We start from the raw sequence: 142,678 nt of genomic DNA on the forward strand, positions 1-142,678 counted from the left end.
TCTTCGTCTATAAATGTTCTCATTTCTGCTTCGATTTCCATGTCTGTTGTCTCCCTCAAGCCCTCGTCCACTCACTCCTAGATTGTAGTAAGATCCTTGAACTAGGCTTCCTGTTTCCAGTCCTTCCCCTTATAAGTCATCTTCCACGGTACTGCCTGAGTAATGTTAAAATGCCATTTTGTACATGGCACCCCAAAGTTCACAGGCTTGAAGTTGACATGCTTTAGCTTCATGTTCAAGGCTCTACAATTTTTGCCGTATCTCCACATTAATCTTCTCTTAATCCTCCACATTAACTTTTTCTTCTCACCAGCTTGGCCAACACAGTGTTCTTTGAATATGCCAGATGGCATCTCCTATGAAGTTTGGGCTAAGTGCCACTTTCTTTCTTCCCGAAGCGTTTCTCTACCACTAGCTCTCCTGACCTCGTGTGCCACTGAGTTCTCTGTAGTACTCAGTGGGTCTGTGGATGAGTCAGAAAATGACTAGAGACGGCAGAAGATAACCAGATAGTACAGGTTTATTGACAGTGGATACTAAATGTTTGAGACACCCCCGCTGGGCCTGCTGTTCTTGGCTCAGAGGTTCTTAAGTGGAGGGGTGCCTGTGTGGCTCAGTGGGTTGAGCGTCCAACTTTAGCTCAGGTCATGATCTCACAGTTTGTGGGTTCGAGCCCCGCATCGGGCTGTCTGCGGTCAGCGCAGGGCCCACTTCAGAGCCTTTGTCCACCTATCTCTCTCTCAAAAAAAAAAAAAAAAAAAAGTTCTTAAGTCTAGGAGGCCCCTGAAGTTGGTCGTAAAATTCTGCGGTACGTGCAGATCACCACTATCACGCCGTCTGTGTGTGTGTGTCCGTAACCATAACCAGCTTCTTACAGAGGTCTGCTTACAGGCTGTGAAACCCTGACCTACACAGAAGATGGTATATGTTAGTGACAGACAAAGCAAGAACAAACGCCATTAGATTTTGGAGTCCCAAGACTGGACTGGTGTCCCAGCTCTGTGAGACCCTGGCATGTCACTAACCTTTCTGAATCACAGTGTACTCATTTGGAAAACAAATTATATCTGCTCTGCCTACTCAATTGGGTTTCTGTGAAAAATAAATAAAATACGTGAAATTGCTTCATAAGCGACTGAATGCTCTATAAATGTAAGTTATTGTGCCACTTAATTCCAAACCATATGGTTCTGTTTATATGTTCCGGTTTACATCATGTCTTAACCTATCTTGAAAGGATAGGTTCTTCAGTAGTCGTCTTTTTCATTTTCTTGAAGATTTTACAGCTTTTAAAATTTTACAGTTAGTTAGGTTCTAACAGGATGCCTGGAGGTCAGCAATGAGGAAGTCACGGCCAGCTGTCGGGAAGGTTGGAGCCCTGTCCTGGCAGACTCCACGAGAAGCCGGGTCAAAACCACCCTTTTTTGTTTGTTCGTTTGAAGTATTGTTGACAAGTTCTTATTCGTCGTGTTTCCTTGGTTCAGAGTCCACTGCCCTTGCCTAAGTCATGATCTTAAGCTCTCGCATGACACTATAAAGTACGGCTCCTATCACCAAATTAAAGCAAGCCTCCTGCAACATTTCAGTCAGAGCTCGTTGATAAGGAGACTCACCAAACCTGGGAGCCCCTCTGCTGAAGGAAGCAAGCATTTATTTAAAGCAGGGCTTCTCAAAACTGGTGGACAAGGTGGGTTTTTAATTTTAATTTTTTAAAAATTTCCAACACATCATATAGTGGTATTTTTATAAAATAGAGGAAAATGGCATGAAAAACACATAGAAAATACAAACCACATTTTATTATCACTAGATTCAATAATAGTCAACTGTCAAAATAAGCTATAAAGATGAAAAAAACCCCACCTTTTTTTAATGTTTATTTTTGTGGGAGAAAGAGACAGTGTCAGTGGGGGAGGGAGACACAGAATCCGAAGCAGGCTCCAGGCTCTGAGCTGTCCGCGCAGAGCCCGACTTGGGGCTCAAACTCACGAACTGGGAGATCATGATCTGAGCCGAAGTCGGACACTTAACCCACTGAGCCACCCGGGCCCCCAAGCTATAAAAATTTCTGAACTCTTAATTTCTGCTGCACTTATTTCCTGATAGATTAGAAGCAAACTAAGTGGGCCATACTTTTGGTACAGATTTCAAGTACTTAAGTACTTTCATGAAGTCCATGGAAACAAAGCCCCTCGGAGAACCTGATTGGCTACTGGTCTATTGACGGGCTCCCCGGGTCCAATCAGCCACAGGGGAGGAATGATCACATGGCCCTTTGGCAGAGTCTCTGGCAGGGGGCACTTCCCTGGGAATGGGGCGGGAGCTGCTCAAAGGGATGCTGTTTGCCTGGGCTGCTGTACGGTGTACGGTTGTGCCTGTGTAGCAACTTGTTCAGAGACCTTGGAGTGCTCCCCCCGCCCCCCCCCTCCCCCCCCCCCCGCTGCCATGAGCTGGAAATTGGGAGGCTGAGAGTAATGTCCTGCAGAGGTGTTCTATATAACACATAGAATCTTAACAAACGATGTGCAAATGCTCGTTAATTTGAATGCAGAGACGAGCCAAAGAAACTCCCAGCCTTCAAGAGCTCACAGCTTTCTCACAGACTAATTAATGCTGTTTCTATTTCCTAGTTTCAAAACCCTACCCCAAAATTTAAACTCTTACGATGGCCAATGTGTAACGGTTTCAGCTTGTCAAAATCTCCGACCTCCTTCCAGAAGTAATTCATCTTTGTTTCCCTGTGTGGGGAGTCCCTCTGAGGGCTTATCATAAACCCCAGCATTCCCAGTGCCCAGAACAATAACGTGTCTGTCTACACCTCGCATTACTTTCTATACGATACGCTGTTGGTGGTGGGTGTGTTGATGATGCAAACACATCAGGAGTGACCTGGCATCAACCTTTAGCCCCGAGTTCACAATCTGTAAAATGGACTCAATAACATCTACTTGCAGCACTGTAGATTATAATGAGGTAAAAGTAAAAATATCGAGCATACGACCCAAGTGACCAATAAATGTGTTAAAACCCTAAGAAGTCAAAACACGGACCTGTCTGGGGTTAAGTTAATACAGAGAGCCTTGTGAACTTCAGTGGGTGTCCCGGCCAAGCAGGGTAATTCATCTTTAAACCTCATGATCAAGAAAAGGTACATCATGTTTGGCATTGTCTGCTTAAGATAAAAAGTACGCAAGTGACAGTGACATTTTATTTTAAAAAATTTATAAAAATGGACTCTTGGATAAAAATGACAAGAACGGATATGCATTCGTTTGTACACTCTGTGCCCCAGGCTGCAGAAGCCACGCAGTGGGGCTCTTTTTCTATTCTCCTTTCTGTCACAAGTACCAGACCCCGGGCTTGCCACACTCTCCGTCCTGCTGTAGATCAAGGACCACTCTGTGAAACGAACTCAAAGCTGCTCATTTCATCTCGTTGTGTCAAAGAACAACACGGGATCATACTCTCTGGAGTGCTGCACTTTAACTTTTATTAAAAAACAAGCAAAGGTTTTCCACGTATCAGTGCTTTAATTCACATTTCTCAGTAGGCATCGACCACAACACGGAGCAAACCCAACAAAAGCAATTCAGTGACACAGGGTGCTTAAGTGGTGTTCGTGGCGTGTGGCCCGGTGGGGGATGGGGGTGGGGGGGGAGAAGTGCGAGGCCAGCTGGCTGAGGAGGCGGAGCCACCCCAAGTGTCCACACCATGGGCCAGGGAGCCAGTTCAGTCAGCTCACCTGCGAGCGATCAGGGCGAGGATCCAGGCTGCTCGAAACTCGTATAGAATAGAATTACAAATCAGAGCGCCCATTCATCCGTCGGGCTCCTTCAAGCAGCTCAAATTCGAGAGGAAAACTACCGGCAGGGCCCAGAACGAGAGTGGAGAGTGAGGGCAGCAAACGCTCCGATGAGCCACCGTCCTCCGACTATACCCCGCCTGCCCTTCCTGCAGGTATGTTCTCACACACGGTGAGGTCCGCACATAGGACAGATGCCCTGTCGCCTGGTCAGTGTGAGAGGAACAAGGATAGCGGCCTAACTTCCCAGCTCTCCTTTTCAACGTTCCACACTGGTCACCAGAAAGCACCACAAGGTGGACATTTCGTATGGTTTATCTTGCTCAGTGCGTTCTGCTTGGACACTTTCCTTTACTGGAGGGAGTCCGAGCCCCTGCAGACACCGAGGAAATACACCTGCATTTACAGCTTCTAGGTCGCTGACTTTCTTCAGACCTCTCTGCAGATGGCTAAGTGCAATCATTTATGTTTCGTGAGCTTCTGTTTGAGAGGGGGACCCTTTTGGATTCTTTCTCCAGATCCTTGGAACACACCTCCTTCATTCCTGCAAGCCTCAGGCACAGACTAGTTGCGGCCGTGGGGGGGAAATGTGTATGTGTATTTACTAACTAAAATGAACTAAATACTCAGACCATTTCTATACTAACATTAGAAATGTGAGGCACAGAGGTTAAGCCAGTGCTTTACTACTAAAAACAAAAACAAAAACAAAAACAAAAACAAAAACAGAAAATGCCTTTAAAACTTGTGAAATAGCCAGATGGTCATATTCCAAGCAGCAAGACCTTCAAAATATTTTTTGTCAAAAAACACGAGGTTTCTGAATATGTAAAAATCAGCAGAAAATTAACCAGGTGACAGAGTCATTCACTGAGTAGTGGCTTCCAAACCCTTTTAAAAAGTATGGAATCCTTTTTTTTTTCAAAAAGAGGCAGAATTTTATTTACTGAAATCTTACCTTAAGCAGCATCCAGTGGGGGGGCTGCACCGAATGAAGGGAGAAAGCGGGAGCCCCTTGGGGGTCCATCCCACTGGCCCCTGAGCACCACCTGTTCTCTAAGACTCCCTAGATCATAGTTTCAAAACCTGTTTCCACGTAAGAATCGGAGGCTACCAATTTTTATGTAATAGCGTCCAGATAAATATATTAATTTGGATAGGATAGGACATGAACAAATCGTTCACAGCATTCCTTTAGGAGAGTGATTTGTGGGGGAAGAACGCAGTTAGTGGAGTGAAGGAAAAACAATTTTAAGAACATCCGATTCAATTTTCCTGCATGATACCCATCCAGCAAAAGCCCTGGGTGAACACATGAGGTACAGACCAGTAGCTTTAAAAATGTCAGCGTGCATCAGAAGCACTCGAGGTGCTTGTGAATAAAAGCACCAAGGGTCAGCAGGGAAGAGCCTCGTGGGATTACGAAATGTCTATGTCCCATCAGAGACACCGATTCATGACGTCAGGGGCCGGCCTTCGGCATCAGAGCTCCCCAGGTGATTCGGACGGACGCTGCAGACAACTGGTAGATCACACTTTGATAAAAAGGAGAGAGGCCTTACAGGGAAGATGTGGGAAAGCCAGGGCATACTTTAAAAGCAAACGCAAAACCACTTCTTCTGTCTTACTGCTGGGAACATGCCTTCATTCGGCGTGGGACAGAGTAACAACACTCTTTTCTTTTTAAGTTCCTATATTTTTTTTTATAAATCGACCTACATTCCATTGTCCCAAATTAGGTAGAATTAAAAACAGTTCTGAGTATAAAGTGCTGGTTCTTGCTTCAATGTTATCACCTCAAGGAAAAACCACACAAAACTATCACCTATTCTACTGACCTATTTGGCCAAATAAGTACAAATGATGTATTCAGATCCACATGAATCTGTAAATTAACATAACCTTTACAGTTTCCTAGTTAGTGCAAATTTAAAATTCCATAATATACAGTAAATACAATTTTACATTACAAATGCAAACTATTTTTCTTTTGACATGCTGGTAGTGTTCATTTTTACAACGCAAAAAGGACTTGACCATTTCTGAGCCACAGAATATTTTACAACTCGAAGTAGGCAAACATATTTCAAAAAGCAAATACGACACATTCTGACACACCCTAAAAAAATAAAAATAAATTAATTTTGACTATAAAATTTTTATAAACAGTAGCTACATTAGGGGTTCCCAGCTAATTGCTGCAGAAAACCTAAAACCCATTTAAGGTCGTGTAACCTCACTATCAGACAACTTGTGTTTTAAAACACAAGTCGGTTTGATTTCTACGCAACATAAAAAGCACTGAGAAATTATCATCATCTACTTATGGGGTCCATAAGAGCTGCCAGGTGTTCAGTGTTTAAGCCACGAAGTTGAAGGGGTTAGGAATGTAGGAGGACAGTAAAGGGGGAGAGGAATCTGAAAACAGACTTGGAGCTAGGCTTCACTTTATGTATTTCTTCCTGAGAACACAGAATTTGTTTTCGTGTTTAGTCAAGACAATTTAAAATGGAACAGGAAAATATTATGGCAAATGATTTTTTGTAAAGTACAGAATCACTGGTCATGTCAACAACCGCTACTCTTAAATATACTTAGAATATACTTGCAACATGAGTCTTGTAAACTATCCTTTTGAAAACAAGACCCATGCCTGTACATTTATTTGAAATGCTGGACAAATGTGCCTAAAAAGTAAACGGACTTTGCTAAAATAAGATGTGTGATGACATGGTATTCAAAAATAAGTTTCCTAAATGAATCTGAATGACTGAGACTAAGGTAACGGAAAAGCTTCATGAAGGGTCAGCAGGGAAAAGCCTCACGGGATTATGAAAATTGAAAAAAACAATTTGTTTAAATAAACAAGGGTGTTGTATATAAACCTGTTCTAGATCCGATGTAACATTATGGTTATTACAAAAGCTTTCTAGCTATTTTGAAGATTTGAATTCTGACATCCCAAACGATTTACTTTGATTCTACAATTAGCACTGTGGAATTATAGTAAGATAAATTGTAGCCTAGATTTATAAAATGTGATACCTGTAACAGTGTCGACCATGAGTTAAGGAATAAAATTCGTTATACTCAAAACATGATCGGTCCATGAAAGAAAACCTACAAAACTCTGCCACCAATAGCGACAGGTTCCCTACCATGAAAGGTGGATGAAAAGGTGAAAACAGATCCGCTCGCAAAATCTGTCAATACTAGAATTTACCATCTCCTGTTGAGATGTGGAAGAGGTTAACTGAAGCAGAATCAGAGTATTTTATATAATGCACTGACTACTGTATCACTACTAAGTTTTTCCTTTAAAACATGGCTTTGGCCTGAAGGTGAATGAAATTTAAGTTTCATGGCAATTCACGGATGGCAGATTCATAATAGATCCTTATAGGAAGCTAATGGTGTTTTGGGGGATACGGTCTCGTCTTTCAGAGATTAACGTCATAAAAGACCACCAAGCCCGCAAATGGGCCATTTGTTAGGAAAACACCAGGCTGGTGGCCCAAGGGTGTGCCTCACTGGCCTGAGGGATCAGGCGGGTTCACACCAGGAGAGTGCCATCTACTGGGGAACCAGGAGACCAGCCCTTCAATCAGCTTCTGGCAATTGAGAGTCAAATAAAACAATGAAACAAAACTTTCAGTTACGTAAAGGTAGTTTGCCAGTGCTTTCATTCTCCCTCTTTTTAAAAAATATTGAGTAATGTTTCCAAAGAATGAGACTATCTGGATGATATTCCAGGAAAATTAAGTTATGGGTTTTACTTCTTTAGTCAATAGGCTACATTTCTGATTGTGACTAGCTGAATTTATGTGACGAATTTAACTTATTAAATAAAGCCATCTATTGTAAACACTAAACACAAGTATACCACAATGAAGAAAATAAATAAATAAAAAAAATCTCTCTCTCATTTCAAAATAAATACGATATAAACATTTTAGCACAGGATTCTGTCTGTTTCCCCAAGGGGAATTTCTGTACTTTGGATATAAAAGACTACTGTACTTCAAATACTACAAGACCACTGAACTTTTAGAAGTTACTAATCATTATCGAACTTCTTTTGAGCAACTAATAGGACGAATACATTTTCTGTAGTACTTTTTTTCAATTGTTGATACTGTCTCTTACTCAGGAGAAACTGGGTAACAGTCTAGCTTGGAAACTTTCAATCCGCAGTGCTCTGAATGTTAACTGTTACCTATTCAACTGTGTGGCTGTCTTCTGGCTCCACAGGGTCATAAATGAGATGCTGAATTTCAGCTCAACGTGGTCATTAACAGGGTTAACCAAGCAACATCTGGGGGTCTCATTCTGCTCCTAAAAGTTATATAAAAAATTTAAGTAATGTCCTCCTTTAACACTTCTCCTTTTTAGGTTTCCTGGAAACAGATCCGTATGCATCCACACAGTGCTAGGCTGAGAAGTCTTCGGGGGCCAGCCGCGGCGGAAGGCCCTCACTAACCCTGGGGGTAGGACGCCAGTCATCTCCGTTCAAAAAAGCAAGTTAACTTTCCAAATGTTAGGATGGTGTCACAACATTAAGAATTAAGATGGCAATGATTCTGCCACCTACATCTTGTCCATCAGATATGTGTTCAAGAATAAGGAAGGAGAGTGTGGACCTCAGAGCGAGTCCTGCTCTCACACATCAAGCCATGACAAACATCTCACCTGCAAGTCATTAGCCCTCTGGGACTTTGTAAAGTTAGTACTACACGACGGGACCATTTTGCTGAAAAAAGAACAGGCATCTGTAAACAACTGGCAATTTGGCTGTTTTTGGAATTGCTATTTACACGGATGTATACCCATTCTACTACTGGTGAAATTAAGACCAAACAGCTGATAGAGAATTTTACTCCTGGACAAATACGTATCTGCTTGTTTGGGAGAATTCTAAACTTTCATTCCTCATCCATCTACTCGGTTTCCTTTATGTCCTCTTGATCTGAAGTACTGGAGATATCATCGTCCGTCTGTTCTCCAGAGAAATACAACATCAGTGCGTGTGTCTTGTGAGTTATGGTGACAGTGCAGGGGCCCTGGGCCCACGGCTCCCCATCTACCTGCATTGGCATCATCGAGCACTTCAAAATCAACTGGTATTAGGGAACAGATAATTAGAAACAAGTAAGTCCCCAGAAGCTCAGAAAGGTCTTCCTTAGTAATATCATCCACAGTCCCTTAACTTTTCTAGGGACAATTATGAGCATTTCCTTCTTAGAAAATTAATCTGAATATATCTTTATCATCAGTCGTTTAAGGGATTCTTTTCCACTGAACACTTTGTTTCTTCCCCATCATATCGAAGCCTTTGGTGGAGGCTGAGTGACAGTGTGGGTGTAAACCACTGTTTATTTATTTACTTCTTAGAAAAAAAAATCTTAATTTATTTAGAGAGAGAGAGAGTGCATAGTGCACGAGCAGGGAAGGAACAAAGAGAGAGAGAGAGAGAGAGAGAGAGAATATCTGAATGAAGCAGGCTCCCTGCATTGCCAGTGCAGAGCTTGAGGTGGGGCTCAATCCCATGAACCCTGAGCTCATGGCCTGAGCCAAAATCAACAGTCGGATGCTTAACTGACTGAGCCCCCCGGGTGCCACTGTGCACCACTGTTTCTGGAAAGCTAGAGTGTGTATTTCTTTCGCTATGGATCAGTGGCTTAGAAATGGGACTCAATGAAATACAGAGCAATATATCACTTACCCGCACCGTATGTGCTTGTCCTATTCGAAAAGGGTTTGCCAGTTTCACCTGAATCTGAGCACAGTGGAAAGACCCATACACTCCAACGACCTCTAGCAAACCGTCATCATGCCTACAGTTGGAAAAAGGACACATGGATTGTGTGATGCAATGAAGTAAGATCAGTCACGTTAAGACAAATACTTTTTCACAGCGGTGGACAATCAACTTATTATTTAATAAGGTATTCATATTAATGACATATACAAAAATAGAAATTTGAAAAAATATTAGTCTATAAACAACAGAGTGCCTAAAAAAAATTTTTTTTTAAGTTTATTTCAAGAGAGAGAGAAAGCACAAGTCAGGGAGGGGCAGAGAGAGAGAGGGAGAGAGAAAGAACCCCAAGCAGGCTCCGCACTGTCAGTGCGGGGCCCAACGCAGGTCTTGAACCCACGAACCACAAGATCATGACCTGAGCTGAAGTCGGACGCTTAATCAACTGAGCCACTCAGGCACCCCAGATTGCTTTTTTTTTTTTTAAAGCTTATTTTGAGAAAGAGAGAGAGAGAGAGAGAGCACGCGCATGTGCATGCATGTGAGCAGGGGAGGGGCAGAGAGCAAGGGAGAGAGAATCCCAAGCTGACAGTGCAGAGCTGGGCGTGGGGCTCGATCTCATGAACCATGACACCATAACCTGAGTTGAGATCAAGAGCTGGACGTCTAAGTGACTGAGCCACCCAGGTGCCCCAAAAACAGACTGCTTTAAAGAAAACAGTGTCATAAAAAACCCAATCATAAATGTACATACCTGGCTAGAGGGTAAGTCTCATCTCCCATCCCTTCCCACAGTCTGCAGCCACCGCCCCAGTAGCCGATGTTCAGAACTATAATACCTTCCAAATTGGGCAGTTCTACTCGCTCACCATCCAGTTCTAGCTTTAAAGAAACACAAGTAGTGAATTACTACAGGGCATACTATTTCTGCACACTTCCACCAAGGGTTCACCTCCATCTGCATACATACAGGATGTGAGAGACACACGTGTAGAGAAGACTATTTCCTACCCGCGCCCCTCCCCCCCCCACCCCGCCCCAGGAATCAGCCTTTCCCATCCGTTCAGTGGTTATTACATTAATTATAACAACTTCATTTTTTTAAACTAAGGTAAAATGACACAGTTTTTGTTAATCTCATCTTTTTCAGGCCTTACCCAATTTGCTATTTCAGTGGCACCCGACACCCTTTCCTGAACTACTCCCTCCCTTCACTTCTGGGAGTCAGACCCTCCTCCTCTGGGTGTTCCTCCTCGGTCACTGCTGAGTTCCACCTCCCGCCTCTAGCTCTGTTCTAGGCTCCTCTCTCTTCTCGGGCCGCAGACTCCGGAGGAAAAAGCCAGCGCGATGTCGTTAACTGCCATCTCAGCGCTGACAGCTCTACCTTGCTGGTCCAGGACAGCAAACCGGGCCAGATCTGTGGATCCTACTGCCCATAAAACGGTTCCAACCAGTGGTGGCACCTGCAACTGCTGGGCGCAAGACTGGGTTAACGCAAAGCATCTTCCCTGCGGCCCCTATCTACCTCCCAGGAAAGAGCACCCCCGTGGGCCTCGGGTGCCTGGGCCAGAAACCTGGGGTCATCTTTGATTTCCTCGCCTTTACCCTCCACTTCCAAGCACCTCCCCTCTCCGTCACTCCGTCACTCTGGACAGTCCCAAGTCCAGCACACCCTCACCTCTGCCCTGCGGGTGCCTACCTGGCCCGTCTCTCCTCATCTTCATTGCTCTCAGAGCAGGAAATTGAGCACTTAGGGAATGCAAATGTGTCATCCTGACTGCAGCCCTTCTGCGCCTGACTGGAGCTCAGGATGAAATCCAAGTTCTTTCACGGGCCAGTACGGCCCCTCTGAGATTTGGCCTCTGCTCCTGCTCTGTCCCTCCTGTGAGCTATCCTCCAGCTGGAGCTCCCTCAAATACACCATGTCCTCTCTCACCTCTGGGCCTCTGCACATATGCTTCTTAGTGGAGAACAATTTCCACCTCCTTTTTCACTCAGCTATCTCTTATTTAATGTTCAGATTCCAGCTCATCACTTCGTTCAGAAAGACATGTTACAGTCACTTTCCCTAGACAGTCTCTCCAGCCCCTGGGTTATGTACTACCCTTATTTATTCTTGTAAGATTTCCTGATCATGTCACCTGTCACACTATCCTGCAGTGTGCTTTAAATGTTTTCTTTCCCTCTACACTGTAAACTCAGTGAGAGCAAGGGATTTATCACTGGATCCCCAGTACCGAGGACAGTGCCTGGCATCGTGTAGGTGGCTTCACAAATAATTTTTGTATAAATAAAATATCAGACAAAACAATAAAGCGTTAGCATGTTTGCCCATTCCGCCAAGGTTATCAAAGCCCAGGATGAAGCAAATGTAATAAAGGGCAAGGAACTTTTTTTACGGCAAATCTTCCCATTCCTCCTGCACTGTGGCCTCAAAGCGTGTGAGCTCAGCGTTAGCCTAATTGCCCGGCATACGTATCATCAGGCCCCTCACCCTCCCTGCTCACTTTTCTCTCTTCCTAAGCTCTTGCCCTTTTATTCTTTTTACTAGTTTTTACGTTTCTCTGTATTAATGTGTTTGTTGGTGCTGTTAACCATTACAGATTCTTTCTGGAAGCAAGCAAGGAATATACACAAGATTTTGCCGTATCATGACATCAGGGATACTGTAGCCACAAGCACTCATTAATATTCTGTTTTTCCTGCTCCTACATCTCGACTTTGCTTTGCATAGAAGAGAGACACATCACAATTGTCATATAAACTTTGCATTTAAACTTCCTCTGAGAGTCCATGATGAGTCGGGTACTACGTGAAGATTGCTTCACATTTGTCATCAAGTGTGAATGGAAAGCTGCTCAGTATCAGTTCAACAGACCGGAGGGAGATAAACCTGGGTTCAAATCCTGGTTATGTGTGCCTTTGGGCAAATTACTTAATTTCAAACAGTTTTCTCTTCTGCATAATGGCAACAGAGTAGTGCCTGACTTGTAGGATTGTGGTGACAACGCAGTGGGATAATGTGTATGAAGCACTTAGTAAAGCGCCTGGCCCACAATAAATATTCCATGTATGTTAGCAAAATATGTTAACAGAAAATTCAGCATTTTTCTTAGAAAAAAATTTATAATCCAGAGACCACCTAAAACTTTAAAAGCTTACCTCAACTTTTTTATTCAAATCTTTACATTCTTGTACCAAACAGTCTTTGGTTCCATAGAACAAGTAAACAGCCTAGAAGAAATGGACAGAAAATGGGATATTAAAGCAACCTAATGAGCTCGTAAGCAAGATAAGACACTGAACCAACGATCCCTGACGTGATCATCGAGCCTTGCTTGCTTACAGTGGACTAGGTTCTCCTGGGGAAAAAGGACGTGTTACTTCTGAGCTGAAGTAGCCCATTTTTCAGTAGCATGTGCCTAAATGGTGCTTTCTCCCAGTTTATCCAAAAAGCTACATTTTACAAAGAAATACTGTATCAAAATTAGAAAACTCCACCTTTTCCTAGTACTTGAGATCACTTAATGAAAGGAATAGAGACACATCTAAAGGACACTTATAATCACTTCCGAAAATAGAAAGGTTGATGGAAGCTCTGAGACGTTAATTACTAATCGTACAAACGGCAACACTTGCGGCCTTAGTAATTATATTAGTAAGAGGTAACTATTTGTAAACGTGAACTACTTGTAAAACTGAAACCAGGAGCAAAACCGCTTCGCATTAAATTTTTACATCCTGTTGCTCAATCACCAAAAGCCATTAAAAAAAAAAAAACAATGCCAAAGTGAAACTTGCACCAAAGGAATCACTTGTACTAGGAGTCAGAGTGGTGAGCGTAGGTAAAAGCCGTGGCAAACGAACTGCTCCCTCTCTTCCTTCGTCTGCATTTCGGAGCTTTCTGAAGCCAAAGGAATCTGTGTTTTTCCCGTTCATGACTTCACCAAAAGTTTATCCTGCCTGCCTAAAATTCTTTCCAATGTTTGTTGCCATTTAAGTAAGATAGGCTATCGTGAATTTCACTTAGTTGCTGCTGGAGCAGAATGTGCTGTGGAACATTCTCCAAATTGTAAGAAGTTTGTCACAGCCACAAAACACTTCAATAACAAAACAGAGCAGGTGAACGTTTCCGTAAGTAAGTTCTATCTGAATCTACTTGGAAGAGGGCTAGATATAATTGAACTATTTTTACTGTACCTTCAGTGATAAGCAGGAAATGTTATTTTATCCAACACACCTTATTAAGAATTCTGCTAGAAAACAGAGATGGTGCCTTCTCGCGATGAGCGTGAAAATTGAGAGCCATGAGAGCATCAGGTCCAACAGAAAAATAGTTGTTCATTGTGAATTCCTGCGAAAAGGGGGAAGAATAAACAACTGCAATATGCTTCAATCTAAGCCTGTTACATATGTGTAATCTGTTAAATCTCAGTCTGTATGTTCTTTATCAAAATTTAATGCTTTCTGCATTTACATTTCACTTAGAGCTGATGCTACCTATCCAGTGAAGTTTCCAGAAATAAAGCTTCGGTTCAAAGGCCGATGACAATCCACATAAATTTCACTTTGCTTTTCTGAGTAATGTGCTGCACCTCAGACCTTATCATCTAGAATGGCTCTACTTTGCACCCAGGTTTCTCCTGTATGCCCATTACACCTGCTTTTCACTTTCACTGCAACCCCCAGGGTCTCAGTTTCTATCCGTGTCAAGCCAGGATGTTGGTCCTTGCTTAATTTATTTCCCAGCCCAGCATGAGTGCCTCAGTCTCCATCCCCAGCTCTGTCTTGTTCCTGAGCACTAACTAAGCCTGCATTTCCAACCCCCTTCCAATGTGCCACAGCCTTAAGGCTGGTATGCCCCCAATCTAACTTCCTTTTCCTCTTACTCAAACCTGAAACTCTTTCTCTTTGTATCCTGGTTACGGTCATTCCCACACATCCAGCCTCAACAACTAGAAATCTGGCATAACGTGTATTTTCTCTCTTGCTCTACTACCGAGCTGCCAAGGGTCGATCACTTCCACCTCTACAATGTTTTTGCTGTCTTCCTGCTGAAAGTCCCCATATTTTGCCCTCGTGCAACTTTCAAGGCTATTTTCACTCCACCCCCAGAGTTATCTTTTAGAAAACACAGAGCTGATCTCCGCAGTATTTGCTAACCATGATTTGCGTCCCCAGGATCGATTTCCTCTGCCTGGAAAGTCTTTTGTTCCTTTCTCTGTCCATCTAAATTGCGTTTACCTTTTAAGGACCACCTCACCCATCTCTTCCCCCAAAACCTCTCCAGCCCGATCTGCCAGGGAGGCGCTACCCGCACTCACAATGTGTTTCCCCCACAGCCCTCTTTACAGGCCAACTGGGGGCTGAGCACGTGGGTTTCTCTTCTGCTCCATAACTGGCCCCCAGAGGGAATAAGCACCGCGTCCCTGTATCCCACCACTGCGCCACACGTGTACAAAGCAAAACTGCTTTCCAGAAATGGGCACTAACTTGCACTCGTGATGAATTTGAAAAATCCACTATAAAATATGACGGACTAGTTAAGAGTGCTGAAATCACGTGCAACTGAGGCCCAGAAAACATACCTTGGGTTTTCTTAAGTTGTAGTATCCTTTATTTGTTACTTGAACTTTCCATCTAAAATACAGAGGTTAAAAAAAAAGGCAATTATTATCAAATTAACTGCCACTTAACTTTGCAGTCCTGTAGATGAAGTACTTTTATTAAAATAGCATTTGAAAAAATAAGCACACCTAAGTGACTACACAAATTTTGAGATGAGTGCTCTACCTAATGTGACTTCAGTCCTCATATAACAGAATAAAACCCCAGCATGGTGGATGAGTACAATTAACACAGTCTTTTACATTTAAGTTACATTTTGTAACTACTTCAAGTCTTCATTTTTAGACCAAACAATATTACCGAAGCTCCAGAAATCTACCTTTTGGAGGAAGTAAAACTCACCTATCTAGTTTAATCCCATCTGCTTCCATCACATTTCTTAAGACCTGAGCGACGGGGATCTCTCCCGCGTACCCTGTGCCCCAGCCCAAGGTATTGGACAGATCGTTGCCTGTTCCCAGAGGCAGGACTGCGACTTGCGGAATGTACTTTTCTTGTCCCTAGAAAACGGAAGACGTGTGTTGGGAGTTTTCTCTTCAGATGATTTGTAGGGTAATGTTATTTGGTAAAATTTATAGACCAAAGCAAGAGAGACACAAATATAACAGCTGTATGTTGTTTTGCTGAAGGTTATAGGAACTGCTTAATCATAATGTTCAAAATTGGCAATGTCTTCTAATATTTATCTGCGTAATAAAAAATGTAACCATAATACTGTATCTGTATCTCGGAACTGGTTCTGCGAAGGGCACGCAGGTCTTAAAGGTTGATACCTTAATCTTCATTTCGTCAACTGCGTCCAGGACCCAGCCCACCGTGCCGTCCCCTCCACAAACAAGCACGCGGGCCGAGTGACAGGGAAGGAGAGTGCAAAGCTGCAGGGCTTTGACAGGGGGGGTTTTAGTTACATCAAAAACCTAGAAATGAAAGAAAAAGAACACTTATTTGTATCCAACACTATCCTCCATCTGTGAGGATGACGTCCCCCCAGATAAGTATGGATGCGGTTAGAGAACAACGCGGGCTACGAAGTGCCTAGCGATGCGCCAGACTGCTGATACTGCGGCTCGTCCGGACGCTGGCCCTACTCACAAGTAAGCCTCGTTCTACTGACCAGGAAGTTGAGGCGCAGGGAGGTTAAATAACTTGCCTGTGAGTCCCCCAATACTTAAGTGTTGACATACACCTTCAGTCCTATAGTCTATCCATTACACGACACTGCCTCCTTCCTGTTCACGTGAAACCAGAATGTGCTAAGTTCACCCTTAGCACATTACTTCATATTTTATAGTGGATTTTTCTTTTTTTAAAAATGTTTATTTTACTTTTTGAGACAGAGAGAGACACAGCATGAGCAGGGAAGGGGCAGAGAGAGAGGGAGACACAGAATGTGAAGCAGGCTCCAGGCTCTGAGCGGTCAGCACAGAGCCCGACGTGGGGCTCGAACTCACGAACTATGAGATCGTGACCTGAGTCAAAGTCGGATGCTTAACCGACTGAGCCACCCAGGCGCCCCTATAGTGGATTTTTCAAATCCATCACTAGTGCAAGTTTGTGCACATTTCTGGAAAGTAATTTTGCAACATACATACAATGATGTAAAGATGCAAGGACCCTTGATACCTCTAATTCTGTAAATGATCTAGGAAAACATTTCAAAAAATGAAAACACCTGTTTATAAAGGTATTCAGTGTGGCATTATTTATGGTTGTATAATTATGAGACAAACTCAATCTCCAACAGCAGGAGCCTGGATAAACAGGATATATCCATTCAATTAATTATCTTCATCATTTCAGGTGTAATTATGAAGACTACATCACACCAGGGACAAATACTCTTTAAGTACTGAAAACAACACAAATTTTAAATCTAGAGTATCGTTACTGTGATGTTAATATGCAGACGCACAGACAATGCATGCAAAGAACATGGACAAATGAAAACAACCGGTGTATTCGTGTGGGGAAACTGCAGGTGATTTTCTTTCCATTTTTATTACTTTTATAATTTCCTTAAGTATCTATTGTTGAAAGGGAAAAATACAAACGGCAAGGAAAAAAATTATTGCGTTTCTGATTGTCGCAGGAGTTGTTTATAAATGTTTTTCAAAGTAGAAGCAGCCAGCACGTAAACTCAATGCTGCCATCCTTTTATTCTTCTTGTTTAAACTGAGGCACAATTTATATATATGGAAATGCGCTTTTATTTTTTTTTTTTTTTTTTTTTTTTTTTTTTTTTTTTAAATTTTTTTTTCAACGTTTTTTATTTATTTTTGGGACAGAGAGAGACAGAGCATGAACGGGGGAGGGGCAGAGAGAGAGGGAGACACAGAATCGGAAACAGGCTCCAGGCTCCGAGCCATCAGCCCAGAGCCTGACGCGGGGCTCGAACTCACGGACCGCGAGATCGTGACCTGGTTGAAGTCGGACGCTTAACCGACTGCGCCACCCAGGCGCCCCGGAAATGCGCTTTTAAAGTGCCAATTAAATGGCTTTTAGTCAGTTTACGGAGCTGTGCAACCATCACAATCCAGTCTAGAGCGTTTTCACTGCTCCGAGAGGGTCCCTCAGTGTCTGGGTGCACTCACTCCCATTCTGCAGCCCTGGCCTCAGGCAACCACTCACTCCTCTGTTTCTGTACATCTGCCTGTTGTGGACAGGTCACATAAAAGGGACATACCCCGAGGGTCCTTGCACCTGGCTTCTTTCACTTAGCATGGTTCTGAGGTTCGTTCCTGGTTGCACGTATGCGTCGTGCCTCGTCCCTTCCTATCACTGCGTGATACTCCCTTGTGTGGGTACACATTTGGTTCTATCAACTTACTGGCGAATGGACAGTTAGGTTGTTTCCACCTTTTGGCTATTATGAATATCGCTGCTATGAACATTTGCATAGAAGTCTCTGCGGGACATATGCTTTCACTTCCCTTGGGCAGACTGCTAGAAATGGGATTGGTAGGTGGTAGGGTAAATTTATATTTAACTTTTTAAGAAATTGCTTCACTTTTCTAAAGTGGCTGCACCATTTTATGTCCCCACCATGAGAGTACCTCTTTCTCTATATATTTGGATGGCTTGATACTTTTATAATTCTTTCCTAAAATCAAGTGATGACTGGTTTGAAGCATTAACCACCATTACAACTTAGGGAAAACGAAAAGCTAAGCATGAGAAGATTAATACAGAAGGAAAGTTTTCTCTTTAGTTACCTGGACTGGGTTTAGGAGGATCCTAAATTCTCCCAGCAGCCCTTCTCCCATGTTAGTTCCACTACGAGAGTTGGCCAGGATTATTAATGGGGTCCACTGCTTTCCAAGCTTAGAGGCTAGCTAAAAAAATTAATGCGAGTGAAAAGGGTTTAATATCTCAAAGATGGTGAGCAATAAATTTTTCTTTTTTAAAAAAATGTTTATTAATGTCGAGAGAGACAGACGAGCGCGAGCAGGGAAGGGGCAGAGAGAGAGGGAGATACAGAATCTGAAGCTGACACAGCACAGAGCCGGACGCAGGGCCCAAACTCAGGAACTGTGTGTGAGATCATGATTTGAGCCGAAGTCAGATGCTCAACCAACTGAGCCACCCAGGCGCTCCAGCAATAAATTTTTCATTTCTTGGTAGCAATAGTGCTGTAAATACGCTGGGAAAAAAACAACTATCACACTACAATGAATACAAAAATCAAAGAATTCTAAGAATGGAAAGGGAACTTATAGATGAATAATTTAACTCACGCTTCATGTGTTGTTAGAAAGTTTTGACTTAAATTGAGTTAAAAATCTGTGTTTCAATAACTTTCATTCATCATTCTAATTTTGCTTCCTAAGGCAACCAGAAATAATGTTATTTGTTCTTCCATATAACTGTTGTGCTCAAACACCTGAAGCATTGTATCTTTCATCAGTTTTGTCTCCTGGGCAATCCATTTTGCATCCTTTCAACTGTTCACAGCATGGACACAGGTTTTCTCTGCTCTCTTACCTTGACTGTCCTTCTCTGGATATATTCTAATGTATTTTAGTTTGTAAGGCTTTTTTTTTTTTTAATTAAAAAAACATTTTAAATGGTATACTCAATTAGATTCAAGAATCCAGATTTATACAAAGCCCAAAGTCAAATGAAATTTGTATTTCTCTAACCTAACCCTTTCTCTCCTCTCCCTTCTCCTTGTGGATGTGAACAACGATGATGTTCTACAGTTTTACTTAGTGATTCTCACCCCTTATGATCTTAGATTGAAATCAGACACATTAAGGCACTGTATGTACGTTTAAAAAATATGTACCATAACATTAAACATAATATTTAAAAATTTTTAAATGCCTTTTTCTTTGGCAGGACTACTGTCAAAGATGACATTTAAGATATAAAACCCTAAAATAAAATAAAATAAAATAAAATAAAATAAAATAAAATAAAATCCTAATTTGGAAAAGACACAAAACTGAATTTCGAGATAAAATAGTTCAACTATTTTGGCATATTCAAGTAGGAAATAAATGCAAATTTTTACAGTTATCCCTTAAGAACCACATAAAGACTGAAAGATACATTTAGATCAGTTTCTACACTCATACATGCTGCGAAGTGTTGACAGCTTTAAGGTTCAAATTATTTGTTGGAGCATCTAATGCTCCAAATAACATAAAGTTCCGAATAGAAAAATTCTGTTAGAACAATGTGTGAGCAAAATCCCTGTTTTCTTTTCACTGATAATGATAAAGAATTTCCAATCTGGCTGTTTATCAGAATTGTCTGAGGACCTTAAAGAAAAATACAGATTCCTGGGACCTACCCTCGGCCTCCTAATCAAACCTGGTGATGGAGGTGGAGTCAGGAATCTGCATTTTTAAAAAGCTCCCCAAGTGATGCAGGTGCAGGCAGGGATTTAGAAACCAGTAATATAACATTTCCAATTTCCCTTTAGATGTGAAAGGACTCAAGGGCCGAACTTGGTGGCACAGCTCTAAACACTGGGCAGGGCTCTGCAGCCCACGGTAACGATTCTTCCCTCAAGGCCACCATTAAGTGTCACACAGGGACTCGGGCAGCTTTGTGAAAATCAATTACATAAGGAAAAATGAACTCGGCTTACCACCGCATAATCTGTTTTTTTGTCTTTACGCATCTGATTAATAGAGGTCAAGTAACTTGGTGGAATGATGAGATTTTTGAATTCTCCAAAATCACACTTTTCGTTCTTTAAACTATTTTTCATGCACTCATCATGTACCGTTTTCTGACACCAAATGCACCTGAGGGAAGGAAGAAACAAAGACAATAATTAATCTTAAACCATAATTTCACTGATGTGCAAACTGATCCTTTAGTAATCTCATCACTATTGGGCATAAAATCTAGCAAAGAAAAGATTTATAACTATCTGCACAGTGAAAATGAGCAATAAAGTTTGAAAATACTTGGCAGTTTAATAGTGTTTTTTAGAACTTAAAAAAAAAAATATTACTTTGAAAGAGAGCTCACGTGCGCACATGGGAGCAGGGGAGGGGCAGAGAAACAGGGAGGGAGAGAATCCCAAGCAGGCTCCATGCTCAGCGCAGGGCTGGACGCAGGGTTCGATCTCCTGACCCTGGGATCATGACCTGAGTTGCAATCAAGAGTTGGATCCTCAACTGACTCAGCCACTCAGGAGCCTCTATAACTTTATTTTTATTTTTTAGAAAGTGAGAGAGAGTGGGGATGGGGAGAGGGAGGGAGAGAGAGAGAGAGAACGAGCAGGGGAGGGGTGAGGAAGAGGGAGAGAGAGGATCTTAAGCAGGCTCCACGCTCAGTGAAGCACCTGATGCAGAGCTCGATCTCATGACCCCGGGATCATGACCTGAGCTGAAATCAAGGGTCAGACACTCAGGTGCCCCTAACTGTGATTTTTAAAGTGTGGTCTAGGGACACCCGGGTGGCTCAGTCAGCTGAGCATCTGACTTCGGCTCAGGTCATGATCTCGCCGTTTGTGAGTTCCAGCCCCACATGGGGCTCTCTGCTACGAGTGCAGAGCCAGCTTCAGATCCTCTGTCCCTCTCTCTCTGTGATCGCGCTTTCAAAAATAAATAAAAAACGTTAAAAGAAAAATAAAGTGTGGTCTGGAGCCCCTCAAGATCCTTGCAGGGCGACTCTGAGATTAAAATCATTTTAATATTAATACCAAGATGTTATTTCATCTTCCTCCTCTCAAGTGTGTACAGACCCAGTGCAGCAGCCGACAGTAGGATCTAGGTGGCCTCTAAACCAAAGAAATGTACCAAAAAGGTAGAATAATGTCACTCTTCTCACTAAATTTTCATAAAAATATTTTGTCACTTTAAAAATGAGTATTTAAGCAATTTCCCAGTTTTAATTTATAACATGGTAAATGCCAGTAGACATATCCACATAAACAAGAGTGGGTCTAGAACAATGGTTCTGTATTTTAATTATTTGTGCTTTGGTTGAAATAACGTTTGTGAGGCCTAAAGTCCTTGCTGCTTAATTAAATGCCCCACTGGCCTGGGTCTTTGTGTTCCTCGGGGTCCAGTCTGTCCAGTTTGAAAACCTCGTAATTTATGACCATCTGAAAATATTTCAGTAGATATAGCCAAACAGTGCATTTCTTGTTGGCAGTTAATACAAAACCAATCTCTGTGTTTGTACTTGAAATATAGACAGAAGATATGTACATTCAGATTCGCCTCTCTGGATATGAGCGTGAAACAAGCAGAGAATAGTGCTGGTGAAGGTCCCAGGTTTCTATTATTAATCTGCTAAGACTTTAATCCAGTCACAGATAAGGCAGGCAGAGCTGAGTGTACAGACAAAAGCAGGCCGGCAGAAAATAAATGAATTAAAAAAAAGAGAGAGAGAATAAAAGTCTTTTGCCCAAGGTCAACCCTTTTGGATTTCTATTTTAAGGTTGTTTTTTCCGGTGGATGTTCAGATTTCTCAACTGATTACTGCTATTTACTCAGGAGTCTTATTTACCCCTGAAAGAAGTGTTACCTGCATGATCCGTTAGACAGAAAACTGTAAAGTAACTTGCATATGTTTAGTGAATAGTTCCTTTCAGACTAAGCTTGAGACCACACCATTAACTTTACAACAGGGGACTGTAATTGAGAATAATCTGAAAGGGTGCCCCTGAATTATTTCACACTGGTTTCCTCTGGGAAGAAAAGTGGGATGAGAGGGCTGAGAAGAATATCTGCTTTTTATCCTGTGTCCTTCTGTATTGCTGTACTGCTTGAGTCTCTAAAAACCAGAATACATTCGTCAACTACCTACATACATTTTTAAAAATACATTTTCAATAAGATAATATCAGCATATGCTTGAGAATTTAGAAAATACAAAGAGATATTAAATAAAAATCATCCAAAGACAATAAATCTTAACTTCTTGCTGTACTTTTCAGGTTTTTTTTTTTTTTTTTTTTTTTACATTTATTTATTTTTGAGAGACAGAGATAGAGCATAAGCAGGGGAGGAGCAGAGAGAGAGGGAGACAGAGAATTGGAAGCAGACTCCAGGCTCTGAGCTGTCAGCACAGAGCCCGACACGGGGCTTGAACTCACGGACCATGAGATCATGATCTGAGCCGAAGTCGGATGCTCAACCAACTGAGCAACCCAGGCACCCCTGTATTTCTCAGTTTTACTGTGCATAGATGTGTTTCTCGTTATGATATATGTACATCTGGACGGTACTTTTCTTTCCATGTTATCATGAATGTTGTCCTATGCCATTAAACATTTAAAAAAATATGGTTTGTAAAGAATGTATAGTACCATACATACGGATATATAATTTAACATTAAAAAAATAAGACATTTATTATTTTTTAATTTTTAAAGTTTTACTTTTTTATTTTGAGAGAGAGAGACAGGGAGAGAGAGAGAAAGGGTGGGAGCAGGGGAGGGGCAGAGAGACAGGGGGAGAGAGAGAGAATTCCAAGGAGGCTCTGCACTGTCAGTGTGGAGCCCGATGGGGTTCGATCCCATGAACTGGGAGATCATGACCTGAGATGAAATCAAGAGTCAGACGCTTAACTGACTGAGCCAGCCAAGTGCCCCTAAAAATAAGACATTTAGATAGCTTATTTTTCTAAGTATAAACAACATGAAGAACAACCATAAGCATAAATGAGATTATTTCCCTTGAATTCTAAAAGCCAAGTTACTGACTCAAAGGGCATGCATTTTCCTAAGACTGTTTTCTTTTTAATATTTTTTTTGAGTACAGTTGACACATAACACGGACATCAGTTTCACAGTAACCAGTATGTGGTCCATCTGTCCAGTGTGCTTGTTACCAGTTCATCGAGATGTCTATCATGTCTAACACTTGCTAATCCTGCACGTTAGTATTTTAAATTTTTTCCTTGATAGAAAACACATTTTTTTGTTTTAATTTGAAGGCTTTTGATCACTAGGTGACGCTGAATATTTTTTGTCTTCTTCTGTGAATGGATGGATTCATGTCCTATAGTCACCTTTTACTAGGTTTTAATAATTGCATGCACTTTGGATTTATGTAGGGTATTAACCTCTTTCCTGTCATATTTATTGCAAGCTTCTTTCGGTTTCTTTTCAATTTACTTTTTAATGTACTTAAGTTTATTTTTTGATAGCTCCCTATTTCCCTTTGGGGTTTACTTAAATGCTTTTAAGCTCTGAAGTCCTTCACTATTTGCAAATTCCCACCCATTCAGTTTTCACACCCATGTCTTTAATTTAGTGCTTCTTCCGGGGCTACAGGCTCCACTGAAAATCTCCTGAAAGGGTCAGGGTTTCTTGGAATCTTATCCATCTGTGAACTAAGAGCCCTTGCTTTAACCCATTTGGAGTTTATTGTGGCAGATAGTGTGGTTTGAAGACCTCACTTTCCCCCCCCAGAGAATACCTGTCCTAGCACCATTCGTAAAACAATCTTTTCTATCCCCACAGACTTGGGACACCTTTATCATTTACTGCATTCTCATACATTTCAGAAAAGATTCTTTTAGCTAAAATGATGGCTATTATCAGCCTTTGTTCTTTGAAGGTAGAGCCAAAATGCATACTAGTTATTCAACATTATACTTTTCCTTACAAATACTATATTCAAAATTGAGAATTGTCTCTATGTGTTTTGTAATTAGTGTTTAACCTGATCTAGATTTCAAACCTGATGGGAAAACAAGACATTACTAATATAATGTCTTGATATTTTAGTTCCAGCGATCATGTCACTGACTCATTGCTTATGTTTTTGACATTTTAGATCTACACAGAAGTCAAAAGAATAGCAAAGTGAATACCCTTAAATCAACCCTTCACTCTGATTCTTAATATTTTTCCCACATTTGCTTTATCTCTTTGTGTAAACTCACATATAGCTAAATCGTTTGAAAGTATTACAGACATTATGAGATTTTATCTTTCAATATTTCAACAAGGATTTCCAAAAAACAAGGATAGTCTCCTTGCTTTTTAAAATGTTTTGTGAGGGGCGCCTGGGTGGTGCAGTCGGTTGGGCATCCGACTTCAGCCAGGTCACGATCTCGCGGTCCGTGAGTTCGAGCCCCGCGTCAGGCTCTGGGCTGATGGCTCAGAGCCTGGAGCCTGTTTCCGATTCTGTGTCTCCCTCTCTCTCTGCCCCTCCCCCGTTCATGCTCTGTCTCTCTCTGTCCCAAAAATAAATAAATGTTGAAAAAAAAAAATTTAAAATGTTTTGTGTTAGAATTTTTTTTTTACAGTAAACAGATAAACAGTAAACCACCTACATTCCAGCATTAATATCTTCCTATAGTTGCTTTGTTACATTTCTATCCATCCATCAATCCACCTAATTTTTGGTGTATTTCAAGTAGAATGCAGATATCAGGATACTTCCTAAATAGTTCAGCAAGCAAGCCTATCTTTACCTAGAGTTCATCATTTATTTATGGGATTTTTCTTTTGATGTAAAATTTACAATTAAATATACAAATCTGTACATTTGCTGAGTTTTGACAAATGAACATTTTCCTATAACTGAAACCTTTATCAAGACAGAACATCACCCTATGTGCCACTTTTATGCAGGTGTATGATAGCTTTATTTAAAAAAAATTTTTAATGTATATTTATTTTGAGGGAGAGGGAGAGAGAGAGAGAATGAGTGGGAAAGGGGCAGAGGGAGGAAGAGAGAATCCCTAGCTGGCTCTGCATTGACAGCAGAACCTGATGTGGGGGTCGAACCCTCAAACTGTGAGATGATGACCTGAGCTGAAATCAAGAATCGGACGCTTAACTGACTGAGCCACCCAGGTGCCCCTGACTGCTTTATTTTTTAAAGAAGCAGCTTCACAGGGGAAAAAAGAAACTACAGGCAACACTTCTTAGAATTTTTTGTTAAGTTACCTGTTCACGATAGCTCTCTTCTTTAGTATGCTAGAGGAGGTGGCAGAACTATACATGAGGTTGAGATGTTCATTTATTTATTTATTTTTTAAGTTTTTAAATGTTTGTTTTTGAGAGAGAGAGCACGCGAGTGAGCTGGGGAGGGGCAGACAAAGAGAGGGAGACCCAGAATCCGACGCAAGCTCCAGGCTCCGAGCTGTCAGCACAGAGCCTGATGCGGGGCTCAAACCCACGGATCGTGAGATCATGACCTGAGCTGAAGTTGGACGTTCAACCAACGGAGCCGGCCAGGTGCCTCGGGGTGTTCATTTATGATATTCACACCATAACGGGGGTTGGCCAACTACAAATACGTCTGCCACCTGATGTTGTGAATAAAGTTTTATTGTAGTACAGCTACACCCAGTCATTTATGTGTTGTCTAGTGAGTCAAGTAGTTATGACAGACCATATGGTCTGCAAAGCCTAAAATACTTAGTTTTGGCTTTTCATAGAAAGGTTGTCCACCTCTACTCTAGAAAATGATCTGGGAGGGGCGCCTGGGTGGCTCAGTCGGTTGAGCGTCTGACTTCGGCTCAGGTCATGATCTCGAAGTCTGTGAGTTCGAGCCCTGCGTCGGGCTCTGGGCTGATGGCTCAGAGCCTGGAGCCTGCCTCCGATTCTGTGTCTCCCTCTCTCTCTGCCCCTCCCCCGTTCATGCTCTGTCTCTCTCTGTCTCAAAAATAAATAAAAACGTTAAAAAAAAATTAAAAAAAAATGATCTGGGATCTTTCATCATTTCAGATAATTAAAGAAATGAATAAATACATACCGACAGAACACAGAAACATACAGTTTAAGATCAAAGTCAAGACTAAAGTGGCCAATGTAATCACCTGCTAAAAGTCAGAAGCTTTGTTTCATTAATCAGTGTGTGTAAGGGGCATAGGATGTAAGGAAGAAAAGCTTTGGAAGCTTTTCTTACATAGGATGTAATGAAGAAAGCTTTGTTTCATTAATCAGTGTGTGTAAGGGGATAGGATGTAAGGAAGAAAAGGCCTTATAAATAAAAAAGCACCTTAAGGGGGCGCCTGGGTGGCTCAGTCGGTTGGGCGTCCGACTTCAGCTCAGGTCATGATCTCGCGGTCTGTGAGTTCGAGCCCCGTGTCGGGCTCTGCGCTGACAGCTCGGAGCCTGGAGCCTGCTTCCGATTCTGTGTCTCCCTCTCTCTCTGCCCCTCCCCCGCTCATGCTCTCTCTCTCTCTCTCTCTCTCTCTCTCTCTCTCTCTGTCAAAAATAAATAAACATAAAAAATAAAAAAAAAACACCTTCAGTTTTCTTAACAAGAGATGGATTACTATAAGGAACAAAGGTTCATTTAACAAATATAATGAATACTTATAACACAATTCCCTATTTTAGTCAGGTGACAGTTAAGAAAAAAAGGAAGGATAGGGAAGGAGTGATATGATACTAGGTGCAGAGACACATTATAGTGGTTGGGGAAATATACACGAAGAGAAAAAAACCTACAGGGAAAGTAGAATCTGGCACAGCGCCTGAAACAAAATACATAGATGCTCACCGTGTGAAAACTGAATCAAGACTGAATGAGTATAAATTAAAGGGCCTCTGTCACTTATTCGGCAGAGCTGAACTGGCCCGCAAGCTTCAAAATCAGTTACTACCTGGGTCTTTCTAGTTCCCTTAAGACTCATACTTCTGTAGTGATACAGACATGGTAGAAGCCCTCGCCAGGGCTGGGTAAAATCCAGAGGGACGGTCTGGCTTGTGTTTAAAGTTCGAATAGATAGTTTATTTTCCTGAAATATCTCATTCCTACGGAAGGTCAGAGCATTCAGTAACCCTGCATAATGCTATTGGCTAAAACACAGGAGAACACTGCAGAACATGCACAACTTCAGGGCGCCATGCTCTTTTCTCCTGGGAGTAACAAGCATTTCCTAAATTACACAGAAATAATCCCCACCTGTGGTGAGGGGCTCTAGCAAGCTGAGGACAGACTGTTGAGTATCTGGTAAGAACAAACTCGTGAGAAAAAGATGTATCATCACATTCACTGTGTACAAAGGGGAGGACACAACATTAAGGACAGAGGCTGACGTTGTAAAAGGTACATACAACTTTAGAATTACCTGCAGGGCCTGCCAGAGCAAAGACTGCTCGTCTCCAGCCCAAGTTTCTGATTCAGGGGGTCGGAGGTGGGAGTAGGGTCACGAAGAAAATAGAAGATGCTTAACTGAATTTCAGCTTCAGATAAACAACGAATGATTTGGGGGGATATAAGCTGGCCGCAATATTGCAAATGTTTTTATCTTGTTTGCTAAGTCTGGCAACACTAGAATTTGCATTTATAACAAGTTTCCAAATGATGCTAATACCGCTGGTTTGGGGAACCTACTTTGAGAACCACTGAGATATCGGATATTACGTCATCATCAAAAAGGAAAACTCTGGGCCTGGGGGTGAGTAGATCAGGCAAGGGTTCCTGGAGGAAAGGACACAAGACAAGTCTCTAAGGATGCCTAAAAGCTAGCCAGGGGAGGAAAGCCTTGAGAAAGAGAAGGGAAATATGAAAAAGCCAGTGTTGCTGGTGCTTAAAGTTTAACGCAGGTGGTGGCAGGTAAAAACTGGAAGGGCAGGCAGGGTCCAGAGAGCACATCAGCCCCTGGGCACCATGTTAAGCACCTGAAGGTTATACTGAAAGACCATCAGGGTAAGTGACCAGGAGCAACTGAAGGGGTAGGGGTTTAATTAAGCAGAGGAGGGACAGGGTCAGATATGCTTTTTTTTTTTTTGTGCAAATGCAATTTTTAAAAAAGTGCTTATTTATTTTTGAGAGAGAGAGAGAGAGAGAGCGAGAGAGAGTGGCAGAGAGGTAAGTAGAGGCTCCAGAGCAGGCTCTGCACTGACAGCTCTCAATGAGGGGCTCAAACTCACCAACTGTGAGATTGTGACTTGAGTTGAAGTCTGACACTTAACCAACTGAGCCACCCAGGCGCCCCACTTTTTTTTTAATGTTTATTTTGAGAGAGAGAGAGAGAGAGAGAGAGAGAGAAAATGAGTGGGGGAGGGGCAGAGAGTGAGGGAGACAGAGGGAAAGAGAGAATGCCAAGCAGGCTTCCACCCTTAGCGCAGAGCCAGATGTGGGGCCTGATCCCATGACCGTGAGATCATGACCTGAGCTAGACGCTAGACCTGAGCTAGATCAAGAGCTAGACGCTTAACTGAGTCACCTAATCGCCCCCAGATACTCTTTTCTAAGAAAAATCATTTGGGTGGAAGATCAGAGCACTATTATTCATTAAGGAGTATCTGAAGTGCAGTTCAGATATTTATGGAGGCCATTTTTATCTAATTCTACACAGACACCAAGAAGGGAAGGAAATAATATGCCAGTCATGTCTTCTTTCCAACTAATCCCAGCTTTTGAAGACTAAAGCTTAACTATAGAGAGAGCTATTAAATTTATTTAAAGACGCTGGTAACCTAGCTCTCATTGATGCCAAAAGTACATCTAAATTTGGAAGACAAATTAAAAAAAAGATTTTGAAGTAAAAGAAAAAAATAAAGACGGAAATAAATAAAAAAGTAACTTTCTATCTAGTGTCAGCTTTCTCTTTTAGGTCTTAAACATGTTTAGGGCCCTTTCTACTTGTCAGAAATAAAACTCAGGACAGTGGAGATGTCCAGACTTAAGGATGAGACAAGGCTAAGTGTTAGTACTCTTAACACTATGCTGGGGGTTAGAAATCCCAGACACCAGTTCCATTTTACCACTGACTAAAATTCGCTCAACTGCAAAATGAGTTAAAGCAGATGATCTGCGGGAGCAGCATCTCCTTTTATTATGAATCTCTAATACCAGCAAAGAGCATCTTCACCTATTTTCAGAGAATATTTAAGAATGTTCATGTGTTGTCTAATGTGTGTTTATTTAGAAGCCATCAAAATATTCTTGGCTTAATCCAAGACTGTCTAAGATGCTACCGGTCCTAAGAAGGCCATGTGGCGAAAGGAGAATCCTTTAAGTTTTGTCTTTCATCACAGCACCAATATCTATATTTGAAAAAGATAATTAAAGCGCTGCCATGGAATGATGCTTGTTTTCACTGTCCATTCATAAAAAGATGCTGAGGAGAATCAGTTTTGTGAGTCTAAGGAAAAGTCAATTTGTCCACACTTCGTTTTTTCTCACTTAAAATGGAAATAATCCATAGTAACAAAAGCGAAAACGTAACATGGTGGCTATGAAGTATGCAGTACTTAGAGGCCTCTGGATCAAAGTTCAGTGCCAAGTTTTATTGCCCAAAAGGGCAGGCTGGCTGAGGAGCGGAGGCTAGATGTATCATCTAGGCAAATGATACTGCAAAGCTGCCCTGCTTGTCCAATACCCGGGATGTTTATTAGCTTGGTTCCTTGAAGTGGGCAGTTGAGGCCATTTGCAGAGATCAAGGTAAGTCTCTAGCGCACTCTGCGAGATCCCGACTCCTACCCCGCATCCTGGGACAACGTGTACCCACAAAGGCCGTACCTGTAATCGCAGAGCTTGGGTTGGCTGCCGCACTGCTGCTTGCAAACCACGCAGCAACTGCACAGGGGCACGTTGCCCCGGATCCAGTGGTGGGGCATGGCGTCCAGGGCCCTGCCGTCACTCTTAAGCATGATCTCCTTGCACTGGAAGCGCTTGTCGGCCTTCTTGAGGCAGCCCTCGTCCACGCGCAGCCCGCAGCAGTCGCAGAAGGCGCCCAGCAGAATGTGCTGCGTGCACACGCAGCAGTAGGTGGGCTGGCTGAACAGGTCCGTGTCGCGCCACCCGTGCTTGCTCTTGCGGAAGATGTCCCGGCGGTGCAGCTGGCGGCGGGACCGCTGGAGGCTGCACCAGAAGGTGATGAACACGGGCAGCAGCACCGAGCACAGCGTCCACAGGATCAGGTGCCCGTCGGCAAACAGGCCCTCGTAGGGCGCCGGCCGCTTCTCCCCTTCCATCTTGTCTAAGACCGATTTCTAACTGGGAGACAAACAGGCGGGGTCCGCCCGGGGCTCGCGGTCCCCGCTAGCCCGCCCTCCGCCTTTCAGGGGACACCGAGGGCGCCTTCTGCCCGGGTGGTCCCACGGTCTCCAAGGGGGAGCACGCGCCGCTTCTTCCCCGCCGCTACCCGGGAGCCTCCCGCCGAGCCGCGCCGAGGGGGCGGCGCCCAGCGCTGTCACGCTCCTCCCCGCGCCGGGCACGGGGTCGCCCACAGGAAAAACGGATAGGCTGCCCTCCGCGGGGACGCGGCCGCGGAGCTGGGTGCCCGGGTCTCTGGGCGCGGTGGCGCACGTGGGTCGCGCGGCGCCGCCAGCGTTCGTGACCGTTAGTTCGCGGCCCGCACTCCCCTCCCGGGCGCAGCCGCTCCGCCCGAGAGCGGCCTCCCGCCGGCCCCTCCCGAGGCCTCGCGACCGGCCCCGCCCCTCAGGCCCTACCTCGCGTGGGCGGAGGCGCGGCTCCGGGACCAGGCCTGGGGCCGCCCGCGCGCGGCCGCGCGCGCGCGCGCGCGAGCAAACCTCCGGGGCCTACCTGCCCGCCGACGCCGACGCCAGCGAAGGGCAGAGTGAGCCCTGCGCACGCCGAGCCGGGCGGCGCGGCCGCGGGCGGGGGCGGGGCCTGCGGCGCGAGCCCCGGGGCGCAGTGGAGGTGAGGGGTGGAACGCGAAGGCAGACTGGCCTGGGGGAGAGGGTGGAGCCGGGTGGGAGGGGCGGACTCCGAGGGCGTGGCTAAAGGAGAGCGGTGGGCGGAGTAACCATTAGGTGAGGTACGTAGAGAGGATGCAGGTTTGAGCCGTGCCGGTCCATAACCCACAGTATAGGAAGTTCTAGTATGAACGGTTTACGGTAAGCTTATCTATGACCTTCAACTTCTCCCACCTCCTTCAGTGGCGGAGGTGGGAGCTGGCACAGTTTTGAGTGTTGGGAGAAAACTGGAAATTTTGAGTATTATATACTGAAAGAATGGGACAATCCAAGTAAAAAATTGGTAGATGTCACCTGAGCTAGTTGTTCATTAAACCCACACTGGCTTAGGGTGAGCCAAACACTGTGCCAGGAGCCCCAGCTGCCACAGAGTGCCAGTCCTGTTGAAACAAACCCGACAAGAAGCATTACTTTAGACCTATTAAAAAAATGGCTTACTGCACCCCTGCTTCCATCTCTGCACTTGCTAGGCACCAGGCTGAGTTTATCATTCCCATTTTTCCAGATGAGGAAAACTGAGGCGCAGAGCGGTAGACAAACATGCTTGATGGCCCATAGGCAATGTTGGGACTGAGATCCCTTCATTTTAACTTGGCCATCCAAGTTAGCTTCAATCCAAATTAAACCATCAAAGAGAGAGTGTCTCTTATTTTGTTACATCTCTAAAAACCTTGCCTCTGGGGATCTTGTTAAAATGCAGGTTCTAATTCCCTTTCTTGGGGAAGTGGGGTGAGAGCCTGCATTTCTGGCACATGGTCAAATGATGCTGATGTTGATGGTTCCTGGGCTGCATTTTGAGTAGGGATCTAAAGTGTTTAACCATCTGGATTATAAAGATTGGTGGCAGACTGTGGTGAAGTGAGAAGACTGTGTGGCTTGGATCAGATGGATCCTGGCCATACACATCTGTGAATCCTATTGGAAGCAGAGCCCTTAAGTTAGTTTCGATTTGAAAACGTAACAAAGGATATACTTTAAAAAATTGAGGGGTTTAAAAAAATTCCCACTATAGAACATTTGGAAAATGTAGAAAAGTAAAAAGAGGAAGAAAATTATCCGTCTCTCACCCCGAAGACGACCTGTATTTGAACACCGAGGCATATTTTTTCATTATTTTCTATGGAAACTGTGGTTTATTTTTTTCTGCACATAATTTTGATTATATTCTCCGTCTGGCTATTTTTTTTCATTTACAAAATAACTTTTCCATGTTTTTATGAATTTGTATATAACGGTTGCATAGTATTCCATTCTATGGAGATAGTTCACAGTTGTGAGCTTACCTCTGTTTTTGGCCATTTGTCTCTAATATTTATATTATATTTATATTTGTCTCTAATAATATATAATGTTTGTATATGATTTATCATTCTCATTTTCCAGACGAAGAAAACTTGCTTGATGTCATACAACCAGTAGTCAACCGAGTTGGGGCCTTGACTTCAGTTAGTCGGATGCCAAAGCCTACCATGCTCTGAAGCCAGGCAGGTGGCTCAAGATGTGGTCTTTTGACCGCCTACATCAGCATCATGGAAGAACGTGGATTCCCAGGTCTTGACTAAGTCTCTCCAATCAGAATTACAATGGAGCTGAGATTCTGCCTGCTTAACAAGTTCCCCAGGTGATCCTTTTATTTTCTTATTCAAACTTTTTTGGGGGGGTTTAATTGTGAAATATATCACATGTTCAAAATATCTAATGAAACATATAAGCACATATACGCAGTTAAACATACGTGCAGTTAAAAACAATAATAGAATAAATACCTGTGTAACCCACCACACAGGTTGACGTATTGAACATTCGGAGCCTCTCCTGTGCCCACCTGATTGCTAGCCTCATCAGGAAACAACTACTCTCCTAATCTGTATATCCTTCATTCCCTTGCTTTTCTTTATAATTCTACCATCCCTAAAGTAGGCCCCCCCCCCCCCCCCCCAATATAGTTCTGTTTTGAAAAACAAGCCCAAACCTGGTCCTGAGGAGATGAGCTGAGTAGAGTCTGGGGCAGAGTCTGAATCCAGCTTCCCCGAGGAGATCCCCACCACCCCCGGGGACATCAGAGAGCATGGTCTTGGGAAGATTGCTAATCACAGTGAGGACAACTGAACAGGGCTGTAGTTTGAACATCAGGCAAAAATCTGGCTGGGAGAGGGGCTGTTTTCCATGTTTCCTTCTTAGCTGCTTAGGACTTCCTTCAGATTCTTAGCACCTTGCTCAGGGAGAAAGGAGTATTCAGCTGATCCAGGAAAAACGCATAGGGCTGGGGGAGCAGGAACCTTGTCAGCTCATGGTCATCAAAGTATAAATAAATAAGAACCTGGCTCACCCAGACAGTCTGTCCTCAGTGTGTCTTCGGTTGTGATGTAGATCACACCTTGTGCCAAAATGGACTGCCTGCCCTCTGCATCGGAGCACAGGGGTCATCTTGGGATTTCCCTTCACCACTCTTCTGTTTGTACCTTCTGTTCTCTGGGTCCTGGCACTTGGCCTTTCTTGGTGAATTCTCTTGTCTTTCTGGAGCTCACCCATCAGTACCTTTAGGAACAAAGGTACATGGGAGGTATTGTTTTGAGTCCTTGGATGTCTACAGATACCCTTATTCCACCTTCCATACCTGATTATTTTTCTGGGTATAGAATTCAGAGTTGGAAATGATTTCCCTTCGCAACATTGAAGACATGGGTCCATTTCTGCTTGCTTTTAATGTTGCTGTAGAGATGTCTGACGCTATGCTTATTCCTGATCCCTTGAATGGGACTTGTTTGTGCTTCCTGGAAACTTGGGAGAATCTTCTCTTTTTCTCTAGTGTTCTGAAATTTCACAGACAAGTGCCCGGTGTGAGTCTGTTTTCATCTATTTTGCCAGGTTTGCTGGGTGCTTTCAGTCTAGCAGCTCATGTCCTTTGGTTCCAGAATTACTTTGTTCATTTCCTCCTCTCTATTTTCTGTGATCTCCTTTTTTTAAAAAAAAGTTCATTTATTTATTTTGAGAGAGAGAGAGAGAAAGAGAGCGCATGCACAGGAGAGGGACAGAGAGAGGGAGAGGGACAGAATCCCAAGCAGAATCCAGCATCACAGATCCCGATGTGGGGCTCGAACTCAGAACCATGAGATCATGCCCTGAGCTGAAATCAAGAGTTGCATGCCCAACCAACTGAGACACCCAAGTGCCCCTATGATCTCTTTTTAAAAACTTCTCTTATTTAGATGTTGAAACTACTAGAATGTCCTCTTTCTCTCTATTTTTTAAAATAGACTTTATTTTTTAGAGCAGATTTAGGTTCACAGCAAAATGGAGTAGAAAGTACAGAGATTTCAGGTATTCCCATGTCCCCACACAGGCAGAGCTTCCCCCCACTGTCAGCATCTCCCACCAGAGTGGTGCATTTGTTACCAACGATGAACCTCCATTAACACACCATCATCCCCTCAAAGTCCCTAGTTTGCATTAGGCCTCACTCTTGGTGGGGCAAATTCTGTGGGTTTGGACAAATGTATAATGACATGTACCCACAATTATAGCATCATACAGAATAGTTTCACTGCCCTAAAAATTCTCCGTGTTCTGCCTGTTGATTCCCACCCCTCCCCCAATCCCCAGCCCCTTGTAACCACCGATCTTTTTACCATTTCCATAGCTTTGCTCTTTCTAGAATATCATATTGTTGGAATCATATCATATGTAGCCCTTTTGGATTGACTTTTCTTAATTTAGTAATAGGCATTTAAGATTCCTTTGTTTTCATGGCTTGATAGCTCATTTCTTTTTAGTGCTGAATAGTATTACATTGTCTGGAATATTACTTATCAGTTCATTTATCCATTCACATACTGGAGGACATCTGGTTGATTCCAAGATTCGGCGATTATGAATAAGGGACTATAGACCTCTGTGTGCAGGTTTTTGTGTGGACATAAGTTTTCAACTCATCTGGATAAATGTCCTCTCTTTAAAAATATTTTTTCTCCCTTGCTTTGTTGTTGTTATTTTTTTAAACCTCCCTCCTCCTCTCTCAGTATCTCTCTCTCTCTCTCTCTCTGTCTCTCTCTGTCTCTCTCTCTCTCTCTGTTTGGCTCTATTTTTCTAAAATAGATATTTTCTAAAATAGCTATTTCTATTTTCTAAAATAGCTATTTCCATAGCTTTATCTTTGGATCTTTTTTAATTTCTAAGAACTTCTTTTTTGTTGTTGATTCGATTTTGGAATATTCCTTTTTTCCCCCCAACTTCTTGTTCTTGTTTCATGAGAGCAAAAATATCCTCTGAGAAATCAGAGGATAGTGTTGGATAGTTTTCTTCCCCTTCTCTCCGTGCATAGTCTCTGATGGCCCCAAGTTGCTTTTCCCTTTGGTTTCCTTTGTCTTCATCTTCTATGTGAGAGGCTTTCACAGATGTTGGATGATTCTTAGCCGCTTAGGGTTAGGGAATCTGGGCTAGAGTGTCTCTTAGTCTCTCTGAAGCTTATCATCCCAACTGAGATCCCACAGAGAAAAACAACACAGATTTCAGGATCTCTTCCCCAGAAGAATCAAACTTTTCTCTCCCAGTTGAAGGCCTAGCACTTTTCCTGAATGAAGTGTAATATGACAGCAGCCTTAGAAGTGGTTTCACAAATTATTTGGTCCATGTTCCACTCCCCTAGTGTGTTTATTTGTACCACCGTACGTTCCCACACTTTGCCAGTACCCCTGTCATTCCTGTTTAGGTTGGAGAGAAGCCTGGCCCTGGCCATCAGGAATCTGATGCTGACCTTGGCTGTCCTTACCTATTGGGCAGATGTACGCTGGGCCAATGTCCTGGACCCAGCACAGAAATTACAGCCTACTTGTGGAAGCCTGCAGCAGGCCAGAAAGGCTCCTGTCCAAGGCCAAACCATCTTGCCATTGTATTATTGCTCCAAACAGGAAGGTATGTGTTTGTGTAGAAGTCCTGAGGATATGAGAAGGGAAGCCAAGGGCACAGGGTGTGGAGATGGAGGGGGAATCAACTCCTATTGAAAAGGGGCCGTGTTTTCTTTTCTAATAAAGATGGATTTTTATTTCAACAATATATAGAATTATATATCTTAATATGTGCTTGATTAATCTCTATGTTATTTGGCCATTCAAAACATTTTTTATGGACTTCTGTCGTGTGTCTGAGAATGGGGTGGGTGTGTGTATGCAAATATAAGCAAAGATGATTCACAAATCATCTTTCACGGATGAGAAGAAGGAATGGTAAGAATAGTGACAACACCAACAGTGGTTTCCAAGTATTAGATCCTTGCAATATCTGTCAAGTACCTTACATACACTTTCTCTTTTAAGTCTCAAAACAGGGGCACCTGGGTGGCTCAGTCGGTTGAGCATCTGACTTCGGCTCAGGTCATGATCTCACAGCTCTTGAATTCGAGCCCCGCGTCAGGCTCTGTGCTCACAGCTCAGAGCCTGGAGCCTGCTTCAGATTCTGTGTCTCTCTTTCTGTCTGCCCCACTCCCACTTGTGCTCTGTCTCTCAAAAATGAATAAATGTTAAAAAATTTTTTTAAGTCTCAAAACACCTTAAGAGGAAAGTTATATTGTAATTATTATAAATGAAAAAGCAGTCATTTGGACAGTTAAGAAATCTGCCCAGTTACAGCTTCAGTGTGACCTAGGTACTAAGTTTCAGAGCTAGGATTCAAGCTCAGGTTTATTGATGGCTCTGTGCTCCACAATCTTGACCATTATACCACATGGCCTACCCAGTAGATATTCATTCACTTTTGAGTGAAGCTTCCGGCAGGACCCTGTGATTAGCTTAGACCCAATAGCACCCAGTTATGGACATACTACCCATCTCATAAGAACCCCTTGTATTGGTTAGCTGTTGTCAGAGTGATGCTGTGTAACAAACCACTCCTAGACTCAGTGGCTTAAAATAACAATCATGTAATCTTAAGGATCTGCAGGTTATGGGCAACTGTACTTCATGCTGTGGTGGCTGGAAACTAGGTGGGGCTAGGTTGAGTGAATCTACTGCAAGCTGTGGATCTTTGTAGGCTGAGCTCCTTGCTCGGGTACATCTGAGTTAATTTTGAGACCAAGGTGCGGGGGCGGCTATCTGGAGGAAGCTCTTTTTGTAGCAATGGCAGCAATGCAAGAGGGCACAACTACCTGCACAAACACACTGCATATACCTTTGTCTGTGTTGTGGCTGATACCATCCCATTGTCTGAAGCAAGTCTCTTGGTTGAGCCCGAGGTCAAAGGGCGGGACTTCAAGGTCATATGGCAAAGAGCATGCATATGTGGTGGTGGTGAAGAATTGGTGCTAATGATTTAACCCACCACACCTGCCCAAACCTGACATCTGCCTGCACAGTGTGCCTGTATATTAACATGTATATTGTTCATGTACAGCTTACAGAGTTACTACTATAAAAGTTATAGAAGAATTATACACCATAAAAATATAGAATTTATAGTCTAGTGGGGAAGGTAGACAAAAAAAAAAAGAAAACAACTACAAAAAGGAATATTAGAAAATATTTAATTGACTCTGGGCCTAAAGAATGTGGACACATTATAATTCTCTTGGGACAGATTCAGCATCTTTCTATTTTATTTATTTATTTATTTATTTATTTATTTATTTATTTATTTATTTATTTATTTATTTATAAAGATGTGCCCTTGTCCCTGAAGTTTCTTTAGCTGACAGAATTTGAAATCACTGTCTTATCCTTTTTAGAGAATATCTGGTGGGATGATGTTGGAGCTTGATGGTGTCAGGTTTTTCAGATCTTTAAACATCAGTGTAATTTGAGAATTCCTTTTATTTTTTGTTTTTTAAAGATTTTATTATTAAGTAATCTCTACACCCAAAGTGGGGCTCGATCCCACAACTCTGAGATCAAAAGAATTGCACGCCCTACTGATTGAACCATCCAGGTGCTCCGAGAATTCCTTTTAAGAAGAGGGAAGCCAACACAAATATCAGCTGTGTTCGGATGCCTTGAATATGGGTGGTAGCATTCTTCCTGTTGGTAGTTGGTAATGCAGAATTTCTAGGCCTCAGCATCTAATGAAGACCTTCAGATTGATTCAGATCCTAGGAAAATAGTCTGAGGCACTGCAGCAACATCTCTCTCCATCTCCAGTGGATTCTCTGGTATTCCTGGCAGCTTCTAGAATAGTTAACCTTGGTGGCCTTGTTTCTTTCCCCTGACCTTGGATGTCCCTGGTTCTGCTCTCTAGTCTGCCACCTTGTGGAGCTTTTGGGAATTGCACCTTCAACTGAGAGCCCTGCAGATTCACCTGATTAAATTAAAAAAAAAAAAAACGCAAAAAAACCCACGTTTATGTATTTTTGACAAAGAGACAGAGAGTGAGCAGGGGAGGGTCAGAGAGAGAGGGAGACACAGAATTCAAAGCAGGCTCCAGTCTCTGAGCCGTCAACGCAGAGCCCAACATGGGGCTCAAACCCTCAAACTGAGAGATCATGACCTGAGCCCAAGTCAAACGCTTAACTGACTGAGCCACCCAGGCACACCCAGATTCACCTGATTGATCTGGCTTCTGCTTTCCCTGGGAATAAGGATAGGTGGTAGAAAAGAATTCTCCTCACTAGAGTGACGCTCACTACAAAGTGACCTTGCTCTTTTGGTTTTCCTATAGTTCCCCTTTTGGAACAATATGGGCACTGGCCCAGCCATAACAGCTGAAGAACGCTCTCCACCTGAAACCTTGAACCAATACGCCAGGGGAAGGGTGGGGGAGAACAGGTCCCTGACTTTCTCCAGTAGCACCTTTCCAGTCCACCAGAGGATCCTTTTTTCTTTTTTTTTTTAATTACAAAAGTAATACATGCTTCCTTAGAGCTTATAGTCCAGTGGAAAGAGACAGATTTTTAAAAGTAAACAAAGCCAGTATTTACACACTATGGTGTGTGCTAGGAGATGGAGTGTAATGGTAGTGGTGGGGAGTGGGCAGGGAACCTTCCTCAGGTTGGTGAAGGCAGGCTTCCGTGAGCAAGAGAACTTACAAATCAAAGCCTGAAGGATGAGAAGGATCCAGTCGTTAAAAGTGTGAGGAAAAGTATGTGCAAACGTCCTGAGGTGGGAAGAGTTTGTTAAGTAGAAAGTAACCACGCGTGGCTGGATTGCAGTAAGCTAGAGGGGTGTGGTTAGAGTAGGGCTGGAAAGAGCAGCAGGCAGAGATACCACAGGGTCCTGTAGTGCATGGTAAGGATTCTGATTTTGTTCTCGGTCCAGTGAGAAGATAAGAAAGGTTTCTTAGGCAGGGAAGTGGTGAGGTCCATTTCCTATTTTATATTTCTATTTTAAGAAGACCATCCTTGCTGCTGCATGGAGAATGCATCAAAGTGAACAGGAGGGGAGGTTGGGAGACTAGTTGGGAGCCTGGTGCCAGAAGCTGGGGGAAGAGTAACAGTAGCCTAGACTCAGGTGGTGGCCAGAGAGAAGGAAGGATCTAGACCCATGCCATCCAATATGGTAGCCACCAGCTACATTTGGCTACTGAGCACTTGAAATGCATGAACTTTTACATAAAATATATACTGTAGTTTGAAGACTTGGTGCAAAAAACCTCAGAAAATATCTCATCATTTGCTTAGTTTTATTACGTATCGACATAATAATATTTTGGGTATTCATGATACATAAAATAGAATATAAAAAAATTTCATTTTTGGGGGGCACCTGGGTGGCTCAGTTGGTTGAGTGTCTGACTTCGGCTCAGGTTATGATCTCGCAGTTTGTGGGTTCGAGCCCCGCATCGGGCTCTGTGCTGATAGCTTGGAGCCTGGAGCCTGCTTCAGATTCTGTGTCTCTTCCTCTCTCTGCCTCTCCCCTGCTCATGCTCTGTCTCTCTCTGTCTCTCAATAATAAATAAACATTAAAAAAATTAAACAAAAAAATTTTTTTTTACTTAAAAAATGTGGCTACTAGAAAAATTTTAATCATGTATGCAGCTTGCATCTGTGGCTCACATCATATTTTTATCACACACTCCTGATATGGACAAAAGTTACTGAATTAAAAAAACACTTTCGTAGTAAATTTACATTGGACACATTAGAAATTTCTGGCTGGGTATACATTTTCTTTTTCTGGTCCACTGAAAGTATTTATTTGATAAAACAATACGGTTAGTGTTCGATTCAACCACAAGAGCAAAAGCAACGACAGATTTGACAATGCACATAAAAAACCACAAGGTACATAATGTGACAAATATCTATTTCTAAAATAATGCTCCTAAAATTCCTCAGTTACTGAAAACTGCATAAAAACGGAAGGACGTTAATAGCAACCGAGAGCATAAAACTGAAGATCAAATTCTGAGCAACTTTGCTGACAATGCATGATTTTTTCCTCTTGTTTACAATTTGTTCAAACTGTCCTTATACCAGCAGAGTGGATAGAACATTCAGGTTCAATATCAGTTGCACAACATTAGCATCAATTCGGACAACTACAGAGAGAACATTGTTTTCCTCTGAGCTGGGCAAAGTGACCACAGAAACAGCAGATCATTTCTCTGACTTGAGAATCTCATCCCCGTAAATGCCGCATATCTTCCAGACATTTTAAAGAATCTATTTAATAATTTCTTTATGTAATATTTACAGATGATTTGAATTTAAAAGAACTTCAGATTACTGAGATTTTATTGTCTTTGTAAAAGTAACCTTGAGTCTGAAATGGGCTGCTTACCCTTCTAATGGGCAGCAAATTGCAGGAGGCCCTTTTGGGCATAATGGGAAGAGCAGTAGCCTTTGAAGAGAGGAGAATTTGGCTCTACATCAGCATCCATAGTCTGTGAACTTGGATATGGTTTCACCTCTCCAAACCTCACTTCCTTATTTTTTTTTTAACATTTGTTTGTTTATTTTGAGAGAGATAGAGAGCAAGTGGGGGAAGGGCAGAGAGAGAGAGAGAGCGAGGGAGAGAGAGAATCCCAAACAGGGCTCGAACTCTCGAATGGTGAGACCATGACCTGAGCTGAAATCAAGAGTCAGTCTCTACTGACTGAGCCACCCAGGCGGCCCTCACTTCCTTATTTGTAAAATGGATATGGTGCTAGCTGCTGCTTATCCTTCATCTTTAATCACGACCACAAGGTAGGGACTGTTCCTCCTTTGTACAGGGGGGGAGACCAAAGTTCAGAAAGGGTAAGTGATTTACCGAAGGTTACGTTGCTAGAAAGAGGTGAAGCTAGGACACGAACCCTGGGTGTTCTGGCTCTGAAGTCAGCTGAAAAAAACATTTTCCCCTTTACTACGCTCCTTGCAAATTTCCCTACCTACCTCTGAAACTATTAGGAAGGTCAAACCTAATTAGTGAATGGGCTTTGGAGAGATGTCATACAATGTGCAAATGTAAGAGACGGTTAATGAAAGAGATGAAAACAGGAGCAAAAACAGACACTCACAAACCAGTGTATGATGTAGCTGCGTCTGTTTAAATGAAGTCAGTATCACATGTTGCTTTCTCCAATTCATGCTCTGAAAGTCACATCACAGAGGGGTGATTTCCTTGCTCAGGATGAAAATTTATAGGGATTCGGAGGAAAAGTTTAGTGGTCATACTAAAAACTCAGAGTCAGATGCACTTAACATCATACCGTAAGTGTAGTTAGTCAGAGCATAAACAAGTGTGTGGGGGGGTGAGGGGATGGGGGAAGTGGGGTTGGGGGGGCGGAAGTGCTTCCTTTAAGTAGGCTGGCCCATTCAGGGGCGTTCATTCTGCAAGAGGCTGAGAGCGGAACAAAGACAGGATGAAGAAGCTATTTGTGCTTGTCCTCTGCCTCACCTTACTGACTTGCTTCTCAGGTGAGCGTGAACTCTGAAAACAGCCGTTTCTATGCTGACATGACAAGCTGGGATCAGTCTATTTTATATTTGTAAAATATTTTTTTCATTTCAAAGAATATGTAATATATAATAATTCAGTGCTCTTTTTTTCCTCCCTAAGAGCAGGCTCCCAGAATTGCTATCATTAGGGATAATTATTTTTCAGTCTTTATTTTTAAATTTTTTATTATTTTTTAAAAGTTTTATTTATTTAAATAATCTGTGCACCGATGTGGGGTTGAACTAATAACTCAGAGATCAAGAGTTGCATGCTCTACTGACTGAGCCAGCCAGGTGCCCCTATTTTATTAATCTTTAAATGTATTTGAATATTAATTCTCAGAAATGCTGATAAATCTTCAACTATACTGTCTTTTAGACTTCATATGACATCATCAAAACTTGACAGACTTTTATTTGATATCATTTGGAGTTCGTGCGTGATTATCAAAACTTAATATAATTTTATCATGATACCTTCTTTGAGAGATCATGTGTGATTATCAACTTTAACACAGTCTTGTTCTCACGGAGAATCTTCCAGTAACAACTTTTAGCTGATTTAGTGTTTTGGGGATTAGAAAAAAAAAGAAAAACCATCAAAGCAAAACTAAGGGACAAGAAACACATTGACCAGAGAACTGAAGAAAATGTGTTTTAAAAAACTTACTCAGGGGCGTCTGGCTGTCTCAGTTGGTGGAACATGCGACTCTTAGTCTCGGAGTTGTGAGTTCGAAAGATTACTTAAAAAAAAAACAAAAAAGAAAAAGAAAAAAAAATCCCGTATTCATTAAATTAGCACCCACTTTTAAAGAAATGCACCGTTGCAATAGGTAACTATGTTTATGTTGTGCAGCTTTGGCTCTGAGTTAGAAACAATTTAGAATTCTCCTCGGAGCTCTCTGGAATGCCACGTCCTTTGGGACAGGTCCCCGTGAAAGCGCTTTTGTGTTTGACCGAAATCGAACTTGCAAATCCTTCGCCTTGGACTGTGAGATGGTGCACGAGCTCCTGTTGCGAGAGTCCCGAAGGCCCCTTCCCGACATTTTTCAGGGGCCTCTCCGATTCTGACGGAAAAGCAGGCCAAGCAGCTCCTGAGATCCCGACGGCAGGACAGGCCGAGCAAACCCGGGTTCCCTGACGAGCCCATGCGGGTGAGTGCCGGGCTCCCGGCTATTGGAAGGGAAAGTGTGACCGCTTGAATGCTCATTCACTATGAAACCCAGCCAGGTGCTGGCCCCACTCCAGCGTGGGCCACTAGACGGAGGTTCTGCCGGGTCTCAGGTGTCAGGTGACCTCAACCTTTTACTCTCCCCTTTTCTCCCCCGGAGGCTCGAGCCCCACACACCTACTATGCACACGATATTTCAAATGGAAACAGTGTGGCCGATGGCCAGAGTCCCAGGATCCCCTGTGGGCTGCCGGATGCCACCCCCGAGCCGGATGTCAGGGCCCTGTGTCCTGTGACTGGGGCCAACCCCCTCTCCCTCCTCTTCCCTGGGGATCCCAGCAAGCTGGACCAGCATCCTTGGCCAGCGATGCTCTGTCTGGTCAGGCAGAGTCTGTGCCCTGTGGCCTGTGGGGGCTCTGCCCTAACCTCGTGACTCTGAGTTTGGTCTTTAGTCTCTGTCCTGCCCTGTGGGTTTGTGGCGGCCACCTGCCTTGTGTTTCTGAACCAGGGCACCCTTCCCTGCCTTCATTTTGTGACTTGTGGTGGGTGATATTAGACACTGCCCTAGTGGCCCCCGGCCTGGCTTGTCTCCCCATCCTGTGGCTGAAGTACTAACATTCCTGTTTTTTTTTTAAATCAGAATTAGTTCATTTAAAAGTCTCTTATTGAGATGCAGGATTGCACATTGCTGAGGAGTGCTGGCTCTGGGGCACACCGTCTGGGCTTTTCTCCCCATTTTCTAACTGTGCAAACTGGGGAAGGTTTCTTCATGTTTCTGTACCTCTGTACTGTCAGCTATAAAATGGGGTTGACAATAAATATTACCACTTACATTCCTATAATATTATTATAAATAATGACAGAAAATAGCTACTTTATAAGGATAAAGTAATTCCTAATAAGGCACTTATAACAGTACTTAGCAAACAGTGACTACTCCTTTGAATATTAAGTATCAGGGACCAGCAAGGTGCTGAGGCTGCAGGCTGTAGTTGCCTGGATTTCTGCTCAGAAGTTGGGAGCAGACAGAGAAGCTGGCGAATTGCTATTGTACAGAGTGGCTTAGAAACAAATCAAGAACTTCAGGATGTCAAGGGTAGATGTGGCTTCCCTCCCTCCCTCCCTTCCTCCCTCACTTCCTTCCTTCCTTCCTTCTTTCCTTCCTTCCTCCCTCCCTCTTTTCCTCCCTCCCTTCCTCCCTCCTCCTTCCTCTCTCCCTTCCTCCTTCCCTCTCTTCTTTCCTTCCTTCCTTCCTCCCTCTTTTCCTTCCTCCCTTCCTCCCTCCTCCTTCCTCTCTCCCTTCCTCCTTCCCTCTCTTCTTTCCTTCCTTCCTTCCTCCCTCTTTTCCTTCCTCCCTTCCTCTCTTCCTCCCTCTCTTCATCCCTTCCTCCCTCTCTGTATGTCAGATGTGGCTTGGAATATCTAAGTGCAGGGTGGAGGGGAATTGGGAGGTGGGCAGGAGCAAGATCAAAAAGGGTTGGAGTACCTTGGACTTTATCTTGTGTTCAGTGGAGGACAATGGGAGTTTTTAAATGGGGGAATGCAGACTGGAGCTTTAGATAGACAGTTTGAGAAGCAGTTAGAAGAGAAGAGGCCCAGGATTGACATGTGGGGACATCGACGCTCAGGGGTGGGCAGAGGAAGAGGGGCTCCAAGAGGCTAAGAAGGAATATGGGGAGATATTGGGGAACCCAAGAGAGTGTGGGGAGCAGGACGTCTGGCTTGAGGCCCCTGGGGGCTCTAACTGGCCCCTTGTGCTTTTGGCACGATGTCTGGAGGGCTTCCCCCTGGGGGAAGGCTGGTTTGCAGGGCTCCAAAGGAGCTGCTCCCCTCCAAGTGGTCAGGGGACAGGCTCTAATCAACAGCGGAGTTGGCCACTGGGCGTTTTCTCTGCCAGCATCTGCCCCTGGCTCCTCTGAGCTCTGACTTCACAGGGGCTGAAGGGTCTTAGGCCCTGGGCAACAGGTGAGTTTGGACTGTTGCAGCAGGTGGGCTTGGACCATAGCAGATCAGCTTCCTGCCTCCCGTGCCCCTCCCGTGCCAGCCTTCATGCCATGCTAGACTTGTGTCCCCAAACACGGCCTGATGTGGTCCTTCCCTGGCCAGAACTTCTGAGAGCTCCTTCTCTGACCATTTCCCTTCTCCTGGCCTCTGGTCACCACTGGTCTTCACCTGTGACAACCTTCAGCTTGCTTCCAATTTTGTGATTTTACTGAATATCTGGCTTTTTAAAAAATTTGTTCTGTTTTGGTCTTTTTTTAAAATGTATGTATGTGTGTTTATTGGCTTATTTATTTATTTATTTATTTAGGGAGAGAGAGAGGGAGGGGCAGAGAGAGAGGGAGACACAGAATCTGAAGCAGGCTCCAGGCTCTGAGTTGTCAGCACAGAGCCCCATGCGGGGCTCGAACTCAGGAACCATGCGTTCATGATCTGAGCCGAAGTCGGACACTTAACTGACTGAACCACCCAGGCGCCCCTTGGTCATCTTTTATAGGCTGATGACCAAGGCTATTGACTCCTCTTAATTGCCTTGAACCTATCGGATCTAGTTTCTGTGTGATTCTCTCTGGCCTCAGAACCCACCGCTGACCCCACCAACGATTTCCCATTCATCCTGCGTACAGCCCAGCCCTGCATGCCTGTCACCAAGACACTGATCCCATTGTCCAGAATCCTCTCTGCCACTCAGCCAAATTTGGAAAAGTGCTCATGGGATCTACCGTTGAAATGGGAAATAAACATGCAATAAATGATTTGGTGGCTAGTCTGCATCGGTAGTTCTCATCCAGGGATGATTTTGCTCCCCCAGCCCCAGGGGCATCTGGCAGTGTCTGGAGGCATTTTGGGGGCAGGAGGAGGGACAGTTTGCTCTTGGCATCTAATGGGTTAAGGCCGGGAATGCTGCTAAACATCGTATAATGCACAGGGCAGCTCCCATAGCAGAGAATAATCTTGCCTAAAATGCCAACAGCACTGAGGGTAAGGGACCCTGGCTACACCATGCTGAACAGTCTCCTTTTTTCCCCCAACCTTTCTCATTCTGTGTCACTTTGTGTGTCTCTTGCACTGTCATTCACTGTTGTATTGTACTATATTATATTGCATTACCCTCACGCAGAACCAGCTGAATCAACAAGCAGTTTCTGCTATCACATCTTTCTAGGAATGTGATTCTGAACCATGGCTGCATATGCTGGAACCAACTGCGGAAGTTAAAAATCTGGTGCCCGCTCCCAGAGGGGTGGCGTGGGGTGTGGGGTCTGGCCCGGGCCTTGGGTGGGTGTCAGAGCCCCCCAGGTGGTATCAGCGTGCAGCCGAAGCTGAGCCCCGCCGTGCCAGGCCTTGCGGGCCACACGTGATGCTACGTGTAATACCAGCTCCTGGGGTCCGGTCGGGAACACAAAAGCTAACAGCGCGAGGCATGTAGGAACCAACCGAAGGTTGAACTGAGTGGTATGGAGAGAGTCAATGCGCTAGTTTAGATTCAGTTCAGACAGAGGGAGGGAGAGGGTCACGTGGAACATGCAGAGAGCGCTCCTCGCCGGCCGAGACGTGCACTTAATTGTATTTCACATTGACTGGGCCTCACCAAGTGCCAGGCACTATGGACGTAAAATAAACTAGACGTTCTTCCTTTGTTCCATTGGGTGGAGACAGGTAGAGCCAGAGCCTTCCAGCTGGATTCAAGTTCTCTAATGAGGTTGAGAAAAGAGGGTCTCTCGCCCTAACTGGAAGGAGGGAGGGGGCTAGGAAGGCTTCCCAGAGGAGGTGTCCACCGGGCTGAGGCTTGAAGATGAAGAGTTTTCAGGCAGCGGAAGGGGTGGAGGTGAGGTGGGGAGAATATTCCACCCAGTACGATTTCAGTCCGTATTCTGCCACTGACTAGTCATGGACTTTGGGCTTTGGATTTAGGAGAAATCCGTGTCCTTTTTCTGGACCTCAGTTTTCTCTAAAAGTGCAGAGAATTTGCAGAGTAGCTGGCTAAAAGGTTTACTCCGGGGCTCATCTTTTAGGGTTCTGGATAGAGCTTCGGGGACGATGCGGGTTTCCTGCTGCCAGTCTACAGCTCAGAGGAAAAGCGTGGGCAGCAGGACGCGGCCCCAGGCGAGAGCCGGAGGGTTTACGTAGAGGCCCCCAGAGGCTTTCTCGGAAACGCCAGGGCCTCCTCCCTTCAAGCTGGCCCTGCTGCTGCACCTGAAATCCTGGACTTCTGTCTGGCCTCTCCCCCACCTTGGGTGTCGTGGCTGCCTTCTCCCTTTCGTGGGTTTGTCGAGAGCGTAGTGGGTGACCGGCCAGTCACCGGCTGTGGAAGAGGAGCCATTTGCTCATTTTAGGCGAGCGGCTGGCGTCACAGTGACCCTGGTCCTGCATCGCCGTTGAATGTGAGCACTGGACTCGGTGACCCCGTATGACTGTGTGTGTGAGGTTGTGTAGGTATCACATTGTCAGCAGGCCACGAGGAGGCCACGAGGCGGGACCTCTGCCGCAGGGGAGGTGGGGGCTGCTGGGCGGAACTGCCCCACAGGCTCACGTCCGCGTGGGAACCAAGGGGTTAAGTCGCCCTGATCTGTGGGGAACCACACTTTCCTGCTCCTTATCTTTTGCCAAGACCACCTGCTGCCTGCCTTGTTTCTCTGTGCAAACCATCTGCTCAGACGTCCCTTTGCTGGGGAGAACGGCAGGCGGGAGCATTGTCCTGTGTTTTCAGGATTGGAAATGTCATGTGTGTTGTGTATGTGAGACTGTGTGTGTATGTGTAAGGGTGTGTATTGTGTATGTGAGGATATATTGTGTATGCGAGGGTGTGTGTGTGAGGAGGTGTTGTGTATATAAGGATGTGTATACATGTGAGAGTGTGTGTGTCTGTGTGTGTATGCATGAGGGCGTGTGAGTATGGAAAGTATGTGTGTATGTGAGTGTGTGTATGTGTGTGTGAGGGTGTGTGTGTGAGAGTGTATGTACATGAGGATGTGTATGTACATGTGAGGGTGTGTGTATGTATGGGTGTGTGTACGACTGTGTGTGTGAGGTTGTGTATATCTATGTGAGCGTGTGTGTATGTGTGTATGGGTGTGTGTATATGTGAGGGTGTGTGCATGTATGTTTTGAAAAAGACCTTGCAGAATAATTTTTCAGAAGGTCTGGATTCCAATTCCCTCTCTTCCACTTTTGACCTTGACTTGAGTACCTGAAACATATGAAAGAACGGCGATGGCAAGAGAAGGTCCTCTGGGGCCAGGTTGGAAGGCCACGGCTGACAGCAGCAGAGTTGACTTCCGTTCTGTAGTCAGGAGGAGCCAGCTGGGATTTTAAGCAGGGGAGCGAGGAGATCGGAGCCAGGTGACAGGAGCCATGCAGAGGTCCGGGAAACAGCCTCTTCAACGCTGCCCTTCAGATGCCACTCTACATGGGTAATGGGAAATAACATTTTTGGACAGGTTGTCACTCCTCCTTGCCATGGTACTCAGGAGACAGACAGGTGGACGGGGACGAATGAGCAGAGGGAGTGATTTCTGGGGAATGGGTGTGCCCTTGGGACCTGAGCCTTGACTCATGTGCTCACCTCTAACTCAAAATCACCAAGAGATGACTGGTTGGGTTATTTTATCTCGCTTCTCCCCTCTGAGGGACTGTGCAAAAGAAAACCGGTTCAGAGAGAGGAGAGGCCAGTGATGGGAGTGAACCATTGGAGTTTTCGGGAGGTATTTGGAATTCAAAATGCAAATGAGTATGAAGATTTGCAGCAGTTCATGAGTATTTACTAAGCGATGTTTATAATCTTGATGTGTGGCTCAAGTATTGGCAGATGTTGGCTTTCTCAAAAATAGAGGCTTTTTGGAGACAGGTTCAGACAAGCTGTGCCCCCGCGTCCAGGGGGAGGGACTGTTCTGACCCTATGAATCCTGCCGGTGCACTGCAAGGACTGTTCTCTGACTGTGTGGCGGGGAGAACACGGTGCTATTGGAAAGGTCACTTGTGTGGCCTCGGGTTGCGGGGAGGACTGGTGTCCACCCCAGAGACGTGTAAGCATCCTGTTGGATACTGGCTAGAAGCAGGTAAAACGCCAGTGGGGATGGAGACAGAGGAGCATGGCTCTGGGGAAGAAAACAGGAGGGATGTTGGATGTATGGAGGCTGCGGGGCAGGCAGGGTGGGGGATGTGAAGAGGGGTCCGAGAGAGGGAGAAGCAGGTGGGAAGGTGGGGCCTCTGGAGGGCACACCACTGAGAAATTCCTTGTGGTAGCAAATAGCAGATACTTTTATTTTACAGCAGCGCCTGGCGTAAAACAATTTGCCATTGTTTTCTGCTCTCTGCGCCGTCGTTGCCCAGACCTTAGGAGCAAGTCTGCTAACCTAGTGACGTTGTGTTAGTGGTTCTTCGTGGGGAATGGCAGGCGGGTGGGTGATGTGTTGTGTGGTTGACAAAGGAGGGTGGTAATCGCTCGAATCTAGAAGCTGCCGTGGTGGCGAAACAGGCCATGAGACTGACTCGGGAGAAACACGGCCCCCGAATCTTCAGGGATTTGGGGGAGTGGATTCTAGACCTCACGGGAATAAGATGGGCACTTCCAGAAGCTTGGGGACAGCCCGTCTGGATTGGGTTTCCGCCGAATCACTTTGGAGTCTGCCTTAGGACTAACTACTTCTGTTGGTCAAGACATCCTGTCAGAAAAGCCCTGGTATAATGAAGCCTCAGGACCTTGATGGAGGAAAAACAATCTGCCTGGGCAGAACCTGATGCTGGGAAAGAAGGTCCGGGTTTATGTCTAAAGGGAAGATAGTGGCAACAATATTCTGAGCTCTCCTTGACTATTTCTCAGTCACGCTTGTGCTTATGTTAATTTTCAGGGTTTGGGTCTGTGCCCTTGCTACTCAGAAGGTGGTCCCCAGCCCTGGCCGCCGCCGGCCTCAGGCGCCCCCTCGCACCTCCAGTCTGCATCTCCTTCCGCCAGCCCTGGGGGTCCCCTGCCTGCTTTGGCTTGAGAGGACTGACTTCCGGTCCTGGAGGGCTAACTGCAAGGGAGGCTCTTGGCCTCTGTTCCCGGTGTCCTGGGGACCAGGAGCCCGCCCATGTTTGTTTCACGTGAAACAGCTGATCTCTCTCCCTTCCTTCCGGGCACCCTGCTCATTGGGGTTCCAGTCTTCCAGGACCCTTGCCCTCAGCCTCTCGTCCCCCTTTTTGGTTTCTGTGACTCAATGTGATTTGGTGAATCCTTAGTCCTTTAAATGCCAGAGTGTCCCAGGGCCTGCCTTCCTGCCTCGTCCAGTCCTGTGAGTTTAAACTTCTTTTTTTTTAATGGCCTTTATTTTTTCCTGGTTTGTTTGTTTACTTTTAATATAATTTATTGTCAAATAAACTTTTTAAAAAATGTTTATTTTTGAGAGAGAATGACAGAGCGTGAGCGGGGGAGGGGCAGAGAGAGAGGGAGACACAGAATCCGAAGCAGGCTCCGGGCTCTGAGCTGCCCGATATGGGGCTTGAGCTCACGAACTGCGAGATCATGACCTGAGCCGAAGTCGGACGCTTAACTGACTGAGCCAGCAGGTGTCCCAGTCCAGTGAGTTTAAATATCATATCTATGGTGATGGCTGCACCCGGCGGAGCTCCAGACTCATTTCCGTGACTGTCCACGTGACTGGCAGCATTTCACAGGCAGCTCAGACCCAGCAGCCTTAGGTGGGATTCCTGACTGTACCATCACACGGGTAAATGGTGCCACCTCCTCATTGTGTGGGCCCCACATCCAGACTCTGGCCACTCCTTCCCCTCCATGGCTGCCAGTGGAGCCCCGAGAGGAGACTGGGCAATCCTCTCTAACCCGCCTCCCTGCTTCCTCTCTGCACCCCTCTGCGTCTGTTCTCAACAGGGCAGCAAGAGTCCGATGTTAAAACCGGGGTGCCTGTGGGGCTCAGTCAGTTAAGCAGGTCATGATCTCATGGTTCGTGAGTTTGAGTCCCGCCTCAGGTGAGCCCCACTTCTCTCTCTCCCTCTCTCTCTGCCCCTTGCTCACTTGTGCTCTCTCTCTCAAAAAAAAAAAAACAAACCAAAAAAACAAAAAAAACAAACCAGTTCTGGTCCCTCCCCTGCTCAAAACTTTCCAATGACTCCCTGCCTTGTGCTCAATAAAATCCACAGTCCTACAGTGGCCTCCAAGACCCTAGTCTGTCAGCCCCCTCCCCTGTCCCCACCTCCATTCCCCTCTGCACGCTGGCCTCCTCACTGTGCCCTAAATATATCAGGCTCACCTGTCCCCTCACTGCTGAAGTAACACTGTGTGGGAAGCAGGGCTTGGTTGATTCTGCAACTTGCTTTTTTTTTTTTTTTTCACTCAACGATACATTTACCTGAAGCACAGTATAAATGTATTATGCTGTGGTGTCTCCCTCTACTCCCCAATTCATGTGTCGATGTCCTAACCCCCAGTGTGATGGGATTCGGCTCCAGAGAGCTCCCTAGCCCTCTCTGCCAAGTGAAGATACAGGGAGAAATGTGTGACCCCAAAGGCCCCCCACCCCCGGCCCTGCTCGTGCCCTAACCTTGGACTTTGAGCCTCCAAACTGTGAGAGGCAAATTTCTGTGCTTTATAAGCTACCCGGTCTGTAGTGTTTCGTTAGAGCAGCCTGAATGGACTGCTGAAATATGGACATATTTCAGCTTACTTGTTTAGCCATTCCCAGGACAATGGACATTATTAGTTATTTCCAGTATGTGATGAAAATCCTTAAATGCGTGTGTTTTGCTGAATTCAGTGATAAGAAATGGAATTGCTGAGTCAGAAGGTTTATGCACTTTTAACTGAATTAAATACGGCCAAATTGCCTAATCAACTGTACCAATTCCCACTAGCGGTATGCGTAAGGATCCTTGGGTCCCTACACTTTCAAAATGGAAAGAAATTTTTAATGTTTATTTGTTTATTTTTGAGAAAGAGAGAGAGACAGAGAGAGTGAGTGGGGAGGGGCAGAGAGAGAGGGAGACACAGAATCCGAAGCAGGCTCCAGGCTGCATGCTATCAGCACAGAACTCCATGTGGGGCTTGAACTCACAAACTGTGAGACCATGACTTGAGCTGAAGTCGGACACCTAACCGACTGAGCCACCCAGGTGCCCCTGGAAAGAAAGAAAGTTTTAAAAGAAACCTCACTTATCTACTCTTCTATCTGTACTTATGTGTGGAGACATGTTCCCAAATAATGGCAGTATTTTCTCAGTGATAAGATTTGGGACAAATTTTTACTTTCACCTTTTATACCTTTTGGTATTCCTCAGTGTCTCCATTTCCTATGGCTGCCATAACAAAGTACCACAAATGGGGTGGCTTCTCACAGCAGACATTGATCCTCTCACTGATCTAGAGACTGGAAGTTCGAAGTAAAATGTTGGGATGGTTGGTTCCTTCTAGGGGGCTCTGAGGGAGAATCCGTTCTGTGCTTCTGTCCCTGCTTCTGATGGTTGCTTCAGTCTTTGGTGTTTTTTGACCTGTCTCTGCGTCCATGATCACATGGCCTTGTGTCCTGTGTGTCCCTGTGTTCAAATTGCACTAATCTCATAAGTACACCAGTCATTGGACTTAGGACCCACCTTAATCCAGTATGATCTCATCTTTGCATGGTTACATCTGCAAAGACCCTATTTCCAAAGAAGGTCACATGTGCAGGTTCCAGATGAACACAAAATTTGGGGGGGGGGGGACACCACTCAGTCCAGTACACTCAGTTTTCTATTTTCTTAAATGTTTATTTATTTTATTAAAAATTTCTTTAATGTGTATTTATTTTTGAGAGATGAAGAGAGACAGAGCATGAGTGGGGGAGGGGCAGAGAGAGGGAGACACAGAATCCCAAGCAAGCTCCAGGCTCTGAGCTGTCCACACAGAGCCTGATGTGGGGCTTGAACCCACAAACCGCGAGATCATGACTTGAGCTGAAGTGGGATGCTTAACTGACTGAGGCACCCAAGTGCCCCTGTTTATATATTTATTTTGAGAGAAGGAGAGAGAGAGAGGGACAGAGACAGAGAGAGCATGAGCAGGGGAGGGGCAGAGAGAGAGAGAGAGAGAGAGAGAGAGAGAATCCCAAGCAGGCTCCCTGACGGGCTCTTAGTCCCACAACTGTGAGACCATGACCTGAGCTGAAACCAAGAGTTGGACACTCAACCAACTGAGCCATCCAGGAGCCTCACAGTTTTCTATTTTCAATAAACATATGTATAAGTCTTACAAAAACAACACAGGAGAGGGGCGGTGGTGCTCCAGGGAACTTTATAGTTGATGTTTGAATTTTAAACAACAATGTGTTCGTGTAATACTTGTGTAATTACAGATAAAAATTTAAGACATTCATATTTATTATAGAAACATTGGAAACCAAGAAAGAGTCCAAAGAAGAAAATCAGGTTTCCTCTCCCCAAAGACAGCATTGCCATTTTTTGATGTTTTGCTTTCTAGTCTCCATGTGTATATTTTAAAATAAGTGTGCTCATATTTGATCTATAGTTTTGTATCCTGGTTTTTCTTTTAATATGATAACATATGCATTTCCCATATTGTTATAAACTCTTTATAACAATAATGATACCGAATTACTCTCTGTTAGATAGTTGTATCATTTCCACTGTTTTTGTTACTAACAACACTCTGAACATTTTTGTTATTAAAGTGCTTTTATTTTTTGTTTTATTTTGTTATTTATTTATTTATTCTTAATAACTTATTTATGTTTTAATTAGCTAGCATAATAGTGCAAGTTAGTGTATAGTGCAACAATGATTTCAGGAGTAGATTCCTTAGTGCTCCTTACCCATTTAGCCCATCCCCCCTCCCAGAACCCCTCCAGTAACCCTGTTTGTTCTCCATATTTAACAGTCTCTGATGTTTTGGCCCCCTCCCTGTTTTTATATTATTTTTGCTTCCCTTCCCTTACGTTCATGTTTTGTATCTTCAAGTCCTCCTATGAGTGAAGTTATATGATATTTGTCTTTCTCTAATTTCGCTTAGCATAATACCCTCTAGTTCCATCCACGTAGTTGCAAATGGCAAGATTTCATTCTTTTTGATTGCCGGGTAATACTCCATTGTGTATATATACCACATCTTCTTTATCCATTCATCCGTCGATGGACATTTGGGCTCTTTCCATACTTTGGCTATTGTCAATAGTGCTGCTATAAACATGGGGGTGCATGTGTCCCTTCGAAACAGCACATCTGTATCCCTTGGATAGATGCCTAGTGGTGCAATTGCTGGGTCATAGGGTAGTTCTATTTGTAGTTTTTTTGAGGAACCTCCATACTGTTTTCCAGAGTGGCTGCACCAGCTTGCATTCCCACCAACAATGCAAAAGAGATCCTCTTTCTCCGCATCCTCACCAACATCTGTTGTTGCCTGAGTTGTTCATGTTAGCCATTCTGACAGGTGTGAGGTGGTATCTCATTGTGGTTTTGATTTGTATTCCCCTGATGATGAGTGATGTGGAGCATTTTTTCATGTGTCAGTTGGCCATCTGGATGTCTTCCTTGGAGAAGTGTCTATTCATGTCTGTTGCCTACTCACTGGATTATTTGTTTTTTGGGTATTGAGTTTGATAAATTCTTTATAGACTTTGGATACTTCAAAGTGCTTTTAATATTTTGGACTATTTGCTAAGGAGAGATTCTCAGAGAGTAAATTACCAAATCCAAGGATATGAATTTTTTTTAATGTTTGTTTATTTTTGAGAGAGAGAGAGACAAAGCACGAGCAGGGGAGGGGTGGCAGATAGGGAGACACAGAATCTGAAGCAGGCTCCAGGCTCGTGCTGTCAGCACAGAGCCTGACACGGGGCTCGAACTCATGGACTGCGAGATCATGACCTGAGCCAAAGTCGGATGCTCAACTAACTGAGCCACCCAGGTACCCCAGGATATGAATATTTTTAAAGCTTTTAGTGTATATTATCGAATTGCTTTCCAAAAGGCCTTTCTTTCTCTTTCTTTCTTTCTTTCTTTCTTTCTTTCTCTCTTTTTCTTTCTTTCTCTTTCTTTCTTTCTTTCTTTCTTTCTTTCTTTCTTTCTTTCTTTCTCATTTGTAAGAGACTCACCTTAAATGATACCTTTTTGGGGACGCCTCCCTGATGTCCCTACCCTCCTACCATGAATGAGAGCATCCCTTTGCATAAAACTCACAGCACAAGTTAGCTACTTTTGACTTTTATTTTTTTAATCTGTATCTCCTACTAGACTGTTCTATACTGCTTGAGCAGATGGACTCTTTGTTGCACATCTGGGTCCCCAGCACCAAGGACAGTATTTGACATTTGCTAGATGCTTATTATACTTATTCCCATTCCTGTTTCTTTCTTTCTTTCCTTCTTTCTTTCTTTTCCTTCCTTCCTTCCTTCCTTCCTTCCTTCCTTCCTTCCTTCCTTCCTCCCTTCCTTCCTTCCTCCCTCCCTCCCTCCCTCCTTTTCTCTTCCTTCCTTCCTTCCTTCCTTCCTTCCTTCCTTTCCTACCCCCATCCCTCCCTTCTCTCCCTCCCTCCTTCCCTTCCTTCCTTCCTTCTTTCTCTTCAGGGAGAAATTTTGTAGGTAGGCCATAACTCTACCCTATAACCGGGAGGTTATTTCAAAGAAATCTTTTCTATGGCCTCACTTAAATTCATTAAATTTCTCCTAATCATCCCAAAATTTAGGGAAGAAATTATCTGCCAACTGCTGGGGTAAGTCATGGAAATTCTTTAGAAAGATGACATCTGAGCTAAAATGATGTCTTTTGTGAGTGCATTGGTAAGTGCTCATGTGCCCTGGGAATATGCTTTCCATTTTGGCCTGTGTTGCTTTAAGGAATGTTCTTGTTGGTCAAGTATAAATCATATTAGCTTTATTGTAAGTAAGTCTTTTAAAAATATGCTTTCGTGTTTAGCCCCTTGATAAATATATGTAGTAAGTACTACTCTTTTGTCCCCCATGATCTCAAAGGCCAGGTTGCAGTGACTGTGATGTAAATTGCACACGTCACCAATCTGCCTTGTGTTAGGCCTAAACCTTCTGGTGTCCCCAGGTAGTTAAGTTCTGGGCTACCTTTCTGCCTATGTGCTTACCTTGCTCCTACTCGTGAGCAAGATAATTCATCCAATGTTGATGGGCTCTTAATTTCATGCAAATGTCAGAGGAAGGATTTTTCCTTCTTGGAACAAGTTCCTGCCTTGATAGATTAACTGTCCACTTTATGTTTCTCAGCTTAGATCAGGGCCCAGTGGGTATTTAATTTCATTATCACACCTCCAGTGCCATAATAAAGGATCACTTCCAATTTCCGCTCTAATTACTGAGAAATTATTTGCTTAAATCATAACAGTTGGCATTGGACGTGGAATGCAGATATTAGTTTCTCTGTTGCTTTTAATTTTTTTTCCCCTTAAAAGAAAGGAATCTAAAAAAATTAAAACTTATTTTCCATCTATCCCTTCTTTCTCGATCCAGGAACATTTGAGTTTATCATTAATGCCGGGTCATTACCAACTCTGCCAATGCAATTGTTGAATTTGTGGTTTTCAGCAGATTTGCAGCTTGGCTTTTCATCTTTGACTAATGATTGCTTTTCGGCCTTTGTGGCATATCCATTTTCCTAACATTTTAAATAAATAGGGAAATGTCATGGAAACCAGCGCTCATTTCTTTCTCTCTCTATGTGTGTGTCTGTTTTGGTTGTTTTTCTTCAACGATGATTTCAGCTGCTATTTAGGAGTGTGAAATATAGATTACCCTCTGATGCTTTTTATGTACGTTTGGCCCGGGCCTTTATAATGAGTGGATCAACACAGATGTCTAGGAAACTTCCAAGGAGGATTTCGAAAGGTTACGGAAAAAGAGCAGTCATTTCATTTATTTGTTTGTACGTTTCTCCAGTGGTTTTTTATTGAGGTCCTACTATGTGCCAAGCGCCGAGCCATGTACTAGGTAGCCCTTGGTCCCTGCCATCAAAAAGCCAGTTGGAGGTTTGGCTGATTAGGACAGGGATTAAGTGGGCAAGGAGGCAAATGAGCATATAATGGTAAGAAGTGTACAAATGCTCTATACCAGCGGTCCCTGAGCGATCTCATCAGAAAAGTCGGTAAGTATGGAAGCTGTCAGGTTTTTCAAAATTCTCATTTCTCCTCGAAAGCTTGAAGTTTATCGCTTTAGTAACTAATACTGGCAGTTGTTTTCCTTGAAGTGACAGGCTCACTTCGTTCATTTTCAAGGAGACGCCTGCCAAACACAGCGAGTTCTGTCCTTGACATCAGCAATCACTCAAGGGTTCTTCTTTTTATTTATTTATTTTTATGTTTATTTATTTTTATTTTTTTTTTTTAAATTTTTTTTTCAACGTTTTTTATTTATTTTTGGGACAGAGAGAGACAGAGCATGAACGGGGGAGGGTCAGAGAGAGAGGGAGGCACAGAATCAGAAGCAGGCTCCAGGCTCTGAGCCATCAGCCCAGAGCCCGACGCGGGGCTCGAACTCACGGACCGCGAGATCGCGACCTGGCTGAAGTCGGACGCTTAACCGACTGCGCCACCCAGGCGCCCCTTTTTATGTTTATTTTTGAGAGAGTGAGCACGAGTGGAGGAGGGGCAGAGAGCGAGGGGGACAGAGGATCCAAAGCAGGTTCCGTGCCGACAGCAGCGAGCCCGATACAGGGCTTGAACTCCCGAATCGTGAGATCGTGACCTGAGCTGAAGTCTGATGCTCAACCGACTAGGCCACGAGGCGCCCCTCATAAGGGCTATTCTTTGAGGAGACTGTCGTACTTGGTCATGCGATAGAAGTGCTGTCTTCATGCTTCCCGTTGGGTCACTTTCTTCCGCTTCACGGGGTGGGAGGTGTTCTTCAGGGAAACTGGCATTTGAAGAACGTTCTGTATTTATTCATGGATTTTAACTGTGAGTGTGTGATGGTGAAAGATACGAGGACAGTGATAGTGGTTGTCACTGCCCTGACTCTGGTTAAGGCACCTGTTTTACCCGCCAGTGCACACAATGAAAAGGCCAGTAATGTCTTGGGATTATTCTAAAGAGAGTTCTGACCTCGTGGACCCCCGAGGGGAGCACAGACCAGAGCTACTTTCGTCTTTCACTCAACCGGCACTTATTGACAGGCTCCTGTGGACCAGTTCCTGGGAGAGAGGCTCCCCCCTCAACCTCAAGTCAGGCTCAGATCTTTCTTATTTAAGAGTATCCGCAAGGAATCGGGCAGAGCTTGATGAAGAGACTTTTTGCAAAGGCATGGCAGCATTCAGGTCACCCAGCAAGGGATGATGATAAAGGATCCAGGGCTAACAGCCCCTGGGCTTGATGGGGAAAGGCAGGTTCCCGGAACAGGAGAGGGCAGCCCCCTAGGAGCAGTGGCCTTCAGGAGACAATGCAGCCAGCCGACCCGCTGGAACTCCTCCGGAGGCACCATGGGAGGACACACCGTGGCCTCTCTCACCCCTACCTCTAATCCCCTGCTGGCATCTCTGTGTCAAACCCACCGGGAAGCCCCAGGTCAAGGGAGTCTGGTTGCACTTTTAGGCCAGCCTCTTACTGCACAGGCCCAGGTGAAGGAGGGGAGGAATGGATTCAGACGGGCAGAGGGAGACTACGTATGTGGTACAGAACTTGTGTCATCTCATTGAATCCTGGCAACCCAGGGAAGTAAGTGCTAGCAGCATCCCCGTCTTGCAGATGGACGCATCACTTGACCGGAGAGGTGTGGATTTGAGCAGACCCCCAGCCAGGCTCACACCTGGACCTCTTTGCCTCTCTCCCACACCGTCTGGCACACAGGCAAGGAGACGGCAACATGGGCTTTCTTCGGTGAGCTGCTCCCACTGAACGGTAGAGTAAGGGTCATTGTGTGCCGGGAAGACTCTGCTCTTTATTTACAAGACCCCACATTGCCTTCCTTTCCCCCCAATTCTTCTTCTTCCGCCCAAAGACTCCCCAGACAGGCAAATTATAAAGATATACGATGATTGTCTCCTCGGCATTGCATTTGGCCACATACTTGTTTACTAAATAAAATATATTTTTTTCTCTTTAAGCTAGCTAAAGAAAATATTCTTGAGTAGGGTTAGTTCTTAAAGCAATAAACAGAAAACATGAGCAAATAATAAAATCAAAGAATGACAGCATGTCAGGGCTGGAAAGGACCTTGGGCTGTGTCCTCATTTATTCCAGGCAATCTTTGGAGCACACGCCCCAAACTGCCCCAAACACAGGATTCAGCCCCAACTCACAGACGGGTCCTGCTGCTGGGGATTCACCGTACACACAGTGGGGTCCTGCCGGAGCCTCTCACCATCCGCCCCCTCTCTGGCCGCCCCACAGACCCCCTGCCTGGGACGAGTCAGATGAGAACTTTGATAAAACAAATTCAAGCTGCATGGTTCCTGTGGGAAAGAAAATTCAGGAAAATTAGGCGCTTTATAATTCATGCCTTTGCACAGTCATTATTTTTTTTTTAGGGGCACCTGGCTGACTCAGTCGGTTAAACGTCCGACTTCAGCTCAGGTCATGATCTCATGGGTCATGAGTTCGAGCCCCACGTCGGGCTCTGTGCTGACAGCTCAGAGCCTGGAGCCGGCTTTGGATCCTGTGTCCCCCGCTCTCTCTGCCCCTCCCCTGCTCATGCTCTGCCTCTCTCTCCTTCAAAAATGAATAAATGTTTAAAAAAAATTTTTAAAAATTTTTAGAGCTGTGTTTAATACGGGATGCAGACTTCGTAGAGGATTTCATAGAGACTGAAAAACTTAAAGTTCTAAACTGGATCATCTCTTAAAGCTTTATCGACACCATAGGAGGGTGTTCAGGATTTGGGATTTTTATGATATCGATACATACCAAAATAGTTTAATCTTGTACAGATATTACTGAATATGACTACTCCCTCCCGGGGTGAGATGCCACTTCTCTGATTATTTGCCTGCTTTGGGGTTATAAATTGTTTATGTGGATCTGTTTCATACGTTGTGATGGTTCACATCCCATCATTGCAGCACCCGGGCTTCATTCAGGGCAATGTCAACGGCATACATCCTCCAAGTTAAAAGTCATTCCCAATCTCCACCTACTCTCTTTTGAGGAGAAAACATCAAGTTCGTGTGTCCACCTGTGAGCCCGCCCACATGGCACCTCCACTAAAAAATGTGATGTGGGCCAATTAAGTCCTTACTCTCAGGGACAGAGGTCACTGCCCACCAGAGCGACCAGGGCTGTGCTGGGGGACATCCAGGGAGCGCTGGGGTCACAGGGAACCTGAGAAGGCTTCCTGGAGGAAGTAACATCTAAGCTGAGGCCTGCGAAGTCGGGTAGAAGTGTGATGGGAGAAAGAGAAGGCATGTGGGTGTTCTAGGCAGAGAGAATAGCGTAGGCTGAGAGAGCAGGGCCAGTGTGGCCCATCCAGGGAAAGCTCGGGGGGCAAGGGGTTGATGGTGAGGGGAGGTCAGAAGATAGGCAAGGCCAGATCACAGGGAGCCTCACAAACCACATTAAGTGATTAGAATTTTCTCCTGAGCCCCGTGGGAGCCATTCAAGTATTTTAAGCAAGGAAGCAACATGGGTAGATTTTTTTTTTTTTTTGAAATCACTTTTTCTGGGTAGTCTGGGTGGTGTTCAGCACCACTTCTCTGTTTGCACCAGGAGGTGGAGAGACGAGGTATGCGGGGAAGGAAGAGACTTTTGTCACCAAGGAAGGAGAAGTAACACTTTCCCTCTTAAGAAGCAACCTGCTGTTTTATCATTTTTCTGTTTTGTGTATCAATTACACGAGGTAATACGACGAGAAACAATGTGGGATAGGCCACAGCCTGACCTGGCTCTGTTGAGGACCGAGCTGTGTTGGGAAGAGACCACCCTGACACTGGATGTGACCCTCAGGTGTATGAAGACCAAGCTTGAGCAAACAGGGAGGAGGGCGGGGAGAGAGCCACTGCACGCAGAGCAAACAGTGGTCCTCCCGAGGGCGGGTCCCGGTGCTCAGTGTGTTCAGTGGGCAGCTTCTCTGCCCCAGACCTCAGAAGCATCTGTTATTTGTGTTCTCTGCTCCCTTCTTCTGGCAACAGCGCGCCCCTTGTGCCCATCATCCTGGCGTGGCTGCTGGCTTCCTCCACCCCATCCCCCATCCAGCCTGCACCTGCTCTGCCCAGCTCAGGTGGCTGGCCCCCGTGGACCGCACTGCCAGCTTCCCTGGCAGGCTGGCTTCTGCTTGGGCGAGGCAGGAGATGGGGGGCAAGAGGAGAGAGACGATGGGGCATTTGTTCCCCGCTCCCTCCCTGCCCTGCAGAGGCTGTGCCCCTCCATGACCCTGCAGGTCTAGGCACATCCATGGCTTCCCTCTATTGCTAGTCCTTGGGTGCTGGAAGGTTCTTTGGTGGTTCCCTTAACCCTGTCCACATGGCCCCTTCGGTAAAGTCCCTTGAGGTGAATCGTGTGAGGGAGAAAGTGATTCTAGAGAAGCTCAGAGATCAACATGGCTGTGGTGACAGCCGTGGAGCTGGGCAGGAGACAGGGCCTCTCTCTGTCGTGAAGCGTGGGGAAATGGACTGAAAAACTTAAAGTTCTAAACTGGACCATCTCTTAAAGCTTTATTGACACCATAGGAGGGTGTTCAGGATTTGGGATTTTTATGATATCGATACATACCAAAATGTATGTACAGGGAGCTGCCCTCACCTGCCGGCTACAGTGATGCTATTCAGAGCTGCAGCCCAGCTCACCTGCTCCTCCTTCCCGGTGGGTGGTGCTGGTGAAGGCCTGAGGACAGCCGTGGCCCCTTTGGGCAGCATTTTGGACCAGTCACTGTCAGGCTGGAGCAGAGATGGTGGGGGCAGGTGAGACGTGGGGTGGAGGGAGGGGGGGGCAGGGTGAGGAGTGGAGGGGTGAGGAGGCTGTCATAGCCTGGGTGGGTGGCACTGAGGGCCCGACCCACAGACATGGCGGCAATGAAAGGGGAGCATCTGGGACCATCAGGAGTTGACTCGAAGTCCTCATGCCCCGCGTCGCATGAGTTTGGGGGTGAGGGAGACGAGGAGGGTCCGCATTCTGGCTTGCGTTCCTGAGTAGATGGTTCCAGCGATGGACACGTCAGACGGTGAGCTGCTCTCTGCTATGAACACGTCCACGTGCAGGGCTGGCTGCATTTCATGGAAATGGGATCACACAGTATGTGGTTCTTCGTGACCGGCTTCTTTCGCTTAGCATCGTGTTTCCAAGGTTCATCCCTGTCGAGGCACGTGTCAGTACCTTATTCCTTTTTATGGCCAAATGATATTCCATCGTATGGAGGTACCACATTTCGTTTATCTGTTCATCAGTTGATGGATATTTGGGCTGTTTCCACTTTGTGGCTATGATGAGTGATGCCGCTCTGAACACCGTGTGCACAGTTAGTATTTCTGTTGGGCATGTACCTAGGAGTGCAATCACCAGGTCACATGGTCGCTCTGTGTTCGACATTTTGAGGTTAAACTATGCTTAACATTTTGAGGACCCCTTTTTGGGTTGTAAAGTCTCTTTTGTTTGATAATAGTATAGCGACTTCAGCTTTCTTATAGTTATCCCTTGCCTTTTATGTATTTATTTTTCCCCTCACCTTTTAAAAAAGATGATCTTTTTAAATCACAAATGCACGCAGCCATAAATAATATTTTATTTAGCGATGCATGTTTTGAGACTTTAAAGCATGATGTTACGCTGTGAATGTTGTTCTTCTTGGATTTGTTCTTTCACTCAACATGCTATTTTTTTTTTAAAGTTTATTTATTTATTTCGAGAGAGACAGAAGACAGCATGAGTGGGACAGGGTCAGAGAGAGAGGAGACAGAGAATCCCAAGCAGGCTCAGTGCAGAGCCTGATGTGGGGCTCAAACTCACGAAACTGTGAGATCATAACCTGAGCTGAAGCCAAGAGTCAGACACTTAACCCCAGGTGCCCCTCAATGCTATTTCTAAGACTCACTATGTCAGATGTAGCTGTAGTTAATTCATGTTCACTGCTGTATAATATTCCATGGGGGTGACCCTACCACAGTTTATGTATCCCCCCTCCTGTCAGGGCTGTTTGGCACAGTGCCAGTGTTTTGTCACTACAAGTTTATTGCTTCTGTGAACATTCTTACACGACTCCTGACACACGTTTCTCTTGTTCTCAGAGTGACCAGCAGCACCGGCATTGGCTGGAAACTTGCCCAAAATGTAATAAGTTCTGGAGCCCAAGCCCAGACCCGCTGAATCAGAAACTCCGGGGGTAGCACCCAGCAGTCTGAGTTTTGACAAAGCCTCCAGGTGCTTCTGATGCCTGCCAGCGTTTGAGGACCACTGCGTAGGGGCATCATTGAGGAGCGGGATTTCCGGATTGCAGGCCACTAATTGTTTTTCTGAGTGGTATTTCCATGCTACACCCCATTAGTGTGTGTGAATTCCCATAGACACACACCCTTTCAGCCCTAGGTTGTCAGATTTCTTTATTTTGCCCATCAGCTGGGCCCGTCTGACTGCTTTTCCCTGCGGACAGGCGCAGGCATGGCGGGTTCCCCGCTGGTCTGGCCTCCCAGCCTCCCTTAGCCTGGTCGCCCTGTCTCGGGAGCACGGCCGTGCCGTGCTGCACGAGCTCAGCTGTTGCTGAAAAGCCGCTCTGCCGTGTGGGTTTGTTTTGACAGGAGTACATGCATCATCTGCTCCGCCTGGAGCACCGGGCCGAGGAGCAGTTCCTGGAACACTGGCTGAACCCTCACTGCAAGCCCCACTGTGACAGGAACGTGGTCCATCCCGTGTGAGGGGCTCGGGACCAGCCTCTGGTACGTTCCTCCCCCCACCAGGCCTTCTGGTTTAGGGGGACGGCGGGGGATGGCACACGCATGGCTCAGAGGATTTCGAGAGCCGTCTGGTTAGCCGGGTGTGGGCTGGGGAAGTGGCAGGAGCCAGGCAGGGGTGAGAGGCGGCAGCCAGGTGGAGAGGGGCTCTGGGCACACACCAGGGAGCCTGACGCCTACTGACTCACCAAGAGATCCCAAACAGGGGAGGGCTGTGACCCTGTTTGCTGTCCAGAAAGGTCACACTGGAATGCAAATCTGGAGAAGTATGGCTTGTGGAGACTCGGGTCTTTGCAGGTGGGGTCAACAACCCTGGGCCTGACCAGTGACATCCATTACGACCATCACCACCGTCACCAGGACCAGCAACTTCTTTCCTTCCTTCCCCTAGCCTTCCGGCCTGGGGGTCTGCCCGGCCCATCCGTTCCGCCTCCCCCTTGCCCTGGGTTTGCTCTTTTAGGCCCCTGAACTGGACTGTCAGCACCTGCACAGTCCGCCGGGCACCTCTGCTCCCTCGCGAGGCGGCTTGCTTCTTTCCTCCCGGTCTCTCTCCTCCTTCCCAGATCCTAGTAGATAAAGTAGCGAATCCCTTCAGAGGGTGAGCTTAGCGGCTGTAGTTGCTCCTCTGTAATTTTTACGGACAGAGCAGGACAGGATATAACTGGGTGGTTTATCATCGGTGGTCGGGAGAAATCTTCTGTCTTCATTGTTGTTGATTTGGTGCTACTGCGAGCCGACCGAGGAACACTCCCTCTAGAGTATCGCTCTTTGTAATTTGCAGAGTGCTCTCACATAAACTCTCCTCTTTGGTCCTCTTCGCACCTCTGTGCCATTTGAGGGCTTACGGTTTAACCTCATGTGATGGAGGAGCTAACTGGGCAGGATTACGCCCTAACTCGTGCTGGGCAGTGGTTGGGATGTCAGTCTTCTGGCGACACCACACCCCGCACCCTCCCTGTGGACTCCCCTGGAGTCCCTCCGAGGGACAGTCAGCAAACAGTGAGGGGAACATCTGCTTGAGGGGTAGGAGCTGGACTGACATCCCTCCAGAAAGGGAGGCACCTGTTACTGTTGTGGGAAGAGTGGTTTGTGGGCGAGCGTGCCCCGCGGCAGCTCCCTCCTCTGCCCCTGGGTGGGATGGGCCCTGCTGCTGAGCCCGCCCGCCCGGGTGTGGACCTCCGGCTCCCCCCGCAAAACCCAGATTGCAGCGAGGCCTCACGGCAGGCAGCTCGCACTTACAGGGAAACAAGGAAGCGGCGGCCGGAGGGGCGGGGCGCACCAACTTGGAATGCGGAGTCAGGGAGCGCTCCGATCATGAAATCTGATCTCGGGAAAAAGTGTCCAATTTCCCTCTGTCTCCTCATCTGCAAAACGAGGGTAATAAGGGCTCCTCCCTCACGTGGTTGTTCTGAGCATTAGAAAAAAGTCAGCGCGTGGCAAACGGTGGCGGCCTGGCACACACGGGGGAAGTGCTCGGAAACGACAGCTTGCCGGCTGTTTCCCCCTCCTCCTCCTCCTCTTCCTCCCCTCTCCTTCTTTTTATCCACAGGATCCTCACACAGTTTATTCTCTCCTTCTTTTCCAGCAAACATTTTCACAAACACCCACCTGGCTACTGTCGAAACAGGACGAGGCTCCTTCTTTCATTTGTTTTTTCAGTTGCGGAAATGGATGGGTTCAGACCTTGTGAGCTGTGGGCACAGCAGAGGTTGCTTTGGGGATTGATGGCAAATATATACACGCTGCTTCATTTTACTAACCTGTGTCAGTCACTAAAGCCAATAGCTTAACGTATAACGGGCGTGTCCCCCCCCCCCCCCCCCCCCCCCCCCCCCCCCCCCGCCATGGTCTTCCTACAGGTTTGATTGGGTGGGCAGAAGGGGAAGCTTCCCTGGGGCTGATGAGCGGGCAGTTGGGGCAAGCTGCCCACCCTGACGACTCGAGGAAGTCTTGCACTGAGGAGTGAAGCTCACCGAGGGGGCGGTGGGGGGGACGGGCGCTGCCGAGCTGCTTGGTCATCTATTGCCCCCCCCCCCCCCCCCCCCCCGCCACCGCCCCGTCTGCTTTAATAAACGTTGGTGTTAAACCTGCTGTCTGCGGTGTCTCTTCTCTCTAAGAAGAAAAGCTGAGATGCCCTCCCCCCACCCCGTGTATCTTTGTGAATCCAGCATCAAAAGCTTACGGTTCTGTGAATACGTGGATGAAAATCCAAGCACCCAGCAGCTTTTCACGAGGGCCATCCCTTTTGGTAAAGAGATGACTTTCCCAAGGCCTGCTCTGGAAGTAGAGCCATCGCGGTATAGCAGGTGCACCCTCTGGTCTTTTAGTCAAGGATACATTTTGGGGGTGGAAAGGGGGTGGCGGCTCCTAAATCCCTCACGTGCCCACAACTCCCAGAGTCAGAGATTGCTCTGTCAAAGAGCAACAAAATCAGAACTGGGGAGGGCACGGGAAAATGGACCGAACGGTCCCAGGGAGAATCTGGCATCCTCAAAAAGAGGTAAGGAGAGATGCCCATGTACCCTGGGCTACAGGGGAGGGCCCGCCCCTGTTTCCGAGGGAGCTTGGGCAGACTTGTCTAGGGAGAAGTTCCAGAGGGTCTTGGGGCCTAGCTCTGCACAAGGGTTTTTCCATACACGACCTTGTTGAATCATCACACCTACTCTACAGGGTAAATGTGGTTTTTATTCCCACTTTAGAGATGAGAAAACAGGCTTACAGCATTTAGATGGTGTATTCATTTTCAGTCTTGGCTGTAGCAAAGTACCAGAAGCTTAGTGGCTTAGAACAACGTGGCTTTATCGCCTTACGCAGGGCTGCGTTGTTCTCTGCAGGCTCTAAGGGTGAATCTGCTTCCTCACCTCCCCCAGCTTCTAGAGGCCGCCTACAGTTCTCATCTCCTGTCCCCCTCCTCCATCTTCAAAGCCAGCAGTGACAGGCTGTGGCTTTCTCACACCACATCATTCTGTCTCTTCTGCCTCTCTCTCCCACTGTTAAGGACCTTTGTGATGACACTGAGCCCATTCAGATAAGCCAGGACAGTCTCTCTATCTTCGGGTCAGCCGATTAGCAACGTTAATTCCATCTGTGACCTTAACCTCCTCTCTGTCCCTCGAGGTAGCACATTTACAGGGTCCAAGGATTAGGAGGTGAATGCCTTGGGGGTAGGTGGGTGGGCCTCACTCTGCCTCCTAGAATTTGTCCAAGTTCACACGACTGGTAGGGAGAACAGCAGCTGGGATTTGAAGCTAGGAAGCCCGTCGCTGCTCTGGGCCCCCCAAACGCTCTGCATCTGTGCCCTAAACCTGCAATCCTTCTGCCTTGGATTAAGTGGTTTTCTCAGCTGAGCTCCCTGAGGGCTCAGGATGTGTCTTTACCGGGACAACATTGCACCCCTCACCCGCGAGGTGGGGCATCAGTTGGGTGCCAGACCCATTTCGTGGACTCTGACACTGGACACAGGGACTTGCCCTGGGGCACGCAGAACAGCCACGGACAGAAGCTGCCGCTAGTGAACCATGCCACCTGCCTCTCAGGGTGCTTTTTAAGAAGTAGGAGCTGAGAACGTGTGTGTGGGACAGATGCAAGGGGCTGAGACTAACAGGTCAGAAAACAGAGAAGGACTGGAACAGAATTAAATATACAGGGGACCCAGAGGGAACCAGGGTCTTCTATCTGAGCAGAGGAGGGACCTCCTTGAGCTTCTAGGAACCCTGGGCGTGGTTCATTTCTCAGGAGAAAAGCTCCCCTTATGACCACAGGAGATTCTTCATCTGTCGTGTACAGCCCAGGTTTTAACCTCTTCCCCTTGACACACACGATGGATGTGCTTACCCAGGACATGCACCCCCGAGGCCCAGAGACAAAGGGTCTAGAGCTCTGCAGTTCACAGTGATCTCGCTGCCCCTTCTCCTCCCCTCTGCTCACAACAGCTCCTCAGTGAGTGAGAGCAACAGCACGACAGGACTATCTTGACAGCGGCTGAGATCAGTGGTTCAGGATCCAGGCTTGGAGCCAGACTGCCTGCATTCTACCCCAGGCTCCACCACTGACCGGCTGTGTGCCCTCGGGCAACTTGATGGACCTCTCTGGGCTTCAGTGTTCTTATCTGTAAAATGGGAATAATAATAATAATAATAGTACCTAGTTCAAAACCTTATTGTGATAATTCCTTTATAGAGTAAGCACCCCATAAAAGTAGCTATTATTGCTTAAAACGATTTTTGGGCATTACTTCATTAACCAAGATAAAGTCTCTCTCCCTTTATTTACCTTTTTACTTAGGGAAAAGGTAGAGAGTGTTTGTGGCATCCAGAATAGAGAAGGGATGCCTCCCCACTTAGAAAGACTTGCTCTCTGGGCTCTGTGCTGACAGCTCAGAGCCTGGAGCCTGTTTCGGATTCTGTGTCTCCTCCTCTCTCTGCCCCTCCCCTGCTCATGCTCTGTCTCTCTCCCTGTCAAAAATAAATAAACATTAAAAAAAAAAAGAGAAAGACTTGCTCTCTTTACATTATTAAATCTTCTTACCTGTGAGCATGGTCTATCTCTTCACTTATTTAGGCTATTTTAAAATTTCCATTATTAAAATTTTATAATTTTCTTGGCAAAGACTGTGCACATCTTTGGTCCGCATTGTTTATAGGTACCTTGCAAGACTTTCAAAATTATAACCAGACCCATAACCATTAAGGAAATTGAAGTAGTAACCAAAAATATGCCAAAAAACAAGAGTCTAGGGCCAGATGGCTTTCCAGGCGAATTTTACCAAACATTTAAGTAAGAGTTAACACCTATTCTCTTGAAACTATTCCAAAAAATAGAAATGGAAGGAAAACTTCCAAACTCTTTCTATGAAGCCAGCATTACCTTGATTCCAAAACCAGACAGAGACCACACTAAAAAGGAGAACTATAGACCAATTTCCCTGATGAACATGGATGCAAAAATCCTCAACAAGATACTAGCCAACCGGATCCAACAATACATTAAAAAAATTATTCACCACGACCAAGCAGGGTTTATACCTGGGATGCAGGGCTGGTTCAATATCCGCAAAACAATTAACGTGATTCATCACATCAATAAAAGAAAGGACAAGAACCATATGATCCTCTCAATAGATGCAGAGAAAGCATTTGGCAAAATACAGCATCCTTTCTTGATAAAAACCCTCAAGAAAGTAGGGATAGAAGGAGCATACCTCGAGATCATAAAAGCCATATATGAAAGACCCACCACTAATATCTTCCTCAATGGGGAAAAACTGAGAACTTTCCCCCTAAGGTCAGGAACAAGACAGGGATGTCCATTCTCGCCACTGTTACTCAGCATAGTATTGGAAGTCTTAGCCTCTGCAATCAGACAACACAAAGAAATAAAAGGCATCCAAATCGGCCAGGAGGAGGTCAAATTTTCACTCTTCGCAGATGGCATGATACTCTATGTGGAAAACCCAAAAGATGCCACCAAAAACTACTAGAATTGATTCATGAATTCAGCAAAGTTGCAGGATATAAAATCAACGCACAGAAATCGGTTGCATTCCTATACACCAACAAGGAAGCGACAGAAAGAGAAATCAAGGAATCAGTCCCATTTACAGTTGCACCAAAAACCATAAAATACCTAGGAATAAATCTAACCAAAGAGGTTAGAAAAATCTATACACTGAAAACTATAGAAAGCATATGAAAGAAATTGAAGAGGACACAAACACACACACACACACAGGAAAAAGATTCCATGCTCCTGGATAGGAAGAACAAATATTGTTAAAATGTCAATACTACCCAAAATTATAAACAGAATTTTCCTTTTTTTTTTTCAGTATTTATTTATTTTGAGAGAGGGAGGGAGAGACAGCATGTGTGCGCACTCGTACTTGTGAGTAGGAGAGGGGCTGGGGGAGAGTGAGAATCCCAAATAGGCTCCACACTGTCAGCGCAGAGCCAGACCCGGGGCTCGACCTCATGAACCACAAGATCATGACCTGAGCCAAAACCAAGAGTCAGGCACTTAACTGACTGAGCCACCCAGGCATCCCTAGAATTTTCTTAAAATTACATTTTCTAGTTGGTTCTTCTGGTATGTATAGGAATAAAATTGAGTTTTATATATTGGTTATATCCAGCCACCTCTCTGATATCTCTTACTAATTCTTATAGTTTGGGGTTTTGAGATAATTACTATATATGACTTTTACTTCTCTTCTAAGGTTAGAACAAACTGAGAAGCAGATGTAGGAAGTCAGAATAAAAATGATCCCCTTTATTACCAATAAGTTTCTTTGGAAAATATAGATTAGATATATACTACAACAGGCTCTTTAATACTCCATTCCAGAATTAAATGTGTCCTGTCACAGACAGAGCTGGAAAACTACAGGCATCTTCTATGGGCCCTGCCCTTGTAAAAATCCTGGAATGGGGGAGCAGAGAATGAGTGCTTCCTAGAGGCAGGCTTGTTCCCCAAGACAGTGGAGAGGAAGGTACTGAGCTATGCAGATCGAGTTCCTTCTCCAAACCCAATAAATTACTCTTTTGGGGTGAATGAGAGAGCAAAGAGAGGACAATGGTGTTATTCTAATGCAGTTACCACCATGAAGAAACATGAAATAAATGTCTCTCACATATTATAGATTTCATTGCATTCTCTATATAGAAAATAATATTGTCCAATACAGTACTGTTTTTTTCTTGTACAATCCTTATACTTCTTATTAGTTTTTCCTGTCTTATTGCTATAGCTAGGACTTCTAAAACAGTGTTGAGTAAATTAGAAAAAAAAATTTTAACTTTTTTATTTTTGAGAGAGAGAGAAAGACATAGTATGAGTGGGGGAGGGTCAGAGAGAGAGGGAGACACAGAATCCAAAGCAGGCTCCAGGCTCTGACCTGTCAACACAGAGCCCGATGCGGGGCTTGAACCCATGAACTGTGAGATCATGATCTGAGCTGAAGTCAGATGCTTAACCAACTGAGCCACCCAGGTGCCCCAAGAACAGTGTTAAGTAGATGTCATAATAATGTGTCTTCTTGCTTCATTCCTGTCTTTCTTTTTTCTCCCTTGCTTCCTCCCTTCCTCCTTCCCTCTCTCTCTCTCTTTCTCTTACTCCTTCTCTCTCTCTTTCTTTTTCTTTTTAATTTCTTTCTTTAAAGGGAATAAATATGATTGCTGTACGTTTTTGGTAGAAAGCTATTATCAGGTTGGGGTAGTTCCCTTCTGTTCCTAGTTTGAAAAAAAATGATAAATAGGTATTTAATTTTTCAAATGCTCTTTTGCATTAATTGAAATGACAATATTATTTGTAATAGCATTAATGTAATAATAAATTTCCCTAATGTTAAACTATCCTTAAGTTCCTGAGCTAGTATGACTTGTCAGGGAAGTGTTCTTAGAGGGGGTGCTTTCAATGATTGTGAAAGGATTACCTGGATAAGAAAAGATGGAGAGGGGATGAGAAGTAGGGAAAGGTGAGGGTGCAGATGGGGAGTGTTGTTGCAGGCAGAGGCAGCAGCAAGTGCAAAGGTCCTGAGGTGGGGAATGAGCTGGTTTGTTTGAGGAGCTTCCACAAAGTCAGGGTGACCTCACCTCTGAAGAGAGAGGGAGAATGTCTGCCCCAAGTAGGTAGCCAGTAAATCTCAGAACAGTTAACATTCTCCTCAAACTTGTGAACTCATCTGATAGAAAACAAGTCTCTGCTTCAGAGCTTTTTCAACTGATTAAAATGGACTACTCATTTTTTTGTGTGGCTCAGTTTTCAGGTGGTTCAGATCTTTCTCTCTTCTAATTAAATGTGGGCCCTGCCTTTCCTCTATCCTGGCTGTGTCAAAGTTCTTCTCTTGCAGTTTAATGGTAGCACAGGGCAGTTGTTCCTAAAGTGTGGCCCCCAAGGGCCAGCAGGAAATTGTCAGACATGCAAACTTTCAGGCCCCACTTAGACTTTCTGAATCAGAAACTTGGGGTTGAGGCACAGTGATCTGTGTTTTAGTGAGCCCTCCAGGTGATTCTGATGTACCCAAGAGTTTGTGAACCATTGAGTTAGAGCCTCCAGGAGCTTTCTGGAGCTTCCTGCCATTTTGGAAAGAACCCAAGACCAAGAGCTGGTAGGCCTGGGCTCTGATCCATTTTACTCATTCCTCTGACAAGTATGTTCTGAGGGCCTACTGTGCACCTCACACTGTTTGAGGCCCTGTGGCGCAAGAGAGGAAAAAGACAGAGGGGCGTCTGGATGGCTTAGTTGGTTAAGCATCTGACTTGATTTTGGCTCAGGTCATGATTTCATGGTTCATGGGTTTGAGCACCGCCTTGGGCTCGGTGCTGCTGGAGTGGAGCCTGCTTGGGATTCTGCCTCCCTCTCTTTTTGCCCCTCCTCCCTCACACTCTCTCCCTCAGAATAAATACATAAACTTAAAAAAAAGAGAGAGAAAGGCTGATTCTTTTTAAATTATTTTTTTAATGTTTATTTTTTTATTTTTGAGAGAGAGAGAGAGAGAGACAGTGTGAGCAGGATAGGGGCAGAGAGAGAGGGAGACACAGAATCCAAAGCAGGCTCCAGGCTCTGAGCTGTCAGCACAGAGTCAGATGCAGGGCTCGAACCCACAAACTGTGAGATCATGACCTGAGCCGAAGTCAGATGCTCAACTGACTGAGCCACCCAGGCATCCTGAGAAAGGCTGACTCCTAAAAAAAGCTATAAAATTCATGTAACATCAAATCCACCATTTTAATAAATTTAAAGCATAAAATTTAGTAGTATTTAGTACATTTACAATATTGTGCAACCACCAGCCTAGTTCCAGAACATTTTATGATCCCCACATGAGACCCTGTACCCATGAAGCAGTCACTTTTTATTTGTCTCTTTCTCCAGCCTCTGGCAACCCACAGTCTGTTCTCTCTCTGGATTTACCAATTCTGGACATTTCATGTAAGCGGAATGATACAATATATGGCTTTTGTGTCTGGCTTCTTTCACGTATCATATATTTTTAAGAGTCATCCATGCTGTAGCATGTATCACTCCTTTGTATGGCTGAGTCCTATTCATTGTACATATAGATAGACTACATTTTGTTCACCCATTCATCAGTTGACGAACATTTGGGTTGCTTCATATTTCAGCTATTGTCAATAGTACCACCAGGAACATACGTGCGCAAGGTCTGAATAGCTGTTTTCACTTCTTTTGGGTATATGCCTAGGAGTAGAATTGCAGGGTCCTATGGTAATTCTATCTTGAACTTTTGAGGAACCACCCAACTTTTCCACAGGGGCTGTGCCATTTTACATTCTCACCAGCAGTGTGCCAATGTTCCAATGTCTCCACGTCCTTGCCAACACTTGTTATTTTCCTTCCTCTTCTTCTTCTTTTTTTATTTTTTTGGGATTACAGCCAGCTGAGAGGGTGTGAAGTGGTATCTGATTATGGTTTTGATTTGCATTTGCCTCCTGACTAATGATGTTGAGCATCTGTTCAGGTGCCTGTTGGCCATTTGTAGATCTTCCTTGGAGAACTGTCTAAGTCTTTGGCCCATTTAAAAACTGGGTTGTTGGGGTGCTTGGGTGGCTCATTTGGCTAAGCGTCCGACCATGGCTCAGGTCCTGATCTCACAGTTCGTGGGTTTCAGCCCTGCGTCGGGCTCTGTGCTGACAGCTCGGAGCCTGGAGCCCGCTTCAGATTCTGTGTCTCCTTCTCTCTCTGTCCCTCCCCTGCTCATGCTCTGTCTCTGTCTCTCTCAAAAATAAAATAACATTTAAAATAAACAAACAAACAAACAAACAAATGAAAACCTCAGTTGTTGAAGGGCTGATGTTTCTGATGTGCTAGAAGCAAAGCTTACCAAGGGTAGACTCTTGGACAAGTGTCTGAACCTCTCCTGCCTCAGTTTCTTCTTCTGTAAAATGAGGATTGTAACAGAACCTGCAGTACAGGATGACTGTGGAGACTAAAGAACCTACTGTGTGCAAAGCCCCGGGGACCCTGCGAGGCACAGGGTGGGTCTGTGCTGTGTAACTGATAGCCCTTACTTTGTACGTGAGATGAGACTAACAATAGTAACTAAGCAAGAAAATTACCAGAGATTAATGGGTGCTGGGAAGAAAATAAAACAGTGATGCAATAGAGAGTGACTGGAAGGCTATTTTAGGTTGGATGGACAAGGCAGGCTTTTTGGAGGAGGTGACACTTAAGCTGACACCGGAATGACAGGAAGGAGCCAACCGCATGAGGATCCCTGTACAGGAAGAGCATTCCAGGCTGAGGGAATGGCCAGGGCAGAGGTCCTAAGACAGGAACAAGCCAGCCAGTTCAAGGAGCTGCTTGAGAGAAGGACAGGGCTACAGGGTGGGGGCCGGGAGCCTGGGCTTTCCCTCTGTGGGGATGCTGGCAGGCAGTGACAGCATCAAGGGAGGATGTGAGCCTCAGAGTCAGGGAGCCTGGGGGGCCAGGTCTCTCCGTACTGGGAAACTTCAGACAAGTGACTTAGCCCATTTGGAAAAGGCCTCCGTTTTCTCATGTGAAAAGTGGGGCTGGTGATTCCTACCTCGTGGGGCTGCTCTGAAGCTCAAGTGACATAAAATACAGAGGGACACATACATTTTAGATGGTAGTAATCCCAGGAGGGTGGCCCTGCTAAGCCCCGTGCGCTGGCCAAAGAAGAGCGTGGGTGTGTTTGAAAATACCTTATGGCGGGGGTCGTGGTGGAGAATGCCACCCCAGCAGCATGGTTCACGCAGCCCTCTCGGCCTCCCTCCTGTCTTCCCACCTTCCTTGAACCTTCCTTCGAGGTCCAGCACCCCCTGTGTGCCAGGCATGAGGCTGTGGAGGTGAACGACAAGGTCTGTGACTTCCAGGAGCCTCAGTACCCCTTCTCCACAAGGCGTCTTCCCTCCGAGGCAGTGACAACGACTGCTCACTCTCCTGTGGCTGCGGCACTTTTTCTTTAGGGGATCAAGGAAGTACGGGGCAGGGCTGGGGTTTAGAATCCTGGCCACCCTCTTACCAGGTGGCATCCTGGGTACAGGCAGCCCCGTGTGGTGGCTGAGAGCCCTCTGAAGCCAGACTGCTGCGGCCTAATGCTGGAGCCACCACTCACTGGTTACTTCACCTTTCTGTGCCTCAGTTTCCTTATCTGTGAAATGGATATAACAGTAGTATTTACCTCATAGGGTTGTGATGAGGATTCAGTATGGGTAGTTTTAATACAGGGAAAGCACTAGAAGCATGCCTGGCAGGTAGGTGCTATGTAAATATCAGCTTATTCAAATAAATACAATCACATTCTCTCTGTCGCCTGGGCAAGCCATTTGATGGTCAGAGCCTCACTTTCCAAATCTGCACATTGGAGCTGTTGTGAGGCTCTGGTGGGAAAAAGCCTCCATGGATGCCGGCTCCCCTCCTCCCTCTCAGGCCTGAGTCCTGTGGCCGCCCTGTCTGTCTTTCCCTCAACTCCTCAACACCAGACAAGCAGGCCTTATCTGTAGCCCAAGGTCAGCGCCCTGAAGGTTCTTAGGAAATCCACGCTCCATGTAATTGGAAAAGGAGAAGAAATTGGACGTGAAGGGGGTGTGTGTATGTCTGTGTGTGTCTTTGTGTGTGTCTGTGTGTGCATTGGTGTGTATGTCTGTGTCTGTATGTTTGCGTGTATATATGTCTGTGTGCACGTGTATCTGTTTGTACGTCTGCGTGTGCGCGTGTGTGCTCTGGGGCACCCGCCAACCCCAGCCCACTCAGAGCTGCGGGGAGGAAGGAGCTATTGGCCCCAGTCAGGAGCGGGGGCGGGGTGCAGGGGCTGCGAGGGCGGGGTGCAGGGGCTGCGAGGGCCCAGCCGGCCACTAGGGGTCAGTGTGTCTCCGCCGCAGGCGCCGGGGGCCGCTTACCTGATTGGGGCAGGCGCCCGCTGACAGTTCCTGACAGTTTGCAACATCTCCTGCCTAAGGTTAAAAAAAAAAAAAAAAAAAAAAAAAAAAATTAATTAATGTATCTGTCTTCGGAGCAGAGAAGGGAGCCCAGACGACCGAAATAACAAGCCGACTCTCTCTGCAGGAAAATGCAGAAGGTGGTTAACCCGGCCCCGTCCTTTGCATTCCTGGGCTGAAGGACTGAGAATCCAGTTGTGGTTTCTGCTCTGGCTATCTCGGTGCCGCCGAGGGTGCCTGGGGGGAAAATCTGCTGAATTCTTCCTTTTCTATTTTCTGCCTGGGCGAGGAGGAGGGCGTTAATGCCGGCTGGCAGTTACTTGAAACTGAGATGGATGGTAATGGGGTGTGTTAACAAACAAGGGCAGGAAATAAAGTGTCATATTTTCTGGAGGGCGAACCGCTCCCCGGAGACAGAGCAGCAGGATTCTACAGAGGAGACACTTTGAAAGAAAAAAACAAAAAACAAAAAACCACCCTGCATAATCTCCCCCTCTCCCTTCTCTCTCCCTTCTTCCCTTTCTGGTGCCTCTTTGGTGAGACATAAATTCAGTCTCATCCTGGGGCTGGCTAACAGGCAAATAATAGGGCACCAAAAAGAAAACAAAATTCAGTTACATTCCTGCTTAGATGTTTAGTTGTTCCTTTGTCTCAGGCTGAATCTGGAGACACAGAAGACTTCACAACATCAGGGCTACCTGCCCGGAACCCGGTTCCCGTCTGTGGGCAGTGGCCACCCGTCCTCAAGCCCCCTGACTTGCAAATGGAATATACCCTGAAGCGGGCCCCTTGCGGTGCTTTTGCACACGCAGGAAACAACCTCACCCCATTTCCAAGCATCCTTGTCACTTTCCTCCATGGCACCTTCTCTTATTCCTTCTGCAAGGACCCAGGACTGCCACCCTCCTTGCCCCCTCTCCCGCTGTGGCTGTATCACAGCGTTTCTGAACAATGCCCTCATGGCAGGCCTGGGCGCTATCTCATCCTTGGTTTGCCCAGCACTGGCGCCATGCCTGCTACACCGTTAGGAGGTGCTTGATCTGTGTTTGGGAGTGGACAAATGGTGATGACCCGAAGCTCTCTGCTAGAAATAATAATAGCCAGTGTTTATCGAACACATTCCCTGTCCTAAATGCTTTGCAGGCTTTTTCTCACTTAATCCCTACGCCATCCTTGTGAGGTAGGAAGTGGCGTCATCATCCCCATCGTCGTCATCGTCTCCATTTTATAGATTTGGAAGTGGAGCCTCAGAAGGAGAAACTGATCTGCCCACGACCACAGAACTTGGCAACCAGAGCAGAGATGCGGACCGGGAGCAGGATTGGAGGACCCGCCCCCGCTGCTTGGGCAGCCCGATCCTTGGCCCCTGGGTCCCTCACGTGGCACTGCACACTTACTTGCTCGTTCATGCTACCGTAAAGCGGTGTGCTCCTTGAGGCCAGGGCCGTGCTGGAGACTTCGAGAGAGTGAAGGCCAAAGCAGGGTGGGGTCTGAGTCCTCCGGAGGTGGGTCCCCCGGCTTGACTTTGACTTGGACCGAATGCATCCCCGTGGGGGCCCCCCTCCTTCTGGACTCTGGAGCCAGGCTCCCTGGGTTCCAGTTCTGCCTCTGCTGCTTACTAAGTGGGCCATTCACTTAACCTCCCTGAACCTTGGCTTCCTCATTTGCAAAATGGGGATAATAGCAGCACCCACATCGTGGAGCTGTGGTGAGAATGGATGAGCCCAAGCAGTTGCGAGGAATGGCGCTTGGCACGGTTACTTACTACCTGTTTAAGACGCTGCGTCCAGAATCTGCGTTCCTTGCTGCCCCTTCTGAACTGTGTGTCTGTCCCCATAGGGTTCATCAGATGTCTGTGGGCCTCGCAAATCCCTCTTTTTCATTTAAAAAGTAGGCATTCCATTAAAAACAAACAATACCCCAAACCAACAACAAACTTGCGCCTTTCAGATGACAGGGGAAGGCAAACGTTTGGCATTCTGCCTCAGCCATCCACTTCACGTCACTTATTAACAACATATAAAGCAACGAGGGATGCCCATATAAGGCCTGGTATTCAATACGTTCAGCGTATATAGCTGCTTTGGGTGGACATACGCTTACAATTAATGAAGCCAGCCGGCTTCTCCGGATGGCTATAAATACTCTAGGAAGAGAAACCCAAGACCAGAGGCTCAGGACACCCCACGCGGCCGGCACCAGCTGAGGCTCTTCCTGTGCATGATGCAGCATGACTCGGTACTGCTCCTTCCTGAGAGCTGGGTGAACCCACTACGGCCACATTTTTGTCAGCGTTCCCAGTGGTGTTACCAGATACCATGTTCTCTAAGACCAGAGTGCATGCCATTGAGTTTTTCTTTAAAAGGTGCACCAAGAGGAGTATGGGTGGGGGTTTTCAAATGGCTTGGGGGTGATTCTTATAGTTATCACTCAAGTCTCCAAATATTTACAGAGCACCTGCTCTACCCTTGTAAGTGTACTAGGTGTGGGGACATCGGTGGGTTCCTGTCTCCGTGGAGGGTGCAGCCTGATGGGGAATGGCTAAGGGACAAGAAGTGCTGTGATGCTAAGCATTGTGCAGGAGAAGCTCAGGTGTTTATATGGGGGTGTGTGTGGGGCAGGGTAGGCTTCCCAGCTTGCCATCCAAGCTGAGTGGTTAGGAAGGAGCAGGAGGAAGTGAGGCAGAGAGGGGGAAGATGGCCTGTTCCAAGCTCTTGCAAGTCTCTAAAGGTGAAGAGAAGAGGAGGGAGCCCTGTAGGGCCGGAATGAGAACAGAGCAGGGACCGTGAGTTGAGGTGAACCTACAGAGGTAAGGAGGGTGGGCCGTCTAGAGCCTGCATAGCCATGTTAGGGATTTAAGGATTCATTACAAGGTTATAGGATATAGTTGAAGGAAAATAAGGTAATGAGATTTATATATTTTAAAACGTGTAATTAAATTATATATTGTAGCTGCGACATGGATTGGAGATTAGAGAGAAGCAAAGGTGACCCTAGAAGACCAGTTAGGAGTCTCCGTCGTAGGCTGGGGGAGAGATGCGGGCAATCTGCAGGAGGGTGGGAAAGGTGGAGAAGGGGATTCTACAAACACTTAAGTGATAAAATCCTTTCACAGGGTTGGATGTGGGGCGGGGGGTGGGGTCAAGGGAGAGAGAGGAATCGTAGATGACTCCCAGGCTTTGAGTTTGAGCAAAGGAATGGATGTTGGAGGGAAACAGGTTTGGGGCAGAGCACTGTTCAATCTTGGACTTGTTGAATTTGAGGTCCTGCGGATCCGTCCAAGTGGGGGTATGGGTCGGGTCTGCAGTGCACGGACAGGCCGGGCTGGTGTTAGAGATTGGGAGTCATTGGCCAAAGATGGCACTGGAAGCCCGAGAGTGGATGAGGTGGCCCAGCTGGGTGACAGGTCAGTCCTGGAAAGGAGAAAGTGAACAGCATTCAGGGAATTGAGGCGGTGGCTAAGGCAAGGCTGTGGATAGTGGGGAAGGGCTCCCTTGTGGCCAACTTGGCATTAGTCTGGGTGACCCATCTTAGGTGGCAAACCAGTTTTTGCACTCTTTGGCTTTGGAAGAAATGCCAGTGACATGGGCCTGTGGAATGTCAGCCCCACAATGAGAATTTACAGTCATTTCTTAGTCTGTTGGGGGGGAACTGCCTAAACTTTGTTGGGATCTAAAAGTCACAGGTCCTTTGCTGCTGCCTGTCTTTGCTCTGTTGAAATTCTTGCAGGAACAAGGACCTCTCTTGGGCACTCTTTCTGTTTCTTGGTCCCTTCTAGTCCTCTCTAGGCAGGCGCCAGGGAAAGGTAGGGATTCCTGATCAAAGAAAGGTTTGGGGGGCGGGGTCCGCTCTCAGCTGGTGGGCTCTCTGGCTCCGGGTTAACAAAGGGGTAAGAGCTGCTTTGGAGGGAAGGGTGCCTCGGGCATGTGGGTGCATGATCTGACCCTTGCCCGCTCACCTTCACACTCTGATTCTTTCCCAGCACAGGCGATGTCCTCTGCTAGTGGCGTGGGAGATGATTTTAACTGGTAGAGGGACAAGACGTTAAATAACATTAAGTCACAGAATGAGAAACTTACCTCGTTTTCAACAGTGTTTATGGAAAGGAGACAAACTTGTACTAATCTTTCCTGTGAACGAAGAGCGAGCAGGTTCCTAGGGCCAGAGAGAGGCTTCCACCAGACCCGCTGTCAAGTGACAATTGCTTTATTTTCATTTATTTTAATGTTTCCTTCACATGAGATGCTGGTTTGCTTTTACGGCTGTAGTGCCCTTGATGGTGTCTTCTCATCCGTGTTTTGCGGGGTGCTTTGTTGCCCCAGCGAACCTGGCCTATCCTGACTGCTGCAGCCATGATGTAAAATATTCGGTTTGAAATAAATGTATCTGAGTGATTTTACCATTGGTAAAACCCAGTTTTGGCAAAACACATGAGGGTGATAACACGAGTGGCAAAGTTTGGAGAATGATGGGTGAGATCGTAGAATTTTAAAAAGGGGGTGGTGACCTAATCAGGGTGATCAGCCATACCACTTTTCCTGGGATCGTGTTTCTGGGACGTGGGACTTTCAGCTTTAGAACCGGGAAAGTCCTTCACCAGGTAGGTGGGGAAACTGAAGATAGTAAAGTGATTTGTTGCAGGTGGCACAGGTAGTTAAGTGGCAGAATGGAGAAGAGAACCGCATCTCCTGACGGTTGGTTCTAGTTAGCTTTCTTCCTCTGGGTCCCCAGCTAGAGCTCTCTCTTTTTTTAAAAAAATTTTTTTTTAAAGTTTTTATTTATTTTTGACAGAGACAGAGGGTGAGTGTCTGGGGAGGGGCAGAGAGAGGAGACACAGAATCCAAAGCAGGCTCCAGGTTCTGAACTGTCAGCACAGAGCCCAACATGGGGCTCGAACTCACGAACTGTGAGATCATGACCTGGGCTGAAGTGGTACACTTAACTGACCATGTGACCCTGCCTCTCTGGGCTGGCATGCTTTACCAATCCTGCGTATTTTAATTAATTAATTAATTTATTTATTTATGTTAAAATTTTTTTAATGTTTATTTTTGAGAGAGAGAAAGAGAGAGAGAGAGAACATGAGCCAGTGGGGGAGGAGCAGAGAGAGAGGGAGACAGAGGATCTGAAGCAGGCTCCAGGCTCTGAGCTGTCAGCACAGAACCTGATGCAGGTCAGGTCGAGATCACGACCTGAGCCGAAGTTGGATGCTTAGCCGACTGAGCCACCCAGGCGCCCCCACCCCTGCCTATTTTATTTAATTTTATTTAAAAAATTGTTTTTAATGTTTATTGATTTTTGAGAGATAGAGAGACAGAGTGTGAGCAGGGGAGGGGCAGAGAGAGAGAGACATACACAGAATTGGAAGCAGGCTCCAGGCTCTGAGCTGGCAGCACAGAGCCCGACGCGGGGCTCCAACTCACGAGCCGTGAGATCATGACCTGAGCTGAAGTCCAATGCTCAACTGACTGAGCCTCCCAGGCGCCCCAGCACCCCTGCCTCTTTTAGATGGTGAACTCCCAGGGGCAGTGTCCCAGTTTACCCGGTGTGCTGTAGTGGAAAGCGTTCAGGTGTAGCCCTCAGGAGATCTGACTCTGCATCCTGGCTCCAGCATTCATTCAAAATGCCTGGGCTTCACTTTCATTGTGCGTCAAATGGAGGAAAAATTATATCCTGTTTTTCTCTTCTGGTCGTCATAAGGATCACATCCAAGTCAGTCTGTATGACAGGTCTTTGTGAACAGCAAAGCACAAAACAGGTATAGTTAGTTTCTGTAAAACAGACAAGTGGCCCAATGAGATGCCTGTTAAAGGCATGATAATAGTGGGAAAGCCAGCTGTGAAAAAGCAATGGACGGGCTCATTAGAAAGGCCCTGATTGAAAGTCTGTATGGCAGGGACATACACAGTACGTGCTCAGTAACACTGTTGAAGGGACGAAGGAAAAGCGAGAGCTGGAAAGCAGAGCCGTGGGAGAAACCGTGATGAAACGAGACCTGGTATCACGCCGCTATTGTTAGCTGCATGTCACGGGTGACGAATCCACCGCGCACCGCACGCAGACCCCTGCGCCTGCGTCAGACTGAGTTTCCTGCCAATCCTTACCTTTGGGGCATGGGTGGGTCGGGACCTGTCTGAGCCTCGTTTGCCTCCCCTTGCATTCAGGGTGGCGCGGCTCAGATGAAATAAAACCACCAAGTGCTCTGCACAGTGCCGGGCACCTGGGAATCCCTCAGTCAATATTAGCGATTATTATTAGCGGCGGAAGGACCTGGTTTAAAGCGAACCAACGGCCGCCACAGGGAAGATGCTGATTTGCATAGATCTCTCTCCACCGAAACGCTGGAAGGAGTTAGTTGGTAGGGAGGTTGTGAAATCTCCCTCTGATTTCAGAACCCCTGGGGATCCTTTCTGGAGGCAGGGGCTGCCTTTCGAGACCCCTTGCAGCCCCTCGCGTTTGGGTCCAGCCCGCCCTCCGGGTTTGGGTATCTCTTTCAGCTAATCCTTTAACTCTTGGAGCTTTAGCGAGGGGTTACCAGATGCAGGGACGAGCGTTCCCACAGATGCCTTACAGCTTCCCTTCAAAAACGAAATGCTCGCTGCTAACAAAGTGTCTTTCAGACAGCAGAGGCACAGGGCGCGGGGCCGCCGCCGGCATGCGCTCTGGTTTCCCGCTCCTGGGGGCGCCGGCCCTCTGTCCTGCCCTCCCCCTCTCCCTGCCACCCCCAGCATGTTATCTATGGGGATTGGAAAACATTATCAGAACAGGCCCCATCTGTTCCTGAAGTCGTGGAAGAATACTCGTGTGATAAATTTACAGGGTCACTGGAAGACCCTCTAATTTTCTGGGAAATGACAAGGCGTCTGTGGCCACGTTGTGTAAAATTTCCTCTTTTATACCCTAGTTACATGCCATGGACTATTTACTCGGAGTCTGAGGGTATATTTACCATTCAGGCAACATCACAAGCCGTCAAAGAAATCTACTCAGAGTAGGATGTGTTGGGTGTCTCGCCTTTCTAAAAATGACACTCAGTTTTTTTTTTTTTTTTTTTTTTTTTTAATAAATCTTTTTAGGCGCTATGTTCACAGTGCAAATAGCTCAGGAAAGACACTGGTAGGGAGTCAAAGTTTAAGTCAGGGCAGACGTCTTGCATGGAAACAGGACCCAACCCCGCAGCTTTGCCGAGAAAGGAAGCTGGCTGTGCATTGGATTCCTCTGCAGAGCTCCCCCAAAGCTGATTATTGATACATTGATCTGCCGAGAAAGCACCTTGTGTGTGTGTTCCAAGCCTCAGTGTGTCATTCGGAGCCGGCTTCGGAGAACCACACGGTATAGAGAAGTTGTCTCCAAAGTCAATAGCTGAAGGAATGCTTTGGGGAGAGCTTGAAGAACATGTTTTTCCAAATTTAGAACCCACTCACATTTCGTGGGTTCTGAGATTAATATTGAACTTGAACATAAAGTTCTGGCAAAATACAATTTCCTGATTCAAAACAAGACTGTGTCCAAGGGAGCCTGCAGAGGTGTCTTGGAAAGTCCTCTGTCTCTTGCAAAACAGCCTGTTTGAGGATTCAGATGTGAATGAACTGGGACCAGGCTGATTCCCTTCCCTTTGAGCTCCGTGTGGCTTTTCCAATTAAGTAGCAGTGCAATGGCAGTGGGGGTGTGGAGTGTAGGAAAGAACTCTGGAAAAAGTGTGTTTGAGGTTTTGCTGACCCGAAGACGTTTGAAAAGTACTTTGAATCCTTCTGCTGGGTCCTGGCCGTCCAAGGATCTTGCAGACTCTGTTTTTGGTCTGATAACGAATCTCCAAGAGGAGTTGTTGGAGAAGAGAGTGGACACGAAGCCTCCCTGAAAAAAGGAAGGCCGGCCTGGGGCTCTGCCTGCCTGTCTTTATCACAACACTGTGTCCCTAGGATTGACCCCGTGCGGTCCCTACTCCCAGGGAGGGGAAGGAATGGCTGCCTTGCAGGGGGTTTGGCCCCGAGCCTGAGCCTCCCACAGTTGAGCGGCCCCATACCCAACCCCTCCACTCTTGCCAGACTCTCTCATCGTGTCACGTCTAAGTTTAAGGTCTCTCAGCATCAGCAGCTCTGCAGTCATAGCTTAATGTCCACAGTCCTTAGCATGGCCACCCGAGCTTTCTGGCCTTGCCTCGTCCACCTCTCTGGTGTTTCTCTCGCCGCCCCTGCGGACTTCATTCTCCAGCCCTGCTGGCCCATTTTTGTGCACCCCCCGAAGCACCATGCCTCTCTGGCTTCTCTGTCCTTGTCATTTGTTCTGCTCGAAATAGCTTCTTCCCATCTCCCTTTTTACCCGGGGGTCCCTCCCAGAACCTAGCTCTCTTCTGTGCTACCTTGCATGGGCGTCCTGAACTCACCCTGCTGTGGTGCTTGCCACTGCCTGTATCCTAGTGGTCTATTTGTGTGTGTGCCAAGTTGGAGCACGTGATAGTCACCAGATGCTGGGGACAGCCAACTGTCCTGGGTATCTCAGAGAACTAGAGGACACTCCCAGGGGCCTGTGCGCTGGGGAGGGTCCCATGCTCATAGCTTGGGATTTTGGAAAGTGGAGGGTTATTGGGGGAAACTGGCAAGATGACTGTAGAGTGTGGGACATAATCCTTCACCGGAACTCCTCAGGTCTACAATAAAGTCATCAAATCTATGAAACCACTAGAATTGTCTTTCTTGTGGAGCATGGTAGAGGAGCCTGGGGCCTCCTCCCAACTGGCTCAAGGCCATATTGGCCTTATTGGCAGGAATGCAGACAGGGTCAGGAGGAAGCAAGAATTTGCATGAATTGTGGGGAGGGGGTCTGGATTCTCACAGGTTATGAAATTGGGGATTTGGGCGATGGGTAACACTTGTTGTCTAGCCACTGGACGATGAGCTCTTTGGAGGCAGATAGTGTGGCTCATTCATCTCTGGATCCCCAGTGTCTAACATAATACCTGGCGCATAGCACACGGGGCTCAGTGGCTCAGTGAGTCGTTGCTGGATGAATGGGTAAATGGATGGGTGGAAGGAAGGATGGAAAGACGGGAGGATGGAGGGATGGGTGCGTGTATGCAGGGGTAGACAGATGGAAGGATCGATGAATGGACGGTGGATAGACGGAAGGAAAGACGGATGAATAGATGGATGGGTGGCAATTCTAAGCACGCAGACACACTAGTTGTGATTTTTTCCTCTGCCTCAGATGCCTTTCCTCATGCTGCTCCCCCCCATTCCTCAGCTGGCTAACTTGAAGTCGCCCTTTGTAACAAAGAATTTCGAGCAGAGGGAATCATGTAAGAAAAGGCTCGGAGGCCCGAGGGAGTCAGGCCCAGCTGGGAAATTGCAAGAAGGTGTGTGGGTGTGTGTGGTTGGAAAGCACATTTTAAGGGAGGGGGCAGAGGTGGGTGGTGCAGCTGGAGAATTTTAATCAGGGCTCAGACCACGAAAGGACTCCGTACCTCAGTCCAAGCCTTTGGACTCTGTCCTGAGAGCAACGGGGCCCATTGAGAGGTTTCCCGCTGGGCAGTGTCCTGCACGTTTGCACGTTCCGCTTCTTTGTCTATACTGATTTTAAAATAAATGCTTAGAATGGCTCTTCTAGGAACACCTCAACCCCTCGGAGCGGAAACCAGGCCGGCCTTGCCTCTGACCTGGGTTTATTTTGCGGCTTGCCCTTTCGTTGCTAGCTGAGTGGCACTGGCAGTCCCCCCTTACCTTGTGCCTCAGTCTCCTCGCCTGTAAAATGAGTAACATCGAGTTTGCCCAGGGCTGGCTTCGTGGATGTGCAGTCCCCCCAGGACCTGGTGCTTACAACGATCCCGTCCCTGGTTTAATGCTCTGCAGTCACTATCTTGAAATCTTTACAGATTTTTGCCCAGAGAGCCCCACATTTGCATTTTGTACTGGGCTCCAGAAATTATGTAGCTGATCCTGAATCCATCTCACAGGAATGGTATGAAAATAAAATAACAAAAACAATTTTTTTTAACATTTGTTTATTTTTGAGAGACAAAGACAGAGCACGAGTGGGAGAGGGGCAGAGAGAGAGGGTGACAGAATCTGAAGCAGGCTCCAGGCTCTGAGCTGTCAGAGCCTGATGAGGGGCTTGAACCCATGAGCTGTGAGATCATGACCTGAGCCGAAGTCGATGCCTATCCGACAGAGCCACCCAGGCACCCCCAAAGGTCTTTAAGGATGATGCAGCACTAACCCAATGGAAGGCCTTATTGATATTATCCAAAATGAGGTAGTCTTTCTAGGTTTGTCGATCCTCCTGTATGCCAGGTGCTGGGGACCCAAGATGATTCAACCTAGTCGCCATCCTTAAGGAACTCTGGGAGATTCAGTGAGGGACAGAGCTGGGAGCTGAGCCCTTGCCAACAACACCCAAGTTAGGGCTCTTTCTTCTACAATCAGCTCTTGCTAACACACCTGCCTGCTCCACTGTCCTCTAAGAGACCTAGTGTTCAGGGCATCTTCCCCATCCTCACCGTGCCTGGAACGATGTTTTGTACATGCAGGTGCCCAGTAAATGTTCGTTGGATAAATTAATATATTTGAGAGAATGACAAGATTATGTTTCAAGTGTCCCTGTTTAAAGGCTCCCTACCATTCTCAAGACCCAAACTTTATGTCTTTGTGTGAGGCCCTCAGTGGACAGGCGCCTGCCTATGTCTCTGTTCTCCTGTCATGCCCCTACCCTTGGGCAGCCACTCTGGCTTCCTTTTGGTCACTCACACCCACCATACCCTTGCTTCCCCAGGACCTTGGCACATGCTGTTCCTTCTGCCTGGAACACTATTCTTCGCTCCCGTCCATTGCCTGGTTACCCCCAGCTCGTTGTTCACATTGCATCCCAAGCTTTGCTTTCTCAGGGTGGCCTGTGCTCACCACCCCGCCCAGATTACCCTCCTCCTGAAGATCTCTCCAAGCCCTGCAGACCTCACGGTCCTAGCACTTCTTGTGACTATGGCTTTGCACACACTGATGACTACATTTCTTCCCCTGGGCTAATTCTGGGTTAGCTGGATCTGTATGGTTCTTTCCAGCCTGTCTTTCCTCCTGCCCTAGCCACACCATCCTTCCTGCTTTTTGAACGTGTGAAGCTCCTTCCTGCCCACAGCTCTGGCACCTGCTAGGCCCTTTGCCTGGAACATCCCTCCCTCTGAGCTTCAGGTGGCTGGCTGGTTCCTTGGTGTGCAGATTTCAGCTTAGGTGCCACAGAGAGGCCTTTCCTGCCCACTTGAACTAATGTGGGGGCCCCACGCCAGTCAGTCTATTACCTGGGCCTGGTTGGTTCACTGCGTAGACCTTAAGACTATTTGAAATTTTGTGTGTGTGTGTGTGTGTGTGTGTGTGTGTGTGTGTGTGTAACTTATATATACTATAGATATACATACGATTTGTATATAAAATATAATTTATAATCTTTCTAAATAAATATAAAATTTTATCTATCTATGGGTTTTTTAGGGGTCTCCTGTCACTAGATCCATGGAAGCGTGGCATTGGGTGTCTCCTGTATTGCTGCTCCCGTATTTTTAGCTCTCAGGAGGAGTGCAACGAGTATTTACTGAATGCATTGGAGGGTCGACTGAATGAGCGAAAGGGTGAAAGAATGAGTGAATAGTTCTGTGCTCTCTAAAGCACCGAGGATGGAGAGACATAGCAGGGAGGGAAGGTCAGGCAAGATCAGGGCCCCTTGCTTCCATTGTCAGAAGCCCAGCACCAACCCCAGAGCTCACTTCCTGCAGCATTGTAAGTGCCCAGTAGTCATTCAATACATGAATTCATTTAACCAGAGCGGCTGTGGCATCTGCCCTGCTACGGCATCTGTGCTTGCAAACCCAGTAAGAATTATCCTGAAGAAGGATCACGAGAATCCAAAAGAGCTCAGATGAAAGGGCCCCTCCTACCCCACCCTCCTGCCCTTCCTCCCTCTTCTACCAGAGAATGTCAGCGTCCAGCTGCCGGAAGGCACAGCCTGTTTGAGTCTGACCATGTCACCCAGGAAGCTTGTGTTCAAATTTTGGGAGCATTTCCAAAGCTCTCAGATGTTCTGCTGATATAGAATCTACAGGTCTCCAGGGCCTCCAAGGGTTTACATCTGATATTTTAGAAAATGTTCTACAGCGTGAAGGAAGTGTACTCTCGGCCCCACTCAGGCCTGCCACGCCCCCTCCCCACCTCCCACCGCCCACCGCCTGCCTTCCTGGTTTACCATTTGATACGTTCGAGTTGCCCAGGGGCTGGAGAGAAACTGGAGAGATTTTATTTTACATCCTCCAGCTGTTGCAAAGCTGGAGAAACCCCCACATATTTAAAATAGTGAAACGGCTTCCAGGCTGAGAATATCTCTTCTTCAGTGTTTCGAATCTGGAGCCTGCTATTCGGTAAATACAATAAAAAAGTAAAACGTGAAGATTTTCATCCTATACCGGTTGCCCTCAAGTACGTAAGAGCAATTTAAGCACAGCATGGTGACTGAAGTTAATAACGCTATACTGCACATTTGAAAATTGCCCAGAGAGAAGATCTTAAATAGAAAATCCATACTTTGTAACTAGGTATGAAGACAGATGTTCAGTAGGCTTATTAGGGAGATCATTTTGCAATATATATTAAATATCAAATCGTTATGCTGCACACATGAAACTCGTATAATCTTATATGTCAATTATACCTCAATTAAAAAAAAACAAATATGGGGAAGCAAATGAGAAAAACAAGAGAGCAATTTAGGCTGAATGTAGTATTTGCTGTTTTCACCTGCTTTCCAGACCAACTCTCCAACCAGAGAGGTGGGGAGGCTCGGTGCTTCGACTGGGCAGTGTCTCCTCAGTGAGAAGAAGAGGTCTGAGACTCCCTCAAGTCTCTCCTTGCTGCCCCTGGGCTGGCCCTCAATTCGCCGCCCAAAGAAACAAGAATCTCAACACTTTTGAGAGAAGGTGATTTCACAGTCTCGCTGGGAGTCCTCTTTTCATGGGCCAATAAGCCCTTACAGTCAGGAAGTCGTTTCTTGGTCTGACCTAAGGCTCTTATGCTGCATTAAACCGTGCTGATCTTAAAGGCTCCGAGTTTCCTGGATGGCACCTATCTCGGGCTTTCCTGGGGCCCACGAGGGTAAATGAGCTGCCTTTAAAGGCACATTTTAGAGGAAATCTGTCTTCCTCTGTCTAATGGCTGGAGTGTTCCTGCTGCTGGAGCCTTTGATGATTTCCTTGCTCTCCAGAGCTGACTGCCCCACAGCGGGGAGGCCGCCCTGACTTCCGCAGAGTCGTCTGTCCTGCGGGGATGGTCTCTGAGGCAGGATTCGGATGAGGGTTGCTGTGCTGGATTCCAGTCCTCATCCGTCCTCAGGGGCCAGTGCTGAGAGTGGTCTTGATTTCATTTTGTAATTGCTTTGCTAACCCCCTGGCTCCACCTCATTCTTCACGCCCCTCTTTGGGATACCCCGCTGGAGAGGGGGGTCCCCGTAGAGAGGCTGCCTCCAGGCTGCACCCAACAGTGGCCTCGAGGACTGCAGGCGCTTTCCCCCGTCTAACCAGTCTGACCTCCCCTTTCCAGCCTCGAATGAAAGCCCTTGCATCACAGCTGCGTGAAGTGGATGGGCAGTAGGTATTTGTGAATGGAGAGGTTCATGAATGGATGGTGCGTTCCCGTGTGTCCCAGACTAGACATGCTGGCATTTTGGGTTTTCAGTTGCTTCCCTGTTTAGCCGTGGGTTTTTTGCCTCCCACTAACTGAGATCACAAAGCACATTTAGTAAGTAGAGAATTTGCCAGTAACCCAGGACAGGGAAGACCCAGCTGGGAATCCGGGAAAGACTTTGACCAGATTTTGGCTTCGGCACTCAGCCATGAACCAAGCAGGACAGAGGCCGAGGGGACAAAACTGCCCCTTGTATTGGTGGCATCCGCTCCCAGGTGCTTTTATGACTCCACCTTCAGGATCCAGTAAACTCTTCTCTCTACCCTTCTCTGCCTCAGGCCTAACAGAGCCAAACCGAGGAGAGCAGTGTCAAGTTCAAGGTCCTCTGAACTAAGAGGTCAGCTTACTCTCCTGGAATTCCTAACCAGGGGTATGCTATAAATACTATGTCTGTGTCTCCCTGTCCTCCCCTGACGAGGCAGCCCCCGGAGCTTGGAAACCTGGCTTCTAGAATAAAATGTAATAATGTAAACTACTGGACTGGAGGGGTTGACCCTGTTTTATAGAAGCCACGTATAAGCGATGAGTTTGGTCACTGATTGTCCCAGGGATCAGATCCCGCTCCACGAGGTAAAAAGGGAATTTCGACAAAAGAAGCTGGTCTCTTTAATATTTCTGTTAGGCACGTAGTAACTCCCCCTCTCTAGCACACACCCTGTTCCTCCAGACCAGCAGGGACCCTACAGCCTGCTGCTCATGAAGCCCAGGGCCTGGAGTGAGTGTGTGACCCTCTCCCAAGCCTCCGGTGGGAGCTCCGGGGACCTAAGCTCCCCAACAGCCTCAAAAAGCAAACCTGCACATCAGCCCTTATGAGACCACATGACGCCCCCAGAATCAGAAGAGCGCAAACAGTGAACCGGCAAATGAGCGAGCCAAGGAGCCAGTGACATAGTACTTCTTCCTACTTGTTCTCTAGTCAATGGAGCGAATTAATTAACGACCCTCTTCAGCTTTTTGCAGCATGAAAAACAAAATAAAATACAGTAAGGTAAATCCTGAGTTTCTCTCTCTTGGAAGGTGCTTTAAACTCCTTCGTTCGTCCCCCCCACCGGCTTCCTCTCTTTCCCAGGAAGCAGGATGCCACTCTTAGGATGTGATACCCTTTCTTGAAGCTCACATGAGCTCTGACAGGCCTTCTTTATAAGTCCCAAGTTTACTACTGAGTTCCCAGGCAGGTGGGAAGCTGTCTTCACTGTAGGAAATTTTCTCCATCTGAATTTTGCCCCACTCACTGTACTTGATGGTCTTTGGGGAAAAAAAGGTTGTCTTGCCTGACAGACTAGCATGTATCTTTTAAAGGCTCACTTCATCATCTTTTCCTTTATGCTCTGGCCACCAGGAAACTCACGACAGCTCTTTGCTCAATTGCACTAGTTTTCCTTAATATAGGTTTTTTTTTTCTGGCTCTGATTCTGGCTTTTCTGTCTGAGTTTTAATCATCCTCTTCTATTTGTTCTGCCTTCCAGTGCATGGGAATCCAGGGGATGTTGAGACAGCTTCGGGGTGGGCATCTGGGAGGGTTTGTGACGAGAGCTGTTAACCAAGGAAATCTGAAGAAGCCATGTGATGTTGGGCAGGATCATAAAGGAGAGAACGCCAAGTCGGAACCAGGAGGATGAGATAATGTTTAGTCTTTCAGCAGGACTGGAGCCAGAGTAGGGCCCTGGTATGAGGTTATTTTCAGGTGAAAGATTCAGGATTTTGCTCATACATTCATTCATTTATTCATTATCCATCCATCCATCCATCCATCCATCCATCTGTCCAAGCATTTATCATTCTATTTATTAAGGATGCATCCCATGCAACATATTTTCCAGACACTGGAAACAGAGGGAACACATCTGGCAAATGTTTTTGCCTTCGTAGAGCTTACATTCATTACGTTGCACAAATATGTGAAATATATCATGAGGAGACAAATAAGAGAGGTCAGTGGGTGGGAGGGTGGGACAATGGGAGCCATTGAAGTGAATGAAAAATGTATACCAGGGAAGCCCATTTACATGGGGCCAGGCATGAGTTGGCATGATCTAATAGTCCCTTCTAGAAGGAGGAGGGAAGGTACAGAAACAATAATTACTGTAGAGATTTTCACACCGAGCTTAAGCACTCATCTGAGTTTGCACACACTTGGAGACTGCTTTCCATCTTCTCCTCTGTGTCTCCCACTAAGCCGACGGTCTTCTGAGCAAACAGAGTGTCTAGTGTATCCTCTCAACTGGGCAAAAAGGCTCTGAAAAATTGAAGGTGTGAGGAGGGATAGAAATAGAGATAGAGAAGGAAAGACAGAGAGAAATCTCCAAAAGATTTGTGGATATAGCTTTTGGTGCTAAAGCTGAAACGAATACAATTCACAGAAAACTTACAAAGTTTTATTGGTTTATTTTTTTTGAGAGAGCTTGTTGCCCAAACTGCCAGATCTAGAAGAAAATGAGGTTGTTGGAGATGTAAACAAATGTCCGGGTCCCCACCTTTCTTTGGCAGTGCTGCTCTCTGCTAAGAAGGACATACTCCCCAGGGGACACTTCAGAAGTGCCCAAGGCTGAGAAAAAGGGAGGAAGGGCCTCTAGAGGGCACAGCATGGAGCCCCAGAGAAGAAAGGACTAGGGAGCAGGTCTGAGAATGTAGAACAGGGTCCAAACCAAGAAATATTCTCCACTTCCGGATTACTCCCACTTCGGAGGGGAATGTTTTTGCAGTGATTCTGTCTTCATTCCCCCATTGCATGTTGGGCGTGTCTGGGGAAAGCAACTTGTCTTTCTGATTTTTAGGTCCCTGGATCAAGAGGAGCTTCAATGAGATCTGATTTAGGTCATGAGTTTCCAGCTCAGCGTCAGGATTGGATGCGGTGTTTGGAATGTCTTAGGACTCAGAGAAGTGTATTTTGCATGCGGGAAAGGATATTTGTGACCAAAAGGGCAGAGGGTGGGCGTTTTCTGTAAATATTCATTCTTTCCTCTTTTTGTCCAAGGTAAGTATACTTGGCTTTGACTTTGGGCTTAGTTATTTTACTTGTTTTGGCAAATGAGATATTAATGGATGTGACACGAGCGGGGGCTTGAAATGTGCTTGTGCTGTTGAGGTTGCTGTCTTGCACTTGTGCCCATGCCATGAGAAAAACATGACACGGGCTCAGGAGAGTGAGCGGCACATGGAACAGTGTTGCCTCAGGTGACCTGCAGACGTGTAGCTCAAAGCAGAGTCACCCCAACTGACTCTCAGGCGCTTGGGTGAGAAACACTTAGTGTTACATGCCACTGTTATATTTGTGGTTGTTACATAGCAGTAGCTGACTGAGACAACCCACAATAGCAACCTAGAGCCCCAGGGCTTCATGAACCAATAAATGCCTAACAAACAGGGAGTGAGTCAGTGCCAACAGAAAGGAGAAATGATCATAGCCTTGAGAGGAGCTGAGAACGTTCTCCTGACTGCTCTGCAAACTCAGCATAAATAGTGGGTCCTGGCAAGGCGGGAGGCTGTACAGAAGCAAGTGCACCTCAAAGTCTCCCATGCTGGTCAAAGGGAAGGGATAAAGAGTCGGTTGAGGTTGTGGGTGAGGCGAATGGGTTTATAGACTGTGGCTGCCCAGGAATCTCAGTGCATATATACAGTGCACATACTTAGTGTTTGATATATTTGCTATATAGTCATTTTCTGATAATTAAGCTTCTTAATATAACTTTGTGGTAAGAGTGCTTTCCCCACATTCCAGAGATTACCAGGAGGCTGACTTTTTTTTTTTTTTAATCTTGTTGTATTGTATATATTTTTAGAAGGAGGTAAAGTAAAAATAAATAGATTAACCAGGAGTGCTGGGAAAGGGGGTTGGGTGGGAAAGAAAAAATGCCATTCAGAAATAGACCATGAAACCAATTACCTGGATAAACCAATGTAAAAAAATTTATTGTTTGAGACAGAGGTCATAAACTCAAATGCCTTAGGGGCCAGGCAGGTGACATAAACAAGCAAAGCAGACTGGGTGGGGATTTGTGCTGATAGGGAGAATGTGTGCCCTGTCCAAGGTGGGCAGCAATGAATTGGTTCCCTCCAGCTGTTGCAATGTGGGCATGGGGCCTAGTGTTGCCAAATCTGAGCTTTACGGCGAAGCAGGGCTGCCCTGTATGCTTGTGCAGGTTGTACACTGCACAAGACTGCTCAGCTGATAGGTCAACCGGAGACTGAGCTACAGTCCAAGCTCCACCTAACAAGCCCTGGGCCAGGACCATGGGACTTGGGGAGCAGAGGTGGGCTGGATTTTGACCCCCACCCCCATCCTTTTCAGCTCACCTTTGTGTAGCATGAAATTGTCCAGTGTGACCCCAGGGTGGAGTATCTTGCTTCCCATTGTGGAACTCCTCCCTGTCCATGGCAGCCAGGGCACAGGGGTCCTTCTTAGGTTCAGTTAGATGCTCCTTTCCAGGGCCTGGCGTCTCACGTTAAGTGTCAGTAGCCAAAGAGATGGAGAGATTACATGGGGCGGCCCCAGCTGTGTTTAGGTGTGTTTGAATGGTGGTTGATACAGCACTTTTGAAAACCCTGAGCTGCCAAACAAAATTCACTGGCATGCTAATTGAGCAGTGGGTCCCCAGCTAGCCACCTTTGGATTACTTCCTCCAAGCATAGGAGGCAGACTGTGAGTATATTTACCTGTTGTCAGTAACCTTTGCGCATGCGTGGGTTTCTGCTTCGCGAAAGTCCCCTAAATTGTGTGTTTCACCACAGTGGGGTGTCCTTCCTGGGCATTACAGTACAGGGCAGTAAGGTTTGCATTTGGTCCAACTCTATGAGAGCTTGGTCCTGGAGCTTATCAGCTCTGTGATCTTGGTCAAGTTTTGGTCATTTTCACCCTCAACGTTCTCACCTATAATGCTGTATTAGAATGCTGGTTCTCCTGGTCTCCCGGGAACGCTGTGAGGATCAAGTCCAATGAGCTGATGCACGAGAAAGTACTCTACAAAATCTGATATCGTGGAAGCATCAGGTGCCACACAGCTGCTGAAACGTGACGATTTATGGTGCTGTTTTTTTAAAAACACTTCTTTTTAGTATTTTTTAATGTGTATTTTTGAGAGAGAGGGAGAGACAGAGCGTGAGCGGGGGAAGGGCAGAGAGAGAGGGAAACACAGAATCCGAAGCAGGCTCCAGGCTCTGAGCTGTCAGCACGGAGCCCCATGCAGGCTGGAACCCGTGAACCGTGAGATCATGACCTGAGCCGAAGTTGGACGCTGAACCTACTGAGCCACCCAGGTGCCCCCCATGGTGCTGATGTTTTAACCAGAGATGAAAAGGCCACTTGCTTATTATCAAAATGCTGAAAAAAAGGACTTTGCACTTCCTCCCCAGGCTACTCACCCTGTTCGCTGCTGCGAACCCGTGCCTTTCCCATTTCAGTGAATATTTGTATTGCACCTTCATGTTCTTTTATTTGATGCTCACAAAAGTCCTACCTATTTTCTGATTAGGAGATGGGTTCAGAGAGCCCAGGGTAATGCAGCTGGCAAGGAACTTGTAGTTCACAGTGGCTCCTCATGGTCTCCTGGGACCATCAGAGGCCAGCCTGGAGCTCATCGGCACCATCAGTGGTAGGAAGGACTCAGCGCTCAGGTAGAAGATCAGCTGGACTCTCTTCTCTCCATCTTCTGCAAACAGTAGCCTCCACCCCTCCTTTTGGGGAACTGCCTCCTTCTCTATTAATGTCATTTCATGCAGAGCTGCTTCTCAGGCCTGAGAGGGGCCTGCAATTTATTTATTAATTTGTTTTCATTTTATTTTTTTAATTTACATCCAAGTTAGTTAGCATAGAGTGCAACAATGATTTCCTTAGTGCTCCTTACCCATTTAGCCCATCCCCCTTCCCACAACCCCTCCCGTAACCCTCAGTTTGTTCTCCATATTTATGAGTCTCTTATGCTTTGTCCCCCTCCTTGTTTTTATATTATTTTTGTTTCCCTTCCCTTATGTTCACTTGTTTTGTCTCTTAAAGCCCTCGTCTGAGTGAAGTCATATGATATTTGTCTTTCTTTGACTAATTTCACTTAGCATAATACCCTCCAGTTCCATCCACGTAGTTGCAAATGGCAAGATTTCATTCTTTTTGATTGCCGCGTAATACTCCAATGTATATATACACCACATCTTCTTCATCCATTCATCCACCGATGGACATTTGGGCTCTTTCCATACTTTGGCTATTGTTGATAGTGCCGCTATAAACATGGGGGTGCATGTGCCCTTTCGAAACAGCACACCTGTATCCCATGTATAAATGCCTAGTATGGCAATTGCTGGGTCATAAGATAGTTCTATTTTTAATTTTTTGAGGAAGCTCCATACTGTTTTCCAGAGTGGCTGCACCAGCTTGCATTCCCACCAACAATGCAAAAGAGATCCTCTTTCTCTGTATCCTTGCCAACATCTGTTGTTGTCTGATTTTTTAAAAAATTTTTTTTTTAACGTTTATTTATTTTTGAGACAGAGAGAGACAGAGCATGAACGGGGGAGGGTCAGAGAGAGGGAGACACAGAATCTGAAACAGGCTCCAGGCTCCGAGCTGTCAGCACAGAGCCCGACGCAGGGCTCGAACTCACGGACCGCGAGATCGTGACCTGAGCCGAAGTCGGCTGCTTAACCGACTGAGCCACCCAGCTGCCCCTGTTGTCTGATTTTTTAATGTTAGCCATTCTGTATTTCCCTGATGATGAGTGATGTGGAGCATTTTTCATGTGTCGGTTGGCCATCTGGATGTCTTCTTTGGAGAAGTGTCTATTCATGTCTTTTGCCCATTTCTTCACTGGATTATTTGTTTTTTTGGGTGTTGAGTTTGATAAGTTCTTTATAGATTCTGGATACTAACCCTTTATCCGATATGTCATTTGCAAATATCTTCTCCCATTCTGTTGGTTGCCTTTTAGTTTTGCTGATTCTCTCCTTCGCTGTGCAGAAGATTTTTATTTTGATGAGGTCCCAGTAGTTCATTTTTGCTTTTGTTTCCCCTGCCTCCAGAGACGTGTTGAGTAAGAAGTTGCTGTGGCCAAGGTCAAAGAGGTTTTTGCCTGCTTTCTCCTCGAGGATTTTGATGGCTTCCTGTCTTACATTGAGGTCTTTCACCCATTTTGAGTTTATTTTTGTGTATGGTGTAAGAAAGTGGTCCAGGTTCATTCTTCTGCATGTCGCTGTCCACTTTTCCCAGCACCACTTGCTGAAGAGACGATCTTTATTCCATTGGATATTCTTTCCTGTTTTGTCAAAGATTAGTTTGCCATACGTTTGTGGGTCCATTTCTGGATTCTCTATTCTGTTCCATTGGTCTGAGTGTCTGTTTTTATGCCGGTACCATACTGTCTTGATGATTACATCTTTGTAATACAGCTTGAAGTCTGGGATTGTGATGCCTCCTGCTTTGGTTTTCTTTTTCAAGATTGCTTTGGCTATTCGGGGTCTTTTCTGGTTCCATACAAATTTTAGGATTGTTTGTTCTAACTCTGTGAAGAATGCTCGTGTTCTTTTGATAGGTAGAGGGGCCTGCAATTTAATCTAGACTAAGGAGATACATGCTTCCAAGCATTTGAATCTTGAAAGGTTACACATGTGGATGGAGAGAAGTTGCAGCTGGGTCATTCCAGGACCAAGCCTTGCTCAGTGGTTCTGGAGCTTGAGTAAGCACCAGAGTCACCCAGAAAGCTTCGTAAAACGGGTTGCTGGGCCCACCTTCAGAGTATCTGATTCAGGAGGTCTGAGAATTTGTATTGCTAACAAGTTCCCAGGTGTTGCTGCTGCTCAGGGGACCTTAGTCAGAAGTTCTCAACCAGAGGTAATTTTGCCCTGCCAGGGGACATGTGGCAATGTCCAAAGACATTTTTGATTTTCACACCTGGAGGGCTGCTGCTAGCATCTAGTGGGTAGCGGTTAGGGATTCTGCTAAACGCCCTACAGTGCACAGGACGACCTTCACAACAAGGAATTATCTAGCCCAAAATGTCAGTAGTGCTGAGGCCGAGAGACTTTGCTTGAAAGGAATGGTCTATGTGCTCCATAGACTGAGGACCCAGAGAGGCCATGTTCCTGCCTCTCTCTATGCTCTTCCTTGAGTCTCTGGGCTATGCCAGGATCCTTCCAAAACATTCTATTTTCTTTTATCTAATCAGAGTCAAGTTTTGTTACCTGCAACCAAAGATCTGATGGAGATGAAGATTTAACTGTTTTAGAAGCTCAGGTGGGTGTAGGAAGAGCACAGGCTGGTTTCTGGATTAGAATGACACGTGAATTTCTCTCCTTTTCTCCTGTGACTCTCATCCCTCCAGGTAACTGCTGTATGCTCTCCCACGTTAAATATATACCATAATTTGTTTATTTTTGGTGATAATGACTTACATTCTTTGCCTTCCCCTTTTAACTTTACTCTTTTTCTTGCTTATTTCTTAGTGGTTTATAGGTACCATGATATATTCTGGGTATCAATCCATTATCAGTCATATGAATCGAGGATCTATTCTGTGATTTGCCTTTTAACTTTGTTTATGGGGTCACTTATTATATAGAACTTTTAAATTTTACTTCAACCACATGTACTCATTTTTTTCCTTTTGGAATTTTTTGTTCTTTCTGTTTTAAGGCTCTTTCTGTATGCCAGTATACTAAAGATCATGTCCTCTATTTTCTTTAAAAAATGCAAAGCACTTAAAACAAAAAAGTCTAGTCTTTAATCCATCTGGAATTTATTTCTATTTGTAGAGTGGGCCAGAGATCTCATTTTAATTTTTCCATATGAGTAGCTAGTTGGCCCAGCACCAATTGTTGAACAACACATCTTTTCCCCATTGATCTATAATGTCACCATCGCATGTGGTTAGTTTCTATTTATTTGCCGGTCTGTTTCTGGGCTCTCCATTCTGTTCTATTGGTCTGTTTGCCAGTGTCTGCACCAATGCCACACTGACTTAATTACTGTAAATTTATAATATGGGGAAGCATGAATATTTCCTCCTTGTTTGTCTTCCTACAAATTGTCTTGTCAAACTACCTTTTAGTCTATATATATGACTGTATGTGTGTGTGTGTGTGTGTGTGTGTGTGTGTGTACATATGTGTATGTATATAAAGCACTATGTGTGGAAAATCTCATTGAAATATTGATATATTAAATATATGGAATAAATTAGGAAAAATATATTTATGTTACTTTTGCCTTGTTTTAAAATGTGAACAGATAATTACGAATCATCTAATATTTGAGAAACATCTGTAATGAGAAGTGGGGGAAGAGATAGAGAGAGAGACACACAAAAGGTGGAGAGAATGACTAAGAAAGACACTTTGGAAGATACAATTTAGAGAGCAGAGAAGAATTACAATTAATATTCTAATTGTAATTAATTAATTAATTTTCTAATTAATATTTCTAATTAATATTCTCAGAGATTTGAGAAGATACTATGCCATGATAACTAAGCATGCGCCCAAACCTAACAATTACAGAATAAGATCTAGTTCTTCGAGATGAAAAATACCAGTAATATGAAAAAATTCAATGGGTGGCTTGTTTGATAAGGACAATGAGATAGCTCAAAGGTAGAAATTGACAGAGGTAGAAACTATGAAAAATAAAAGGCAGAGGTTGAATCCAGGAGAGACAATATTCAACTTACAGGAGTTCCAGAAAGAGAATAAAGAAAATAGAAGGGAAGAATTTGTAAATGGAATGTTTAAAAATTTCCAGAGCTGATGGACATGAGTTTATAAATTGAAAGGTGAGTGAAAAAACAGGTCAAAAAGGGAAATTAGTGTGAAATTTCAGAGCACAGAGGGAAACGAGAAGATCCTAAAGGAAGGAAGAAAAAAGGAAAGAAAGAAAACATGTCATCTACACAGGAATCAGAATCAGATTTCTCATCAGTGATGCTGGGTCCTGGAATATGTAATGAAGCAAATGACTTCAGCGGTATGAGGAAAAGTAATTTTCAAAAGTAATTCAGAAAAGTTATTGAATAAGTGAAAGATGTTTTCAAAAGATACAAGGATTTGGAGAAGGTATCTCTTACAAATTCTTTCTTAGGAAGTTACTTGAGAATGTGCTCCAGTGAATTTGAGGGAGTAAATCGAGAAAGAGGAAGTCATAAGCTTTGGAATATTGTAGAATAACCCAGGAGAGCACTTTGTGAGAATTTTCAGAAGGACTAGACAGGAAACATGCAGGAAGATGGCGTGGAAGTTGGGGTAAGGATGTTGGGCAGTGTTGCTAACTGAATACTTTGCCTGATGGAGAATTTGAAAAGAAAAAAAAAAGGTGATTATAAAGATAAATAAAGTAAGAAAAAAGGCAATTAGAAACTCAAGGGAAAACATAAAGCTAAGAATAAAGAAAGCATAATCATGATATATTACTTAGGAATATTATTTATAATAATAATGTAAATACTGCTCATTTTCATATTTGAGAATATTTCTATAGGTAAAGAATTGAAGATTTAATTATATTTGCCAAACAACAGAATGTAAATGTTATCAATGGACAATGTAAAGGTACGTATGTCAGAAGTTAGGAGATGGGTGTGGGGAGGAGAGCTAGAAAAAGATAGAGGCCCTAATATTTTTATAAAGTTGAAAGTTAAATACTAACAATAGTTGAAAGATGAATATAATGTATAGATATTACTTGGAGTTACAAATATAATTAATCAACAGTGATGTAAATATTTGAGGAGAATAAAGAAAGAAGGTAGAAAGCAGCTAAAATCACATCTTGATATCATAGCAAGGAATCAATAGCAAATATACAAAATTGGCAAATGAAGAAATAATTAAGTAAGCATATTTAGAGATTTCGAGTTAACTACCAGAACCACCAGGTGAAAGAGTTAAAAAATAGTTATTTTTGGAGACTGGAACTAAGGGTGGGGAGGAATGAGGCCTTTCTTTACTATTTAATATTTTTTAAGTTTTATTTATTTCTTTTGCAAGAGACAGAGACAGTGTGAGCAGGGGAGCGGCAGAAAGAGGGAGAGAGAGAAAGAGAGAGAGAGAGAGAGAGAGAGAGAGAGAGAGAGAATCTCAAGCAGTCTCCGCAGGGTCTGTGGAAAGCCTGATGCAGAGCTTGAACTCACAAAACGGTGAGATCATGACCTGAGCCAAAACCGAGAGTCAGACTCTTAACTGACTGAGCCACCCAGGCGCCCCTTTACTATTTAGTTTTTTAACCGTGTGATTAATTTTACTTACAAACAAAATAAGACAAAAGTCATGGGTCTTAATCAAGCAATTCGTATGTTATTCTCCTGTATTTGAAATCTTTGATACTTGCAAGCTATGTAGGTGTCTGGCCCAGAAGTGGGGGCTAGGAAATATACATATATATATATATATATATATATATATATATATATATATATATATTTTTTTTTTTTTTTTTTTAATTTATTGATTGATTTTATTATTTATTTTTTAAAATTTACATCCAAGTGAGTTAGCAGATAGTGCAGTAATGATTTCAGGAGTAGATTCCAGTGATTCATCCCCTACATATAACACCCAGTGCTCATCCCAACGAGTGTCCTCCTTAATGTCCCTTGGGGCTAGGAAATATTAATTTCCTATCCCTTCTTCTGAGGTTCCTTGTCGTTACCACCAGGAACGAAGCCTTCTTGGCTTTGTTTTATTCAGCCCCTGACCCTGTGCCCTGAACAAGAAAACAGAACTGCTGTGCCAAAATTCTGGGAGGCACTTTGTCACATGTAGTTTCCTTACACATGTGACCCTAGCTCTGGACACATAATAGCACTCAGCAAATATTTGCTGGAATGGAATGGAAATGCCTAGAGAGACCGATGCCCCCAGCGGGTTCTGTCTGTGGGCGTCTCTCCAACCAGAACCAGAAACAGCCCCATGTTTATTCATTCAACACGTGTTTGTGCAGAGCCTACCGCGTTCCTGCGCAGGCAGTGAGACATCGCCTCAGCCTTCACGGAGACGGGCATGCAATGACTCTGTCTGTAATTACACACTGCAAAAAGTGCCTGAATGAAAAGAATTGGACGGTTAAGGGAGAATGACTTAAGTGAAGGGAAGATGGAGGGAGGCTTTTCTGAGGAAGTGGCATATGAGTCCAGGATGAGTGGGGCCAAGCCAGGCCAAGAGAAAAGAGGATTGTCTAGATGGAGGGGGCAGCACGTGCAAAGGTCCTGAGGTGGAAAAACTGGGTGTGGGATAGTGGTGCATCTCACACTTTGGGGTGCACCTGGAGATATTATCAAAAGGCAGATTCTGACTCGGGAGTTCTGGGATGGGTCTGAGCTCCCGAATTTCCACCCAGCTCCCAGGCGATGGCTGGTGCCGCAGCTCACCTTAGAGAGGCACCGTGTTAGAGGAACTGACCACACACGGAGAGCAAGGATGAGGGTGAGGAGAAGGGACTAGAAGAGCAGACAGGGATCAGATCCGCAGGATTTAAAAAAATTTTTTTTAATGTTTGTTTTTGACAAAGAGAGAGACAGAGCATGAGGGCGGGGAGGGGCAGAGAGACAGGGAGACACAGAATCCGAAGCAGACTCCAGGCTCCGAGCTGTCAGTACAGAGCCCGATGCGGGGCTCGAACTCACAGACCGTGAGATCATGACCTGAGCCAAAGTCGGACGCTCAATCGATTGAGCCACCCAGGCACCCCAGATCCACAGGATCTTATGGGCCACCTTCTAATTGTAAGGAGCAGATCCACACGGTCTGATTGGACAACTGATAAACTACTTCTTACATTTTGTAAATGCTCTGTAACATTGCTGACTGCTAGTGGTTGAATCGGACACGCCCTTGGGAGATGAGGACGCCGGGCTCGTTCCTTGGTGCTGGAGAACTCTAAGAACCAGGGGGTTGCTAGAGGTGCTCAAAGTAGAGGCTGGTAAACCAGGCAGCCAGAAGCCCACCCCGTCTGTCTCTCGTCTTCCCTCTGTCCCACCCTCAGATCCGCTGCGTGTTTACAAGAAAGGCAGTGTGGTACGCTGGAAAGAGGAGCCTGAGGACGCGGGGAGAAACCTCAGTTTACCACCCGTGTTTGTCTCTGGCCTTGGGCACGCCCTTAATCAGCCCGAGCCGTGCTTCCCGCAACTGTGAAATGGAGGTGCCTCATCTCCCTGGCAGGCAGGGCTGTGTGCAGTGAGCGTGGCCGTTCAGCAAACGAGATGTGTTTTTCCTCACTCCCAACCCCGAGTCCCGAACCCCGGGGAAATTTCAAAATACGCCATCTTCTGCATAAAGTGTGAGAACCGGAGACTGGCGCGACCTTCTTTATCTTGACATGCCACTCTACTCGGAGAAAGTTCCCCCGTCTTAAGTAAGCCAGCAGTATCTTGGGTTAGACTGGTAAAATATAGGCAAAGAAACAAGAAAGTGAATATTTTCTTTTTCAAAAAGAAAATTCTCTGTAGGAAAAAAAAAAAAAAAAAAAGACCTGGGTTCCCTTGCTTAGGTCTGTGCTGACCTTTTCCTGCCTGTCTGTCTGTCTCTGTCTTTCTACTCAACAACAGGATGCCCTCCTTCCCCCCCCCCCCCCCCCCACTGGCTGCCACCGAGCGGAGCCGCTCTGTCTGCCGAGCTGTGCTCTGTTTAAAGGAACAGACACCCGTTTCTCACAGAGGAACCATTAGGTAAACAATAATATATTTTTTTAAGCCCAGAAAGTGGCTCAACACTCTCAGCATGGAGTGAATGTCTCTAGCATTCCCCAGCTAGTTTTAGGACAAAGGTCTCCAGGGGAAGGATGCCTCTTTTCTTTTCTTTAAAAAGAGTAAAAGAGGACAACAGGAAACCTTGGCTGAGCGGGGCGGGAGGCCTGAGGCCGGTAGGCAGGAGCCTTGTCTCGGCCTAAAGAACCCCCATAGGCTGCTCTCGGCACCCCTGGCCCAAATGGGCAGGAGAGGATGGGTGGCTTTCGCTCTGATACCCTCTCTCCCCTAAATGCACCTCCTGTTTGCTGAGCACTTCCAGGACTGTGCAAAGGCCCCTCTGACGTGACCTCAGTGCACCCCCCTAATGACACCCAGAGGTATGCATTAGTACCCCTACGTCACAGATGAGGAGACCAAGGCTCAGAAGGATAAAGTAATATGCCCGAGGTCAGAATTCACATCAGGACTCAAAGCCGAAACTCCGAAGTCCGTTTCTAAACAACATCGACTTCCTGGATCCAAGCTTTTTGAATAACTTGACCTCACCCCATTGCTTCCCAGGAGAGGGAAAGGACCCATTTTCTAGCCCCGGAGGAGTGCGCTGCTCTGGGTTACCGGCGGGGTCAGGAACAGGGCTGAGGTTCCCAGGGTCCTGACTCAAATCCCCAGGGCTGGCGGTTTCTTTCAATAAGAGAAAAATCCAGAGGTGCCGTCAGCACCACTGTCTCCTCGTGCGGATGCTCCACTCTGGGACTTGCCCCAGTGAGCTCTTCCCGCCCGCAACCCCCATCTCCACCCGTGGAGGCCGGAGACCCCGGCTGTGCACCCCTGTTCCCTTGTGTTCGTGACAACAAAGAAATACAGCAAACCCTCTTGTGCACAGTTTTGCTTTCTGCCCTGTCAGTTACCTGTGGTCAACGGTGGCTCGGAAACAGATGACCCTCCTTCCGAGGGAGCATCAGAAGGTCCACGGCAGCCTGCCCTGACGTCACTTCCTCTCATCACATGGGCACGTTATCATCTCACATCCTCACCAGAAGGGTGAGCGTAGTGCCCTAAGATATTTTGAGAGAGTCATATAGCTTTTATTACAGTATATTGTTGTAGCCGCTCTATTTTATTGTTAGTCCTTGCTGTGCGTCTCTTACTGCGCCTGATGCAGAAGTTAACCTTATCGTGGGGAGGCGCCCACGGCACAAAACATAGTGTCTGTGGGGTTTGGCACTCTCTGTGGTTTCGGGCATCCACCGGGAGTCTTGGAACGTATCCCTGGTGGATAAGGCAAAACTACTGTAATTACCAGAAAAATAAAGCCACAGAATGTATTCTCAAGCTGAGTAGAAAGAAAATATATTTTTGGCTTCTTCAAAATATAGTGACGGTGCCCTGATGGGGGATAGGTCACCTGGGAGGGGTGTTGTGGGGTGGGAGGTGGCGTCCCACTGGCTCTGGGCGAAGGCAGACCCGGGGCGGAGAAGAACTTGCTGGTGTGGGTCGGTGAGAAACCGCTTCCTGGCCATGATCTTTGTTTCCTCATGTGTCACATCTGTACTCCGGGGTTGATGTGGGGAAGAGGGGGTTATGGAAGGCTTCTCTGTGCCAGGTTGTCCTTCTCTCTCCGCGGCAACCCGCAGAAGGGCCGCATTACGGTTTTCACAAGGAGGAAAGTGAGGCCAGAGGGGCTCGGCAGCCCTCCCGGGGTTGGCCTGGCTGCCCAGTGAGTGTTCCTCATCAGACCCCGTGAGAGCTACACTGCCTGTGGGTGAAATGTACCAGACACACCGCGCGGGCTCAGTGTGATTCACGTCGTTGGTTCCTTGCCTCCAAGGGCACGTCACAGATGGAAGGCCTGGCTGGTAGGCTTCACGGTAGCTCGATGGTAAGCCAGGCAGAGGGTTTTAAAGCTTCGGTGGAGATAGGGGGGTTTTGACGCTTTGCTGCGCCCTGTGAGATGAGACATGGCGCTGAAGGTTGTCATCTTTGTGAATTATTTGCTCCCTACACAGACAAGGGAAAACCAAGTTCCTGCACTGGCCTGGAGGAAGGAGGGGCAGGACGGAGCCGGGGTGGGGGGAAGCGTTCTTGCAGTCAGTAGTCTGAAACCGAGACCTGGAGCTCGAGGAGCGCCTCCTAGCGGCAGGAGCCGAGCCCAGCTCTTCATAGCCGGCTGCCGCTTCCAGGACAACAGTGGCACCGCTGGGTGTGACAGCTGTGTCCTCCAGATAGCTTCTTGGCCCTGCTCTCCATGCCCGGGAGGCTGGACTCCTGGGCTTGTCTGAGATACTAGCAGGACATCAGAGGCCCAGAAGAGAGAGGTTGGGGGATTTCCTCCCTCCCCTCGGTGTTGCAGCTCTGTGTCCCTGCAGTGGCAGGCCCTAGCGACGGGCCCTTCCAGTGCCTCCAGCTCTTACCAGGGCCTCAGTCCTGGGGGAGGTAACAGCTTTCTTCCTTCACTAGGCTCTCTTCAAATCTCCCTGCAGAGTATGCCTTCTGTTCCCTGCAGCCCCCCCTGCGTGGAGACTGCAAGGTGCTTCTTCCTCCGGTTGGCAGAGGGGGAGGCTGAGGCCTGGCATAATAGATCTTGCCAAGGCCAGAGGGCTCATGAGGGCAGAGAGAGGACCCAAGCTAGAATCTTCCCAAATCCACCCCCCATCGCAGAGAGGCTGGCTAACAGGGAGACTTGGCGAGGCCTGCACAGGGATCCCCTTTGTTACTTCCGAAGCCAGCTCCTGGGTGTGGGGGAGGGTTGAGGGAGCACGTGGCGTGGGAGGTCAGCCCGACCGGCCATGTGTCTTCACCGTAAGTGACCTGTGCCTCAGACAGATCCAATCGCTCCGCCTGACCGACGGATTCTTCTATGAGCTAAGCTGGGAGACGGCAGGGCACTATTCCCTGAACCCACTTTCCAGCTGGGGACACTGAGGCTCCGAGAGCTGCAGAGCTGCCCGGAGGGCGGCAGGGGACTTGCAGAGGGAGGTGTTGCTGCTCCGGAGGCTCAGCTCCAATGGGGCTTGTAACGTTTGCCCTGAGAGCCACCAGCTGAGATGAGCAGGTACCCTGTCAAGGACCACCTAAAGCTCTGAAAGATGGGAAGAAGGGAAAAGACAGGAGGGAGGGAGAGAGAGTCAGCATTTTGGGGAACAAATGTGATAAGAGGCTAGACCCTCAGCTACCTCACTGTGTCGGCTTGACCACCGTTTATGATGACATGCGTTGTCCAGATGACGAAACACTGACTGAATAGGTTGAGTAACGTTGCCCAGCTCATCAGTGGCAGGGCTGGGAGTGTAGTTTCAGTCTGTCTGACCCCAGAACCTTCTGTATGCGTCAGCAACATTGCCTGTGCCCAAGAGAAATAAAAAGAGAGGAGGGAGGGAAGACTGAGAAAAGCAAGAGAAAGCCACTAGCTGCTGGACTAGAGGCCCTAGGGGAGGTGCTGGAACATTGCAGTGAAATGGTGGGTTCTGGAGGCAGGCTGCCTGGATTCAAATCCCCACGTCTCTACCTACCAGCTGTGTGATAGTTGGATATGTTACTTAACTTTTCGACGCTGCTTTTCTTCACGTGTAAACAGAGATAATAGCACCTGTGCTGGCCTGGGCCTGTTGGCCTTGATAATCCCTCTGTACCTTCCCCCTGCTCGGCATCGAAGAGGGACTGACCCTTGTGGTTGCCAGCCTCCAGGAAGGTTTAACCAAGGGAAGGGACTGACAGAAGCTCGGTGAGCAGGGTTGGAGAGGCCAGAGTGTTCTTTCTCTCCCACACTGCCTCTGGTCTCTGGAAGCGGCTCCTTCTCCTTCATGGTGTTTACCCTTGCTGCACAGGGCCGCTGTGATTCTGGCTTCTGGATGATCCCAAAGCCGTAACACCCGCTCTCTCTGTCTGCCCAGCCGTAGCTGGGGGCGGCGTAGAAGCTTCTTCCTGTTGCTGCCCTCTGATGTTTGGCCTCTCTGCTCTTCCAGCCCTAAGAAAGCCAATTCTCTGTATTACATTTTTCTATTCGAAGGACTCAAGGTGATTTCTCTTTTCCTAATTGCTACCGCATACGGTTGATGTGAGAATTCAATAAGTTAATCAACACCCAAGCACTCAACACGTGTTAGCCTCCAGTCTCGTCATTGCCGAGGCCCCGGGTTGTCCAGCCCGGCTCACGTGTTTCCGAACCGTAGGCTCCTCTGTGGCTCTCTCCCCCTGGGGGCGGAATACTCTCTGCGTCCATTTGTCCCCCCTCGCCTAAGCACCGATTCCAGCCAGTCACCTGCGCTGTCTGCACCCCGCGCAGCAGGTGTTATTATTCCCATTTTACAGATGGGGAAACAGGCTCCGAGCCATGGTAGCTGTTTGCTCGAGGCCAGGGGCGGGGTGGAGATTCAAACTCAGGTTTGTGAGATACCATAGCTGGAGTCCTCACCGCCATGTGGGGCCGTGGAGAAGCTGCAGGCCCATTTTCCATGAGTCAGAAGGGAAGCTGGGTTGTGTTCCTGAACTTTCTTGTAGAGTTTCCCTGTGGATGCTGCTAGCACTAACAGCCAGGTTGTGTGTGTGGGGGAGTGTGGGTGGGTGTTGGGGGTTCTCTCTTCCTCCCCTAGATCCTGCTGGAGCTGATCTGACCCTTGCCACCTGTGGTAAGGGAAATACCGGATCTTGACCTAGAGTCTTTACGGGTTAGCTGAGGGCGCCCCTCCCTGAGGTGGGGGTACAGGAGGGCGCCATACTAGGAAGGAGGAACTAAGAAGGGGTTTCTCTTTTACCAGAATCCTGGTAGCCACATTTGTGGATGTGGAAAGACACCCACAGTCTGTTGTGCTGTGAGAAAAGCTGGCTGGAGGACTGCACGTTGACGACGAGCCTATCTGTGCAGAGCTGGGCACGTGTGCATGTCTGTGAGTAGACAGGTGCCTGGGAGCCGCACGGGCACACACGGAAACTAGCTCTCTGTGGCAGGGGGGATTTTGCATTTTTTAAACGTTTTTAAACGTTCCTGCATGATTTGACTCTTTTGCCAATCAGTAGTGAATCGATACCCTTTTATTAAAAGAAAGAAAGCCCCTCAAGGATTTCCACCTTAAAACTCCAGGAGTGGACTTACGTGGATCCTGAGAAACTTAACAGAAACCCATGGGGGAGGGGAAGGAAAAAAAAAAAGGTTAGAGTGGGAGAGAACCAAAGCATAAGAGACTCTTAAAAACTGAGAACAAACTGAGGGTTGATGGGGGGTGGGAGGGAGGTGAGGGTAGGTGATGGGCATTGAAGAGGGCATCTTTTGGGATGCACAGGGTTTTGTATGGAAACCAATTTGAAAGTAAATTTCGTATATTAAAAAAACAAACAAACAAAAAAAACAAACAAAAAAAACGTCCAGGAGTGGAAAACAGAGAAGATGTTGTAGACGCGTGCCTGCTTGCAGGGTCCTCAGCCAGGAAGGTCTCAGGGAAGTAAGTTGCCACTCAAGGCAAGGACAAAAGGCTAGGACTTTCTTCTTTTTTCAGAAAGGGGGATGTGATCAAGCATTTGGGCTGAGGGAAGGGTGCCCACGGCTGGGGAAATGACACGGATAGCAGAGGGGGGTGTGCTCCTTGGTGGGACAAGGGCTTAGGGAGGTGGGGGTGGGGTGGAATCTTGGCACAGGTGGTGGGATTAGCCCCGGACAGGGGGAGGAGGACCCCTTGCACGCAGCAGGAAGGGCAGTGTAAGTGGGCAAAGGTCGTAGGTGGGGTGGCAGGAAGGCGAGGGCGTCCTTTCCTGATTGCCTCTATTTTCTCTGCGAAGTAGGAGGTGAGGTCATCCCGTGAGAGTGAGACGGTCAGCATCCCAGGCTGGGGGCTCGAGGGGCCAAGGGAGGTTTGGAAGGTGCTGTGGGGGATCGAAGAAGGGCTGGCTGGTGGGGACCAGTGGAGGGACGGTCAATCTCTGTTGAGGACAGCTGCTGTTAGAGACCTTTCGTCTGGACCTCGTCCAAACGTCTTTCTCTAGTGGAATTCCGGTGTCTGGAGCTGGCGATGGAAAGGGCACATTGGTAGGTTGACTACACAGCTTTGAGGCTTTATGGGTTGATGCGACTGGGGGACAAGGTGGGGAAGCGTTGGCAGTGACCGCAGGAGAGTGGGTTAAATGAGGAATCATGACCCTTGGGCCACCTAGGAAGGGAGGGAACTCAGCGTGTAGGAGAGAGAAGTCTCAAAGAGAACAAAGGCTGGGCTCTGAAGGAGTAGATGGACGGGAGGAGGGTGTCTGCTGTGGCAGGGGATGAGGTGCTGGTGTGGGCGGTGGCAGCTTCCCGAGTGACCGTGGGGGAGGGAGTGGAAATGGACAGGAGTCAAAGTCCTTGAATGGAGGCCAGGGTGAAGGACGGGCCATCCCCGTGTTGAGGTGGAACTTGGAACGGAGAGGGAAAAGTAGGAGCTAGGAGCCTTAGGGAATGGATGTCGGGGAGGGACTGGGTGGTGGCGAGATCAAAGCCGTGAGAGGAGATGGGGAGGCTCAGGATGGCCAGAAAGAGACGTTTTTGTTCAAGGTGGGAAGAGCAAGACAGATGAAGTCTGGAAAGTGAACGTGTGGGAAAAAGACCAGGTCCTGGGTCCCGGAATGTCACCGGGGAGCCTGGAGGCCACGAAGCACGCTTCGCAGTGGGGGGAAATCGAGACAAGAGGAGAGGACGTGCGATGCTCATGGCTAATTAGCAGCAGAGACCATGTGCTCTAACACTAGGCGAGAGCTTCTTCCCTGTACTGAGATCACAGAACCACGAGCCTTTAGTGCTGAAAGTCATCCCGAGAAGGCATCTGTAGGCCAATCCTTAGGTTCTAAAGCCGAGCAAACAGCAAATTGGGAAAGTTCAGTGAAGCTTAGCAGAGCTGGGACCAAACCCAGGTGTCCTGACCCACGGTTTGTGCCCGGTGCTGGCGTGGGATGGGGGAGAGAGTGGGTCCAAAAGGGAACGCAGAAGGTAGAGCGTATGGATGTGTAAGGGGGTGCGTGCACGCGCGCATGCACGTGTGAATTCACACGCACAGGTCTGTATTTGTAAGAAAGCTGGAACCAGGACTATGTTTCTCTTTCCCAAGAAAAACACGTGGCTGCCTTTGGAAAAGGTGTCAGTCAATGCTTTTCTTTGCCAGGAGTGGCGACGGGAGAAATGAGTCACCCCATCCCGTATCTCCTGATTCCGGAGGATGCACACTGGGGAGGCAGCTCCGAGTATGCTTTGTGACCTCACGGGGCACCAGAGCTGCCTGCATGTGGCCGTACCTGCTCGAACCAGCAGGCTTGCAGGCCCACACTTCCCCTGGTGTGCCAGGGGAACACCAGGACGCCCACGCTGGGCACACGTGCTTGGTCAGGCCTTGTGGTAGTCTGCTGGGCTGGCCCTAATAACGTACCACAGACTGGCGGGGGGCGGGGGCGCTTACACAACAGAAGCTTATTTTCTCCCAGTTCTGGAGGCTGCAAGTTTGAGACCAAGATGGCAGGGTTGCCTTCTTCTGAGGCCTCTCTCCTTGGCTTGTAGATGCCCATCTCCCTGTGTCTTCACACGGTCTGTCCCCTGTGTGTGTCTGTGTCCTAATCTCTCCTGATAACGAGACCAGTCGTATTGGGTCAGGGCTTACCCTAATGACCTCATTTTACCTTAATCACCTCTTTAAAGACCCTGTCTCTGGGCGCCTGGGTTTAGCGGGTTAAGAGTCTCTGGCTCAGGTCATGATCTCACAGTTTGTGAATTCAAGCCCCGCGCCGGGCTCTGTGCTGACAGCTGGGAGCCTGGAGGCTGCTTCGGGTTCTGTGCCTCCCTCTCTCTCTGCCCCTCCCCTGCTCGTGTTCTACCTCTGTCTCTCTCTCGAAAATAAACATTCAAATTAAGCCTTAAATAAAAGAAAAGAAAAGAAAAGAAAAGAAAAGAAAAGAAAAGAAAAGACCCTATCTCCGCATACAGTCATGTCCTGAGGTCCTCGAGGTTAGGACTTCAACATTCAATTTTGAGGGACAAAATTTAACCCCAAACAGGATTATTTTGGTGGCAAGGCACAGAACCCCACTCAAGTTAACCAAGTAAAAAGAGGGTTTATTTGTAAGGATGAGGCCACTCAAGGGGACTGTGAACTAGAAAGCAACTCTTTCCATTTCATTCCTTCCTGAGGTGGTGGTTTTAAACTATGGTCACAAGTTCTTTGACACCCCGCTGCCATAGAGAGGTGGGTTCTATATCCCGCCTCTTGAATCTGGGTGGGCTTATGACTGTTTTGACCAATACAGCATAGTGGAAACGATGCTATGCCACTTCTAAGGCTCCATCACGAAAGGCCATGCAGCTTCCAGCTCGTTCACTGAAATACTCACTCTTGGGGCCTTGACCTGCCTGTAAGAAATCCAATGACCCGGGGGCGACTGAGTGGCTCAGTGGGGTAAGCATCCTACTCTTGATTTCAGCCCACGTCATGAGCCCCATGTCGTCAGGCTCCATGTGTTGACAACGAGAAGCCTGCTTGGGATTCTCTCTCTCCTTCTTTCTCTGTCCCTCCTCTGCTCATGCTTCTCTTCCTGTCTCTCAAGATAAGTAAATAAACTTTAAAAAGAAAAAAAAAAAAAAAGAAACGAAACCCAATGACCCCGAAAGGCCATGCTAGAGACACCATAGTTAGGCATTCTGGTTTACAGAATGATATATGATATATGACAGGATGGTTGTTGTGTTGAACCACTAAGTTTTGGAGTAGTTTGGTGTGCAGATAGATAAGCAGAGCACCGGAAGTCTGCTTTTTTCTGCTTTTCTTACCTATGGGTTTTTCCTATTTGCTCACATTTCCTGCTCCCCTGTAAATTACCTGCCCAAGTTTTTGCTCTAGTCCCTACATCTCTGGGATTAGAGTCTCCCTATTAGTCAAAACGCTGGAGAACCTGATCGGCCAAGACCAGGGACAGGGCCATGTGTTATGGGGAATAGGTCACGGCTCTTGGAGGTTGGGGCCCAGCAGACCCAGAACCTCATCTACAGTGTCCACTTCCACGGCCCGTCTGAGTCTGGCCCATGAGAAGTTGCTACCTCAGGCCTCTCTGAGAATGTACTGCCCTTAGACCGCAGCAGGCTCTTCCAACTCAGAATCACGTGGTCAGCTTTAAGACGGAAGAGGGCCCTGTGATCAGCCAGTTTATTCTCTGATCTAAACGGGAATTCCTTTGATGACGTCAGAAAGATGAAATCTCCATAGCCTCTTTTTGATATTCTCCGGGCTGGAATTCATCAGGCCAGCTTATCAGGTAGCACATTGCCATCCTGCCTTCTGCTTGTTCAAAACGTTCCGCAGGTGGGGATAAGACTGCTTTCCCCCGTCTCTTATTCGTTAGGCTTTGTTTGTCCTGTCCTCAGCATCATGTGAGTAGATGATTCCCTCTTTTAGCAGAAAATATTTGAAATACTTGAATCCTTCATTTTAAAGTTTAATTCTTATTTATTTATTTACTTACTTACTTATTTATTACTTTTGATTTTAGAGAGAGAGAGAGACCATGAGCGGGGGAGAGGGGGAGAGGGAGAGACAGAGAATCTTAAGGAGGCTCCATGCTCAGTGTGGAATCTGATGTGGGGCTTGATCCCATGATCACCCTGGGATCGTGACCTGAGCTGAAATCAAGAGGCGGACGCTCAACCGACTGAGCCACCCAGGTGCCCCTAAGTTTGTTTTTTTGTTTTTTTTTTTTTTTTAGTTGAGTATAGTCAATACACAATGTTACGTTAGTTTCAGATGTATGACATAGAGGTTGGACAAGCCTATAGTTATGCTGTGCTCACCACAAGTGCAGCTTCCATCTGTGAGTACACAACACTATCATGATAGCATTGACTCCATTCCCTGTGCGGTGCCTTTCATCCCTATGACCTATTCATTCCATAGCTGGAAGCCTGTATCTCCCACTCCCCTTCACCCATTTTGCCCTTCCCTCCACCCCTTCCCTCTGGCAACCACCGGTTCGTTCTTTGTAAAGTTTTATCTCTTTGTAGCAAACCTGGGACTCAGGAATAATTATCAGAATGTGTGACCAGAGAGGAGGAGGGGGAGAGAAGCTGATTCGATCTCACTAGGAATCGAATGAGTGCGGATAGGGATTGAGTTCACTTTCTCAACTGCAAATTCTTTTTGATCATATACCTGTTCTTTAGAAAAATGTCTGGCTTCCCCCCCACCCCGCCCTTTCTTTAAAAAAAATTTTTTTTTTAATGTTTATTTATTTTTGAGAGAGACAGAGTATGAACGGGGCGAGGGAGGGGGGCGGGCAGAGAGAGAGGGAGACACAGAATCCGAAGCAGGCTCCAGGCTCTCAGCTGTCAGCACAGGCCTGACGCGGGGCTTGAACCCATGAGCTGTGAGATCATGACCTGAGCCGAAGCCGAACGCTCAACCGACTAAGCCACCCAGGCACCCCTAACGATACCCTCCCCCCTTTCCTGTGTTAGCTTTGTAGGGCTGTCATAACATGACCACAAACTGCTTAAAGCAACAGGAATTTATTCTGTCACAGTCATGGAGGTCTGAAGGGCGTTGGTAGGGTTGGTTCCTCCTGGATGCTTTGAGGGAGGATCCATTCGGTGCCTCTCTCCTAGCTTCCGACAGTCCTGGCAATGTTTGGTGTTCTTCAGTTTGCAGACGTGAGCATCACCCAGTCTCCACCTCTGTCTTCGCTGGATGTTCTTCCCCATGTCCTCTGTGTCTATCTATGTCTAAGTTTTCCTCTTCTTCTAAGGATATCAGACATCGGATCAGGGCCCACCCTAATCCAGTATGACTTCATCTTAACTAATTAAATGTGCAAAGACTCTAATTACAAATAAGGTTATCTTCTGAGCTTCCAGGTGAACATGAATATTTTGGGGACACCCTTCGACCCAGTATATTTTCTTTCCTTCCTTTCCTGTCTCCCTTCCATCTTTCTTTCCTTTGTTCCTCCCTCTCTCGTCTTCTTTTTCTCCTTCCATCCATATCTCCTTCCTCAAGCACAATATAAACACCCGGTGTACTCAGAGGGGGCGCTGTGCCTGGGGGAGCACGTGTATAATTTGGTGGGGGGCCAGAAAACTTTCAGAAAGCAGGGAACATGTTGCCACTTGTAGAAGACCAGCAAATCACTCAGTGCTAACATCTTTATTAGACGTTTTAGCAAGTGATACTCAAGAAGAAGGAGAAGGAAGAGGAGGCAGGTAAGAGGAAAAATACAGGTCGTGAGCTGAAGTGACTCTGACACTTGAGTCTGGGGAGCTCAGGTGGAGGTGAGAAGCTGTCCTCTCTAGGAATGAAGACGAGTCAAGCAACAGGGATGCCTGCCTTTGTCTGAGATTCTCTCACGGCCACGCTCCGTATGAAAGCCGTGTTGAATCCCTCTAGACTGATGCTGGCCCGTAATGGCCACGAGCCACAGCGAAATGAGAATGAGCTCCAAGTGCAAAATACACACCAGACTTCAGATACTTAAGTATGAAAACAAAGAATGTAAAATATCACATGAATAATTTTTGCATTGATTACATTCTAAAACAATATTTTGAATATAAGGGGGTTATACGAAGTGTATTATGGAAATCAATTTCACCTGTTGGCTTTTTATTTTTTTTTATTTTTTTTTATTTTTTTTTTTAATTTTTTTTTTCAACGTTTTTTATTTATTTTTGGGACAGAGAGAGACAGAGCATGAATGGGGGAGGGGCAGAGAGAGAGAGGGAGACACAGAATCGGAAACAGGCTCCAGGCTCCGAGCCATCAGCCCAGAGCCTGATGTGGGGCTCGAACTCACGGACCGCGAGATCGTGACCTGGCTGAAGTCGGACGCTTAACCGACTGCGCCACCCAGGCGCCCCATGTTGGCTTTTTATTTTTTAAAAATGTGGCTACTAGAAAATTTCAAGGGACATATGTGGCTCACTTATCTTTCTACTGGGTAGTGCTGTTATGGGTCCAGAGTAACATGGTATAAAGCTTATCTGCAGGGTGTGAACGTTGGCTTCGCCATTGACAAAGTGTATGCTCCTGGGCAAGACGCTTTGCTTCTCTGGGCTTTGTTTTTCTCCCCTATGGAATGGGGATGACGTGATCATGATTCCTAGCCCACCTCCCTCCGGAGGTCCCTGTGAGCATCAAAGGAGAGAATGCATGTGAGGAGGCTTCATGACTGTAAAAGGCAGACAAATGTGTTCTTAAATTTTTTTTTAAAATGTTTATTCATTTTCTGAGAGACAGAGAGAGACAGAGCATGAATGGGAAAGGGACAGAGAGAGGGAGACCCAGAATCTGAAGACAGGCTCCAGGCTCTGAGTAGCCGTCAGCACAGAGCCCGATGTGGGGCTCGAACTCACGAACCGCGAGATCATGACCTGAGCCGAAGTCGGACGCTCAACCGACTGAGCCACCCGGACGCCCCAGACAAATGTGTTCTGATCAGCATCAGCTGCCGTAGCAACAATGACATCTACATCAACACCGCCACCATCACCACCATCACCGTGAGGATTGCCTCCTCTTTCAGCCAAGAGACTCAGGCCGCCGGGGCAGGAGCATAATACCAGACCCAGGGTAAAACACAGCCCACAAGAATTTCTGCTTTCAGCTCTTCCCAAACCCTGTGGCTGGATCGTAAGTGACTTGCCCTCTGCCAGCTGCCAACAGGGCTTTTGTCTGCTCGGAGGGGGTGGGGTGGGGCAGGTCTCTGAGAAAAATACGCCGTCCACCTAGTACTTCTCAATCAATACGGCGTTTATGCATGCTTTTGGATTAGAATAAGCCATCCCACTTTTTTTTTTTTTTAAAGCATTTCTGTTGCATCAGACCACCAAAGCATTTCCCCTCTCTTTTTTTGGCCACCAAATATTTTTATGATTTTCCACATAAACAGCTAGGGAAAATGCTAGCAGCCACTCAGGCGGCAGTGGCAGGCACACTGTCTCCCATGAGAGTAGGGGATTAAAAAAAAAAAAAGACAAAAACGCAACAACAACAAGACCAATGCCTAGGGGGTGGGGGGTGGCAAGGGAGAGGTAGTTGGTCTAAGATACAAGGATTTCTATGAATTCTTCTTGGGAATTCTGGGATAATAAACTAGCAGTCACCCTGTGGCTTCAGGCAGTGATGCTCTCACTTTTGAAAGAGTGAAATATTTGCAGATGGAATTAGGCATTGGTGAGGTCAGGAGGTGGGTGGGAGCGACCCCACCCATCTGAGACCTGCCTCCTTCTGGTCCCCTCTCTTCCCAGCCTGACTTTGTGCCCCTCCCCCTCCCCTCACTAAGCGAGAATCACCGTAAGGTTGGGGGACCTGCCTCCTGAAGGAGACTGGGTGCAGATGGCCACAAGCTCATGGTAACTATTGATTATTTGGTCTTTTTTTTCCTCTCTTATTTCCATCCCCGGCCAGCTTTCCCAGAGACATAGCGGGGCCTCTCGTAGCCAGCCAGCTGCTCTGTGCTGAGAGATTTAAAATCCCGCAATTGATTCTGACTGTGTCCAGAACAATAGGCGTCTGAATCTGATTTATTAATCTTCTGGGGAGTGAGGGAGGCGGGCTTCATGTCCAGGCTGTTTACTGCGATGACAATGAGCAGGGCTCGGACTTGCACTTCAGCCGGGTTCATTATGGGCCGAGGCCCCGGGAGCAGCAGGCAGGGGACACTTCCAACCTGAGTGAAGCTGTGAGGACCCACCGCACAGAATCAAGGGAGAGGTGTGGAGGGAGCAGTAGGAGGGGCGGGGTTGATTTAGGGAAGATCCCCAAATGGGTCACCTTGAGTGTCTTCCTGGGGGGTGGTGGGCGTGGCTCCCAGTGGATGTGTGGTACAGTTCATCCCATTATCTCCGTTTTGTGGTTGAACCTGTAGGTCTCTGGAAGACAGAAACTGGCTACCCGGGGCTAATGCCTTCCTTCTCAAAAGCCGAGGGCTGGCCGACAGGGCCTCTGAGGAGGTTGAGGGGCACGTGGCTAAAGACATATCCTCAGCCCTGAAAAATCCGGATCAAGGAGACATGGTGTCACCTCAGCATGGGCCACTAGACTGGATGACTGGGCACTCGGCAGGCATGTGGTCACGAAGCAAACCATCCCACCCCATGAAGAAGTGACGATCCTTTAGTATTCGAAGGTTTGCAAACGGAAGACAGAAAGAAACCAACGCAGACCAATGGTTGAGAGAACTGGCTTTCCAATTGGATTGCTTGGGTCCCAATCCTAATTCTGCCGCCTATTGGCTGTGCAATGTGGGATCCTCCAAAAGCCTCAGTTCCTCCAACTCTGAAATAGAGGAGAAGAACCTATTCTGTGGGGTTGCTTATGAGGATTAAGTGAAATAATGCATGCAGAGCTCCTAGTACAAAATAAGACCCGAATAACATTTGCTGTCACCCTTGGTGGCATCCTCATTGTCATTGTTTTTATTATTGATGGTTCTGCATGGCCCCAGAGAACAGAGGCAGGAGCAATGGGTGGGAACTGCAGGGTGGCTGCTAGTGGTTAGACTCCAGAAAGAACAGTCCATTAGAACTGCAGAGAAAGGGAATAGGAAGAAGGGAGGGTCGAGAGAAGAGGCGAAGGAAGGACATAATGGGGGAGGGAGGCGGGAGGGGGCTCACGCTCTTGGACTGTAGTGGACAATTTCTGCAAAGGACAGTGATAAGCCTGATGGAGGCAGGAGGTGAACCCAACTCCAGCCGGGGCTTAACCCCAGTCTGTGTTGGGGTGTCCAAAGGAGCAAAGAACAGAGAAGCTTCCGCAGACACCGATCGCTGAGAACAGAAGTCTCCTTCCCCTCCCTTCTCCCCACGGTGGCCGGACCCCTCCCCAAGGCTGGCCCACAAGGTCAGTGAAGAAATGAGGTCTTGACATTCTTGAAGGTCTAGGGTTGCTGTTTGGCCTGTATTCAAGGAGGGCTTCCAGTCCAAACAGACCGCTTAGGAAACTGAGCCTGGCGTGACTGTGGGGGAGAGCCCCGCCCAACCAGCAGCAGCCTGCAAGGGCTGGGGGTCTTCTAGAAGCAGGCATCCTTCTTCTTCCATCTCCCTCATCTCTCCCAAGCTACATGGCTGATTCTCATTCTGTCCCTTCCCTCCTCTCGGCCTGTGCCATCATGACCTTTGGCCCAACCTTATCTTCTTTCCCCTGTATGCAGCTCTGCTCCCAGCCTGGTGGATGGCACTGGGGGGGACTGGCTGCGAGCTGGAGCCCCAGACGCCTATGCCAACCTTGACCTCTTCAGCCCAGGACCTCTTCACTGAGTGATCTGCCCCCTGCAGCCTCGGGTTCTTTATTTGTAAAATAGGGTTTCCACTCAGATTTGGGGGGATAATAGATGCCCCCAGCACGGTGGAAGCTGTGATTATATTATTATTGCCATATTGTCAGATAGGAGGGAGCGATGGAGCCCGGCTCTCCTTGCAGGCTTAGGAAGAAGACCGCAGCCTGGAAAGAGACACCACAAACTGAGGGTAAGACAGGGCAGAGGAGGAGAGGGATTGGAGGGGGGCGGGGGAGGGGGCGATGTTAATGAAGTTCATGCTAAAGATACTTGGCGGCAGTGAGGCCACAGGCCTGTGGCTGGGCGCCAGGCCCAACCTCGAGCCTCATTTCCATATGCGGGTCAGCCCGCGGCATGTTTATAGCTCGCTCTCCTCTCCAGAGCTCTACCAGGAAGGGCCGGCCCCCCAGGTCCGTGGGAGGGAGGCGGGCCCTGGCTGTGGGAGGTGGGCCGCGCGCCTTTGGCTGGGAGAGGACGGTTCCCATCAGAGTCAATTACCGGGCAGGCCCCCGACGACGTGAGGTCAGTAAGCAGGCCCGGCACCTCGGGGATGTGTGAATGATGTAGGTGAGATCTATATGTGGGGCTGTCCACACACGGCTGTGCGGTTATAAATACACACAGACCCAGTCGCGCAGCGTTGTGGGTGCCCAAATAGCTCAGCACGCAGCTATATATGAGATGTAAACACACAGAGTGGGCCTGTGGTGCTGGCCGACCTCCCCGGAGATCTTAGGCAAGCGCTTCCTTCCTCCTACCGCACAGGGCGGCCCGGGGGCTCACAGGCTCGCCCTGGGGCTGTGAACCCAGGACGCCGGTGAGAAGGCGCGCAGCGGAAGTGCACAGCCACGTCTTTGGGTTGGTAGTGCTTCTTTATAAATAGACGGTTTTCCGGAGGAGAGGCATCCTTCTCTTCGTCCTCTGTGTCTCTCATCTACGTAAAACTGCCTAGCCATCCCCTCCTCTCCGTTTATGCCCCCGCGGCCCTAGATCCCGCCCACCCTCCTTCACCTGGGGCTCAGGGATGGGCTGGTAAATGTTTAACGGTGGATTCTTTGGCGGGGGGCGGGGAGAAAAGCCGTGATCTGTAGCATTTGCCCATTTCTGTGGTGTAAATATTCCCACGACCGTCAGCTTCGAGCGGCTAGTGTGAGGTCACAGAATGCAGAGTGGGGGAGGGAAGGGGGAGGGTTGCGTGCCTCCTGGCGTGTTGTGTTGTAGCGTCTCCATCGTGGGGAGGCACTCCACGTGAGCCATCTGAAGAGCGAAGCTCATCGTAAAATGTCATAAAATAATGAGAAAGTGATGAGCTTTTGAGTACTTACTACCTCTGTTTTAAACGTAATCTATTCAATTGTAATGTGATAAAATCTGATTGGGAAATAATGACTGTATTCAACAGCTGGCTCACAAAAGCTCTTGACCATTTAACAGGTGGCTTTTGCAGGCGTATCAGCAGGACTAGAGCGTCACCGCCTGCACTAAAGCCGCTGTCTCTTAGTCTGACTACCACCAGGCTCTCTCCGCTGCTGAGTTACGCTCCTCGGCTGCAATCCTGATAACCTAATCTTACCCAGGTTAAAGCTTACGTGAGCAGCCAGCTTCCACCCTCACACGCACCGCTTTCCATTTACCAGCTAGACTGTATCTTTGTGTGTTTTCCAGACTTTGAGAAGACTTAACACTGTGGAGCCATGTTTACTGTTACCCTAACCCATCCCTCCACCTTCCCTGGCGCGTTGCCAATTCAGCCTTTAAGACGGGTAGGCCATGGGCCAAATCTGACCTGCTGCCTGATTTTCTTGGGCCTATGAGCCAAATATTTTTTCTTTTTAAAAAAAATTTTTTTTAAAAAACGTTTATTTATTTTTGAGAGAGAGAGAGAGAGAGAGAGAGAGAGAGTAAGTGGGGGAGAGGCAGAGAGAGAGAGACACACACACACAGAATCCGAAGCAGGCTCCAGGCTCCGAGCTGTCAGCACAGAGCCCCACGCCTGGCTCGAACTCACAAACTGTGAGATCATGACCTGACCCGAAGTTGGCTGCTTAACTGATTGAGCCAGGCAGGTACCCCAAATGTTTCTTCATTTTAGAGAGAGAGTGTGAGCGAGGGAGGGGAGAGAGAGGGAGACAGGATCTGAAGCTGACTCTGCACAGACAGCAGGGAGCCCGATGCAGGGCTCGAACTCATGAACCCGTGAGATCATGACCTGAACTGCAGTCGGATGCTCAACTGACTGAGCCACCCAGGCACCCCTGGTTTTTATATTTTTAAATGATTGAAAAAATTACCAGGACTAGGCAGAGAGGGGGCTGGGGATGCTGTCCTGCAGGACCTTGGAGAGAGGTGGCTGGACCCTGTCCTGTATGACCTCGCAGGCTGTGGTAGGTCCCTGTCCTATGGGACGCAGTAGAGAGGTGGCCGGGGACCCTGTCCTGTAGGACCTGGCAGAGAGGTGGCTGGGGACTCTGGTCCTTGGAGAGAGATGGCTGGAGACCCCTCTCCAGTTAGGAAGCAATTGCAGAGATCCTGAGAAAAATCTTGACTTGCACCAGGGTGTATGTAGCATTGGAGATGGTGGAAAATGTCCAGATTCTGGGACATGTTGAAGGAAGAGTCAGCTGGCTTTTCTGATTGTGTAATGGTCATGACGAGATGAGGCAGAAGGGTATGGAAGTGACAACAGCATGTAGAAGCTGCCGAGCGAAGAGATAAAATCTGATCGGGGATGAGGGGAGGCTTCTCAGAGCCCTGCAGGCCGAGGGAAACATCAGAAGATGGAGAAGGGGGAGAGCATTTGGCAACACGACAATGATGTGAGTGGAGTCATGTAAGTAAACGCGTGCTAGGTGAGCACGGGGGTGGAGGGTGGCCCATTGCAGTGGGTGGTAGGGAGCAGAGAAGTGCCGTGGGAGGTGGGCCTGGGTCATGCAGGGCCTGGTCAGTGTAGCTGAGGGTTTAGAACCTTTTCCTATAGGCAGTAGGGAGCCGTTGAAGGCTTTTGGTAATGAATGACACTGTCTCTGATGACAGCCTAGGAGGTCGGCTTCAAGAGCAATGAGGCTTCAAAGCAGGCTTCAAGGTTGGCTTCACGGGCAACAAGGATACAAGGTAGGAAGCCGCTGTCATGGCCCAGGTGTGAGAGGATGAAGAGATAGACTGACCCTGTGGAGCCGGCGAATTTTCCAAAGCAGAATTTACCGCGTAGTCGATCCGTTGTTGTAAGCCAGGAGGGTAGGGGAGCTAGAGGTGGCAGCACGAGTCCTGGGGTCCGTCTATGGCTCCGTGGTGATACACGGGTTAGTGGAGCCCAGACAGGCTCCCAGGGCACGTTTAGGACATGCTAAGTATAAACACGTAGTGCATATAAACTTGTTAAACGGATGAATGAATCAAGGTCAGACTCTGAGTTTTGTGGTCAGAGAGTAAAATCTCCCCTCACCTGACCCAGTCTCTCAACGACTTAGATTAAACTGAACAATTTACGGCAGCTGCTGCAAGGATGCTTCCCTCTGCCCAGCCAGGCAGGTGCTGTGAAGAACCCAGAGGTGGTGGGGAGGGCGTTTGTCTTTTGGGGGTGACTTTAAAAAAATAAACTTAGGGGCACCTGGGTGGCTCGGTCGGTTGAGCGGCCAACTTCGGCTCAGGTCACGATCTTGCGGTTTGTGAGTTCAGGCCCCACATCGGGCTCGCTGCTGTCCGCACAGAGCCCGCTTCAGATCCTCTGTCCCCTTCTCTCCGCCTCTCCCCTGCTCGCGCTCTCTCAAAAATAAATAAAACATCAAACAAAAATAAACTTAAAAAAAAAAAAAGAAACCCAAACTTGTAATCAAAGTATAACAGAAGTGCAGAAAACTGCACACACGTAAACATACAGCCCGGGGGATTTTCACCAGGTTATCACACCTTGTAACCAGCACCCAGATGAAGAGCAGAACATTGCTGGTGCCCTGAAACCCGGCTCTTTGGTGGACATGGTGGAAGCCGTTCCGGGGACCTTCTCTCCTGCTCTGGCTGAAAGCTGACAGCCTTTCTCCCCTGGGTGGCCCAGGCTCCCTGCTAACGGTCTTGCTCTCGGTAAGCCTGGCCTGGGCCAAAGCCCAAACTCCTGTCCCAAGCATCTGAGCAGGGCCAGCCGTCATGAATGGGAGTCACCCCCCACACCCCCATGCCTTCCTCTTCTGTCCCTTCCCTCCCCTCCATCTCTTGCAGCCTGGGCCTGCAGGCCACCAACAAGAGCCTTCCCCTGCTCAGCGGTGAGGGGCTCTGGCCTCAGCCATGGAACAGAGTGGTCTGTGGGTGTCAGGCCAAGTCTTTGTAACTATAGACCCCTCTTGAGTGGGATCGATCAGAGCCGAGAGAAAGTCTCTTGTAATCTCTATGATATTTGAGACACAGGAATTACAAACCTTGTTTTGATGAAAACAATTGCAGTTACTTTACTGAGCACTCACTCCCAGCCAGGATGAGTTCTGGGCCCCCGTCACCTCCTTTCATCCTCCCAACCTCCCTTGCGGCTGCTGCCTGTCTGTTTCCAGTGGGGGCGTAAGTTTCCTCACACCCATCATATGCACAATGAAATTATAGCTCAATGACAATTCTTTCTCCCGGATTCTGTCTTCCTTATGAAGGAAGGTGGAAGGGAAAAATGCCCTTAAATTTTGGCTCAATCAGGTAACCTTAGGTCCAAGCCAGTAGCTGACGGTGTCTTTGGGAGCTAAGCTTCAGCTTGGACTATTCAGGTACCTGCTGTGTCTTTCGGGATGCCTCTCTGTTCTTTGTTCCTCTCCAGGTTGGTGTTGGGTGAGGACGCTGCAGGGAAGGAGGTGGGCCTCGTACTGATGCCTTTTCAAGCGGCAGCGAGTGGATGCATTGATCACAGAGGAGGGCTCCGGGTCAAATTTGATGGAAGTGAATCCAGAGCAGTTCCTCTACTTCCTCATCTGCTCCATAAAATGCGGATTTTTCTGGAAGCAATAGTCAAAGGTAGCATCCAGGAGAGGGCAGCACTGAGGCACAGGGCATGGACTCCCTGGGAGAAGATTGCATCAGGGTCTCTGGGCAAGAGAAGCCTGGGACGGAAGGATAAGGTGACCGGCAAGTGGCAGACATCAGCCTCTGGCTATGCTTCCCACAGACTCTGTGGAGGACAGCATGTGGGTCACAAGCTGCCCTTCCCCCAGCCAGGGGTGCCTCTCATCCATGTCAACCTGCACAGGGTTCTCCTTCAACAGAGTGAGCAGCAAGAGTGACCCTCAGGCAGGCGGAGAGCTGGTACCCTCCCACTGAATCTGTAGTTGCTAATTAGCATCCTACCACCCGGAACCTGCTGGCATGTGGGCCCTTCTTGCCTGAAACTGAGACCTGAGGTATAGAAAGGGCAAAGGCCAGTGGATGCCCCTGAAGCCTACCATGGCCTCATCAATTTCCCCAGTCTCGCAAGAGAAGTCACGTTACCCCTTCTCCCTTCCCCATCAGGTACACAACTAGGAGGATGGCGTGCATTATCCCCTAAGACCCTGGACTTGAGGTTTTCTTGGTACCACTGCATCCGTAAGGGGAAGGGACAGATTCTCCAAGGTATGAGGGAACTTTTCTGGGACTGGTAATGGTCAGAATAGGAGCCCTAATGGCGTTGGTGGTGCATGGGCAACCCTGACCTTGGGGAGCCAGCTGTATGTACCTGGACTTACAGCAGCCAGAGGGCTGCTCTGGGCCCCCGGGAAGCTATAGCAGGCCATGGCTCCCGTACTCTGCTGGAGGGTGGGCTGTCTCTTCACCTCTAGCCACTTCCAAGGGAGGGCGACAGAGCCTCAGGCTGGGCCTCCTCCCGGCTCCTGAGTGGGCAGAGCACAGAACACTTAAGGCTGTGCATGAAACAACCTCAGTGCATGGCTGGAGTCTGGCCATGAAATGCCAAGATACACAGGCACCACTGTTCCAGCCCAGGTCCCTGGGGACTGGGGCTCCAGGGAATGAATGCCTGCACATTACCTCCTCCTCAGCAACCTGAACGCGCTGTGCACGGGCTGGGGAGGGCACAACTGGGAACTGGGATGAAGTTGACCCATGGGCTGTGGAGTGTGGCTTCAGAAGACACCGTTAGGAGCCGAAGCCGGAGTCACTAACTAGCAGATGGTGGGACAATGTGTTTTTGTGAAAGGGCTGAGCAGAGAGGTAATAAGTAAATATCTGGCAAGATGAGCTGAGGTTTTGGAAGAGTGGGGAGGGGTCAAAGACTGGAGCATTTCCCTGAGGTGTTGAAATGAGACATGTACTGGGGTATGGTGGAGCTTTTTGTAGAGAAAGGACCAGTTTGGACCATCCATCCATCCATCCATCCATCCAAGCATCCATCCAAGCATCCATCCAAGCATCCATCCATCTCTCCATCCATCCACTAAGCCATTCATTCATTCAACAGCACTTAAAATATTCAGGGAAATTTGCTGAGAGCAGTGGGGGATATAAAGTAAAATAAGGCCAGTCCCTCTCTGGTCTCTATCCCCCCAAATATAGCAAAAGCTAGTCTGGGGCTCAAGGAATAGCCCGTAATGGCATCACATCTCACATTAATACCCTCCAAACACCTGCCTCTTATACCCGTCTGGAGAAGAATTACAGTGCCAGGATTTTTGAATATCTGCCACAGATGCTGCCCTGGGTGCTTTGAATACATGCCCTCACTTTGTGTTCATGACAGCCCTACAAGAGAAGCAAGATCTGGAAAGTTTAAGGAATTTGCTGAAGTGACTTGCTGTGTTGGTGAGGAACGGCACTGCAGTATGACCTCAGACTTGAGTCTGAAGTGGATGCTTACTGTTGGCTACCCGACTGCCTCTCTACTTCACGGGATCCTGGGGCTTGGTGGCTTTGAAATCCCTAGAAGGCATGGGTCAGTGTCTGCAAGGCACAGCCTTTTTATCTCCGGCCCCGAGAGTCTATGGTCAGATCCGTAGGGACAAAGCGAACGCCACCCTGTCATCAGCAAAAGAAACCGTATTTTTGTCTGGGTCGCATATGGGATTTTCAAGCAAATTACTGTACTTAGTATTTTCTGAGTTTGCTAATCTCTAGTAAGTACCTAATATATAGAGTGCTGTGAGGACTAAGTGGATTGATGCATGTGAAACATTTAGATGGATGCCTGGTGTGTAGTAAGTGCTCAATAAACATGAGTCACGGGTACTGCCCACACTTTTCTTTCCATCCAGCTTTCCGGGCTAACATACCTGCAAAACTGATGGTGCAGCTCCTTCCTATTAGAGACCAGGAAACCCACACAGGGAAGCAGACCTTGCCCGGAGTTGCTCAGGATGCTCATCAGTCTGCAGTGCCAGGAGAAGTGCTTCTGGAAGGGGAGCCCAGGCTTGCTGGGCAGATGACCGCAGAGGGCGCCTTGAGCCATGGGTGGTGCTGAGTTACTGCCCGGACCTGTCTCCTTCCTTCCAGCTCTTGGAGTGCACCTGGAGCAACGGCCAGCTCCCGTTGTGCAGGAACCAGGTGTCTACCTTGTGGCTCATCTGTGGTCCCCATTCCCTTCCCCTTTCCGCTGGACCAAGGCTGAGCTGCCGCGGAGCCAGGGTGGTGTCTCGGCATCTCTGAACCACAGGGACTGGCACCTGGTCGGGATCCAGTAAATCTTTCTTTGAGAAACAAGGAGGGATTGCTTGGGCACTAAAGAAGCGACTATGCGGTCTGTGCATATGTGATACTAACATGAGGCCAACCAATGGGAGCAAACTGGGGTGCGTCTAATATTGGGGATTCTCCTTCAACAGAGTGAAGAGCAAGAATGAGTTCACAGAAGGAATCAATGTGTTCCATGACTCACTGAGGGCTGGGTGCGATAAGGGTGTGGAGACCCCACAAGGACCCCATGACCATTTGAGTGAATTGTTTGTCTCTGTCACTTTCTCTTTCTTTAGGTTTGAGCTTCTTCAGGCCAGGAGCATCACTGATGTGTCTCTGTGCCCTGGCAGCTTCACACAGAGCCAGGCACAGATGGGCAAGGCCATATAGAGCTGTGGTCGGGAAAACTGCCCCTGGAAGTCTGCAGTCCCCAAGCCAGTGGGGACCCCCTTGTTCTCCCAGTGCTGTTGCTTCTGATCCCACCAGACAGACCTCTTTTTTCTAAGCCCATCCCTGGCCACTTCATTATCTTCCATGTCCCCTCCACACCTCCCCTGCCCCACCCCCCAACAGAAACACAAGGAGCCCGGGCTCTGAAGAAAGAGTGCCTGCCCAGATTTGATCAAGACACAAGTGAGAGGCAATGATTTGTGAAGAAATCCTGGTCCTGTCTAATGGAATTTTCCCAAAATAAATTCATGTAAACAACTTCCCACAAAGAGGCAGTCAGGGGAGCTGGGTGTGTAAACAGCGTGAACAGTCACAAGTACTATGGGCTCCAGGGGTGCCGTGTCGTCTGGAGGGGGGGCGGTGGGGAGACTCCCTTTAGCAAAACACCTTTGGCTCCAGTCCTTCTGACATCATAATGTCAGCCAATTCATTAACTTAAAAAAAAAATCCTTATTTTACTATCATCCCCCAAAACATAGCAACACCACTTTGTAGCTAAAAAGACTGCAGAATGGATTTTGTTTAAATTTCTCATCCCATTTCCAAACGAATTGAACTGGGAGATGATCTTCGTGTCTCGAGAAGGTGGGGGCAGGAATGGGGTGGGTGGAGAGAATGGGGAGAGGAGAGTGGCTGGAGGAAAAATCCCTGGAGAAAATGATGTCTCTTTGGTGCTCAGTGATGGATATGAATAAACTCATGCAGTTCCTAGAATTAAGATGAAAATCTGCTCTTCTTAAGGCATTCAGAAGGACACTGAACGCTTGTGGCCTGGATGTCTCTGGCCACGTCCAAATGGAAGATGGCTGGGAGCTGGGCCGTGTGCATAGCCCTGCAGACCAAGCTTCCGGAGGGAAGTATGTGCAGGGAATCTTTGTGGACACATCTTTCCCCCAGACATTTTTCCCAATCCAGTCGGACTTTCCCAAACCTGAGCTGTTTTCAGGATCTGGGCGTGATGACTTTCTCTCCTTCCCATTACTGGAGCCTGGAGAGAGACTTCTATTCAAGTTCCGGCCGGGCCACTGTTACGCTACCTTGAGACTTTTAGCAAATTGCATAACTTCTCTGAGCCTCAGTTTCCTCATTTATGCGGGGGAAGCTGGATAACATTCACAGCCCTGTGTAATTCAAGGAGGTGTCAAGTTCAAGTAGGAAATGGCTGCAAAGTTGAGGGATTTTGATTATTATAATCAATTTGATCCTGATTTTTGCTTAAGCTCTATGTTGGCTCAATTGCATGTTGCTGAGAAATCCAACCTTGCAAAAGGCAGAAACAGGGAAACAGGAAGAGTTGGGGGGCGGGGGGAGTACCTGGAGGCAGTGGGAGGAACCAAGATGTCCCTGGTAGTTAGAAAGGGGCACAAGGGAAGTGGAGGCTATTGGCCCCCAGCCGGGCTGATGTACCCCACGCAGGGCTGCAGAGGATCTTAGGACTGCTCCCTGCTAATCTGTTCTTTTAGCCAAGCCAGAAGTCTGCTTGGTCCTGATGATGAAGATGCTGACTGTGGCTGTTGGCTCTGCATTTTAATCTTTTGCCCCCTGGAAAAGAGTTGTACATCCCCACTCTCTGCCGTGTGACTTTGTAGCGCTCTCCCGCTGTGGGCAGAGGCTGCTTCCTCACCCCATTGGTGTTGGCTTGGCCACCTTGACTTGTTTTGGCCAATGAGATGCTAACGAGGCATTCAGAGGCCTTAAATGTGCTTGTGCAATTGGGCCGCTTGTGCTCCCAAGATCTGCCACGAAAGGAACATGTCCCAGTAGCTGCTGGTCCAAGAAGAATGTGTGGATACACGGATAGGCCTGCACACCACCCAGCGCCCAGAGCCAAGTGCAGCTGATCGATAGGCTGCTGTGGAGCTGCCCCGGCCGACAGAACGGACAGTGACACAAATGCTTGTTGGTGTAGGTCATCGAGCTTTGGGGAGTTTTGCTGGGAGGCATTGTTGCAGTCTGACACGATGATAATGAGGCTGATAACAGGCAGTCCTCAGTCTGCCGGGTTCCATGAGAGCCGAGATTTGCTAAGTGAGAACATGGGTCTGATGTCCAAGTCTCCGTTAATATGGTACATGCAAAGTGAGGCTGGCCTATAAGGATTAATAGCACATTTCCTTAAAAAAAAAAAAAAATCAACAACAGAAATATATTTGTCACAGTTGTGGGGACTGGAAGTCCACGATCAGGGTGCAGGCACGGGCGTGTGAGGGTTCTCTTCTGGGTCACAGACCCTTGTATCCTCGCATGGCAGAAGGAGCCTGAGAGCTCCATGGGATCTCTTATAAGGGGTCTCCCATTGAGGGGGGCCTCCACCCTTATGACTTGAATCAGCCCCCCCACAGGCCCTACATCCTAATTACCATCACAGTGGACATTAGGATTTAATATATGAATTTTGGGGAGACACAAACATTCAGACCATAGCACTCTCTAAATTCTCATCCAATTCCTTGGTCACAATAGATGACCTATCCATCAGTGTTCCCGAGGAAACAGAGGCCATTGGGATGGAAACTTTCTCAACTTGAAACCGCACTCCTCTCAAGCTAAGGGACCTTATCTCCTTCTCTTTCTCCTATCAGAGAGGATTGCCCTTCTATTACATCCTTTATCTTTGCTCTTAAACTTTATTTTAGAAGAAAAAAGATAACAAGGGAACAAGAAACAACTCTCCTGTAAATCCTCGATATCCTTCTCTTTACAGTCCAGATTCTGCAAATAGAATTGATTTTCATTCACTCCTCAACCACCAGAGTCCAGCATTTCCTTGAGACGCCTCCTGAAAATTCAATGAAGAGCTCAGTCATGCCTCGGTTGTTTACACTTTAGGGATATCTTCTATTCTTTTTCATAGCGAACATTTCCTTTTTAAAAAGCATCAGACCCCCCACATTTGTAGAACACCACATGCCTATGACAACATAGAAAGCAGGATGCCATATAGCTTAACGAGTAAGAGCTTGGCCGCTGAAGGATTCTGACTTCGCTACAATTGATCTTGGGGACCTAGGACAATTTACATAGCTTCTCTGAGCCTTAGGTACTTCTTCTTTGTAACAAGGATAATCATTTTGGTGAGAGGGACGTGCAATGGGTTATTAACACTTTTAGTGCAGTGCCTACACCTGGTAAGTGCTTAATAAATGCACTCATTACTATTAGATATTATTTTGAATGTGGAATGATGTTTGTTTCCATTAAGCAATGTCTCCATTAAAGGCCAAACACAGTGAAGACGTAGGTGGCTGTGGGGAGATATAAGGCCCATTTGCTGGGAGCCTTCTCAGAGGGGAAGGTCATCTTATCCCTACAGGGGGACAAGGGGAGGATGTCACCAGGGTGAAGTGATGACATTCTTCAGCATTCTTGAGTTCTTTTCCTTTATCAAAAGTCCCTTCTCTCTCTTGTCATCTGCTGCAGAGTGAGGCCAGTTGCCACTGATGGACCTCTAGGAAACAGGGCTTATTTTGCTTGAAACAGGGGTGAGTGTTGAGGGACAGAGAAGGAGCCATTTGTTTGGAATTAGGGCCTGTGGGCCGAGGGTTCACCAGGTTGGGATTATGGGCACGAGCCAGGAAATGGAACGTTCCTCCTTCCCTCCCCACCATAGGCTGCCAGAAAGGCATGACTCTCATGCTTTAAAGCCTCCCTGAGTTGGATGCTTGAGGCTCCTTCATCAACATTGGCTGAAGCCGATGACATCAAAGATGGCGGTAATGATAAGCTTTGGTTCAGAGCGATGTGCAGGTTCCGTGAGGCACGTTATTGGATTTTGGGTCCCACAGCTCTCCTAGGAGGAATGCAGGTCGGGATTTTCAGCCTCATTCTTGGAGAAGCAGCAAGAGAAAGTCTCAGTTCATAAACTCAGATGGGCAAATATTCAGCTGAAATTTTTGTTTCAAGCTCCCGTTGTGTTGGGAGAATACAATGTAATTCTTGGTCAATTCTTTCTCCTGTGCCCTGTGGCATCTCTCTTGGGGTTTTGTCTAAGTTCCGAGAGACAGACTGGTCTTTGCAGGTCTCCACCGAGAGGTTCCCTGTCCTATCTGGCTCTTGATCACTGCGGTCACCATTGTGTCTGCCATTCCTTATTCCCAGTTGCAAGAGGTCTGGCTGTCTCTCAGATAAGGTGTGGGCCTCTCTCAGCTCCACGGGGAACAGTCATCTGCTCCCTTGGCGCTCTGGTGATTTTTAAGTCAGCGAGGCACCACAGGGTCCTCCTTTTCTGTGCATGTCACACAGTCACTCCACTGCCTCTTCCAAGGCTCCATCTAGAGAAGGAGACCCTGGCCGTCTGTGTTGTCAGATCTCACAAACCTAGGTGTGGAGAGCCTGTTATTTTCTCATGCCACCACCACCACCACAACTAAGGCTTCATTCATTATTAGCTTCTTCTCCAGTTGTATTAAAAAAGGCAGCATCCTATGTAAATCCCGCAGAGGTATGATAGTTCAAATGCTGTAGAAGTTTGTCAGTCACCTGACCTCCAGAATGGGTGTTCGTCATCGGTAGGTGGCTCTTCCTGCCTGTGGCACACTCATCTTCAACATGTGGCTTCCAAAGTTATGGGGTGTGCTGACAGTGGGCCAGGGGACAAAGGGAGAGCGTCAAAAGATTGAGCTTGGAAGGTGTTTCTGGCCCAGGCCTAGAAGTGCCTCACATCACTGCTGATCCCATTCTATTTGCTAGGACTCAGTGACATGGCTGTGCATATCTGCAGGGGCATCTGGCAAATATAATCTCCCTGCATGCCAAGGAGCAAGGGGTAAGGGGCTTGGTAAACAGCTAGCCTATCTCTGCCACACCATTGCTTCTTTATATTGGCGGAGGGGGGGGGGGAGGAGGAGTCTTTTAATCAATCTTGTATGAAGCCACCTAATTCCAGTTCATCATGTAATTACTCTGTCCTGAAACAGCAGGGTCTCTATTTCTTTGCTTCTGGGGTAGCTTTTCCTCCCTAAAGAAATAGATGGTGCAAAGTGCATTTGCCTAATGGGATAAGGGAAACGGGTATTCCCTAGAAATAGAAAAGAACAAAGAAAAACATGCCAACAAACATGTTGCAATCTTTAAGAGGTTGACTTGTTGGCAATGGCACAGCTCATATGTGATGGGGCTGGGGCCTGGATTCAGAATCCAAAGCCTCAACGTCTTTGTTGGGGATCCCCAAACCATAACATCTGGTAAGCCAAGAATCCAGGAGAACACCAGTTCATCCATATTCTGGTGTGTGGTGTCTGGACCGAAGACACTTGGGCACACTCAGGGATGTCAATAGGGATGAACAGGGGAACTCAGAGACTTGAGAATTTCAGGAGTCTGGGTGGGGATCTGCAGCCCAGTGAATTTATGCTGATCTTGTCTTTCCTCCTTTTCCTTTCTTACTAGCACGCCCACCCCAACTTCATCTTAGCTCTTCCTCCTCCTTTAAGTGACCCCCACACCTCCATCAACACCTCCTGCTCCTCAGGGCTCTATGCTCTGCTGCTGCTAGAGATTCAGATCAGCATCTAAGCTGGGTTTCAGGTCATTTTATGCTTATAAACAATACTTCGTTCAGCTAACACTTATGGAGCGCCCCCTCTGTAATGAGCACTGTTTTCTGAGCTTTTCTGGGTGACATGCTGAAGAGAACATAATCTTTGGGTTGGACAAACTGGAGTTTGAATTCTGGCTTGGCTGCTCAAGAACAGGATGATGGGCAAAGGAATGTAAATTTCCTGGGCTTCATCCCTCTCATGAAAATGAAACCAACTTTTCAGCATTTGTGTTGAGGATCAAGTGTGGAAGGGTCTTGCACAGAGCTGGGTACTCACTTCCCTATGACCAATGTACAGACCCTTCTTTGTCTGGGAGACCCATTTTCTCCCTTGTCTCCTTAGAAGCTCATCTTCCCATACATGCTCAGGACCCAGACTCCTGGGACCTCTCAGGGCACTTCTCCCTATCTTTATCCCCTCTCCTGATTGTGTTGTCCTTTTGTCCTGCGTACTGGATCATTCCAGTCAGTGCTCTAACAACTGCCCAAGTTTGTCAACTTTTTAAAAGGATGAAAAACATCCCTTGAGCACTGCCCCATTTTGTTCTGGCTACTACTTTTCTTCTACTCCCCACCCACCCCAGATTCAAGCACGGAAAAGAACTGCCCACATATGCTTTGTTTGCACCCACTTAATCCAATATGGCGCCCACTCCACTACTTCATGAGGCTGCTCTTGACGAGGTCACCAACCACTGCCATGATGTCATATACAAGGTCTCCTTCTCTGTCTTCATCATACTTAATAGTGAGGTAGCTATGGACACTGTGAACCACTCCTTTTTTAAAACATTAATTTTTCCTGGTTTTCCTCTTATTTCTTAGGTGGGTCCTTGTCAATCTCTTTTGCCAGCTCTTGTTTCTCTTTCTGCCTTCCAAATGTTGGAGCCCCTGGTCCTGAGCCCTCTTCTCTTCTCTCTCTACAGTCTCTCCCAAGTGATTTTACTCATTCTCATGTCTTGATATTATATCCATATGTTTTAATTCTCAAATGGATATGTCCTAAATGTATATTTCTTTGGAATTCCAGATTTCCATATGGAACTGCCGGCCTGACATCTCCAAAGATGACTCTTTACCTTGCCTGACACCTGTTCCCCCCTCCAGTCTCTCCCCATCTCAGTTAAATGCCATCTTATCCTCCCTCTCTCTCACTTCCTACATCCATTCCATCACCGAGTCCAGTTGATTATATTTGTGGGTGTATCTCTGATGTCCCCATACTAGCCACTTCCCTGCTTATCATCCCTTCTTTCTGATGTCCTCAATGCGTCTCAGGTTATCAGCACAGTGATCTCTTGAAAATGTACATTAAATAATGTCTGAACAATATGTCCACTCCCAAAACACTTCGCTGGCTTCCCACTGACTTAGAGTAAAATGCTCCGTTCCTCATGTGGCACACGGGGCCCAGCAGGAGCTGGCTTCTGCCTGCTCCTCCCGCACCGCCCCTGACCAGGGCCCTTTCTGTCAAGCTTGCTGCATTGCAGCCACACTGGCCCTCTCCTTCCAATTTCCGATGGCACAGTGTTCATGGCCACCTCGGAGACTTGGCATGCCATTCTCGGCTCATCGCCTCATTCCTGCACCTCCTTTCAGTCCCAGCTTACATGTCACTACTGCCAATCTAAGTCCAATGCCTCCTCCTGTTTCTGTTATTCTCCCCACTCATACCACCCATTTTCTTTGCAGCACTCATCACAGTGGGTGATTATACAACTGTGTCCTTACTTTAGTAGTAGCAGCTTGCCTCCCCAGCCGACTGTAAACTCTGTGAGTCAAAGGGCAGGCATCTTTGTTCACACCTGCAGTCCCAATCCTGGCACACAATAGAAGCTCAAGAAAGAGTCATTGTCGGATAACAGCTAATAGTTCATGAGCTCTTACTATGTGTCAGGCAGGTTTCTAAGACTTTACCATGTTGTTTGGTTTAATCCTCACAAGAGCCCTGTGAGGTAGGTACTATTCTCCACTTTATAGATAAAGACGTGGAGGCACAGAGAGTTTAAGTGACTTGTCCAAAGCCACCCTGCTAGGAAGTGGTAGAACTTGGATGTGAACTTCAGGCCCCAAGCTCTTAATGTCCTTGCTCCGCCACCACTGAAGAGTGAGTGAACACAGTAGTTTCTCAGGAAATGGAGCTGCTGGGTGGTAGTTTCCACTTAACTTCTCTTGGGACTGAAGAGGAAGGGAGCTTGGGACTGAGTGGCATCCCCTGCCCCGTCCCGTAGCATGGCCATAGTACCTTCCATCCCAGTTGGTAAGTAGGTCAGAGGGACCCTGGAGCCTCAGGCAGGTTGGGTTTTGGGGGAAGCCCAGGGCTTCAAGACACCAAAGAAAATGGACCAGGCTGTTGTTGAGAAGGTCTCCCCAGAAAGGAGACGATCCTCAATACTAAGGCAGCACAAGAGGGAGGGGGCTTGCCTGGGCATGTTCTGGGCAATGTGCAGTGCTCACCTACCTGGGACCCTTGGAAGGAGGGACCATAGAGGAGGATAAGCAAGCTTTAAAAACGCCATTGAATGAAACAATAATATTTGCATTTCCTCCCCAAGCAGGGGAAACAGTGGGTGGGTGTGGAGAAGCCACTGGCTGCTGATCCTGCTTTGTCTTGCCTCTAAGCCTTTCTTTCCTCAGGCTGTTCCCTTTGCATCAACTTCCCCTAACCCACAACCCCTGCAGCCCCAAACCACATGTGGTGTCCTCTCCACCTTCTTCCCATACCCTCTTTGGGGGCAAGGATTGGGATTTATTCACCCTTGTATCCCCAGGTCCTCCTACTTGGCTCATAGAAGGATCTTTCTCATGTTTGCCGAACAGATGAATTCCTCCCGGCTGAGTTGGCTACTTTCCCTTCTTCTCCTTTTCCTTCTTAATGTTTATTTATTTTGAGAGAGAGAGAGAGAGAGACAGCTTGAGAGTGAGTGGGGGGAGGAGCAGAGGGAAAGGGAGAGAGAGAATCCCAAGCAGGCTCTGTGCTGTCAGCGCAGAGCCCAACTGGGTCTTGATCCTGAACACCATGAGATCACGACCTGAGCCTAGATAAGAGTCTGGTGCTCAACAGGTTGAGCCACCAAGGAGCCCGGGCTACTTTCTCTACTGTGTTATCTTCCTAAACAGTACACACTTCTATCATAGTAGCTGGCCTCTTGCACTTCAGTATTTCTTCATTCTTCTGCCTCCCTGTTAGAATACAAGCTCCTTGGAGCCAGAAGCCATTCCCAAACCATCTTTGTATCCTCAATGTCCAGCACTTGGGTTAACTGAATGAATGAATGAATGATCTTCCTTCTCCAGTCTCCAAGAACCCCAGTTTCCCCCAGGTGATTCCCTGGCAGGTCTAACTTTGGAGCAGTGCCCCCCAGAGGCGGGGAGGTGAAGGAGCAAGTGGAGAGCAGAGAGCCCCGCCCAAGAGAGGGCTGGCTCCTGGCTGTTTCTGCTTGGAAACCTACTCAGGGTTTATATTTCAGTTGCCCTCAGCGTCTAAAGACCAAGTACACCTCTGGGGGAAATGAGATACATGCAGTTGCTTCTTAAATATAAAAAAAATTGCCTTGAGTGTCCACTAGATATCAGTCACTGGACCTATATTTATTTCGCTTTTTTGGATATCCACAAATAAGGTATCAAGGTATCATTGTTTTCATTACACAGATAAAGACACAGAGGCTCCAAGAAGTGAAAACGTCTTGCCTGTCTTGTCTTGTAAGGACTGAAACCAGACGCCTTCTTGACCAATACATTTTTCTTCTCTCGGAAGAATTACAAAAGATCAGGTTATGTTCCCTTCTTCACTGCAGGACCTCCTTCAACCAGGTGACATTTTGAAGGCCGTCCTCTTTTTTTTGAGCCTCCCTACCACCAGGCTGAGAAAGTCGAAGACGGAGGCGACCTCTGCCAGATCTCATGGATGACCACCAGGTGGTGCTGTTGGCTCAACATATAGTCCTGCAACACTGGCCTTTTGGGGAGTGTTAGCGTGCGTTGGGAAAGAAGCTTCCCGAGTCTGGAGAGCCACCAATCCTTGACTGTGTTTCCATAAGTCACCTCATCTGAGCCCCAAAACTGCCCCAGGGAGTTGGCATGTCCATTCCATGGAGCCTCGGAGAGTTTAAGTAATTGGAGCGAAATTCCCGGAGTTACAAATCAGTCAAGGTTTGAAACCAGGTCTGTTAGATTCCAACTCTCCAGATTCTTGGGATGAAAAAAAAAAAAAAAAAAAGCAAGACCCGACCCATGAATTTCACAGCAACCTTCCAGCCTCTGTCTTACCTGGTGTAGCTGGAGGTGAGTTGTCTGGGAAATGTCTGGACAACGTCAGACGCAGACATCTCTGCACCTCCGTAGAGCACTGTACCGTTTCTTTTCTTGAGAAGTGATGTTATTCATTGGCCTTTTCATATCTTAGTGCATTCGTTCTCTTGGTGGAAACTTCTAGTTCAACTTAGAGTTATGGGCAGTTCATGTGACCCTGTGGAAAAGAGCATCTCCATCTTCTTGCTTCTGAACCTACAAGTCAGCTTTTATTTTCCTCATTTTTCAAAGGCATCCATCGTGATCTATGTTGACGGTTGTAATTGTATAAACAGAAACAAATTCAGTAAAGAACAGGGCTGCTCGGGATAGGGGGAGATCTAGGGGAGGCAGATATCGTTTATCAAAATAGGAATTAACAAAACGATTGCTCAGCTATCCATGTCCCTGGGCACTGATGAGAATCTGGCCCAGGAGGAGTCACGTTGGCCATGATGCAAGCTTCTGTGTTTGATCTGGGATGTGCTAGGGATCACGAGTGCATTTTTTCCAATGCTCAAGACAGCCTATGAGGAGGATATTATTGTCCTCATTTTATAGATGAGGACGCAGCATCATGGCTCAAAGTGGGGGCTCCAGTATCAGGTCCCTAGCTGAAACGTACCTCTTACACTGAGCTCCAGGCCCAGGTCTACCTGACGCATCTGTGTACTTTCAGGGGCCCCACGCTGCCTCCTACCTTGCAACTGCCTGCCTGGACCCGAGGATGGTGCTTGGGAGGAGAGGCCCAGATGGAGGGGGGGTCAAGGATGCAAAGATCAGACTTGAGCTGAGTTTTTTAGGATGACTTTGGGATCTGGGACATTTGGCTGCCTGCTTTGTATCCTTCACATATCCCGTCTCTGGGAGCTCCTCAGTCCTTCCCCTTCCTATGTCTTTTACCCAAACAGATGATCCCCAAGTCCCTTCTCCAACCTTCTGGAATCTCCCACATCTTCTCTCGCTTTATACCCTTCCCTGGTGCTCAGTAAAAGCTCTTGTCACATCATCGCGCCCATCCTGTGACCTCCTTGTGGACCCAGATATTCTGCTGGTACTTACTCATATTCATGAAGATACTCTTCCTCCTCCTCCATCCATCCCCCCTCCCCCCACCGCCCACATTCTCCTAAATAATCAAATAGGAAATATCTTGAAAGAATCAAATGTTTTCTTGGTTTTCTAGAAGAAAGTAGACCCCAACTTTCTTCAAAGCATAAGAACTGAGCTGGATCAGAGCCCTCCCAGTTGGGAATATTCCTGGGCTCACTCCCTGCAGAGCTGGCTTCTCTCCTCAGAACTGCAGGCCTCTTATCTTTTCCATGAGTGCCTGGACCAGTCTGCTCAGGAATCTGAGCCTGGGGAGTGACCTGGACTGGGCTCTATGGTCATCACTGGAGCCCAGCAGGAATTGATGACTCACTCTGCTGTTAAGTGTGAGCTAGGTATTTCCTAGTTATTATTTTTGATCCTCACAACCACCCTGCCAGTTTCATGCCCATTTTATAGATGAGTTAATAGGGTGCCGAGAGGTGAAGTAACTTGTCCAGTTTCCTCAGATACTAACTGGCAGAGTCAGAATCAGGATCCAGACGTTAAAGCCCTTGTTCTTTCTACTGTTCCTTGATTCGGAGTCCAGGGTGGAAGGGGGTTGTGGAATCATCATGGAATGGACAGTGTATTAGTTTCCGGTGGCTGGTATGACAAATTGCCACAAACAGAGTGGTTTGCAACAGAAACGTACTCTCCCAGTGCAGGAGGCCAGAAGTCTGAAATCAAGGTGTCAGCAGGGCCACACCTCCTCCGAAGGCTGGAGGGGAGAATCCTTCCTTGCCTCTTTCAGCTCTTAGTGGCTTCAGGCGTTCCTGGGTGGGAGACAGCATCACCCTGACCTCTGCCTTCATGGGGGCCTCCCCTCTCCCTGTCTCTCCTTTGTGTGTTTCTTATGAAGACACTTCTCCTTGGATTTGGGGTCCACTTGGATAATCTGGGATGACGTTATCTGGAGATCTTTAACCTTATTCCACCTGCAGAGACCCTTTACCCAAATATGGCAGAATTCAGATGTTTGGGGAGGTGGACGTGTCTTTTGGGGGCCACCATTCAACCCACTACAGACGGCCATCCTCTGACGGGGAAAGCAGGAGTTCCCTTGTCTCTGGAGCTCCAATAGCAAGGTTGGGGCTAAGGAGAGTGGAAGTTTAAGGTACACAAGTTTCCACTGATTATAAGTAAGAACCTTCTGGTGAGTCAGAGTTAACTGAGATGGCCTGGGCCTCCTGTGGAGGTAGTGGTTTCCCGTCATTACAGGTGAACATTCAAGACAGATTTATCCTTTGGCATGGTGGGCACAGGGCATATAATACTTTAGAAGCCCTCGGACATGTTTTAATTTCTTTTAAAATCAGGAAAAAGGAAGTTTTGACTTGAAGAAAGTATTTTATTATGGAATTTTCATGTATTAGTCTCTATACCAATGGAGTGGTAAAATATGGCTTAAAATTTTATTTTATTTTAATTTTTAAAAGTTTTTAAATTTTAGTTCCAGTGTAAGTAATACACAATATTATATTCGTTTCAGGTGTACAACGTAGTGATTCCACAATTCCAAACGTTACCCAGTGCTCTTCACGACAATCGCACACCTAATCCCTATCACCTAGTTCACCCAACAACCCTCCCCCCACCATGGTAACCATCAGTTTGTTCTCTATAGTTAAGAGTCTGTTTCAAGCTGTGTCTCTCTCTTTCTTCTTTTTCCTTTTTTGTTGGTTTTGTTTCTTAAACTCCGTATATGAGTGAAATCATGTGATATTTGTCTTTCTCTGACTTATTTTGCTTAGTATTATACTCTCTAGCTTCATCCACATTATTGCAAATTGTAAGATTTCATTCTTTTATTTTTTAATGTTTATTTATTTTTGAGAGAGAGAGAGAGACAGAGTGAGAGCAGGAGAGGGGCAGACAGAGAGGGTGACAGAGGATCTGAAGCGGGCTCTGTGCTCACAGTAAGAGCCAGTTGTGGGGCTCAGACTCACAAACTATGAGATGGTGACCTGAGCTGAAGTCAGATGCTCAACGGACTGAGCTACGCAGGTGCCCCTCTTCTGCCCATTTTTAACTGAATTATTCATTTTTTGGGTGAGTTGTATGTGTTATTTATATATCTTGGATACTCTTTATCAAATACATCATTTGCAAACATCTTCTCCCATTCTGTAGGGTGTCTTTGACTTTCGTTGCTTGGTTCCTTTGGTGTGCAGAAGATTTTTATTTTGATTTAGTCCTGATAGTTTATTTTTGTTTTTATTTCCCTTGCCTCGGGAGACATATTTAGAAGAATATTGCTATAGCTGATGTCAGAGAATTTACTGCCTGTGCTTTCTCCTAGGATTTTTATGTTTTCAGGTCCCACACTTTGGTTTTTAATCCATTTTGAGTTTATTTTTGTGTATGGTATAAGAAAGTGGTCCAGTTTCATTCTTTAGCATGTAGCTGTCCAGTTTTTCCAACACCATTTGTTGAAGAGATTGTCTTTTTCCCATTGCGTATTCTTGCCTCTTTTATCAAAAATTAATTGACCATATAATCATGGGTTTGTTTCTGGGCTTCCTATCCTGTTCCACTGATCTAGGTGTCTACTTTTGTGCCCTTACCATACTGTTTTGATTTCTACAGCTTTGTAGTATACCTTGAAATCTGGAATTGTGATTCCTCCAGCTTTGTTTTTCTTTTTCAAGACTGTTTTGGCTCTTTGGGGTCTTCTGTGGTTCCATACAAATTTTAGGATTATTTGTTCTAGCTCTGTGAACAATGCTGTTGGTATTTTGATAGGGATTGCATTAAATGTGTAGCTTGCTTTGGGTAGTGTCAACATTTTAACAATATTTGTTCTTCCAGTCCATGAGCATGGTATGTCTACCCATTTGTTTGTGTCAAAAATGTGACTTTTAATATTTGTTTGGTGGAGGAAGGGGCCCATGAAATTCATCATGAGCCCCTGACTGGACTACAATATAGTGGAGAAGCAATGGGGAAGGAGACCCTGGGTGCTGGAAGGGGTCATTCCCTAGCACCTTCCTCCATCCTCTGGCACTTACTTACCTTGGTGTCTCACCACCCTGGAATGAGGATGCTCTGCCTCAGTGGATGGACGAAGCCTTCTTGCAAAGACGCCCACTCTGGATAACTTGGAGGACACTTGAGGGCGGGACCTCCAGGCAGCTTGTAACTGATGGCATCTGAACAGTACCCACATTTTGTGGGCATTTGTTAAAGGTTAAACCATAATAACAATGATGCATTAATCCCTTGGGAGAGAAGGGAAGGGGATCCCCATTTTCTGAGAACGTACACTCTTCAGGCACTTTACAGAGTTACTTTATTTTCACATTTTACAGATAAGAAAAGTGAAGTTCAGAGAGGTTAAGAAACTTGCTCATGATTTTAATCGTTAATAAGCTATGGACACAGGTCTATTGGAAGCCAGTTCAGTCTGATTCCCCAGCTGGGTATCTTGCCATTGCATGGTGCTGCCTCCGAATTCCTGGATAGCGTTTTGCAGAAGAGTGAGAAATCCAGTGACGGGGGGGAGGGGATGAGGAGGGTGGGACCAGAGTTGGAATGAAGGCTCTCATCCAGGATTTTTGGACTCTTGGGCCCTAGGGTGATTGGACTGGAAGGACAGACCGGGAGGTCAGCGTGCCCAGAGCCTTGATTCAGTCTGAAAGGGGGGAGAAGATGGCCCTGGGAGGGTGGTCTGCGGCTCCCCCTTGGCTTGTGCAGCACACGCTCTGTGGCCTGGGCTGTGGCATTCTGAGGGTGAATCGCAAGGAGGTGGACGTGATCTCCAACATTCCAGGACAAGATTCATCTGTTCCTTGGCCCTCTTGCAGCTGGTCACCCCAGCTAGCTTGGAGGCCCCTCAGGAGCAGGGAATAAGTCTTTCATTTTGCATACCCAAATTTATCATTTGCATGACTTTTGCCTCAGTGGGTACCACTTGTATTCCTATTTGCTGAAAATGAGCCTTGAAATTAACTTTACTTTCATAAAAGTGACTCCTGTCCTAAACAGTAATATTTATGAAATCATGGACTCAATTCACTCCTTCCACAAGTCTTGGCTGAATGCCTACAGGGTGGCTGGCTCTTCTAGATGCTGGGGAAATAGCAAAGAATAGGCAAGGTCTCTACCTTATGGAGAAGACGTCCACTGGAGAAGCTAGAGAATAAATACATAGGCAAGAGAATTTCAGATGCTGATAACATCTCTGAAGGAAATTGGCATGGTGACGTATCAGGTAAAATTTTTGATCCATGGTGAGGAAATGATTTTACAGTGAATCCAGCACACATTACAAACCCACACAGACCAGCACAAAAATGTCAAGAAATGATACTTGCCTTTATGACATGTGATGCGCTGTGGTATTTTTTCTTCTTTTCCATTTTATTTTTACCTGTGCTGTCTATGAGCCACTGAAGACTGAGGTTGGATTTGCAGTCTGCCATTTGAAAGCCACTGGATAGATGGGCGGATGCATGACATTACATTAGAAAGGGTGGCCAGAGAAGGGGCCTCTGAGGAAATGCAGCTTGAGAAGAGGCAACAGAGCTGAGAAGGAGGGAACTATGTGAAGATCTAGGGGGAGAGCACCCCTGGCAGAGGGAACAAGTGCAAAGACCCTGAGGTGGATTGAATTTAGTTTCTACGTGCTTATACCGTGCGTGGTATGTGTGTATTTTACATGGTCCATGTATTCTAGTACAGGTGAAAATAATTATACAAGAATTGACATAGTTTCCTCTGTGTACATTAGTTTCCTATTGCTTTAGTAGCCACAAATTTAGTAGCTTAAGACAATGCAGATTTACTCTCTTACGGTTATGGAGGTCAAAAGTCCAAAATGGAGTGAAACAGGGCTATGTTTCTTCTGGAGGCTCTAAGGGAGAATCTGTTTCCTTGCATTTTTCAGCTTCTAGAGGCTGCCCACGTTCTTTGTCTCAACGCCCCACATCACTCCAACCCCTGACTCTGACCCACCTGCCTCCCTCTCATAAGGACCTTTGTGGTTACATTGGGCCTGCCAGGAAAATCCAGG

At 46.8% G+C, this 142,678-nt stretch overlaps 2 protein-coding genes and 1 long non-coding RNA gene across 11 annotated transcripts; 2 read left to right on the plus strand and 1 right to left on the minus strand.

Moving 5' to 3' along the window:
- Positions 1-3,468: 3,468 nt before the first annotated feature.
- Positions 3,469-31,181, minus strand: DGKE (diacylglycerol kinase epsilon). Of its 2 annotated transcripts, XM_042915690.1 has the most exons (11): positions 30,092-31,180; positions 20,284-20,443; positions 18,401-18,520; positions 15,962-16,105; positions 15,531-15,688; positions 15,149-15,200; positions 13,801-13,914; positions 12,723-12,794; positions 10,315-10,442; positions 9,525-9,636; positions 3,469-8,919 (listed from the first exon to the last, which is right to left on the minus strand). In XM_042915690.1, the coding sequence occupies exons 1-11, from the start codon at positions 30,544-30,546 to the stop codon at positions 8,740-8,742; spliced, it is 1,695 nt and encodes a 564-aa protein (XP_042771624.1). In that variant the 5' UTR covers positions 30,547-31,180; the 3' UTR covers positions 3,469-8,739. The 2 variants fall into 2 exon arrangements, with proteins under 2 accessions (XP_042771624.1, XP_042771625.1); XM_042915691.1 differs by lacking the exon at positions 18,401-18,520 and having other exon boundaries at positions 30,092-31,181.
- A 98-nt stretch (positions 31,182-31,279) lies between these two features.
- Positions 31,280-66,143, plus strand: CE1H17orf67 (chromosome E1 C17orf67 homolog). Of its 8 annotated transcripts, none has more exons than XM_042916750.1 (6): positions 31,280-31,352; positions 32,674-32,911; positions 35,999-36,201; positions 43,184-43,284; positions 63,960-64,097; positions 65,972-66,143. In XM_042916750.1, exons 2-5 carry the CDS (start codon positions 32,874-32,876, stop codon positions 64,074-64,076), a joined length of 459 nt encoding a protein of 152 aa, XP_042772684.1. In that variant the 5' UTR covers positions 31,280-31,352; positions 32,674-32,873; the 3' UTR covers positions 64,077-64,097; positions 65,972-66,143. The 8 variants fall into 8 exon arrangements, 6 of the variants coding, with proteins under 6 accessions (XP_042772684.1, XP_042772682.1, XP_042772683.1 ...); XM_042916748.1 differs by having other exon boundaries at positions 31,343-31,431; XM_042916749.1 differs by lacking the exon at positions 65,972-66,143 and adding an exon at positions 65,772-65,921 and having other exon boundaries at positions 31,343-31,431.
- A 49,599-nt stretch (positions 66,144-115,742) lies between these two features.
- LOC122206645 lies at positions 115,743-117,335 on the plus strand. Its single transcript, XR_006196539.1, has 3 exons — positions 115,743-115,954; positions 116,632-116,736; positions 117,252-117,335. It is a non-coding gene; the product is annotated as an uncharacterized LOC122206645 (long non-coding RNA).
- The last annotated feature ends 25,343 nt before the right edge of the window (positions 117,336-142,678 follow it).

Source organism: Panthera leo, chromosome E1 (genome assembly GCF_018350215.1).
Source record: "Panthera leo isolate Ple1 chromosome E1, P.leo_Ple1_pat1.1, whole genome shotgun sequence".
NCBI lineage: Eukaryota > Metazoa > Chordata > Mammalia > Carnivora > Felidae > Panthera > Panthera leo.

Excerpts from the sequence above, each read along its gene's own strand:
- DGKE (XM_042915690.1), bottom strand. The coding sequence starts at position 30,546 with ATGGAAGGGGAGAAGCGGCCGGCGCCCTACGAGGGCCTGTTTGCCGAC. Across the intron at positions 16,106-18,400 it reads TCCTCCTAAACCCAGTCCAG|GTTTTTGATGTAACTAAAAC; the intron begins GTAACTAAAGAG and ends TTTCATTTCTAG. Across the intron at positions 9,637-10,314 it reads GAGACTTACCCTCTAGCCAG|GCATGATGACGGTTTGCTAG; the intron begins GTATGTACATTT and ends TTCCAACTGTAG.
- CE1H17orf67 (XM_042916750.1), top strand. The coding sequence starts at position 32,874 with ATGGAGCTGAGATTCTGCCTGCTTAACAAGTTCCCCAG. Across the intron at positions 32,912-35,998 it reads CTGCTTAACAAGTTCCCCAG|GTTGGAGAGAAGCCTGGCCC; the intron begins GTGATCCTTTTA and ends ATTCCTGTTTAG. Across the intron at positions 43,285-63,959 it reads TCCCTGACGAGCCCATGCGG|GAGTACATGCATCATCTGCT; the intron begins GTGAGTGCCGGG and ends TTGTTTTGACAG.